The 121,896-nt window shown below is 38.3% G+C and overlaps 1 protein-coding gene across 1 annotated transcript; it reads right to left on the bottom strand.

Moving 5' to 3' along the window:
• Positions 1–273: 273 nt before the first annotated feature.
• On the bottom strand, positions 274–76,274 carry ADGRL4 (adhesion G protein-coupled receptor L4). The gene is made up of 16 exons (XM_067300773.1): positions 76,250–76,274; positions 74,643–74,792; positions 36,122–36,274; positions 29,815–29,970; positions 29,203–29,273; positions 27,308–27,481; positions 27,033–27,216; positions 24,672–24,788; positions 22,710–22,903; positions 21,262–21,432; positions 19,513–19,716; positions 18,023–18,243; positions 17,854–17,920; positions 3,356–3,447; positions 1,602–1,770; positions 274–1,060 (listed from the first exon to the last, which is right to left on the bottom strand). Exons 1-16 carry the CDS (start codon positions 76,272–76,274, stop codon positions 998–1,000), a joined length of 2,211 nt encoding a protein of 736 aa, XP_067156874.1. The 3' UTR covers positions 274–997.
• Positions 76,275–121,896: the final 45,622 nt, after the last annotated feature.

Below are 121,896 nucleotides of genomic sequence, written 5' to 3'. Positions count from 1 at the left end.
TCAAAGATGTTATGAATAGAGAAAACTGCTGTAATTACAATTTTACCTGGAATGGAGGCACATGACCTTGAATTTACATTAGTATTCTTCTACATAGGTCTACTGCTTTGCTTTAATTTGATCCTAAAAGGTCTGGATTCTAAATATCTCTATCAAATGACAAACCTGTGAAAGCATCTCCTTCCCACAGCCTCCAAAATCATAGTGCCAGCTGAGCAGATCTCAGTCTGTTTGGCAATTAAATAAAATAAGAACCAGATCTTTTCCAAAGTATTCACAAAATAATCTTTCACTTACAAAATGGCTGTCCCACCATTCTTGTATCAAACCTGACATCAGTTCGTTAGATCTAAACAGTTCCTTAAAAGTTATAAAAATAAAGAATTGATTAATATACAAATATATATTTCAGAGTGATAAGAGAATAATATTAAACAAATTCCCTTTTTAATCTACTTTAAATTAAAAGAAATGTTTTCAAAAGTCTGGGATGAAGCAGATCTTTATCTATTGACTCTTTAATGGAACCCATTCCCTGCAGATGGCCATATACAACTTAATGTAAGAAGCTCATTACTACAAAAAGACAGTGGGCATGTTTCCACTAGCAAAGCAATTCATAAAATCTGCTGTGCCAGTTGGATTCTCGTATCTCTCTTTCAAGGACTGCAGATATTTCTAATACTAGAAACAAAACCTAAGTCATGAAAAATCTTGTACTCTTTTAGAAATTTACTCCTTTCTCTGGTCTGCATTAGTATTTGTTTTCCAATAATCCAGTTTGTTTTGTATACTGTTTGTATACAGCATAATATAAATGCTCTGCATGAATGCACATGTATGTACAAAACCAGTCAGTTATTCAGTTAAGAGATATGCCTGCTCACTGGGTCATTTCATACTTTCACAATGCCATATTTTTCTGTAATAACCATAACAACATCATGTACATTGCTCCGTTCTTCCACCGAGATGCTCGTACAGGTTTTACTTCCATCTATCTTAAGCAGCCGAAACAGCAAGGAACATTTTTGAACAACCTATAATACTCTTCCTGAATCTGAAATAAAAATATTGAATTCAAACATGAAATAGATTTATTAATAGGTCTATATATATGTTTTAATTCATTTTCTACTGCTCCATCCACTTAATTTTTTAAGGTAGGGATGCTTTTGACTTTAAGACAGGATACTGCAGAGTATATTGTCTCATAAAAGTGTGAATCCTGCTTCTAACTGCAAAGACTGAAATTAAGATTTATTACACCCATTGTGTTATTTCATCAGAATAATGACACCATAATCAGTTTTACAATTTTTTTATTTACTGTTTCATATATTGTTTTTAAAACCTGGAGAAAATATCCGAGACAGTACATATCTGGGCAGAAGTTCTGTCTCTGCTGAAGTCAATTGTAAAATTTCCTCTGTTCCCTCCTCATCCCCCATCAGTGGCACAGGGATTTCTGCACTTGCTTTGATACAACATTTGGGCCATAAGCTTTCTACTTCAGACCCCAGGGCTGGGCACCTGCTTGTGTCATTACATGTGACCATCTGCCTAAATCATTTCCCACAAGGAATGGGACACTTACTTACCTTTCTAGACAACACACAAAGAAATATGAAGATAAACATCCCTTGAAATGCGTTGAAGATTGTAAAAAGGTACGCAGTAACCACTGATCCCTGGACAACATGGAGGACCCCGAAGATCCAGGTAGCCCCAAGAAGGAACAGGAGAGCAAGAGCACCTCGGGCACAGGACCTAGGCAGGAGGGAAACATTGCAAACAACTTGCAGACACACGCTATTTTCTGTCCTTAACTGCTTTGAATGCCGCACTGGCAAGTTTTATCAGCTGCAAAGGCCTGAGACGTGCAAGTGCATGGCCTGTGCTTTAGGGTGTGCTGTAACACTGTGGCACGAGTAAGCTCACATAATCACTGCAGAACAGCACAGGAGTAAAACTGGAGGACCTTAAAACACTGGCTTCTTTAATCTTCAGATATGTTTTCTCTGGTGTACTGCAGCACCATATGATTTGATTTAAATCTACTGTTAGTGTAATTCCCCAAGGAAAAACATATGTCTGTTATGAAGTATTCCCCCCACTTCGCCTCCTCCCCCTTCTCCTCCTCAAAAAATAACCCAGAAAAATGTACAGTATGCTCTTAGGTCAGTACATGTGCATGACATCAAAGGGTTTCCAGGCTGCCTCTCAGGTTCACTGCAGAAGATGGTGCCAACTGTAAAACTAGACTTTGTTTCTTTCATTCGTTCTGTCCCTAAAAAATTATTTTTGTTTTTAGAACACAAATGTGCTCAAATATTTCCTGGGTCAGTGTATTGATGCTTTAAAATTGTATGAACTGATTTGCTATGATTTTTTTCCTAACATGCTGTAGAGCCCTGCTCACAGACTTGAGCAAATTACAGCATGTTGTCTTGGAAATGAAACCACTGATTACTTTCTTATTCATTCTTAGCCCAGTCATTGCAGGACTTCTTTTGAGCAGGAGACATTTTTAGCACTGTTCCTCTGAAAATGAATAATTTTCAACTTCATTAAAACCAGCTCACCATGTGAAGCTACGAAGGGTGAGGAATAAGAGAAAGTAATCAATCAAACAATTGCTAAATCCTAACTATAAATCTAGTGCAATGCATTGAAACTGCAGGAGTGTTCCTAAGCAACACAAACAGTAAGTTGTTTTCAATGTTCCCTGTAGTACACTTCAGCTTTTCCTGCACAAACGGTTTTCAAGGTCCCTATAAATCAGTTTTAAAGAGAGTGAGTTGATGGAAAAATCATAGCAGCATGCAAAGTAAAAATCATGGAGAGACCCCTCCTCCCCACCCAAAAGGCACAGCGGCACAATGTCCTGCTGTAGTCTTTTTATAAATAATGTGAATCACTAAGAACTCACCTTGATTTTGTTATCAGTGTACTACTGTACAGTTTGTTACTTCCCAACAAATATTTTGGTCCCAGTTCAGGCACAAGTTTTGAAACCTGTTTTGGCTTGCATAGAGGCTACAGAAAGTACTTAAGCAGAAAGGAAAATTACTTCTCTAACCTTCCCATCAGTCTTTACCCTCTTGTTGATAAGGGGCCGCTCACTGTCTGCATTCTTTGTACACACTACCCCTCTGCTGCTGCGTAAGGCATTGTTCAGTGGGAATAAAGATTACAAAATCTTGCCCCAAATTAATATAAAGGATGAGATAACAGAAAAATCTTTCTTTTTATACAAATCTTCCAGAAGAAAAAAATATTATTTTTGAATAGTCATCTCTGGCTCTATTTAAACTTATGGAAGAAGAGAATTTGTATTAAATGACAAACTTACCTTATATTTTCATAACAACTAACTTCTGGCTTTAACATTGCAGTGTGTCGAAATACTTTATAAATAATCACTCCAAAAGCCAGCAAATTAACCTGGAGGGAATGAAGAAAGGATATTCTTTTTTAGTTCAGACCAGGGTGCTTTTGAATTTCAATAACTGATACACATTTAAATGGGACAAGTCAGATAAGGTTTCTGTGTATATGAAACCTAGAGAATCCAGTGCCGGGAGGGGAAAAAAAACCCTTTCTGATCCACTTCTATTAAAAAAATATGAGCCCTGTAATAAACATTGATCAAACAGGGCTGTAACTCTACCTTATCTCAACAGTATCACTACCAACAGTCTGCAAATGTTTATTGATTTTATTGGTAAATCTCTTCTATTTTCTGCTGAGATTTTTTCTCCAAGTAGAGAATTTTTAATAAAAGAGAAGAGAAGAGAAAAGAAAAAAGAAGAAGAGAAAGAAGAGAAGAGAAAAGAAAAAAAGGAAAGAAAAGAGCAAAGAAAGGAAAAGAGCAAAGAGCAAAGAAAAGGAGAAAACCAAAAAAGCCCTTCCCCCCTGGATATTCTATTATACTATATCACGTAGATCTTGACAAAATGTATGTCTTCTGTTGCTGAATAACATTAATAACATTGTATGCTCTGATGTCTTTTGGGTGTGAGAACTTTCAAGTGGTACAAAAAACTTTGAGGCTTACACAAAGAAAATTTAAAAAAATAACTTTGGTTGAAAGGATCTTTGCTGGGTATTCTCTCTTACATTTTATGTTTGTTTCATAGGTGAATAATTTAGTTTTTTTTTTTTAAACCTACCTTATAGTGGCACCACTACATTTGAGTTTGAAACAGAAAAATACAACTAAAGGAAGCAGTTTTGCAAATGATGCTTATGTTTCTGAACCTCTGTTTGCTTGGATGGGCTTCACTGATCTTTCATTTAAATTTCTACTGCATTTCTTATACAATAAGGATGGGTTTGCTTTCTGCCTTTAAAAAAATTATTATTTTGGTTTGCAGCATTTAACATCAACATCTATTAAAAATGTTAACAAATGAATTCTAGCTGGATGTCTTCCAGTTCTATTTGTAGATCCTTGGTTGTAATCCCTTACTTGGTTCCTGTGTAGACTGGTAAAATTACTGTCTTCCCCAACTTGTTTCTCGAGAAAGACTGTGGGGTTTTCCTCCCTCCTTCTTTTTCTTAAAAAAAAAAATCCTCCAAAATGAAAACAAAAGCCTGCTACAGAAGTGCAGCATCACTTAAAAAATCACTTTAATTTGTTAGCATTTGTTATGTATGTCCATAGAACATTTCTGTTACATTTGGGGGGGAGTATCTGATATTAAATGCAGGCTCTGCTTTAATTAGCTTCATGCTCATACTTTAATACAGCATAATGTATTTACAATTTGATAAGACAGGAGATAGAGCTGATTAGTAGTTTAGGGAATTAATCCTTCACTGAATACCTTGTACTTGCACTGATCGTGAGAGCTATTCTGAGGCTCCTTATATTTAAAATTGTAATCTATAATACCTCCTAAACCAGCAATTTTTCAAAGTTAATTATAAGTCAGTCAGTGGTTGTAGGTAATTATATGCAGACTTACTTTTTATCTTATATTTGTTGGTGAATAATATATCAAATAACTCAGTGCATACACTGTAATCTGCATAACCCACCTCATGTACTTATTAAAATAATCTGCAAAAGGTAGGGTGAAATGTGATCAAAGTATCATGAGCATGGAGAATACACACAGTTCCTGCTTTAAAAATTGTCAGCAAGATCGCAGCACAAACCCTGTGGGCCACGTTCCCTCTGCCAACCCGTAATAAAATCATTAGTGTCAGCGATCGCCTTCCTCTTGCCCTTAATGGGCTCTGCGTAAAGCTCTGGGGCCAAACCCCATCCGTTACCGCGCGCCTAGGCAATAGCTGCAGAACCGGCAAGGGTTCACTGAGTAAGGATGGGACAGGCCGAAAGGGACCGCCAGCAGCGGGCACATCTGGCCCCTTGGGGTAGAGGTCTCCATTTCGCTCCCTTCCAGTGGGACTTTGTTGCCCAAATAGTATTTACACAGTTATACAGGATAATAGGATTTGGCCCTCTGCATTAAAGTAATACCCATTAACGATGATCTTTTCATTCATCAATTCACTCTAATGGGAATAATCTGTATGTATCGAGGGAACGGGAGAGGTTAACATTGGCTTCTCGGAGTCGGCTGTCAGAACACAATTATTGTACAATATGTCTCAGGTAGCCTCACAGGAGGTAGTGTTACAGGGTAATGAGGGTGAGCTTAACTTCTGAAATACCCAGTCATTTCCAAGATTTATTAAAGTCTTAAGTAGGTTTTTGCCCCATTTTGAAGCACTGCATTAGTAAAATATATCTATAGCAAAGTGCATAGACTGCCTTTACACAATGTTCAATGTCTCAAAACAGCAGCTTTTAGGCAATTTACCATATTTTTTTTCTTTTCAGTCTAAGCTAGAACCCTCTGATTTTGCGTTTTGGAGGACCTCAAATAGGAAACAACAAAATATTTATGACTCTCTTGTGACACTGAAAATCCAGCAAAACTTGAGGGAAAACAATAACATGAACTCATGGGCAAATTCAGGCGACAAAACTAGTTGTTGTTGATAATCTGTGAGGTGTGGTCTGTGGAGAAAGCTGGTAATCTAACAGGTATCCTGGACTTTTAGGACTTTTTTCAGTCCTTTATCCTGGACTGAGTAGGGATGAAGGGGAAATGGCCTTTCACCAATATCAGCAAAGAGCCATACACAGCATTTAAACGGATAGGAGGGGAGGTCAAAGCACTCAAAATGCCTGGCCCCAGATATCACCACTTAAGGCATTTGCATTTGTATCCAAAACTGAGCTTCAAATGAATATATATGGAGGTAGTAGGCTATAGAAAGCATCCAAAATATAGACAGCCACCAGGAATCCTGGATCCCAAATCTTGCAGCTGGAAAATACTGTAGGAGTTTTGGATGAGAGATACCAAAACATCTAAAAAGGGTCCGGCTGCAACCTATAGCCAAATATTGTGTTTTATACTTAGTTTGGTTGTAAACTTTTGTTTTTGTAATTAAAGCACAATCTTAAGATCTTGCTGAATAAACCTTTGATGACATTATAATTAAGCCTGCCTTAAGGTGACAGGCAAGGTGAATGAGAATGAAATGACAAACATAAGGTAAGCTGTCTCCAGAGAGGCAGCAAACTGGAGCAGAGCAACATGTGCAGGCAACTGTGAAACAAAGTTTAGGGCAGACTTTCCACAAGCCTGGAAAGAGCCAGTCTGGGGACTACTGCTGCCACATGCCGGCTTTGGGGAGAAGTTACCTGTATAATGAGCAGAGCCACTCTGCAGCTTGGGGCAAACCCCAAGCAGGAGATGTTGTGGAACAGCCACAGTTTTATCAAGTGAATAATGATGTTACAGCATGACACGGTAAGGTCTTGAGCCTTTGTTTTCAGGGTTATTACATAGCTGAGTAGTTAGAGAAACTGCTGCATGTCCTGAGAGGTGGTTCTCTAGAAGTCTAATAGGCTAAAGGGGAATTGCATTGATTCCAAGCCCAGAACTGAATCCTCCTTTTTTTTTTTTTTAAATAAACAACCCCAAACTGCTACTAGGTAAACAGTAAACTCAGTTTTTTATTATTTCACAAAGGAAACATCTGACTTTCTCATTTCAAGCCAATTCTGTAAGGTGCTGAGCAGCCTCAGCCCCCTTGAGATTTCAGCGGGAGTCAGGTTTCACTCAAAGTGCTCAGGTGCACTACAGGACTAATTTTAATAATTACTCTATTCCTTTCTTTTAAGTGGTTAATCAAAGACAAGGGCTGATATAGGAACAGCCTCCGTTCATAGTATCTTCAGGGAATCATTTCTCCTTAAAGATATTTGTAAAAGTATTTTTAGCTTTCTTAAATTCTAGCAGTGTTTTGGTATATTCATGAGCAAATGATAGGAAAGTAAAAGTATATTTAAGTAAAATAGACATTAAATAAGTGTAATTATTAGGATCCCCTGAAATCAAGATTTTGTAGATTTAGGTAGCTACATTTATGTTTCTATATAAGCCGGAATAACCTCCAGCAAGCCACAAATCCTGATGAGCTAGGTTTTGCTGTACACCCTTGACTGACTTTAAGGGGAAGCTGGTAGATGTCCAGCACACCTCTCTTTGGGAGATCATCTGTATGAAGGACCAGGAGGATTTAGGACACTGGAGTAACTTCTGGTCCCACTAAGCCACTGGCATACTCAGAGTAGCAGTCTCCAGAGATTCAGAGGCAAGAATGGACACTGTCATGGGTTTCACTCTCCAGATTAGCATTTACTAATCATGTATCATGGATGTATGCTGTGGTAAAGGAGGACAGTCAAATTTTCCTGAGATTGTATTTCAGAGATCTCCACGGTACAGTTCCTGTGTTCATGACTGTGGTCTTGGTGGGTAAGACAAAGCAGGCACAGACAAAGCTGCCAGAAAGGTACAAGTCCTAGGATCAGATCTGGCCCACAGCCACTAGTCGGACAGCATTGGTCTGGATAATTTCCTCTTGTCCGTAAGAGAGGGAAAGTGATTGCAAATGCACAGAAATTTCCTGGTGCTTGCCTAATCACCTTGTCAACAGTAAGGAGGTTTTGCCAAAGGAATTAGCATGGACAGCTCTGTTCAATCCAGCAAACATGCATTTTAGGGCAGCATGGGAAAACCTGTGTGTAGTGGTAATGTACCTCTGCCCAGAGCTAGGATGACTAGGATGTAAACCTGGATGCTGAGGCCTTCCTCCCTCTGTCTGGATTCTCCTAGGGCTGCAGAGCAGAGCAACGCTGCCAGTGTGGGTTCCCCTAATGTAGGGAAACTCTCCAGCTACAGGCATGGGTAGAGCAAGGATACTGCTGTTTTGGCTTTTCTACTCCTATCAGTTCTGGGACCACCACAGTAGAATTTCATTCATCCACAGTTTGTAGAAGGAAATAATAGAACTGTATACATATCAATCCATAACAATATTTCCTAGGTCCTTTTTGCTAAGATGAGGATCCAGAAGAGCAGTGAAAAACAGTCTCATCTATTGTCTAAACAAATTATGAACTTCCTTGTTGATCACTAACTGTATTTTGCAAACTAAGTAATAACATAAAAATGAGCACGTAAGTCCTAAAATGCTAAATGTTTCAAGCTGTTGGAGTTCTGCTAATAGCACATTGCTTAGCAACTGCTAAATTTTAAATAGGTCCTTAATTCCACTGTTAAAATGTACGTATTTTACATACTGGTAGAATAACTGAATGTTCTATCCTCAAGTAAATAGAGTGCTTCACACTGCATGAAACATTTTCTGTGTAGGTACAGAATGATAGTTATTTTTAGTTGAGTACTGAATAGTACAAAATACACAAAATTTTATAAAGCATGCAAAATATCTACCTGCAAATAAAAATATTTGCACTCATGTTGAAGAGTTGTAGTTTCTTTCATAATTAATTACAATTAAACGGTAAGATATTGAGTGAAGTGATATACCATCATTTTGCTCCATCAAAGTAGCTGACAGCTGTCAAATTTTGCAACTGAGAAACCTTTCTTTCCTCCCCCTCCCCTTTTTTTTAAGCAAGACACAAGAGCATTTGAATGAACAGAGGGAGATGATCCATTTTTCATGGTCTTAGCTCAGTTAGCACCTGGACGTTTCATAAAATGAAACAGATAAGGACAAAAGGTGCTCAAGAAAATTTTGTCTAGACATTTTTTGTTGAAAAATATCAGTACATCAAAACTGAACGTTCACACATTCACTGTTTTAGCTTATACTTTCATCAGGAAATGCTTCCTGACCAGGACAGCTTTTATGGTTAAAGCCAGAAAGGACACTCACTTCTGAACAGCGAAAATCCCACCAGGATGTTGGAGGCATGGGCACACTTTTCTGTTGTACTTCGTATTCAGGCTATGATATGGCCCTTAGTTTCTGCAGCTCCTGTACCAGCTATTCACTGCTATCTCTCCAGCAGCCCTGCTGGATCTGTTCCATTCTGTATAAATAATTAAATATTCACTGGAGCAGGGAGATCTGGATCTCCCACACCCCCGAGTTTCTCAGGCCAGACTATCTAAACACAATTTCTTTTTTAACTGTGAAGTAATTGTTTAACATGAGACCGAGTTTTTGAGGCTATTTCAAGTACACATGTATTTATAGAATGAAAAAGGAATTGGTAATTTCACGTATAATATTCTTGTGTAAAAGATACACTCTAGGTTTTCAAAAGTTATTAAAACACTTTAAACACGAGCCTTTTAAGGCTCTCTGGTGTTACAAAGAAGAGCTAGTATGAGAAAGCAGCAGCTAATTCTAAAGATTCAGATATACTAGTTCTGATTCAGTCTGAGTACTTTACATTCAAACTTCAAAAATGAAGCCCCCAAATCATTCCCTTTTCCTTTCTTGGTCTCTGTCTCAATAATTGATGAAACCATCTATATGCTGATGTCAGATCTCACAAAAAAGAATGAGAAAATTTCTCCTGCTGCTCTCTTAGGCATATACTTGAATTTTTTACATATATCATATTGAATTTGGCTCTTTCAAAAAATGTCTGAAGTTCAGAGCAGCTGTATCAGTATCAGTCTTTACAATGACCCTCATTATGAGTGTTTGAATTAATGAGCTTGTGATGGTCTGAATTCTGCCACAGAGAGCAATAGCTTTCTGTCTTTCTGTCAGGCTGGCTTATGGCAGGGTAAAGTGACAACATTCAGTGGGTCATCGTTATTTCAGTCAGGGGAGAACAGAGTAAAGCTATTAACAATACAACAGTTTAAGCTTCAAAATGAAAATATATGCCATATTAATTGCATGAAATTGGAAACAAGCTGGCAGTCAACAGTCTGGGTTTGTCTCCTGACTGATTTATCTCATTATCATGTCCGCAGTGAATATACCTTCTCAAATGCTTAGGTATACAACAACAGTCTTATCTAGGAGTGGAAAATGTAACAAAAACATTTAAAAAAACCCTTCAGGCTGTTTCTGGGGAAATATTTTCAATAATACAGGATTAGATTTTTATGATTCTATGATTTTAATAATTTCACTGGTTTAAAAGTGAAAACATAGCTAAATGAGTTTATTTCAGACCCTGTCTCAGGAAATACACATTTTTCACATAGAGTTGTTCTTTATACATGAATACATAAATATTTCAAAGTTGTTCTTTTAAATACCTCAAGCTATAGATTTAGACTCAATTTAATAACTAAGCAGCTTTCTTTATATTTTAGAACATTTATAGGAAGCTATAAATAAATAAACAAATAAATGGGGTTTCTATATTTTTCATCAAAACAAACAGCTTCTCAGTCATTCTGGATTCAATCCTGTTTCTCACTGGATTGCAAAGCTAAACGCAGACTGACCTAAGTATCTTTATTTAACCTCAGTTCTGCAGCCAAGGGCAGGAGGGATGAGGAGGAATGAGGAGAGATGTATCTGATTCTGGCCATAAACTTTAGCCCAACTGGATGCAGTGGTCTGACTTGGGAGGGAGCATCAATAGCTTGACTGAGATGCTGAGATGGTGGGTCTGACAACAGGCTGTATTTGCCAGTTTGGAGGTGTGAATAGATGGCAGAAAGCTGTCCATGCCCTCCACAGGTCACCAAATCTGCAGATAACGTGTCTGAACATTTGGCCCTTTGCTTTTTAGAAGTACGCATGATTCTGCTGTGGATGTGGTCACAAAATCACACAGTGAGGCTTCTGATCATGCTCTGAAGGCTGCAAAAAACTCTTTAAATGACCAAGGGAGATTTCCAAAGAGAATATTCACATACAATCACTACTGCAAATATGAACTTACTTCCCTAAATGCCTTCAAGAGATGAATCAAAGGAGCAGTAGAAGAGTGGAAGAAAATGCATATTTGAGAGAGAAAATACATTCATCACTCATCATCAATGTTAACTGTCTAAAACAAATCTATGGATTTCTTTCAGTGAACAATTTAGAGTAAATGTAAGTGTTTATAGTGACGGTGTTCATAGTAGGCAATATAACAAATCACCAAGAGCATATTAAGCAATAAAAATGAAGAAGATGACTCATTCAGAGAGTTATGGCTTTCCTGAAAAAAGCTGCTGAGGCTGAACACACATGGATCCACTAAAATAGTGGGCACAGTTTATCTCATTAGAAAAGAAGAAGGATGACTGGGACATTGACCTGATCTGAGCTGTGGGACGTCTCAGGAAATCTGCATGGGTGGCTGGCACCTGTGTGTGCTCTTCACCTTCCCTTTAGCAGCCAGTCCGTATTCCCTCACCATCTCTTTCTGCTTGCTTCACCCTTGACGATGGAGGACATTTGACTGTTCAAGTCTAATGTCCTTTCAGTGAATCTGAGGGAACGCTGTCATAGAAGGGCCAAGAAGAACTTTTTACATGCTTTTTCCTGTAATACTACTAGTTAAGCTGATGGTTTTTACCTTTATAAAGAAAATCCCACAAGGATTTTTGGCCTTATGTTGTTCCTATTTGTTCCTATGTAACAACATAGGAGCAGATGATTTCCATTTGGTAGACTAACGGCCTCTTTTTCCAAATATTTCCAGGGACTTTGGAACAGGGGCATTAATGACAGTTTTCAAGAGCAGAGGGAAGGAAGAAAAAATCTTACTTTCACATAAAAGTCCTGGTCTTGCTGAGAAACCGCATCCATTGATATGGCAGTATGGAAACTGGCTTGGAGATTAAAGCTGATTTTGTCCACAAAATGGGGCTAGTACTTTCAGACTCTGTGATTATTTAGCACAGCAGGTACTGCTGGTTGCTGAACAACATTGCAGTTTGAACTAATCTGTTTCAACCAAAGTTGCAGACTCAGTCTTTAACTGTCACTGTGTAATTAATTATTTCCACCTTATCCACAATGGCAAAAACAATGCAATGGAGACACCTTTAACTGAAGTCACAGAGGGGCTGATGAAAAGGGGACTATTATTCTTTCATAAAGAAAAATAAAGCTATTGCTGTCCCTGCAGGAAATTTATTTTGTCTAGAAAGGCAGACTGAGGAACAAGAGTATATGTAAAAAAAGGTTAAACCAGCTTATTTTCTGAAAAATGTATGCTAAACAGTACAGAGTGTACTTTGCACAGCTATCTAAGAAACATAACTAGATATTTACCACAAATAACCTAGAGGGAAAAAAAGAACTCTCCAAAGACTAAATATTAAGTAAAAACTGTGAGATGGTGGTAAAGTTCATTATGACAGAGGCTGGAGGTCAAGGGACTTTTTCAGTAGTACTCCTTAGAAAGCAAGAGCAATGAACATGAACTTCTGTATCAAAGAACAGCAATAATGATGTGAGCAAGCCTTCAGTGTACCTGATTACAGCGGTGTGGTGTGACTGACTTTTGCTTAAACTCTTTGAATATTTACTTTTTTACAAGAAAGATGTTCGGTCTGAATGGCCTAGATTAGAGTATTAAGTACATGAAACTTGTGAGTATATGAGAAAACAGCAGAGTAATGGATTTGCCTGGAAATTTTTCCGCATTGATTGCAGCAGTATTACTAATCCTGAATCAACCTAAATGACAGAACTGAATAAGTATTAGAGCTGTCCAATAAGATCTGATGAATGCGCTATTCCATTAATTTTACCTTTTTTGTTGAATAAATTATTTGACAAATAATGGTAAAATTCATCAAATAAATTATCTGATGAATATATTTTTTAAGTAATCGACTAGCTCTAATGAATATGCAGGCAGTTCCTTAATGAAAGGCATTATTCTACTGTTAGCCTGCTTTCATCACTCATATGTCACTTTTTTTGTATTGTGCAACTGCAATCTGTATATATTCACCCATTCATTTATACATGCGAAGTTCAAAACAGTATGGTTAATCAATCACTGCAATTCTTAGAATATTTTTTGCTTTACAGTTGATTATTCATTACATTCCCATATAGAAATGCTTAACAAAAGGAACCTGGCTTTTCTAAGCACACCTCTCCCAGGAACTATTCTTGGCTTGTATGTTCCAAGTCAAGTTTACAAAAATGCTCTGCAAATTGCAGGTTCCATTTATAAGCCATTTTTGTAGTTGCAAACACTACAATTACCAATTGTTTCAAGAAACTGGAGCCTGAATCCAAGCCAGACTCCTTCAAGGTCCCTGGAAACACATATTAGAGGAGTAAAACAAGGAAGAGCATACAGTAGTAGCAGTCTCCTCACTGTACAGCACTGGGATGTTTGGATAAAAGGCACAGACAGGATTATTTGGATGGTGTGCAATTTTGGAAATGTTTCCGTGTTCCAAAGAGCAAGTCTATATTTTGTTATTACAGAGGTGGTCTCAATAAATGGTACTGGTAGATTTACACTGTTAAGCAACAATTCGTACCTGTTAATGTTGCAATGTGTCACACTTCCAAGGCCTGGTTCCTCACAGAGGGTATACCAATTTCGTCTTGGCAGTGACAGTGGGTAGAATAGTCATGTATCTATCAATACTGTAAAGGTGCAAATCATGTTATTCTGGTCCCTTTGAACTTGCTCCACAAAGCTCAACCAAACAGACTTAATAAGTGAAGGTCCTGGGAGAGAGATGTATTAAAGGATCCTCTATAGCTGCACCTGGAGTAGCAGTGATCCTCCTCTGAATTTTCCTTTCAGTGGCTTGTAGACTTTGGGTAAGTACAGTGTTAATAGTTTTACAGCCAATTGGGCATCTACTATATGTCCTGTAGGTGTCCTCCATAGTAGGTATGAGTGAAGGGACTTATCCTGTGATCACTGAGCTCAAAGGACAAAGTTCCCACTAACTTCAGTAGTGCAGAATGAAGCCCTTACATAGGTCTGTGCCCTCTGCACACAGAGCTGTCTGCCATGCCAGAGGTGTGGGGGCCTGGCAGAAGGCCAGGGCGGTGGAAAGGAGTTGGTGCTTGGCTGACATTACAGGCTCATCAAAACCGCAGCTGCATTACCCTGCGCACAAATGGTTATTTCCATTCTACACACTTGCTATTACAGAGAGATTATTATTGTAAGAGTGTATTACAAAAGAAAAGAAAATGTTCTAGGGATTTTTTTCATTTTCATACCTTTTATCTCTGGAGCTTATATTTGTATTTGCCTCAATCAGGCATGGGTTGTGGTATGTGTGAATGTTTGTCCCTTAAAGCCTGTGCTAAACTCACTTTTCTATTAAAAAGTTTAAATACTTGTTATAAATAATTTCTCCATACTTGTATGCTTTGATCTAATCTACTGCATAGTTTTAGCTAAAATGGTTGTGGTTCTAAAGATTACAAGTATTAGGAGGAGGAAATAAGTTGTGGAAATTATCTTCAGCTTGCAGCTTGCTTTACTAAGGTTTAAAATGCCTTTTCTTTGCTAACACAATCTAAAGAGCTTCTGACCCACTCCTTTTCATGCACAGTCACCAATCTAATAATAATAATTTTTAGATGGGATCAGTAAGGCCACTGCTTTACTCTTAAGAATTCTAATAGAGCCTCAATATTAATAAGCAAACACCTTCAGGAGTAGTGTTACTCCTTAGGCAATCAGAGAACTTAGTTTGTACTCCTGATAAACACTTGAGCTCCTTATGCTTCACTATTATTACAGCAGATTTAAAGCCCAAGGATGTGTTTGAAACAATGTGCCTAGAGGCAGAGAATCCACTGGTACAGAACCTGTTCTGTTCTTAATCATTTACATGTTGTCTCAAAGGCATATTACGATATAATCCAAACCACAAGTCTCCCAGGGCCCCATTCACAGAAACTGAAAGCACCATTTGGGTACATGGGCTTTTGTGCTGACACTGAATTTATTGTTTTTGTGCAAGAATCAGATTTGTGGTGTGCTGCTCTCCAGAGATTTGATATCCAAACTCTCCAGGCTATCTTGGAAAACCTGCAAGCTCAATGCCATTCATACATGAAGCTCAGGATTAAAGGCAAGCTTGAAGCTGCCAGGGTTTGTGGTTTAGTATATGAGGGTTGCAGTGCTTGATTATCTGGTTATCCCAGAACAAAAGTAACATTTCCTTTCCAGAGTGCCTAATTAGGATAATTTTTTGCTTCAGTTAGCTATGTGTAGGATAGGAATGTTGGAAAGAGATAGGTTTCTGTAATTAAAAAGTCTTTCTGATTGGCACTGCTTTGGAAAGAGATTAAACTGTTATATTGCTCATCTAATACACTAAATAGGAAGGCTGGACAGTGGAAATAGAATTAATGACTCCAGCATGCCTTCTTCAGAGCAGACATTTAGCACCAACTTCATCTTCTAAATTCAATACCTATTTTCATGAGGTTTGCCATATTTTCCTTGGAGAATAATCCGGATAGGGTGTGAGCAAATTAACTAGCTCCCTGCATCCTTTGAAAACTTCTCTCTTGCATTTCACGCTTCAATTTGCCATCAGCCCATCAGAACAAACAATTCCGCACTCCCAGAAAATCACACAGCAGCCTAACCAGCTCACTGAAAACGGAGTGCATTTCCTCCTGTGTATAGTACTGCCTGTGTGCATGATTATGAGGAGACAATGATCAATGTCTGAGAATATTCTGAAAATGAATTATCACAAATTACTTTCATAACAAAAGTAAATATAGCAAAACAACTGCAGGGCTATTTCCTGTCCAGCTACATTCACACTGTGCGGCTTCACTTAGGCAAAGGAGCTAGAAAGTAGAAGGAACTGGCTGGCTGTTACTCTTTTCCGTAGGAGGAATTCATTGGTGCACTGGGCCTGTATCAACTTCTATCACCTCCCCTTTTTCTTTTAATTCTAGGAAACTGCCTGCTGCAAGATGTGGAGTGCTCAAAGAGCAGCTGTGGGCCTTAGAGCCTGGCTTGTAGGATGTGCCTCTGAGGCCAACCAAATGTATATCAAAGCCAGTGCAGACCTGCTCTGCTTTTGTACTGTCTGCCTGAGATCCTGCATCAGGCACAACTCAGCTGGACCTGAAGACACAGCTACAGATGCATAAATTGTGGCCATTTTGTATATTTTGATAACAGAGCTTTCCTATACTAACAGTGCAGTGATGCATTTCACCTGAAGGCAGATGAGGTATAGGGAAAACAAAAACCAAAAAAATCCCAACCCTGCAAGTTGCCTTCATGGAAGAAAGAGATAGGGTGCAAAGAGGAAACAGGAAATCTGCAACATAAACCCAAGAAGTCTAAGAATTTTCCAGTAAAGAATGGTCTTTCCCCATTGTTTACTGTCACTGCAGTAGCCTGTCAGCTGAAAAGACCATCTCCTGCTCACCAGGGAGCTGTGGGGGTGACAGCGGCTTGTCTTGCTCAAGGTCAGCTGGGCTGAGGTGGTGAGGCATCATGCTGTGGCGGCACTAGGCAGGCTGCTCCCAGCCTGTCCCCAATGTACAGTAGGAATTTGGGGTAGAACTGGCCCAAAATTATACCTGATACTTTATTCAACTTTGAAATGGCTAATCTGCTCAAATAAAACTGTTTTGTTGTCACCTTGCCTGCATTAGGCACTGCCACTTTTTCCTGTTAGAAATCCTCACATTTATCACCAAATAGCTAAAAAAGCAACAAAGAGTTATAACCGACTTGACCAGAGATGTCATGAGGCCTCACCATTGTACCTTCTTCTCCTCTAAGATCCAGCTATTGCCAGATCACTGTCAACCTAGTCATACACAATAAAGCCCATTACAGTTGGAATGGTTTGTTAAACTTTACAGCACTTAGAAAGGCTCTTGAGGCACCAAAAATGTCTTGATTTAGAAAGGAACATATAATACCTGCCAAATTTGCAGGTTTGAAACCACTTCCAATAAGAATTAAAAAGGCCCTCTTCACAGCTAAAACAGGGCTATCAATACTTGACTTGTCTGCCCATGTGAAATAGAGGGTTCTTTTCTCTGACGTCGCAATTTAGTTTAAAATAGCTTTGATGATGACAGGGTACACACGAATGATAAAACCATAAAGATGACAGTCTAATCTTACAAAGATGACCGATCACTGATAAGAGATTAAGTCACACAACATTTGAAAAACCAGATTATCTGTCTGCTGTGATAGTGCCTGTGTACACCTCCTGCCGAGCCATGCTGAGATGCCAATGACATACGAAGATGCTACTTCTTAAAAACTAAAAATGCTCACAAAATTTCTCAAACTGTGGGGTTAAAAGAAAGCAAGCCAGTAAGAAAAAAGTTCTGATCTGACATAGAGTTTTTTTGTCAAACGTTCATTTTTCAGACTAGTGAAGTATTTAGATGTACAGCATATAAATAATTTAGGGACACTATAAAAGGGTCTAAATTAGCCAATTCTGCCCTGTAATTAGCACTCACAGCTATGCTGGCAATGGGTGGGTGATTATTAAACACCTTTTATTGTTGGTTTTATGTACTACAATAAAAAAGGAAAATTATACTTACAAGAATTATTAGACATGCTGGTCCTATAAAACTCCATATAAAGTTATTCTTTGTGCTGAGCCAACATCTGAAAAGTAAACAGCACAAAATGTCTTGAAATACGCTAGACTGCTGTGACTACTGCATCCTTATATATGCCCCTGATTGGGACACAGAAACAGCAACTTACACTTCCGTAGTGCCGTAATACTTGTATCCTAGCGCGGCAGAGATTCCAACTACCACAGCTGGACTGATGTAGCCAAAGACATAGAAATTCTTGTGTAAAAATCCCTTGTTGTAGATGACTCCCACGACTATAAGGTAGAGGTGAATGCCTTCAATGCACATCCATGCAAAAGCAGCTAGAAGGAAATAATGGAGTAACCCAGCAGTGATTGAGCAGAAGAGCTAGAAAGTCAATCAGAGAAAGCAAGAGTCATAATTCTATTAATATGTCTCTATTAATATTACAGCATATGCACAGCAATCTAGTGATGATAAAGTGGTGGCCCAACAGCCCAGACGTAAGCCTGATTGATTGACAAGAACTTGGCCTATACACATAAGCACCCTTGTTCATTAATGTTTTCTGTAGCAACTGGTAAAATGAACAGACTACCTTCAACTTTTAAAATCGGGACACATGTTGGTGTATGCCTTCCCAGATAAACTGCATAAATAAATTGACAGCGTTGATCCTATAGTTACAGCTGAGTAGTCTATAGGCTTTGCTGACTTAGACAAAGAGTATTTTTATGATTTTCATAAGAAGACAAAATGGCAGAGCAAGCAATCATTTCTAAAAGAACTTTTTTACTACAAAATATCTGCAAAATTATATTCCTCAGTTAATCAATACTGGAGTGCTGTCTCAGGCATTGCAGCTCATAATTTTTCAAGTAATTTAAAATCCTATTCAGCCGTTTATAGTAGCTTTTTGATAATCTATGCATAATTTAATTTCCTAAAACTAATCTGAAACATAATATTAAATATTTCACATTTCTGTATTATGTATAACCACAGAAGGACCAGATTTTTCATAAACATTGATTAATGAAGTTTTCTCACAACAGTTAGAAGTATCAAGAGATTACTTCGATTTAGCCATATTTGGTGAAGTACACAGGAATGTTAACCAGTAGTCTAGGGCAAAATGTGAAGAATGCCATGTTCATCTGAAACTGGAGGTACAATTTAGTTAGGCAGAATGTATCTTGGTGGACTATAATCTTCCTGAGATGCAAGAATCAACAGACCTGCTTGTATAAAAGGGACAGGAAGAGATCAAGACCTTAGATTTAGAACTGAAAGATCTTCCAGCCAACAGTCTAATATCTGATTTTTAAGGAAAACATCCACAGAGCCACCAACATTGCTTTCTGCAGCATGCAAATATGAAAAGTGAAAATGTCAAACACATTGAGACAACTGTCTCAGTTAAAGCGACAAAGCTCAAGTGAAATCAATGGAACAGAGTTAAGAAGATGGTCCCATGTTTTTAAATACGGCAAACTCAGATGACCATTTTATGTTTCCCATTACTAGACTAGGAAGTCAGTGTCACTAGAATATTCATACACTAGGAAATGCTGCAGAGAGATGGAATAGGGTGTCTTACACTGTCTATTTACTTTACAACACAAAATCAAGATGCAACAAGTAAAAATTACTCACCTTATTATTGTTCATATTAATTCCAACCAGAAAAATAAGTTCCGCCAGGAAAAGACTGCAGCAGAGGTTTTTGTGAATTGTCGTTCTAGTGCTTTGAATTTCACTGAAGAACCAGAATGTAAAAATGCACATGGAGAGGCAAATCAACGAAATAATTATTCCTAGCTGAGTGATTCTTGTAAGAATGTTATAATTTGTAACACCCTGGGGGAAAATTATAATATAATATTTAAAAGAATAGCTCTATACCTTCTCAAGAAAGACTTCATTTTATAATACAGTTCTTTTCTTCTTTTGTACAATATATTAATCAAAACTGTTTGTAGAGTTTCAGTGCAAATGTACACTTTGGATAATCTAAAAAGTAATGTTTTTTGTGAGGCAGATATAATTCTAGGGGAAATTAGGAAAGAACTGTATACATTACTGCTCCTGTAGTTTGTGATGTGTTATTTCTTAGCAAAACTTTGTATTAACATTAATATCTCCTAATATGATTTTAAAAATCAGATCATTTTAGTGAATGACAAATGCAGTGGCGGTAGGACATATATTAATCTGACACGAACATTTTCTAATATAAAAGGACATATCACAGCACTGACTTAGATAAGCTAAACTGAATAACCATCTTACCGAATTTGCAACATGATCAAAACAAGACACTGAAATACCAATCCCTTCAAACAAATGCTAGTTCCAGATATGTAACATGAACATTCTCTAAAAAACACAGTCTATTTTTAATGATTAAGTGTACGTATTTTCTGTGTAGGCACACAGCTACATTTGCTACTTGGTATTCTCAAAAAGAATCTCTGAAATACATGATTACACATCAGCATAAAGGCAGGATTCAGCTGACCCTAAAATGTATCTAAGTATTTTTTCTAAATGAAGAACCAGAGATTATCTTGCTCCCCTCCTCCCTTTTTAAAATAACTACATAAATACCACAAAAGTCTTAAATTTGAACCAAAGACTTAGGATGCTATTTAGCAACCGGGAAACAGCCTCTATCAGCATGAAATTCACAGTGTGGGAGAACTGTCTCAATACAGTATATTCATGCTAATATTTGGCTTGCTGTCAATTCTGATACCTTAAATAGCTGCCTCCTGAGGCAGGATCCCAGCTCCTGCAGGTCCCCGCATAGATCCTGGAAATCTATGGGGCCTCTTACTGTAGGAAAGACATAAACTGAGTGGTTACTTTCACGAATCTGTGGTGGTCGTGAGGGTCCATGCTTTACTGGTCATAAACACCATTCTGCTTACTGTTGCTGTATGCTTTTCTGATACTGCTAGTGCAAACTCTCAGGAGAGAATTTAAGGGGATTTTTAGATGCCAAGGTAAGACAAATGGGTGACAAAGTTTTGTGAAAGAGAAATTCTGGGCCATATGGTTGTTGACCACCAATGAATGCCAATTAAATCCCACGGTAGTCTTAAAGTGGAGTTTAAAATTAAAAGCAATGCACCAAAAATAAGCACAACAGACTGTGTATTTGGAACAAGCTCCTTTGCTGCATCACTGCTCTGTAATACTGCAGAAAAGACATAAGGAAATTCAAACACATATGGGAGGAATTTTGTTTGCCCCGTGCACAATAAATTGTGTGTTTGCCGAACAAGAAAAAAAGACACAACCTAAAGGGGGAAAAGTATATCAGTTGCACTGAAATAAAAACACAACCAATGAAGATGGAAGAAATTATTAGGTAAAACACTAAATTAAAATAGCACTTACAACGGAGCCACCTGAGGACATCAAAACAGCAAAATGAGTCAGATGATTGCATTTGCATGAGATGTGAGTGGTGTTGGAATGTGTCAGCTCACAGCCTTCTGTAGCCCAGTTGCCATTCATTGTGTCTGCTGAGTAGTTCCAAAATGCACATTTAATATCTTTATCTGCAGTCTGGAACAGAAACAAGATGTTTTACTGATGGCAAAAGGCAGGATATTTCCCATCTAGAGACCTTTCTTACACTAGCCAGAACAATTCATTAAAAACTGCATGTTTCCATTGGAAGGCTAGGAAACAAAAAGCACATTCTGCAAGGCCTATTCCAAGCAATTAAAACACGGCTCTGGATCAAAAACTTTATGCACACAACTAACATCCAACCGAACATGCAGGCTAATCGGATTACAGAACCCTTTTGGCACGCACAAAAGTTGGAATTTTTTAGCTACTGAAAACATTGTTATATATACCTATGCACCTGCTAAAAATGGACTAAACCTCAAGGTTACAGCCACATTGCCTACCCTGCTCATAGTCCTGTCCAACTGAATGATTCAAAAATTCAGACTTATCCTGTGCATCTTATGAAGTAATCGGGGAGAAAGCCAGGGTCATATCACACCTGGTATATCAGGTGCGATGAGCACAATGAATAAGACCACTAATATTATTTATTACTGACAGGGCTTACAAACATTAGTCAGAGATCAGGTCCCTGCTGTATTAGATGTTGTATAAATATATGCAAATATAGATAAAGGTGATCTCTATCTCCAATATTACAAGATGTGGCAAATTTAAAAGCTGGATAACCAAGGTTAACACATTCCCCAATGTCCCACTGGCCACCTCCTTACGCAGAACCACTTTGTTGATGTTTCAGATCAGGTCTTTGTGCCATGTAACATGATTCTTCACATGCAGGTGAAGCCAGGAAAATCTATTTTGTACACTGGAAGCTAAACTCTCAGTTTTAAAGTAATGTGTACAAATTTCAGAAATAACAAAGTTGTTACACTGTAGGTTCTGCTATTACTTCTTTGCTGCAGATAGTGCATAACTTGAAATGTTTCATCATCCTTTTAGGTATGTAGTTTTAATCATCTGATAAAGTATTTGAAAACCGACCTAAATACAGAAGAGTCAGGATACTGTAATGTTCTCTGATTCAAGTAACATTTTATTCATACAGCAACCCAGTGAAGATGTAATTGTTGCCCTTCCTTTAGTCTAGTAGCACTTTTCAGCAGTATCGTATCTAGTGTATTGCACTTATGGTGCCACATTTGAGATTGTCATTTTTTTCTCTAATTAGATTAAACTCACATCAGCAAACAATAGAATTATGTCTCAACATATCATACACTGCAGGTATGGTTACATCACGTAAAATAATTAGCTACTGTTTTCCTTTTATTTGAAGTTGATAATAAAAAAAAAACCCTTACCTTGGCATACTTTAAGGTAAATGTTATTTTCTCAAGCTCATAGAGCGTAGGTGGATTTGAGCTAATTGCAACAGCTATAACTGATGAGCTTACTGTCTGTCTCTGTTCTGAACTATCTTTCGAGGAGCGGTTTTTAGGCGATGAAAGCAAAGAACCAATATTGCTGTACCGCAGAAAGACAACTGCAACGGTGCCTATCAATCAAACAGACCATGTTTAGTAGTTTGTGGTTTTTTTATAGAAGAACAAAATTGAAGACATTAAGGAAACAATAAACAAAAGACATTGTTACTGCTACTGCATAAAATATGCAAAACAGATGGAATCTTTGTGGAATACTTATAAAAATGTTTTAGAGACAATGAAATATAGCTTTATTTAAAACAATGTAACTGCCATTAGAATTAAAAATGTGTGTTCACACTGGAAATTCTAATTAGATATATGCATACATATTTTTTCTAGAGCAATATATGCTTGCTGCTGTACTGTAGTTGGCTGCACATGTGGTGTCAGGTCTCGTAAACTAAAATGGCTAAGACCTGAGGTAAATACTTGGACTCTCTAAAGTGCATGGCTTGCTTTGAGCTCTATTACACAGGAGCCAGAATGGAATACATGTAGGGAAAGAGAAAGCAAAGGTAGTTTAGGATGTAGTGCTGGTTTGAAAAAATGCAGTGCTTTTTTCCCTGGTAAAGGTTTAAGGTTCATTGATAGGTCATGGGATTAACCACCAATTAGCGGAATGGTTAAGATTAAAAAAAAAATTTTCTATGTTTTCCAAATTAGGTTGGTTAATTCTGGAGCTGTTTTTACACTCAGATTTATTTTTTCAGTGAAGGAGTGATGACAGCTGTAGGCCATTTTGGTAATGCTCTGAGGTCCAAGCCAAGATCTGGGCTCTGTTGTTTTTGGTACTGAAGAACACGTATTCTTGCCTCAATGACCTACTTTCTAAACAGAGAAGATGCACCAATTTTTGGAGGAGCAGTGACACAGAGAGATGTAGGGGCCAGTCCAGAATCACACAGAAGATCTATGGCTGAGAAAAGGATAAAGCTGAGTCTCTTTGGTGTCAGTATCCAGTGTTTAAACTAGATAAAAGTAATTTAGATAAGAGCAGGATGCGTCTCAAAGTTCTCCCTGTATTTTCATCTGGGCACTTCTCATCTCAGAAAACAAGAAATTATACTGGGAAGCAACACATGGTTGTCAGTCTAAGGTGGCTCAGGCCCGTAGGAGGGGATTTCACATTAAAGATACTTGTCCTCTCTCTATCGATATCAGTGTTATCCTGTTGTTTCCTCGTCCCAAAGGGCACTCGGCAGTACATTTCCCCAGAGCTGCAGTGGATGACTGGTCCAACAGACACCTGGTATGACCTAAGACATATTTACTGTTCTGACGTTTTTGGTTTGTAGGAGACGCATATGGTGATGGGAAACAGGGAGCTTATTCTTTATACCTCAGTTCATTCCTGTGGGCCTTGCAGTCAGCCTAGATGATCTATTATATCTGGCTTATCTCTGGATTTTAATGACTTGATGTAATAGTACTACCAGATATATACCTATCAGGAACAGAGTCGATATTTTTTGTGGGACAGTTTAGGTTTGCAGATGTAATCTTTGCTATATTAATGCCTTTATGACATATTGTTCAACACAGATAAAAAAAGGGCTGTGTTCAGGTAAAAATGGGCAAAATCAGAGGCACTGAAACACTGAACCTCTGGTTCACTGCACCACTGGCAATAAGAATAGAAATACTAGTGCTGAGACAATAAAGGGGTAGGTGAAATGGTGATAACGATGCCTTGACTCCTCTGTAGTTAGCAGGACTGCAGCTCTCTCTGACTGCAAACTGCACGTTTTATTTTTCTAGTGGGTACAGATCTAGCACAGGTCTATCCAAGGTGTTTATTAACACTCCCCCCCACACACTCTAATAATTTTTTCTTACCATTAGGATGAGATTCCTCTTTCTTCTTTGGAGAGATCTTTATATAATCTCCTCCTGTGTATATGTGTGGGTGAATGTGTTTCATGTGGTGTGAATCAAAAGCAAAAGTCTTGAGTACTGCAAAAGAAGAAAAATACTGTACAAATCACAGCTCCATTACAATCTAACATAATTTACAGTTGGGTTAATAAATGTGCTATTGGATTGCATAATTACTGTAAATTTTAAGAATATATCATTGTGCCAAATATTTCAAGAAAAATGCTATTAATATAGCATGTTTGCTTAAACCTCTAGATTTTGTTATTTTCATGCATACATTTTGCTCTCATACTTTTTACTCTTTCCATGAAAAATATAGTCTTTTATTTACCTTGCATTAAATTAGGCACTGGAAAGAATAATGTAGGTTACTTTGGGAAGAGCTATTGCTTTATTAAAAATGCATTTCTGAAAGGGACCACAAATCACAATTATAAAAAGCAAAGGATAAAATTCTCTACTGAATAGTAGCATTTGATAAAAGCCAGTTTTTGAAAAGTGTATATTTTATAGTTATCTATCCATGCTACCAAATGCACATTGCACCATGAAATAATGATTTGTATTGTCAAAAAACAAACAAGCAAGCATCACCCCTCAGGACAAAAAATACGTTAGAGGACATTGAGCTCTTTACTTGGTTCATTATAGTGCTGAGTTTCAATCACCCACGATGGGAAAAAAAAAGTCAATCAGGCCTTTTTTTAAAAACAAAACAGCAACAAACAAATCTAAAACTCGACTGATGGAGGAGTATCACTAAGCTAGACCATCTGCATTGCTTATAGCACAGCACACAAAAATAATATGAGCTATTCAATAGACCGGCTGTCAGAAAACGTATGTCAGGCCATAAGAAATAGTTTTGGTAGATGGAGTTTTGAAAAGCTTGTAGTTTGAGAACTTGCACCATAAAAAGCAGTGAGAGAGAGGTAATTCCATAGGTCCTGTGACAAAATAGATGTGTGGGACACATATTTACCTTGTGGAGAGTATTTTCATGCTGAGCAATAATAGCAAAAAAAAAAATAGTGCTTGGGGCCAGTTTGGAAAAGAATTCTTAGATGTTCAAATTTTGCAGCAAAACTCACCCAAAAAGGGTCAACCTTTGAAACAGAAATTCCTTCCCATTCTCATTATTGGATTTCTTTCTTTTTCTTTTTTTAATTTTTTTGAGCCACCCTCCTTCTGACTGGTGTCTCTACTGCCACTGATGGCAGCACTAGACTTCTCTTTCTTCTTCACCTTTAAGGCCTCAGCGCCATGTCCACAACAGTCTATGTCTTCAGAGAAGAACAGGGAAGAAGAGGGGCTTTTTGATGAGCTCCTCCTACCGTTCCGGATCTGCCGGAAGTACTTTGAACTAAAATAAATCCGCTTCTAGAGAATTTCCAACACGGAACAAATCCCTATTTTTCCATCAGTTTTGCTAATTTAATTTCAGAAAGCCAAGGAAAGAACAGATGGCTTGATCTTCCTCAGGACCAAAGGAGGAATCTTTCTCATAAGCTGGTCTTATAAAATGGCAAATTGATAGGAATAGCAGAGCTAGTGAAGGACTGGACTGAATTTAAAATTAGAAATCAGTTCAGGTGGAGTTTGGGTACATTTGGAAGAACAAAAATGAATGAGTGGCGATCGCCAAAGAAATCAGCAAGGCTTTATTAGAGTAGGATTTTCAAAAATGGTTGTTACTAGTCTTACACTGCTCCCACTGAAGGAATGGTAAACCTATTACTGTCATAGGAAAACTGGTAGGAGTTGGTGTGAAGACACCAGTATGCTGGGAGATGGTAGGAAGCAAAATGGTACAGTGGAGATACCCAGTTGTCTTCCCCTGAAACTTCTCTGAACACCAGAAATTTCTCTGAAAATAAGCCCATACCAGATCAGACTCACAAGGTTCAAACTTATTCAGAGTTCATTTACAATACTTTCACTGAACCAAAAAAAGCCAAAAAAGGTTTATAGCGCAAATCCGATTTTCATTCTGTTGCTGTTTTAATGCATATAAGATTCATAGGATATTTTTATGCATATAAGAGGATTCACTATGTCAGTGTGGCTGTAATGAGAGATTGAAAGAGAATCTGAAAGGACAACTTCCCACAGCCTCTCGTTAGTTTTCTCTGGGCTCAAATGTTCAATATTTGACAACTATGATACCTACACTGAAAGTCAGGTGTTAGTTATGAAACATACAAATTATCACCTGTGTGTTTTATATAACACCATTTCTACTCTTTATAATTGTGCTGAAAAACTCTTCAGTGTAATTCACATCTAAAGTATTCCTTAGATTAATTTTCTTTATCTTACCTATGTCACTTGCATTAGCATCTAGCTGTGTTGTCTTTTTGATGTTCTGTGACATGAGAAGCGTTGCTTGTTCTACAGTATGCATCAGTTTAGTCAGACTCGTTCTTTGGTTATCTACAGGAAGAGCTTCCCAGACTGTAATTTTGTCTTTTTGTAAAAGATTGTTCACAGTGTTAACCAAAACCTGTAAATAAAAGAATATTTTTAAGCATTAGAGTCGTACACTATTTGTAGAAGAAGAAAAACCCCACAATTTTAAGGCTTGATCCACTCACATTAATAGTTGTATTACGAAGTGCTTCATTGTCAGGAACTGAGTAATGCATTGTATTCAGTGAAGAATAAGATAATGCTTCTACATATGAAATTACATCTACAGGTAAAAGTGGTCCTAAAGTATTTTTATTAATTTCTTGCAGCATCTCCAAGGGTGTTTTTAAATAACTAATCTGAAAAATACAAGAAATCACAAGTAAAGCCACAAACAATTTCTATAAGTAGAAGAGGAAACCCAATGCAAATGAATGATTTCTGTGAATTAACAATAACATAATACCTTTTGAGATGCTTATGCATAAAAAGAAGCACTGTTTAACTGAACAGGTCTACATGTAAAGTAATGGTGTTACTCAAATAGAAGAGGCATGACTGATAAGACCCTAGCAAACAACTATGGTAAAAAAAAGAAGTCATGTGCTATCATCTACTTTTTTTTTTTTTAACTTCTGCAGCTCAGTTTTATTTATCATAATGCTGTAGTAGGGACTAGTAAATGTTCTGCAACATATTTTGCAAAAATAATTAAATATCAATAATACATCAACTCAATTGACTCTTTTCTGTTAAATTTTAGTTGAAGTGGTGGGAGCAGATGGGCAGTATTTATTTATTTTGTTTGGATTTTTTGGCAAATGCAGCTTATAAAGCATGTAGATTAGTGCAACCCTACTGCGTATTTCACCCTTACTGCTTAAAGTTTAACGAGTAATAGGCCAGAGAAGGTGAGATGCAGATGAAGTGTTCAGCCTAGATTGCAGGTTTCAATGTCATGGCTGAATTAGAAAAGAATTTATACTTCATAATGCTGAAATCTAATGAGATTTTATCCATCCAACTCCCCCGATTTTTTCGGATGTTGATTTGCTAAGATATGTGGTTTCTGCTGCTGAACAGCTATTGTAGCTGTAGCAATCTTTGATTGCATCTGAATAGAACTACAACCCCGGCTAATAAACGGGCTAAAATCTGACACACTATTATTTACATAAAGTTGAGGTATTTTGATTTATTACTTTAATTTAAGTTTAGTTCAACTACATATTAAAAAAAAAAAGATCCTGTTTTGGTATTCACCACATCTTTGGATGCAAACATGGTAAGCAAGTTAAAATAATGCATTATATTGTACCTTAACATAGAAAGCATGTTAATACAATGTATATCTTACGCTGGGTAAACAAAAGCTTTTAAATTAAGATCTTTCTGAATCTGGTAACTTAGGCAAGCTGCTTAATATAAAATGCAAACATATACAATTGGTTTTAATTTATTCATGCTTATGTTTCATTTATCCTTCTAAATTAGACATCACTATAGTTGTGGACTAATGAATAGTGAATTCATTAATTTATTTAATTTGCTTCAGGAAATCTCTGCTTCTGGTGAAAAAGTCTTGAGTCCTGAGTCTTTGGGTCTGTAAGTCTGTGCCACTTTATATACTATGCTTTGAGGAGTAAATATCCTGGCATGCCAGGATACTATTGCTCCACTTTCTATTTTGTCATTTGTTTACATTACTTTTGTAAGCTTTCTGGCTTTCACTCTGAACAAGCAAATAATTGCACATCAGTAAGTGCAGCAATGTATAACTTCAGAAATTACAGAAACAGTTGAGTGATTACCACACTTCTGAATTTTTCATGCATCATGACATACTTTGCTAGAAATACAACACACACATTCCCAGCAAGTTATTACCATGATTTGAACACATAACTGATTTCACATAATTTGGAATTATTAAAAAGACTTTTGTAAACATGCTTAAGTTCAATTGTATGCTTGAAGCATTTGTTAAAAGCTCCTTAAGAACTATTATAATTGAAATAACAGTTTCAAACAGAAACAATTAAAGGATTTGCAAATTAATCTATAAACCAATGCTACTTACTCCAGCTAAAGTTCTATTAATATGTTCAGTTATACAGTCTTTGTATAACTCACACTTGGCCTTTGGATTTTCTGTAGAAATTAAAAACAAAATGATTATTTTAAGTTTAATTCAATATTCAATATATGCTCATTGTAAGAGCTCTTCTTTAAGTAATTCCCCAAACCACCATCATTCTGAATTTATGCACATAAAATGCAGCACTCCAATCTCAAACTTCAACTACAAAGACCTTATCTTGACAGCAGTTACTGTTTGTACAATACTGAAACACCACTGAACTGGACTAGAGTATTTTTATTATGTCTTTGGTGGAGTTTGGCCCCTTTTCTTGGGACTTCTACCAGGGCAGTTAAGAGAAGGTTCGAATTTACAGAGTGGCATACACATCTGAACAGCTAGGAGGAGGTATACATTTTTCAGAATGGATTTCATCACACTGTTTAGCAAAAATACATTTATAAAAGCATTATTCTGAGGAAATGTAGATGTGACTGCCTTGCCTCTTTTCATGTCTTGCTGATTAATCTAACTGAAGATAAAGAGACACTGGTGGGTTTCTCAGAAGATGTAGCTCTATAATAACACATAAACCTTTATAATATCATGTACCTTGGCAGGAAGTGCCATCATTTGGCTTAAACTGCAATTTTCCTGTGGATGGTTGATAACCTTCCTTACAGGCGCAGTTATACCCTCCATCCACATTTTCACATTTTGCATGATCTCCACAGGCAACAGTTCCTTCTTTGCTGCACTCATCTACATCTGCAAATATCGTGAGAAATTGAATTTTTTATTAAGTATTTACAGACTAACACCTTGCTGCTTTGTTGATAATAGCCCTGCACACTGCAAGCAATTTCACAATAAAATTTCTTGGAAGAAAAAAAAGGCAAAAACTAAAAAGACGAACTTAATGGCAAAACATCTGCCAATTATGTTACTTAGGGATTAGCAGGATAAATCATAATTGATAATATTTTTATACCACCACTTTTATTACTATGTAATATTGCATTGTTCATGTTTTAAAAGCATGAGTTGAAATATTAATTCTATCATAACAAAACACTTGGCATGATGAAAATCATCTGAAATCCATTTTCCAGAGATTAGACTAAATAGATTTTCTCAACCTTACTATTCAGTTAGAAAAGAGAAAGAAACTGCAGCCTTTGCTTTTAAGTCACAGATTTAAAAAGATGCTTCAAAAGATCATTCTATCCATCTGGTTAATCTAAGATTTAAGCTCTGTGCCCTTTAAAGTGCTTGGCATGTCTTTTTTTTTTAATCCACAGTTAAATTACATTTGCCTAAAATAGCTTTTGTCCTTCTAAATAATTTTCTGTTAGGTAGATAGGTTCAGTAGCTGGGTGGGGCACACTCTACGAGAAAAAATGATGAATTCCAGTAAAGGAATTCATGAATTGATCAGTTTAGGTGGGTAGGGCACTAACTCCCTGGCTGGAGTGGGGAGCAGTTTGCATAATTTGTTTGGCTGAAGATAGAGATCAAATAACTCAATAGATTTACTGGAGAAAGTAAACTGGGAAAAATACCAAAGAATTCTGAAGAACAGAGTAATGGGCTGTGAAATGCTGTGCTGGAAAGGAGGGAAAAATAGGTGGACAGGTTTGGGATAGGTATATCTAAGGAAAAGAACTGAAGAATGAAGAAATGATATATGAGTAGATTTAAATGAACAGGATGAAGTGGGATGACAATGAATTTGGGAAAGAAACAGGGGCAAAAGCAGGCCTGATGCACTGATTATTGGAGAAGAACAGCGAGCTGGACTGACAGGAGGGCTTTGTGCAGCCAGAAGGGATTTAAGAACAAACAAACAAAAAACAGATATAGGGGGTTGGAAATGCACCTTTAGCATGCAGAATCATTTTTGTACCCTTATTTTGACACAAGATTGTTGGTGGTTTTGGAAATGGGATAAGACAAAAGTGAGCAATAACATATGAGAAATGTGGAAAAGCGTGGAGGTACAGAAATATATACTGCATGTCTGTGGATATATCTTGGGAATATAGAAAGATATCTGAAGGATGCCTGAGGGCCCCTCTGCCTTTTTCACAGAACTTTTTGATAAATTAAGTAGAACATTCTTTATTAATGGCAAGACAGCCTCCTTACATAATCAAATGAATGCTTTCTTTTCCTTTTTTTTTTTTTTTTTTAAATTGGGGCAACAGTAAACTGCATTTGAACTTTTAGTGGAGCACCCAACAACTTCTGCATCCACACCCTTTTTTTTTTGTTCTACACTTCATTCTCCAGGTTCCTTTCTTCTGCTTGCAATGCTAAAGGCCTCTTAGGGGTCAAGGAGATGGGTGAGGTTTCACCCCTATCTTCCACATGCCTCTCTGCCTCACTGAGCAGTGGGTCCAATTTACACCTGAAAAGCTGCATTTTAAATGGGTGGTTCAGAAGCTCCAGTTGAAAAGCAACTCAAGATGTTAGTTTGCTCCCTATTTAATGCCCAGAACAGTAGATGTTCTTCTTTAATGAACTGAGGTTTGCATTATCCATATTTGTACAGTTTCTGTGACCTCAGTAGTCATAGTCATACTATACTTCAAGGAATCTGACAAAAGTGGGAAAAAGAGGGGGGGAAAAAAGGGATATAGTGCTACACGCAGGCTAATTCATAATTAAATGCTGTCATTTAAAGACATAAGGCCAAAGTTCCTACTCTTGGCATTTAAATAACCTCTCACACCAGTAAACTGTAAAGCTCTTTTTGAAACAAGTAGGTGCCTCTCAGTGCCCTGTTGTATGACTCAATGTAACACAGTCAAACCTTGATTGAATTGAAGTGCCAAGGGTGAAAAACATGACAATACCAGTTTGCATAACAAGAACACACATCAGCCTTATGCCAGAGATTTCTTTGGCCTTGTCAGCTACACTGAGAAGGACATATACATCTCAACAAAGTATTCAGTATATAGCATAGTACTAAAACTATGTAAATGACAACAAGCTTTACTAAAACTTACAATGACTTATAAATATATAAATATTTGAATACATTCCAGATCATCATTGCTAAGTATCAAGTTGCCATGTGATTTACTCTTGCAAGTATTTCAAAATTATTATGATAATTTGCTTTTCATGAACCTAGTTTGGTAAATCATTTATTTGTCATTATTGGGCATTCATACAAATTACCCTTCTTTTTTGTAATTATGTCACATATTAAGTGTAAAGGAGATTTTAATGAGAAGTAGGATTATCCAAAACAACAGCAGAAACTCAAGCAGCACGTCACATCTCTGGCAACAGGATGGCTATTTAAAGTCTGATAGAGACACCCTGTTGAGTATATGCAAATAGACTTTCTGCAGTTGAGTTGTCCATATGGAATGAGTCCATATCACGCCTATCTAATTTACTGTTTCCTAGAGAAAAAGTCTCCAGGATGACAAAATTAAAAAACAATATGCCTGATCTTGCAAGGTACTAATCAGCTTCACACCCCTTTTAAATCAATGAGACTTTCAAGGACAGTCAACAATTTGTGGCAGTTACAAGAATGCTCCTTTTAAGTTTCTGCTTTGAAATAATTTGTGCCATAGCTGTAGTTTTTTGTTTCTTTATTTTTTTGCAGTTATTCCTTTTTAAATGAATATGCAATTGTTGGACCACACACGGACAACAGCTTGTCAGTGCTTTCAGCAATCCAATTTGACTGGAACTTTGGGGCTGGTAACTTAAACCATCCTCCTTCATTTATGGTGGGAGCAGGACTGGGCTGCCAAAGCTTGCATGAGCAGTTTTCACAGAGAAGATTCCTGAGCAAAGGTTGAAGGATAGCAGCTTTTTAAACAGAAGAGCATTTGCCATAGCTCTGCCAGAAACCGGCCTCTTAGTAAAACATTCAAAACAAATCCTGGAGTTGGACTTTGAAGCTTTTATAATAGCTCTGATCAGAAAATAATATCACTGACACCACTTAGGCTAGTGTGAAAATAGATTTATAACCTTTTATTTTATTTCTGTGCTTTGTCATTCCTCATTTACTGCAGCGGGCAAGGAAATTCCAATTAATATAGAAGTACTGAGAACAGTTATTATGTTCAGTCTTGCCAATTACTGGATTTTACCTACATCACTTTGATTCTTCATCAGTCAGTCAAGACAGCTTGATATCTACATTATACTGTCTGCTTATTAGTAGCTTGCAAGTGCTTGAAAAGTCCAATTGCAAAGGACTAGATGTTCCCTCCCAGTGTCTCCATACTGTGGAAGGCAGCAGCGTACACAAAGTAGAAATAAAAAAGCCTAAGAATGGCACAGGTAAAAAATCTAGCAGTGTGGCATAATGTTATATCCCACCTGCTACAACACTCTCCCATCACAGAAAAGGATGTGATGGAGAATGGGTGTCTTCCCAGTACTCTCAGAAGAATCTGGGAAAAACCTGAAGACCACTAATAGCTTGTTTCTGGAAAGGGCAGAGTGGCATGGACTTCACTTTCATTTTAGAGATGGCCATTTTCATATTTAACTCTGTTGACTGGGGCAAAAAAAGTAGGTTTGTATTTCACCTTTTTATCTGCAGCAGAACATTCAATAAAATGTGAAGTCTAAGGATAAAACGTGGCTTTTACACAGTAAATAGATTTTAGTATATCACATTCAGAACAGTAGAAAAATGTCATCTTCTTTAGAACTATCATACCTCTGCATTTCTTTTTTTTTCTTCTCCATTTCCTTTCTCTCTCTTTTTGCTCTCTCCTCTTCTACTCTCCCGTTCTACCTCTATCTGCATGTTTCATTACCATCTCTTCCCCAATTCCATCTGATAATATGATGAAATAATGCTGACTCTCAACTCAAGAGTTAACATCTTGGTTGGAGTAAGGGGGAACTGACATTTCCCAGAGCTACTATCTCAAGCTGTTTTGTGATCCAGGGATTTATGACTTATACTCACTTCGTATTTGGAAGATTAATATAACATCCAAAAAGGAGAGAAACACACACATGCATACCCACAGAGTTTGAAATGAACTCACACACACAACGATACACCACACTTGCACCACTTGGAAGTCCACGTAGGTTTGATGGCATTTGTCTATAAACAAATAGGTTGCATAATGGCACTCTCCACATTTCAACCACTGTATTTTTCAGCATTTATTTTATATATATACACTTTATTATGTGTATATATATACACACACAGATATATATATATATATATATCATAAAGAAAACTTAAGACTATGTAGAATTAGGAAAAAAACTGGGACCTATAAACTTGTGTGGGATGGATGCTTGGTAACTCTGTCCTCTGATTTGTACCGGGTACCTTCCACTATGATTATCATGGCAACTTTGATGTTTGCTTCAGCTGTGTATAGCACAACCTGAATATACTACTGCCAGATACCTAGGTACAAGTCATATCATCTACCTGCAGCACCAGATCCACTGAGTACAAAATATTCTATTATTGTTATCTGGCAGATAAAGTGGAAAATTAGTTGTGGATCAAAACGTTGTCTTTAGGACTTACTGCTTGGTAAAGTAATGTTTAATGAGGTTTAATGAGATGAGAACATGTAAACCCATGTTTAATGAGAAGAGGTGCCCACAGGTAATTTTTTATTTCAGTGTGAGTTTTGGAAGCTCTCAGGTCCTCCCATACAGACTGGCAAAAAAAAAAGAGAAGTGATAAACTGACCCCCAGTACAGGATAAAAATGAACGAATCTGTCCAATAGAGGAAAGAGGGAAACATAGGAAATTGGCAAGTTAATGGTAAAAAGCTAAAGTGACTCAAGGAACAGTCAGAGAAATAACTTTGAAGACAAAACTTCTGAAGCTGAGAAAATGTCGTAACTGGTAAAAATCAAAGCTTGGATGAGAACCACGAGAATATTTACAGCTCAGTGTGCTAACAGTCTCAATCCCAGCTAATTTAAGAACGATTCATAGTGGCTGAGTAAAGCAGAGCTCTTTTAGATGGATGTGAGCAATGGGCAAGAAATGTTGATTAGATCACTTTCTGGCTTAATATGCATCCATTCTGCTGATATTAAGAGCAGTAAGAAGAAGAGAGCTTGTCAGCACTCACAAGCTCACAGGAAACATATCTAGAATGAGACACAGTCAGCACAAAGGTATAAAAGGCAATAGATTTATTTCTCATTTTCCCATTCCCTGAGGACTATTGCAACATACAGAGAAAATTACCAAGGGTTTGAGAAAAGAGAAATAGTTACAGTTCTTCCATTCAAAGGAAATCCTAAAGGCTTGCAAAGTTGTTCAGAAATAACATTTTTCCCAAGAACTTTTCCTCCCCTGTAATCTTGAACATGATCCATCCAGCTGCAATGGAAACAGAACCTGACGGATGGCACAGAAGGTAGGATAACTGCTGATCTTGCTCATTGCTTTTGATCTAACTTAGAGAATTACCAAAAATATCCAAGCCAAAGCCCCCAATCAAAAGATATTTGGAGCATAGTAGGTCAAACGTGTGGATTTTGCTGGTCCGGAACCACCTAATGCACTTTGTCATTCCTCTTTGTTTTGAGAATAATTTTGCTCATAGTTCAGGGAAACAGTGGCATAAATGGGTGGATTGAGGGTTACTGTTTTAACTTAACTCTATGTTCATTGTCTAAAATTGTGATGTGGATTAATACTATTGCACGTGGCATGAAGATAGAAGCATTATTAAAATCAATAGCAGCTGCAGTGTTTTGAGTGAGAAATGTAGGCCTGAACTGGAATATTAAATCTGTACCAGTCTGAATTACAGGAATTTCATATCCAGACTCCAAACTTCACAAATCTGAAGGTAGCTTACTAGATTGCTATAAATAACAGAAGCAATAAGAAAAGAATGACAATTTAAAGCTAGCTGGCAGACATTAATAACTTACCCACACAGGAGGTTCCGTCATTAGGTACAAAACTTTGTTGACCATTGCTGGATTTGAAACCAGGCGCACACATGCAGAAATAACTTCCCACAGTGTTTGTGCAATTGGCATTCTCTCCACAAGGTTGAGTAGCATTTTCACATTCATTATCATCTGTCAAGACATAAATTATGGAGAAATATATTTGCATTTGCCAATTGAAGAAAACAATAAAGTAAAAGCTTAATTTAGCCTTGGGTATTTTTATTTCTGTAGGTTTAGAATGCTGAGCTAGCACTTTTAGTATTTGCCTACACAGGTTTCCCATTGACAAGGAAGTAATCAGGTGTTCAGCAGCACTCCTCTGCCCTCATTCTGCATGAGTCAACAAACCAGAAGAAAACTGACGGGATACTGAAATTTATGTCTTAACATGATATTCATTTGGAAGAAGGGATCAAGTCATGTATATGTTTTGTCATGCTTGTATTTGGTAATCTTTTTGGTACCTATGTGGTCTTCACAAATCTACAGATAGAGAATAGCCCCGAGAACACGCCTGGGAATTCAGAATTATAGAAAATAGGGCCCAAAGGGACATCAAAAAGTCACCTATTTCATTTCTCGACACCAAAGCAGGATCAGTATAGCTAAACTGACAGATATTTATCTAGCCTGTTCTTGAGGATCTTCTGTGGTATTTCTAAGCATTCCCAGACAACAAACTGTTAGAAAGTTTGTCCTACTGTCTGACCTGAATCTTCAAATATATTATTGTTTTTCTTACATCCTTTCTTCTTAAGATCTTTGGGATAACTAATGACAACAAACAGATGAGCAAGATTCATGGCTTGATCTTTACCTCTCACAGATTGCTGTGTGAGTCATCAATTTTGTATCTACAAAATTACATGATCTCTTTCACAGGGCTAATCCTATGTCTCCAACGATACAAGAAAGAAGGAGCTATGTATGCAGGTTTTAAGATTACTTCCTCTCTGTAGGGCCTCTGCATCTGCTCTTATTGGGAGAGTGAGGATCCAGGTAGTTTGATCAAAGGTCACATGAAATCATAAACTCATGCATTGTACTGTACAGTCAGTCTATTGCAATGAGTCAATAAAACTGTTTTCTCTCTAGAATATTCCAAGATCCCTGCAGTCTATTAAATAATTATGACCAAACTTGAGAAAAAATTCAAAATCTGCCTTATCCAGAAACTCTACTTATTAGACTGAGAATAGCATTCACAAGACTGATACTTCTGTCTTTCCAGTAGCCCATCTGTTCCCAAAGCACCCCAAAACTCTGAAGTAAGCAAACCAGCTAACAAAACCCTCCCAAACAAGATGACACTCTCTGAGCAGAGGTCTTTATTTTCTTTATTCTGAGAAGGGAAGGGAGTTAAAGGCTTCCTGAAGCTTGCTGGGATTTTATTCTTGTTCTCAAGCAGAAGGTACTCAGGACATGATAAATGACAGGAAAGAATTCTAACAGGGAGAGATATAGCAATTCATTGCAAAAGACAAACGATTAAGAAGCATGACAGGAAGAAGAAATATGATTTCAGAAAAGATGCCCATGGATGAGTTTCAGAAAGGTGCTTCTGCTTCCTGATGGCCAGTGTTCTCATAAGGTGTTTGCAGAGACAGGATATAGATAACTACAGTGTCACGTAAGTTAAGGAAGTGGTAAAAATAAAATACACCAAGAGCTGTAAAGTGTAGCAGGAATATGTTCTGCAGTATAACCTACTCTCGACCCCCCGAATAACTCTGGCACAGTGCATTTTTCAGATTATACCTCTGATGTGATTTTGCATGTTACTCAGTTGACTCAGAGGTGCAAATATCAATTCAGAACTGCAACTTTCCTCAGGGGAATTTGGGTCAACAGTGTCAAATGGATTACACTCATTATAACTAAAATGGAATGTAATTTAATGAGGAATCCCAGTATGAAAGCACTTTGCCAACACATGCCAACAATATTTATTTTACAGCTTTGGTATTCATGAGAAAACAGTGGAGAAGGTGTATGATTTGGATCTTACTTAGAGAATGCCAAGGTAAATCCACATTAGCTTCAGTGAAATCATGGATGGAGGCAGGAGGAAGTGTGGGAGTCCAAGTTGAGAAGCTGAGCCCGGGAAAATGACCATTCCTGTCTGGCAGGTGGCAGTCTAGGAACCAGGCCTCAGAACATTCTGCAGATCCTTGCAGTGAGTTCCACTTGACTGAATGTCATTTTTTGTGTGTTTGCCCGTATTGCAACCCCAATTTGCTCTAGGACCCTGGCATTTCATCAAGAAAGAGAGTGGACTATCCCGTGTTAGCTGCTAAGTAAACTAAGTTAACTTCCCTTTTTGGGAAGGTATTGTAGTTCCTAGAAAACGATATGCATTGACTTTGGAAAGCACATGGGACAGAAGTCATGGAAAATCAGAAATGGAATGACACGGCAGGACTTCATTCAATGTAGGGACAATAACAGCTGAGGAGATAAAAGCTACAGGCTTATGCAAATAGAAAAGCAAAACTCTTGCTTTTGGTTTGTTTTCTAGGAGTTCAAATATAAGTATTGCAGTCCTCAAAACCCAGAACTATTACCATTCTCAGGTGGCCCAAAGAACATTCAGAGGCATTAAAATGACTCATGAGGTGGTCATTAATAAAATCTTTAGTTTTGCCTAATTAACTTTACTGGGTTACTGTTGGTTTTACACATATTTAGGGTGTCTGTAAAGTTTTTAATGGTGACTACATTGTCTTAGAAGGCTTGCCTACTCTGAGAACCATTAGGAAAGTGTTCTGACTCCCTTTCCTCTTCTGGGAGGAAACAAGTCTCTTTTATAGCTAGCTTACAAAACTAGCTTGTTTTCAATCACCTGGCCTGACGGGATAAATCAGCAAGGAATTTTAGGTTGCATGCACCAGACACACTTCAGGGACTTCTCTTACTTATTTTTGTTCAAATGTAGCTTACACATAACAAGTAATAGAATATTTGCTTAGTCCGTTCCACCAAGCAGTGACTTGAGGTCTTTTGTAAGTTGTTTTTTAAACCTAAATAGTATAGCTGGAAGTACTGGGATAGAGACAAGAATAGCAATTATGCGTGTGCACCAGATAAAACACAGGGATGAAGCTGCATATGGTAAAAGTTAAGCACATGCTTAACTGCTTCAGTGGCTTGAAACCAAAGAATTGGGCAGGATTAGCGTTTTTAACGGAGAAACGTGATGGTTCATTCTGCAGTGTTCTCATTAATAACTACGGATCACTGTTTATTGTCATGTTAAGGGCTTTTCCTCTATTTCATAGTTAATATGTTTATAGTACATCAGCAACAATTAGGCATGGTGCTAGAAGCAGAAGATATGTTCAAACTGTCCCATTTAGAATATCTAGACAAATGCAATAAAGAAAGTAGCCCTTTTTAAATTAAGAAATATGGAAATACGTAAGTAAGTGAAAATTGTATCACATTCAGAAATGGCAGAAATTGTATCCCATTTCACAAAACTGATAATATGGTGCTTAAAACAACAGAAAATTAAATCCAGCATATCTTTACTATGGTATATGATTCCCAGAAAAAAACTGTACTTGCAAGGATGCATGGTATAATAATTTGAAAAACCTCCAGAACATTTAAAAATAAAAATAGTAACTTACATAGCAAACACAAGAATGGATATTTTAAAGAGTTAAATTCATAAAGAACTTTCATTTCACTGTTCCCATGGTTTAATATAATACTGAGAAGACCATGCTGGGGTATAGCTTACTGGATCACAGGCCCAGGGTGATGCTCACGATGGAAAACTACCAGGTTAGTGAGAAAGGCAAGTAAGGAACAAGTTTTCAAGAAAACAAGAAGTTCTATATACACTTTGACTAGATATGCTTAAATAATCTGCCTGGCTTCACTTGTAAAAATATTTTACAAGGTCAACAATGATGACAAAAATATCTTTAAGTTCTTTATATAGTCACCACATTGAACTGCTGTGTGAAGAAAAAAATCCAATGTGAAGCCCAGGGGTTTAAAGATATTTTCCAACTTCTTACATAATTTATAATATTATTGGATCTGTGTTTTAAGGGGAGTCAGGAAAAAAAAAGCAGGATTTAAAGATAGGAAATTTTGTATCAAATGTTTTCCACAGATACAGAGAGGATACTTGAAATGACAGCAAGCGTATAATCCACCTGCTTTGTTGCTACCCAATATAATTATGGTACGTGCATTCACTGCTGGCAGAGATACCCGCTGAACACTGCAGGCAGTACTTCAGGAATGCACACTCCTTTAAAGACTTTTTTCCTTTTTCAGTTACTGATGAAAATTTCAGAGACTTTTAGAAACAAGATTGGCCAAATGGCAAGGTTAATTATTATGCCTAAATGGTAATGCTGCATTCACATCTATTTCATATACATCTGCTGAATAGCTGATCTGTCTTAAAAACTCTCTCTTTTTTTAAAATGGCAATTCAGCCATTATATCTGGTTTGCCCTCAAAATCTTATCATTAAAAATCACAATGGGAGGAAACTTATGAATAATGTCATAGGAAATCTGTGTTAAACAGCCTGAAGAAAGGTGGATATAGGGATATGTATGCAGGCACATGTGAATATGGTTAATATGTTTACTTGATGCAGGTATAAATTAAAACTGATTCTCCATCCTCACCTTGAAAATGCAACTACTATTTATTTTGCTATGCATAAATGCATTTACGGTTAGATAAACTCAGTTATTAGCTGCATGTAACCATTTCGCTGGTAGTTTCGAGAAAATGTATAAGGACATTCTAAAATCAAAACATCTGAAGGGCTGATGCACTGCTTTCCAGACTGCTTTTCAAATTGTCAGGATGGTATTCCTCTGCTAAAACTGCATGCGTTCATTAATGTGGAAACTGAATTTTGATTTAGAATTGAGCAACCTGACTCAGAAGTTCAAACATTAATGTAGTCTTCCCCAGCCACAGAGGACCTTGAATTGGGTCCAGTGTTTGTATAAACACTCTTCCACATTGGATAACATTCTTCACTGTTAAATAAAATCTGCATCAATTTTGTTTTGCATTGATATAAAACATTTTTCTATAAATAACATTCTTTTTTAAAGAAATTTTAAATCATATATGAAATGCAAGATGTAGCTCAAAAGAATAATTTGTGGATTTTAGGACTATGATGCTATTGGAAAATAAAGGAATCTGGTAAGATGTTAGAGGAAAAAAAAGTATAGACCAAGTTTCTTCCACCATATTCCATAGGCTTTCCAAAATGCAACTTTTACCTTGTCATTTACCCTGTTATACTATTAGGTGGATATTAAGTTATGTTCTCTGATAGGAAAACTCTGTGATACCTACAGTTACAAGAAAACATCATTCATTATTATGACAGAAGCATGACAGAGCTCTTTGAATTATCAATTTGAGATGTAGGATTTATTTTGCAATACTGTTTTCATGTTTTACATGAAAAAAAATGCCATGAGGGAAACTTTTTATGGCAATGGATTTAGCAAAACAACTGCCTTGAAGGATTTCCATTGCACTGAGTACATCACTACGATAGACTCTGCCATGATATGGTGACATGCAATACGAAGAGTTAGTTTGGGGGTGAAACCTGTCATATTAATTCTCAGTCACACAGAAGTGCTATTTTTTTTCTTTTTATAAATTCTGAAGTAAACAATTTCTCCCTTCACCTCAAATAACAAACAAATAAGATAGGTTGCAATCACCTAAATTAAACAGAGTAATTTATATTATATAAAAATAATTATATTTTTACAATATAATTTTCAGTCCTCATTGAATAAGATTTTTGTAGAAGTGAAATCTCATATTATAGAATATTGTTGTGGGCTCTCTGGCATGCATTGAATTAAATTGATAGCAAAGGTCATCAGCCTGACTGCTAAGTGGAAAGGTGACCCGAGGGAAAAACTAGCAATGCTGGACCTGGAGTTTGGTCATTGGAGATAGCCAGCTGGAGGCAACTCACATGGCGGGATGACCTGCAGCTGCAGTACCTGGCCACTCAGGAGCATGCCACCTGCAAAGCCTGCCCTGGAGCCACACAGCCTGGAGGCCCAGTGTGGGACATCCAGGCTCCTGGCTGCTCTGCAGAGGAGCTGGAATTCTCCAAAATCTTAGATCAAGATCTTCCAGCTAGGCCTATATCTCCCAAGGCTTTCAACTAGGGCCTTGGCTGCAGATAGAGCACTCAGGACTTTCATCCTCCTGCCTCTCTGGCAGAGACCATAGTCCTGGTTCCCAACATAAAATGATCTATAGATGCTTTGTGGACAGGCTCTGACCTGGATACCCAGGCTAGGCTGGCCAGAAAGGCAGCAGGTTTCCCAGGGCAGCAGAAACCTGCCTGTTCCAGGTGAACTCTTGTGACACCATGACATTTTGGAGAAACATTTTAATGAACTAAGGACCCCTGACCAGAGCTTGAGTTTGACAGCCTGAGTTTTCCCAAAGCCACACATGAACAAGCATAGCAGTGATTTTTAGAAGTTTAATGCATGCTTGATGTTATTAAGGACCATAAACAACTCATACAGAGGTCATTACTGTATATTAGAATACATTTGCAACTTGTTCTGTTCAGTGTATTCCCCGGATGACATAAAAGGCAGTAATTACAACAGCAACAATTAATTTTGCCCTAATCTGGGCCTTTTGAAACCAAGGTTGGAGGCCTCTGGGGCACACCTGTCCATCAAGCATGGCAGTGGCAGCACAGGGCTGGGGACCTGTATCGGACTCAGTAGTCTGAAAAGTGGACAGCACTGGGTAGGAAGGAAACGTAGCCAGAGTGGCTGGGGAATACACTGATTCATTGCATCCGGCTGTTCTCTTTCGACAGCAGCCTCTACTGCCAAAGCTGCTATGGAGCCCCCGGGGGAAACTAAAACTACCCTTCCCTAGTGTAACCCCCACGGGAGAACCGTGCTTGAAGTGCCTCACTTAACCCCTCAAAAGCAAGGAAATGAAAGGCTTCCTGTAAAACAAATTCCAGTGCTGCTCACCCTGCTGTGCTTAGCTTGTCTGGAGGTCTCAGAACAGTGGGCGATCTCACATACATTACTTTTGTGCTGCAGGACTGTGGCTCTACAGCCATAACAGCCTGAGTTAAGAACAGCGATACCATTAACAACTTCGCCTTTCCTTCCTTGCGATCTGTTTCCATTAATGGTAATTTAATACAATTTGTTTATGATTCTCCAAAGATTCAGCATTCAAGTTTGGTCTAAATCAGCATGAAAGAGCAGATGCTTAGACGAACCACTTGAGACTGCAGAATTGGGCTGAAAATCTCATTTAAATATGAATTGCTTTCATAATGGGCCCTATTCGTCTTTGTCCTACGCCAGGGCAGGGGATCATGCAGTTGCTGCACAGGAAATCTTGCCACTGAAGGCTCTGTCTTGCTAGATTCTCATAACTCTCTACCTCCTTGTAAGAGCCCTTTCCAACACCTTCTCTGGATATTTTTATGGCTTGCCAGGAGCTTTTAACTGGTTTGAACTTGAGGGCTCTGCAGCCTAGCTGGACTCCTAAAAGTCCTTGGATCAGCAAAAAAATATTTTCTTTCACATTCTTCATAGGCTATGTGTATATGTAGAGATGATTTGAGATCAGCAGTTCTTGTGTGTCTGGTTGAGCTAAAGGGTCTCACAAAAAAAATTCCAGTAGTCCCATTTTGAGGAAGAGAGCATAAAAGAGTCCATAAAAGAAGGAGAAGGAAAGGCATGTTCCTATATATTCAAACACATAGGCTAGGTTTGTTTAGTGACTGAACAAGTTTTGGAGAGGTTGATATATTATCCAAACTGCTTCCCTCATCTCTTCCTAGAATTTTCAGACATTACAAATTAAACATGACAAACATTTATTACTGGGTAAGCACCAGTGATCAGATTGTCATTTGTTTAGCCACACAGAACAAGCTGCCTTTTCAATGCTTGTGTAGTATCAGAAAAATAAAATCTATAATTTGTGACCAGCCATACGTGAGGAATAGAATAAGAATGAAAGAATCTTTAAAAATGCTAGTCCTGGCCCAGAAACAAAGCACTTACCCAGCCTAGCAACTGCAGGAACTTGAGAACAAAAAGGAACAGGGTGCTCAAATTAGGGAAAACAGAGGGAAAGGGGAATAGCTGCTGAGAGGCCCTGTCCTACCTTTTCCCCAGCACTGACTCCCATCTTTTTGCAGTGGCCAGGAGACTATGTGCAATGTGAGGATGGCGGCAACACACTCCCACCCTCCTCCTGATAGGAGGTCTCAGCAGAGCGGTGCACTGGGGGGAACATCCCTACTGAAGCTGTCTTGCGGCAATTTTGTGGGGAGCTTCAAGCTGGGTGTGCAAACCCAAAATTAATTATTTGTTGTCTGGGTGATACCCCTTCCCTGACTGGAACACGAGGGGAAATGCTGTAAGCAAGATGCCATGAAGATTTACTTCTCCAACAGGGGAAAAGTCAGAGCTGATCAGACATCCCCTGCTGACCTGGTAAAGCTGGGTCTCAGGACACCTGTCAAGTGGTGGGTGAAGAGCACAAGCCAGAACGTCAGAGCTGGGCATGAGGGACCTGGAGCTGCCACTCACTCTTAGGGGAAGCAGACCGTGACCTCCTTGCACCTGGAGCACTCCAGGCTTCCCTTCCTGACTTCCCCCCAGGAATCTGACATTAATTCACACCAGCTGAGCACCTGGCTTGATGAGCTGTTAGAACGCAATGCTAAAGAAGAGGGACTGTAATAGTCAGAGATAGTGAGGAGTCACAAGTAAAATGGAAAAATCCAGGTTAGGGGTGAACTGTTTGAGTGCTCAGCTTGACTTTGGATACAAGGAATAATGACCAGGTAAATTCTCTGAAAAACAGGACTACCAACACTGAATAGGAGGGGATAAAACAATAATCCCATTTACAGTTCAAGTCACGTGCAGCTTCCGGTTAGCCATACAATGAACTCAAACAACCCAAGGTTCACATCTGACAGGATGTGAACAAGTGAGACGTCACCACTGAGATCTAAACATTTTGGTCTCAAACAAGAGATAACAGTGAGGGAAAACAGCTTAGCAAACAGTTTGATTAAGGGGGGAAAAAAAAAAGAAATCCAGGCAACACTCTCCCAGATTTCAAAACAAAAGAGAAAGATATTTATTCAGACTCTGAACAACACAGTCAGGAAATGCATCATCACATTATGGCTTATATATGCAAACTGTTGTGGTGCCATTATGGTACCGGTAAGCAAGATGTGAAAAAGGGGGTGAGAGACAACCCAGCTTGAATCAGGCAGAGGAATGTTAAGCATTATCTAATGAGCTTTATCTAACACACTGCAAACATGCAGCAAAGACTTTGATCAGGAATAGCTATTCTGTGTTGGGATATGGACTTATCTTTTATTCATACAGGACTAAATCCTGGAAAGCTTCTGAGATCTTCTTAAATGCCACATGGCAATGGAAACACCGTGTTTCGGCTGCACCAGGGGAGCCGGGATTGGAAGCACTAAGGTGCCTGTGGAGGATTTTCACTGATCTGCTACAGGAGCTCTCCACTAGAGCACAAAAGACAGTTTCAAATAGTTAATGCCAGTGATACTGGGAGGCATGAGAGTTCACTGCGCAGACTTTGTGCAGTGACAAGCATGAACGAGAATGTACATGGAGCTCTGTAAACATTTATAAAGGAACTGTTCAGATACATAAAGCAAGGTGTATACTTAGATGTGCTTTTAACTGGAGTTGGCTAGAGGCACTGACTGTCATTTTGTTTGGGGTGGTTCATATTATAGAGTTGGGAGCCAGAAACTGAGATCCAAATGCTGAATTCTTCCCTAGAGTAGGGAGACAGGTCTGTTTGCACTAGAGGGCAAGTGCAAGTTCATCTCTACCTACTTTTGAAGAAAGAGCTTTTCCTCAGCTGACCTGCTCTGTGACTCCTTCTTGTGGCAGGCTCTGAAATAGCAGGATTGCTTCTGCATTGACTTCTGAGACAGCAGAGCAACAACATACTCATATTTTGCTTACGTGTGTGAAAAGTCTGTTTCTTTAATGGGGCCTGACCTCAAACTCACTCATGTCAAAGAGTGGCTCCCATGAACTTTTGCTTTTACAGACAGACTCATGGAGAGAAACCTTGCAAAGAACACAAGGAAAGAATGAAAAACACATTGTTCCTCCTTTTCTCATCCCAAATGGATTTAGTTTCCAAGACCCAACCTCAACATCCTTGCAGGCACCCTGTGTCAAACTTACTACTCAAGGATTAGACAGAATGCAACTGAGATGCACCAGTTTCTTCGTTTGCTTCCACTGAAAACACTGAATTAAGGTGAAGTGCAGCTGAATTGGACTATGCTGGATTTTAAATGCCAACAGTGTACAGGTATCAATGTTTTCCTCAGTGCTACCAGCAGAAGGGTTTTAGGAACTTCCTGTTACTAAATATGTTATTCTCAATTCAGTTTTCATTTTTGTTGCCAGCTCACTTGCTTTCACTAAAACTCATCTTTTAACTGAAAAGTAAAACAGCATATGCACAACCAGAGAATACTTTTGCTTAAAGGAAAGCGAGCAGCGCAGCGGTGCCCTGCTGAGAAGGATTCACTGGTGGATAACAATGCCCCCTGCCGAACTGAACATGCAGTCCAAATAAAAGTACCACTTCAACACTGGAACTAGAACAGTATTTTTTCTTTTTTTAAACTATAACCAGACAACATCTTGGTTGTAATTTCTCACAGACTTCCCGTTGCATTTTCTGTTTACTATAGTGCTGATTCTATGCCAGCATTATGAAAGAAGATGTACCAGAAGGTCTGAGAATGAAGTCCTAGTTGTATTATTTAACCCTTCCTTCAATTTACATAGATGCCATGGTTTCTGCTGTATATGCATATCCTCATCTATATTCCCATACACCAGTAGCCAGTCTTTAATAGTATTCAGGAAAGTCAGACTCAGAATTGGTGTTCAGCTCCTAACACACCCAGTTCTTGTTATTTCCAACACTCATTTCTGAAAATTTCATATGCAGAACTTTGTGAACTGAAATACATAAGGTCAGAGGGCATATTCTGATATTAGTCTAAATCCAGACTTTCTTTTGCATATTTCAGCAGAAACTTTAAGCTGGTCCCATTAGAGGAAACAGTTCACCACTAGCTGCAAAGAGCTTATACACTGTCATACACCAAATCTTGGGATCCATCTGAACCGCATCCAACACAAGTTAAATGCATCTAAAAAAGCATTATAAACATATCAGGATCACTCTTTCCATGCCTAATGCCCAACGACTCCTTGATGGATGTCCCCTACAGCCAGTTACACAGGGGCCATCACTCAGAGGTCTTTATTGCTCTCTGGCTTCTTAAACAATGCCACATCCAACAACAGGTGAAATGTAAGGCTGGAAGTCTGAAGGAACATGAGTTCCTACCTCTCATGTGACAAGACTACCTTCCTGGCCTTGAGAAGATGAAAAACTCTGTCAGTTTACATTTACCACTTTAGTTGTGTTTTTGGAAAGGAAAAGAAAAACTGAACTCCACTAAAAATATTTTGCCAAATCGTTATATAAACTGATTTAAGAGCTTTAGTAGGAAGCCTCTATTTGGGCAAGAAGGACAAATCCGTATATAGTAAGGACAACTGCTCTCAGTGTTTAACTAAAACTCCCTATACATGTTTTTGCATTTGCTGCTTAAAAATAGATGGTACATTAAGAAGTAGAGGTGTCATTGTACGTTATCTTCAATAAATTTTGTCTTTTCAAAAATAATTTGCTGTAACATATCTGAAGCAGTGTTAAAAACATTTCTTATTTTTAACTTTGAGATCTGTATTATATTCCATTTTGGATTAAAAAAGAATACAATAAAAGACGCAGTAAAATTGCTTTGAAAGAAGTAATAGCTCAAATAATATGGAAGGCCATAAAACAGTGACTACCAGAGAAGCTATTTTTTTTCCATTGTGGAGCAGTATTCATTGATTTCTGAAACCACAGACTAATAATGCTCTGAGTGGAGAAAGTACTTGAAGGAGTCTACTCTGTGCATCAGAGACATTGAGTTCATGATGTACTTTTGTAAAATCCAAGTTACAGTGCTAAGGACAAGAGCAGCTTGATGAAATTTGATTGCCAGTACTACTCAGGAGGTTAGATGAGGTGACCCGATACTTGTCTATGAGATGCATGGACCTATATTGCTCTGTCTAGGTTAATATCAAGGTTAGCTCATTAAAAGAAAATAACTCCAATAGAGAATGGACACCCATATTTTAAATTTTCAATACCTGTTTCATTCGCCTTGTCAAATTACTTGTGATAAAATTACATGTGAACTATGCATCTTCTACAGTGACTCACATAGCTTTTACATGACCTGGTGACAAACTGTGTTTTTTATATTATCTCTGTTTGTAAGTTATCCCATTTAAATGCTCTGGAATTCAATAGCTTCACTACTGGATAATAGACTAATTCACAAAAGGAAATCATTTCAATCTATAACTGAGAAAAGCCATTAATTACTGGAAAGTGTCCAGTGTCCAAACCTGAAGATATTAAATACGGTCTGGCAAGGAAGAGACAATTAGACTGAGGAATTCTACCCAAAGGGAAAACATGCCAGCGTTACTTCAGCTAGACTAATGACTTCTACAACTATAACCACTCTAAGTATTTCCAGCTACTGTCAATGCTGCAAGTATTTAACTACATGATGAAATTATCTTAACCGTTGCTGACAGTCATATTCTTAGAGACTGACCCCAGCAGTACATTTCTGATAACAAAAGTCACTATGAAAATACATAACTTTTGTTTCTCATCTTCTGATGTGAATTACAGCTAAATATAGTGATGCGAGTAGAATTATGGGTTATAAAAGTCAGGAGAGCCAAGTCTACAGTACTGCTCAGGTCCTGTTAAAGGGCTACAGATTTGGGGCTACTTGCAGTCATTTTTCCTGTGTAATAGCCAAATATTATCTTAGTGGAATTTGTTTATTTGAAAATTATACAGCATTCCTCCTTTCTGGCACAACCTCTTCCAAAACCAGACTGCTGTAAAAAACAAATTTCCTCTTTCATCCTTCTCTCCTGAGTCTTACAGCTTTGAAGTAATAAGCCTGCAGTCTCCTCATACCAATGGCCTTGTTAGCTCTTTTTGGACCTTTCTTCTTAATGCATACAATCCAGAAAGCTTTAGTCCCAAGTGGTTGGTAGAATGAGTGAACTCACTCAGGTCCTTAGCGAATTCTGAATGTGAGGGTGACTCACTTCATGCTAAAGTGATGCTACCTTGGTGCCTACACCAATGGCTCTGTTTTTTAATAGTTATTGCATACTAGTTTCAAATATTCTGTTCATGATCAATGTTTTCTGCATAAGCTTGTCATTTTTTTTTACTGAGGATGTTTACTCTGAGATACAGGGACTAAGGACTTTCTTAGCCCAAAGATGTGAAACACTCTGCTTTTATAGTCAGCAAAAAATATGAAGTTGCTTCCATTTTGAAAGAGTCTACTGGTTGGACAGATGTAATACTTATAATAGGGAATATTGCTGAAACCTGGCACAAGTCAGAACTGAAAACACTTAAGTTTACCTGTAATACAGCCTGACATATAAAGTGTTATTACACGCATTTTATGGCTTGGACTGTTGACAGGTGGGAGGGTGTAGCTAAACTATATAAAAGCTGTGTATCCTTTGGCAACTGGAGATAGTTCTGTACACCACATTGAAGGGCTGTATGGAGCTCAAAGGCAGGTTGTATGGGAAGCAGTAACACTCCCTTAGTCCTCTTCGCTAGCCAGGCTAATTAGCCATTTAAGCACAGCGGCGATTAGCCTGGTCGTAGCACTGAGCTACCTAGCCACACAGCTTTCTGCTGCTCATCTAGCATTGCGCCGGGTCATCTCGGCAGACACTAAGAAACAGAGTCCTAGTTATGAAATGTAGAGAAAAACCTGCTGCCCCTGGTTAAAGCGAGGGGTGTAACTCACATGCAAAGAAGACAGAAGCCACAGAAAAGGAGGACTGCCACGAAGTACTGCATAAAGCAGCGTAAAGCATAGCAGATTGCTGCAGACTGATACACTTGGGATCTGTCAGGAAGCAAGGTGGCACAGAAAGCCTCTCTATGGTTATTCCAAGTCATAGTTCAGGTTCACACTCAACTGCGAAAGTTCTCCTTTGGCAATGCTAGACCTTCCCCCATCCACCCCCCTCCATCACCCTCAAAAATATAGCTTCATTTTAGCTATTAAAATAAATGATCTCAAAGTAAGTGCCTACATCTAAATTCAAGCACTTTGAGATGTGTCTTGATTATCAAATTGACTGAAATTCCAGAAGCGCTGGATAGATTTCAACAGGATGTTCAGTACCCCTGAAAATTGGGTTGTTTATTGGATATGTGGAAAAGTACTGCAAACTTCTATTTTGAAACAAGCTTCTATTTGGACAAGAAATTGGGTTAACAAAAGCAATAGTAAAGACTGTTCTCTTATTTTTAATCGAGGAAAGTTATTGCATCATGTATCAAATGTTTTGTTCATTAAAAAAAAGTCATTGCCTTTTGTTCTCCTCTCCTGTTTCTAGATGTACCAGCACAGGCAGTTCTGTAGGATATCCTTAGTTTTGCTCTGAAAGTCCCAGATCAGTCTGTAGATCCCATAATAATTTGTTAGGAAAGATTTTCTTTGCTCAGATTTGTTGTGATCTTCATATTATAATTAGCATTACTGAAAACACAAGACAATTTTTTAAAGTGGGGTAGGTTTATATTCCAAATGTAAATAAATATTATGCACAGAGAAAAGTAGCCTTCAAAGGACATTCATTTTCAAATGGTCAAGCTGTAACATATCAAAACACTGGATTAGAACTTAAATTCTTACTCCAGCTGCCTTGCCTCCAAATCAAGCACTGTAAAGTCAACCACCAGGATCTCCTCCAAAGACCTACTGAAGGATGGTCCCATCAGGGATGGGACAGCAGCACACGGCATCATGAAAAGGGTAAACTCATGCTTTCAAAAGGTTGATATATCTTACAGGGGCTGACTGTTGTTCAGAGGAGGGCTTTCCCAGTCCTCAAATCCATCCAGGAATCTGAATAAACTGTCTTAGCACCCCTTTCCTCTTGACTGATGACATTTACATTACATCTGCTAGAGGCAAGTGAGAGAGGCGCCCTGTAAGTCCCAGAAAAGAAAAATGAAAAATTGTTCAAAGCAAGTCCTCTTTTAGGCCATCAAACAGCAAGATAACGATGGCTTTCTTATGGAGCAATGAGTTTCTCCAGAAATTCATTTGGTGCCTGTTTTAACCAAAGGCTGCAGTGTTGTGTTATTTTGTGTTTAAACATACCCTACTCTAACAAGCCACTGAAGTATTGATAATCTTATTTTTACTTCAGACACTACTTTGATCTAGATGCCAGAAGAGGTCAATACAAGAACTTCAGAGTTAGAGTTGTTTACATCTAACAGACAATGCAAATAAGTGAATGTGTCAAGGACATCCTAGGCAGATTAAATGAGGTCATGTTTTCGTAGCTCTACTTAAAATGTTTTTACCAACCACTGTGTGAGCAACATCCATGAAATACAATGAAATTCCCTTATTTAAGTGCTTTTTTTTCCTCCAAAAAAATGTTTCATCAATCACAACCCAGAAGGGCTCTGTCGTAGGATAATTGTGACTTGGCGTGCCAACAAAGGGCATCTAGATGTCCTCAGCTTCCTTATCTATACAACGGGCAGTGATGACAGCCATTTTATTAGCTGAGATATTGTTACCCTCATCAGATAAAATAGTGTGTTTTGTTGCTTTGATGTTTTCTGTCATCATAGTGGAGCTGTCTGTTTCAACTGCATATTTAAAGAATGGCTGCAGTGGCAGCTTATGTTCCTTAACAATAACACTGTCTAGAAACATCTCACAACAAGAAGCAAGCAGTTACTAATTGTACTTTATCAGAAGATGGGAAAAATAAACAGAGTTTCTACTGCAGTTATTTCTAGTCAAGACATAATTGCAGAGTCATCTTTCTTTTCTACATTTGTTTCCCTGAGGAAAAAGATCACCAGGAAAGTGAGTTCCCTCTGAATGGAAAGCAAATTGAGAAGCCACCTAAAAGTGATTTCAACCATCCCTGTTCTCCTGCCTCCACATACAGTATTATTAAGCCACGAAATATTTAGTAGATTAAAATAACATTTTGGGGAAACTGCTTATATTTAAGGCTTCTCCACAATAACTACAACTATTACAGCACTCAGAAATATGTATCTTACTTCCACATGCTTCGTTTGATCATGCAGACCTTGAAGGCTAACAAAAATCTGTCATGCAGAGCAATATGCAAACCAATTTAATTTTCTATTTAAATCCTTCCTGACAGAGTGGACTTTTCTTGAATTCCAAAACAGCAAGCCTGTTAACCAAACCCCAAAGGTGGATAAGTTTGCTTGTCGACACTGGGCTTATCTGACCATACTATCACTTGGGCAATAATTACATGAAGTGCTGTAGACACAATTTAATAATCCAACATTTGCCCACTGCTACTGAACTCTTCCCATCTATACTAAGCATGCGGAAGGGCTATGGACCCTCCAATGGACTGCACGACAAATATGCCCACACTTTTTATCTCAGCAGCACTCTATTACACTGATTTCTGATGACAGACAATGTTGGCATGATAATAGGAACAGCACAATTAGAGATCGTTAGCCCAAGCAGGAAATCTCTGCCTTGGTGGCTACTGCCAAGAGGTTGCCCCTGATGACAAGAGGTAAAATAGGCAAGTATAAACTTCAGTATAGGCTTCTGATTGTTGACCCCTGTAATGCTACACACATGACATACCTCTGGAAAGCCAGCAGGCAGTTAGATTGATACTGAATCCAATGCTTCTGCCACGATGAACCCCCTCCACTGCTCATTCCCCCACACAAGAAGTGGCCAGTGCCCCCTTTTTCCAGCTCCGTACTGCTCTTCTCCAGGCAGATCCTGCTCCTTCCTTCACAAAGGAGTCTCCACTCCTGGTTTTCTGCCTCCATCTGCTCTCCACCACAACCGGTGGAGCACAGCACCTCCCCAGCTGGCAGCCAGGCAGCACCCTTGCCGAGGCACTGTTGTGAGAGCCACAAGCCTTATGTTCACTTACTGATTTTGCTGCAGACTGTCAAGGGAGTTCTAGGGAATTGTTTAACCTACCTTTGTTTCAGTTCCCATCTGTAAAATCCTTCCTTCTGCCTTGTCTATTTTGATTTAAACAAACCCTAACTCCTAAGGTCACATGTGCTTATATAGCAGTTTGACACATTGATCTTATTTGGGTCTTCTAAGTGTCACTGTAAACCAAACAGTGAATCCTAAGAAACGGAACGATCTGAAACCTCCTTTTAAGGACAGCTCTCCAAAATGTTTTTCTGTTGAGAGAAGGATGGCGCAAGGATAAGTTGTGAACTTTAGAAAGCTACCTTGGGTCCTGATAAGAGACAGAGCTAAAAGGGAACCCGGGCACAGATTCAGGAGACTGAATATTGAACATCCTTTTGAGACTCAGGAGAAGTTACACATATTCTGCTCACTTGTTTCTAAGGCCTGAGCTGCTGTTCCCGTTGCCTGGCCCTGGAGATGGTCTGGAAGACAAGAGGGGAGGTAGCCTAGCCCAGTCAGCAGATGCCCACCCTGCAGTAACCCAGTGAGGAATCACCTCTCTGCAAAGCAGACCAAACCCTTCACTAGAACATTTCCCAAAAGGTGTGTGTGGGGGGGGGAAAGAGGGCAAGACTCTCTAGCATGGAATTTAAGATAAAAATTGTGTGGGGGGAGGTGGTTTGCTAGTCTACCCAATTTTGAATGGAATTATCATTATTAATATTATTTTTAACCATCAATGGGCACCTCAAGGCTACATGGCTCAGTGCTTTAGAAATGCCTTCAGTATGTGAAATAGTTTTGCAATATTTGATTTTTTTTCTTAAAGCTTTAACTCCTGAAATCACATGACTGCACCAACACTCAAAACTTGCATAATTAAAAAAAAAAAAGAAAGGTTAGCAGCAGAGAAAGTCTATTCCTTTTCACTAAGAGAAAGTGACAGGTGTGTGTATGTGCATGTGTGTGTGCATGCATGTGTAAGATCTTATTCAGAGATGTACAGGACCTGACAACAGAGCTTCTGCAAATCCAGAGGTACTACGCTACTTCTGACATAAAATTCCTTGGCCTTCTCATTTGCTTATGCACCCTGGATATAACACAGACCTCCTGAAAGTTAATAGAAGAAAAGAATTATATAATTGTGCCACCTCATTTTGTTAATGCATTTTTTTAAATTCTCTTCACAAGACTTTGACACACTATAAACTAGCAAGAAAGAGACTGGCAAATAGTAACTAGAAGGTCAAGGGCAGAGAATTACTCATTTCATTATCTATATGTGTTCCTTCAAACAACAGCTGTTGCAACACTTCTAACTCGCAGTTCTGACTAACACCTATTGACAGACTTAGCTCATGTCTGCTTACTTGTTTCACAAAGAAAGTAACTATGTAAGGTTCCCACCTTGATGGCTTTGTTTAAAAACATGGAAGTGCTTATCCTTGCCTGTGTTTTTTTTTTTTTTTTTTTCCTCCTCTCCTTCTGCTGCTCATTGCCATGATGTCTGCCTGTCCTGACTGCCTGATGTCCTAAAGCAGGCTGTCAGCAGAAACCTTAGCCCTCTTCCCCCTCCCTTCCCTTTTAATAGCTGGTTCAAGAAAGAGGTAGCAAATTGGCATATGGAGTACTGGGGCCCAGGAAACTATTCAACTGCAATTGAAATCTGGTGTGTGTCAGGTGTGAAGAGTTCTGGGAAAAATCAGAAACTTTCACAAATGAACTGCAATTGCCAGAATCACAGCACAGTGATGAAAGGTGCTCTTCAATGAACAGAATGCTCCTTGGTCATTTATAAGGGATTATTCAATTATCTAATAATTAAACCTTTAGGTAATGAAATATGTTTTAAAAGGAGGAGGGGATAAACCAGCAACAAGGACTTTGCTTCAGCAGATGTAAAACTGACACATCTGCCTCCCTCGATACTAGCAAATTGGCTCTTTCAATATGTTTCATTTGTTCTCCTGCCAATTGCTGATCTCTTGTCAATTTACTCTCAAACTTGGAAGAAAATTAAATGGTTTGATGACATATTGGTTTCTGTATTTTATCTTTGAAATACAAAATATATATTTCAATGATCTTAGAAATGTTCTGCATCTTTGAAATCTTTGCAATTGTAAGATGTTGGGCTTGATCCCCATCTGGAATATAAGGACATAACTACATCTAATTAAATTAAGCTTTAGCAGTTTATCACAGCTGGTGATCTTGTCCATAGATTTTCCACAGATTAATATGGAACATGTTCTATATTTATTTAGAAATATGCACTGTAAAAGGGGGTGCCTCCCTACACACTTTAGGCCTCTCTGAAAATACCTGTACTAGATGATTGCCTAAAACTGTTTCCTAATGGCCTTAAATACTCAAAATGAAACAACACAACTGTCATCACACCCAATCACATAAGGAAAGAAAAATGATAGCAGCATTAACTGCAACAACCACTTACTCTACAGATGTTATTAAAGTGATGGAAACAGTATGTTGGCTATTCCATAATATCCAGGTTAAAACCCCAGGCAGGCCCAATATTCCAGGTTACAGGTTGTAATTTATATACCTATAATTTATACTATACTATAATTTATACAACATTTATCGAAATGTAGGCTAGAAAGGACTGGCTAGTGACTGGGGTACTCATTTAATTCCTTGCTCTGTGGCCACTTCCTTAGTCCCAACTCCAAAAAAGGATTTTGGCACCAAAAGTGGGACTCTGACAAATGCCTGTGCTTCGCTCCTTGATATGCTCGGGAAAGCCTCAGTCCTGCCAGTGATAAGCAGCTCAGTCCATATTTCTTAGTGATGCCTAAATTTGCCTGGGAGCTATCTCCCAAAGGGACAGGATGCTCTAAACGTAACATGCCTAACACACACCTGTGGGAACCTGCTAGGCACTTAATGCAGCCACAGACACTGTTATTCAAACACAGAAAGAAGAAAAGGAGGAAGAGAAGGAGGTAGTGGCCATGTCCTCTTCACAAGCAGTGTTTTAGCATGAGAGAGTTTCAAGGCAGTTAGAAATGAACCTGCTCTCCCTGCGTCCTGTGAAGCATCCGCTTGCCCAACGACAGGCAGTCCGAGAGCAGAAACGCACCCCATCCCTCCTCCGCTTGGAAAAAGCAATTCAATTGCCCTGAGCCCATAAGCACATCTCTCTAGCCAGGCAGGTCGCATCTTCATGTGGGAGTCTTGATTTCAGGTTCCTGCCCTAGGGATGGCTAACATATTTTATCCAAGAATTGTTTAAAATAAAATCATTTGTCACAGAAATGAATGGAAAAAGACTCATTTTCAGAGCCACTGCTGCTACGGATGGCCAATATAGATGAAAGTGCTTACATTTAGGCATTCTTGACTAAAAACAATGGCTTCCCTCTCTTTATGCTAAGTTTCCCCATCTGTAAAGCAGACACATTACAGTTTACCTAACTCAGAGAAATGAGATAATAGAGCTTTGGCAAAAGAAAGGCTCCATCACATTGCTTTACTAGGCATAAAAAGGTGATATGAATATATGATTTTAAATCAATATTAAGGTAGTGTAGACTCTGGGACATTTCTGATATTGCTTTGGCTGGATAATGTAATTTATTTTCCAACGGGTCTCTTGCAGTGCTTGATATTCCACAGAGCCAACTTGTGTTACAAGATGTACATAGCTAATCTGCTGAGAAAAGGAATCATAAACAAGACTTTATCCTGCATTATTTTATTCATGAGAACATTATTCCAATCTGTGAAATCTTGAAGTATGGGCTGGATCCTGGGATTATATAGTCATGCTGATATTTCCTAAGTTGGTCGGCTTTAAACATTCTTTAATTCCAGAGGAGGAAGGTGGTGCACAATCTTTAAGGCTGTCATATCTGGTTTAAAACTTGCTGTCATGAGGGTTTTTTGTTTGTTTTTTGAGCTTTTTTTTTTTTTGAAAAATAGCACAAGGAAAAACCTCAATGTTACATTATTACCTACAGTTTCCTACATGACTAGTCTGAGCAGGACACTAATTGCACTGGTAGCCAGATTCCAGGGTGGAAGTGACAGCGTCTGCCTCTCGGCCTGTCTTCAGCACAGGAAGCACGCTGTGTGCCGTATGCTGTGAGCGCTGCAAGGAACAGGAATCTCCCCAGTCCATTTATGTTGTTTTCTTCCAGGAGCTGGACTGAGGTTTTTGTAATATGTAAAAAGTGTCCACACGTTCCTTACAAGTCTGCCATCACATATTTTCAATAGCATTGTTTTCACAAGGAAATCCTTCGGGATATACAAAAATGAAACTTACTATCTCTTTGATGAATGTATTTTGAAGACCAAGAAGAAGCGTGGGTGGAGATACAAAGAAGACAGTGAAGATTTGGAGAGCAGTGAGAAGACCTGGCAGAAAGCAAAACTAGTTTCTTCAAAAGTGGCTGCTGAGGTGTCATCTCCCAGTGTAATTTAATACTACTAATCCACACCATGGCAGTATATATAAATTTGTATTAAAGCTTCATTAGACACCATCCCTACAAATTATTTTATGGGGTTGGATCCATAAGGCCCATGCAGACTCTGACCGGAAGACCTTGCTAGATCAGATGCTGAGAGCTGTCTCCCATGACAGTCCTGGATACTAAGCCACTGTTAACATCTGTCTTGTCACAAATTTGTTCTGTATGTACTTGAAACTGAACCATGTCACATATTTGGCAGGAAATGTAATCCCTCCACAAAGAGGATTTGATCCTCGGTGTGATCCTGTGGTTCTCAGGCAAGAACAGCTCCCAGTAAAGCCAGTGCAAGTTCAGTTTTCAGTAGGGGACAGGCCCCAAACGTGGGACCGCGAGAGCAAAAACTCCTTTTCCCAGTGTTCCACAGGGCCCAGATGGCATAAGACAAGGTGAATTGCAGATACAAAATACAAAGTGCACAAAAAGAGAAAAAAAGCCTACATCTGAATCCATAAGGAGAAACTGGATTTTTTTAAATTGTTTTCCAAAGCCCCAAGTGACATGCCCTCAAGCAAGCAGTAGCACAAGAATTATGAGGAAAAAGACAACACATGGCTCTTGTTGTGAAGAGCAACTGACAAAGAAATCACTGAGTGCATGACAAATTATGGATCCTCCTCTATAGCTGACAGCTCCAGGATTCTCCCCGTCATCTGAACTCCCGATTTTGAGGCTATCTTTTACTTCCACTGTTCCTGTCTTCTCATGTTCAGCATCTTAGATCATCATAACAATCCTCCTCCTCCTCCTACTAATAGTCATGCCTTTCTGTCCCTCCCCGCTGACTTTGTTGCCTAGACTGTTGGTACCATCTCTCCTCACATGTTCTCTTAATACTCTCCATGTGTTACTCCCCCTTGCTGAAGAGTACGTAATTGGGATATATTGTCCCTCTTGCCTTAAAATCCCAGGAGTGAATCTCAGCAATTGCTGGAAGTCTTCAAAAAAAAAGGGAAAGAGAGGGAGAGTGAACCTGCAGTTATCTCCTGGTATGACTGTTATCAATCTTCTCTAAAATAATGGAATAAATATTATGAGCGTAAAAATCATCTGGAAAAACAGGGGAACCATGACCAATAAATAGTTTGTATTTTCAAAGAACAGATCATGCCAGACAAATGTAATTGCTTCTTCAATAGTTTCTGGGTTAGTGGATGGAAGGAGCAGAGTGGCTGCAATATAGCTGAGCTTTAGTATAGCATTTGATACAGCGGGCTCACAAAATCTTATTAGAAAAATAATTTATAATGTCTTGGATAAGAGTGCTGTCATGTGGATTGAAAACTGGCTGAAGGAATGTAAACAAAGGATAATGAGTCATGACAAACAGCCCTGCGCTGAGCTGTGAAGAGGTATCCAGTTGGGTTACCACAGGAATTGGTGTTAAGCCCAGTTTTATTTTACATATTTATTAATGCTCTGGAAAAAGAGATGAACAGCCTGTGAATTAAATTCATAGATGATACTAAATTACTAGCTGTTGTTAACACCATTCAGGACAGAGATATTATATAGAAGAAAAGCAGAGAGGATGGGAATGGGAAGAGTCGGTGACCACATTTACCTATATGAACATGTGAGGGAGGGTTTTATGTCCCAGCTGATAAAAAGGGGAGCCCACTGGCAGACCAACCAAAAGCACTTTTCATTTTGTCTATTAAAAACTGGGGTAGTGAAGTAACAACAAAAGCAGCTAGGACGTATTTAATTATAACACCCTCCAAACAAGATCCCAGAAAGGGCTTCAGTTTCATTTTCTATTCTCAATAAGTTTTAATGTTTGGAATTTTCTAAGATTTTGTCTGGTCACATGCTATAGAGCAGAACATTGCAATGTAATAGAAAGTCATCTGTCTTCACATCACTATATTACGTTGCTTTGCTGAGGAGAAATCAGTGGTAAGAATCTTGCCATTTTCTTTGTATACCTTGTTTTACGTACAGTATTAACATGAAGACAACACAAGTAGTAAAAACAGACACACAGGTAATAAGCTCTTTCAAGAATTTGAGTGTCTACAAGTAACTCAACCCCAGGAATTGAATCTGCTTAGAATTGTTAAAACAAAAATAAATTCCCCAGTTATTTGCAGCAGCTCCCTAAATAGACCCCATGTTACAAAATCAAAAAAGAAGAAATTTTCAAGCACTATGCTCTGTGAGCTATGGAAAAAAATGGTGAAAGTATTTCATTGTCCTAATCTATTTTAGCGAGGCTTTGTGCTGGATGCTTAACTGCAGCAAAATTTTATTTCTTTATTATCCATTTATGAAACACATTCGTATGATGAATTGGATATCGATCTTAATTTTATGAATTTTTTGGATCTGCGATATAAATGTAAGAAATGTTGATAGTTTCAATTTCTTTTACAGGTAGAGAATACGGTCTATATATTTGTATATATTTATCAAGAGGAAATATAGGAGTCTCTCTCTACTACTTTATAGTCAGAGAGTAAGAAAATCTAAATAGACTGTAGATCTACCCAGACTCTTCAGTGAAAATATAATTCTACCATGCTCACCATATCACCCAAAATGAAGCCAAGTGAAACAGTTAGGAACATCTCTCATAAAAAATGCTTCTCAATAATTGCAGCCTGAGCAAAGAATTCCACAAGACCCGAAACTATTGAGATTTGACTTCCTACACTTTTACATCTTGAGTTTGCTTGACTTTGGTGACCCTGGAAATGCAAGCTCAAGGTCACATTTTCTCATTGCTGGAGCCACTGGAAATTGCCCTTCCATGTGGACTCTTCGGTATATGTGAGTTTACAATGTAATTTTTTTAATCAGGTTATTTACAACAAAATTTTAACTTTGAAAACTTGCTTAATTTTTTTTCAAGTACAGTGGAGCACCACTGAGTTCCAAAGGTACCGAGGAGGAACACACTTCAGCATCACACCCACAGACACCCTTATCACATCAGCTAAAATAAAGCCACCCATTACAGACTTCATTATTCTCTACTTTCCTTTCTGGCTGGTAACGACTGATATGGAAAACCAGAGAAACAGCAACCTGAGAGTGTGTAAGTAATTCACGTGGAGGTGCCTTTAGGTTGCTCCAAGTTATGACACAGGACAACTTTGGCAAGAGAGTGAAAAACCAAGTCCAGCTCCAAGTACAACTCTTGAATGCTTGAGGATTTGACTTCAGGCACTTAAGAAGGTACAGGGCACAGTCCATCAATGCCTGTTATAAGATCCAGTCTTTTGAAATATCCATCACTGCCAGTGGCCATTATTGTTTCATACAAATATTTCCTCAGAGACTACTAAAGGAGCAAAGTTAAAAATTTCCAGGAGATGTTTAGTGGTATCAGTATCCAAGTAAATATAAATTTTGATTTTATACAAAGTTACCATTTGCATGAGATAAAACACTACTGCTTGGATGTGTTATTTTGCAAGAGAGTATTACATCTCATCAATTTTTTAAGGCTGGTGAGAGTAAAATCCCTGGGCCTGATTTGCATTTGGTGAGAACTGGTATAGCTCATTTGACTTTAGAAAAAGCCTATCAGTGATGAAAAAAAGTTATTCAATGAGTTCAACTGAATTATATTTTTGCTTTTGATTCAAGAATTCAACATCTCTTTTCTGTGGAATATTTGCAGAAACTTTTCCTTCCACCAATTTTTTGTTCAGAAGTTAAAGCCATCTTTGCCAGGAAAAGTTGTGTTGGGCTGGTTTCGGGCAGCAGGCTGGCAGCATCTTTAAATCTGCACAGAACTGTGATTATCTGACAGATTCACAATACTTTAATTCTGTACTATACTATTTTCCATAGAAGTAATATCCTCAGTGCTAGTTTGAATGCGTAGGATGTTAAGTGTCTGGCTCTGGCTAGATTCTCTACATTTTCAGTCCATGAACACGTAGCACATGGCCCTTGATTACTACTTTTAAATTGATCTGTGTCTGCTATGAAAATATATTGCTTCATAAAAGTCTTTCGGAGTATCAGCTTCCAAATTAATGATTTTTCTCTCAAGCTCTGACTTTGAGAGCTTACAGTACAGAATCGTGCAGTCCAACTACTTGAATCAAATTGAAATCCAAACACCATCCATCTGCAATTCAGATCCAAATTCTTTCAGTGTGGTTGGCTCATCCCTAGGTAAAGAGCAGCTGTTGTCCTGTTAAAGTGACTGTAAATAATTCTAACTTAATGCTCAGAGAGTGAAATTCACCCTGCCGCACTGGGGACCACTTAATCCCCAGGATGTTTCTGGGCTCAGCCTTCAGCCAGGGGGAACTGCCCAGCTCTGCAGCGATCTACGGAGCCGGGCTACTTTACGCCAGCCGAGGGTCAGGCCCTGGGGGAATGGCAGCGCAGAGGGGCCTGCGGGGCGCCCTGGGGCTGTATGCTCCCCCCGTGATGGACACGGTTGGGAGGCACTTGCTAGTTACAGAGGGACGTGGAGTCACCACACTGAGCCAGAAACTCTGCCTCGCCACGCTAACTGCCCAGGGCATTTGCACCCCTCTGGTCCAGCTCACAGCCAGGAGAGAAGAATGGTGAGTGCTGCCTCCTTGTGCTGTGACCATCTCTCTTTTTTACCCCCAAGGAGCCAGTTACCATGCTTTTTTTGTTTTACATGAGTTCTGTAACAAAAGCAGCGCAGCATGGAGAAAGATGTGTTTACAGCAGAGATTCAATAAAGTGTCTAAAGGAGGAATGAAAGGGGATGGGCCCTAATCAAGAAGGAAGGTACTTCTTGCTAAAGCTGCTATATCAGAATAGCAAATGAATCATGATATGATAGCACTATTTGAAAGGGTGTTTTGAATGGAGCTGTCAGCAAGTATTTTAATAGCAAGTCTTTGGTTTCTGCTTTATGGGTTTTTTAACCACCAAAAAGAAAACATAAGTAACAAGGAGGGATTTAGGAATTGTTTAGTGTTTGGCTGTTCAAAGGAAAAAAAAGATCCCTCCACATGCATTGCAGATAATGAAAATTGCCATTATGTTTTTTTCCTTTTTTCATTTGCCAATGTTAAAAACTGTAATAATGCAAAATCCTTATGATTTTCTAAATCTCCTCAATAAGGAGGATATTATCTACTTATTTAATTACTGAATTTCCAACGGCAAGGAGCTGTTACCACCAGCAGCTCAAACTCATTCACTCAGTTCCCCTCCCTGATTAAAGGGTCTTTGCAGTATAAAGAAATAAATCAATCAAAAGCCAAAACTGCCAACAGATGACAGAACAAATAAAAAGGCACTTCAGGGACAGATTTTCAATGGCTCAGCACCCACAACTGGGATTATTCTTTTGAAACAACTCAACCCTCCTTTAGGCACTTAGGATAGAGCCAGATAGTTCAAAATGCTCCACCAACACTTCTTTGGAAAATCCACCCCTAACTGCAGCTACGTGTCCTACAGCTGTTGTGGCTTGCAAAAGTCAACTGCAAGTCATCTCCCTGGGAGAGGAAAGTCATCAGTATCACCCCTTCTGCAGGAAACTTGGCAGTAATATACTGTCACGCTCATCAGTACTCTTACCATTGTTTACTACAAGGAAAAGAGAGGCAGCCAGGTATATCAAAAGAGACTATTTTTACCACATTGCCAGTGAAAGAAGCAGTAGCCCTGAACTTTGATTTCGCTTGCAGCACTCAAAACCAGATGTCCATGTTGCAGCACAGAGCTGTTACTAGTTTGGATATCAAGCTTAAAATTGAATGCTATGGTCTGTATGGCATTCCTTGAGGGTAAGGAGCCATTGTCAGCTTACAATTTTCCAAACATTGATCAGCATTGATCCAAATCTTGAGTAATAATTCTAGAGCACTTTACAGCTTATAAAAGCTGCAATAATGTTCTCTGAGAAAAGTGAACACAGCCCAGAGGCTTTTTAGCACGTCCCTCCCCTCCACAAGAAGCATTTGGTGGTGTTAGCATACTACCTATTTATTCAAGAGGATATACAAAAAGTTCAGTTAACAATTCTTTTCTTTGCAGCCCACAGCTGTGTAAATATTATCTCAGACTCTCCTTTGACATCCAACTAAGCCTCAGACCTCATGTGCAAATTGATACAGACTGAACTCAGCATTTCTCTAGACTGCTGTTGTATCCTGACACACCTAGGCCTGAATATCTAGCTTTTAATGACAGAGCAATGATACTGTGTGACACATGCTTAAAAAGAGACAGTGACTTCATTTTCTCGAGGCAGCTTTACTAAGAAGTTCCTAGATTTTAATCATGGAGCTGCGTATGATGAAAGTTTTGTGGAATCACTGTACCACAATTTGCATGACAGCCCCTAAAAAAGCAACCAAATCACAGCTCTACATCATTTACAACTGCTACTCAGTGTCATTTCTATTTTGATTAGCCCAGATGAAAAGCTGTGTTAAGTTTTAAAGACTTCTCCCCAACTCCACTTTCAAGTTGATATACATTTGAAGGCTATCTGCCTGTCCTATTTTCTCCGTGGTTGTTAAGGAGATGAAATTCTTTCTGTATGCACCAGGTATCCCTTACACAATGGGACAGAAAAATTGACATTTTTATATTGCACAGTGGGTCATATTTATGAACTGCATGCTCCATCAGAGATCTAAATAATGTTATGTTTTGGATAGGTGCAAAGGGCCTGAATAGCTCCAGCTTCCATTGATCTCCCTTCTAAACTTCTTATGGGCTGATTTGAAAAGGTGGAGCTTCCTCCAGATCAATGCAACCCAGCAAAATGATTTATTCAAAACAAAAAGTACGGAAAAGCCTTCACTGTAATCTGACTTTCCATCTACTCCCTTCCCCCTAGCACAGAAAACTAATGCAAGGTTTGAGATGCTGAAAATAGATACCGTGAGTAGCTATTTAGGCCCACGGAGCTTAGCTGAGTTTCTCTTTTTGTTCACGCCAAAGTACATGATAGCTGAATTGTTTTGAAGATTTTCTCTGGTGTTTGTTTAGTGTCTTCCATTTTAAAGAGATCTGTGATGATGATTTTTATGTGATGCACAGATTGCTGTGGCACTCATTCCCAGCCTCACTGACACGCCAACTGCAAGCTGCAACCCAGGGCTGCACTGCCCAGGACCCCGGGAAGCGTTTGAGCTTGGAGGATGCCCAGGAATCATTATTATGTTAGGAGGGCTATGAGGATCACAGCACAAAAACCTTCCGAGCACATGGCTGGACCTTCACCTGACCTGGAATCAAAGAAGAGGAGATAGGGCAAGGGCAGTGGGAAGTGACCTGCAGTTCCTCTGTGTAGATGGGGCAGGAGTGAACCTGTGGTTTTCAGCTGTTCTTTGGCCTCCTGGTGTGTGATGAAATCACCTTTTCTCTTGGTCTTCCTTTGGCGACTTTCTGGGAATGAAGACTGCAATACCTCAGCCTAATTTCACATTCTTTAAAATTGAGATCCACACACTTTGCAACAAATAAATATTAAATACATAAACATGCAAGTCACTGCCTATGCTTATGTTCTCCCTCAATGTAACTTATGTAGATTGCCGCCTATATGTACAGCTTTCATTACAAATAAAACATAAAAGCCAATGCATATCCTGAAGAGCTATTTTTCTTTATTGCAACAGCATTACATGAAGCCTACTAACATAAACAAAGATTGGACTTGGCTGTTTTTGAACAAATAACCATTTATTGTCAAGGCTTTTCAGAAGCTTTCATTTTCCTTTTTGAAAAACATGATCCTGTGCCAACCTAACAAATGTGTAACATTAAGCAATAAGCAAAATAATGGGACTCCCTGCCACATTGGTTTATAGACAACTTTAGACTGTCACAGTTGTACAAATCTAGACTAAGACAGAAACTCAGTTAAGTAATATAGACATATTAAATCAAAAACCCACCAGAGGAATCCTTGGGGGCATAGCTGCCATCTTTAAGTGCTACAACTGGCCTTTAAAGTGGGATGGTGCCCAGCAATAACAGTCTGAGGACAGAGGAGTCCATGTGCTGCTTTCTCCTGCCGGCTGCTGCTACAGCATGACTGGAGGCACCTTGCCCCGTGCCATCCTCGGGCAGGCTAGCAGAGGGCACAGGACAGGGCCGTCTCAGCCTGGACGTGCGGTCATGCACCCAGGGCTGTCACATCGGAGGAGATGCCCCACGTCTGCCCTGTGCAGAGCTTCCCGCTCGCTCTGCGCTCTGCCCTGCTGCACGCGAGGGTCTGGCCCTCAGTGGTCACTGAATGCTGGTTCTACCAGATGCTTCCATTCTGAAGTTATCATGAATCTCTTAAACTTAGCCCTAAGTAATCACACAACAACCTACTGTTAGACAATGAGCAGAGATTATTCAGCTTCCTTGTACCACAGCTAAACAGCAGCTTCCTTCCTGCCAGTGATTATGGTTGTGATTAACTGCACGGTTCAAGGTGAAAGAATAATACGGTTCCAGGCGTATATGGCTTCCTTTAACCTCAGCAAAACACGGTGCCAGATATTTCAATTAGTGTGTACCAAGGTCACAAAATCAATTTCTTATCAGCCAAAAACACACATACTGTAAATTTCGTTTTCCAACCATAATCTCTAAATTAAATCTGTGTACCTAAAAAACATACAGTGCAAAATTGCAGTCCTTCAGCCCCCTCCTCTGCAGCCCAACAGCATTTTCACAAACATCACCTGGCTTTGTGCTCTATATTTAGAGCACAATGTTTGGTTAGATTCTAATCTTCTTGGAGAATGTCATTATCTCTTTCTTTGGCAAACAGAGGCCCAAAGTGTCAATTACCTTCTTAAACTCTTTTATACATACAGGTTGAGCAGGGTTTGATATTCTGTCTGCCAACAGCTCAGTCGGCAATTTTTCACAGTCATACACAGAAAAATTGTGCACCAGCGTATCATCCTAGATAAATTACATATTTCAAATGAGGTTACAGACAACTTCACCACTCCTGGACAGTTTATGCTGGAGGAGAAAAAAAAATCCTAAAGAAAACACTTTTCTACTATTAAACTCTATGAGTTATTGAACAGAGACAAAAGTAAAATGAGTAATGCAGACTGGTATGATACTATATGGAAATCAACGTAGCTGCACAGAAATGACATCATCCTCTGTTATACATATAATTCTTTATGGTACTTTCTTTGTTCTGAGGGTAACACTAGCTTCATAGCCCCAAAGGCAGCTGCAGAATCTGATAGCTATAGGTGCTCTATCTAGATACAGAAGATGTCTCTAGAAAGTGGAATTTATGCAAGCTATTTCTTTCTATAAACACCCAGTCTTTCCTGAACTAAAGCAAATTTCTTCAATTATACAACCACAGAGTGAGTAAAACAATGACAATTTTGAGATTGCTTTACAATTTTTCATGGAAAAGGTTGCTTTTTATTCACATACCTACATATACATAGAACCTTGTGTATACATTTGCACACATTTAATATTTGTGTATGAATATACACATGTTCTGGAGATATCTTCCATCCCTTTATTTCAGACCAGCAAATGAGAAGAATGTATTGTTACTGTTGGACCTTTTGGGACCACATTAGAAGCTAGAGATACAGGAGGTGAGTCATCTCTCTGGTAGACACAAAGCAAGCAGACTCTGAGGTAATTAGTTTAAAGCTTCTTAAATGATTTTTCCCATTTTCCTCTAAACATGCAATGCATTGATTGATTTTTAGGGCTGTAAAGCAGGATGAAAAGGGTATTTTCTCAAGAAAGGAAGTTAGCATTATTTGGCAAGGGTTAAAACACATTTTGAATTAAAGAAATAAGAAACTGTCCATGTGCAGATGATCAGCTTGAAAGTTTGGGTACATTTTAGAGAAAGACAACTAACTCTTTTCTACCACATCATCTACACATATTTTTAAAACTCTTCTTAGATGCAAACAGGACTAATTCAAAAGAGAAACTGGATATGATTAAAGATGTAACAAAAGGAAGTTGCGTTTCTTCCTGGCTTGTTCAAAAAATCCATTACGGTATTTTAGTCATGCTCAAAGTACTGTTTCAAGAAAATGTAAACAAAAACCATGAAAAAAAAAAAGATAGAGTTTTTTTTGCCTCAAATCTGTGAATGTTATGAGTCTATCATGGGCTTGGTCCAAGGCTCATTAAAGTCAGGGTCAATCTTAACAAATGACTGTAGTGGGCTCAATCTCTGGCCCAGGTAAACTTTGTTTTCTGCCAGTAGAAGGAGAGCTAGCGCTCTGAAGATTTTTCTCTCTCCCATTGAAGCGAGAAACTGGGAGGGATTTTTTTCGTGTGAGTGAGCAAACAGGGTAAGACAATTGGAGTAAGACAGCCTCCTCTGTGTCTTATTTAGCATGATCATTTTATTACTTCAAGCATTCTCTGCTGCTTTCCATCTGACTAATGTTCTTATGTGTAACTTGGCACTGTTGCAAGGGACTCTCCCCTTTCAAACTCCTGGTCGACTCTTAAAAGCTTCAGCCAGAATATACTTGCAATAATAGCTAGTTACAATAAGCAATCCCAGTCAATTATAAAAAGTAAAGTCAACTGTACAAATTCTGTTTTGACTAACACTGTTACCAAAGGGTATAAAAATTTTCAGGAACATAAACACAGCTCAGTAGTTTGCAACTGGAAGGCAACCATGCAGCAGCTGGATAGTACACAACAGTCTACATACTCCACAGCCATCAAACCCTTCCCAAGATCAGGGAGAAGCGTAACATCTTGCATGGAAAAGGCAAAAGCCACACACACAAAAAAAGGTTCCACATGAAGAGAAGTGGCCACCAAAGCTTTAGCTCCCCAAATGGCCAGGAACCTCCTACATTAGCAGGTATATTAACACTCACATGTCCCCTGGGGAAGTGGACACACATCCATGCTGTAGAAAATGTCAAATCCTCCAGGCCAATTTGTCTAGGCCTTTCAATTCAATAATTTGCCTGCAGCCTTAATCCTGAATGTGTGATCAAGATACCTCAACCAGGCAAGATACCCTCAACTGGGTAGCAAGGTTTTTTTTCAGTATCACCAGGAGCACCATCATACAGTTAGTTAGCAATCAATCTCTGCACTTCAGGAAAAGGTACATTATGACCAACAAAGAGGTTACAGGGGAGAAAGCTTTCTGTATGCTGAAGAGGAACCCTGAAGGCATGGACTTAATTAAATATAACACACACTCATGCACCAAACAGGATGGTGCCGCATTACACTTCTTCTCAGGAGTACCAAAAAGTCAGACACCTAAATCTAAAGTTGTAATTCTGAATTCAAAGATTATATCTGCTCCTTCACACTGCCTGCACTTTGGTTTTACCATGCTCCAGCTGAAAACCATGTGAAAAATATCACAGAATTTGGAGGTAAAAGAGCAGAGATTGCGAGACCCTTGGTGGAGGAGGAAGAGGAGAAGGGGCAAGGAAGAGTGAGAGAAGAGCGCAGAGGCTACGAGGAGTGTGTCAAAAGGGCTGGGAAGCAGGATCTGCTCTGACCTGCATAGCATATCCCAAGGTTTCCATTCAGTCACCCACTGTGTTGATCCCAGTTATTTGTGTTTTGCTAAGGCATATCTTCCTCCTGCTGTGTTATGCTAGTGCAGCTGCAATTTGCCTTTTTATAGCCTGTGGTAACTGATATCAGTGAAATGAATTTAGGAAGCGTGTGGGTTGGATCTTCCGTATCAGTGATTTCAGACTATTTGGTAAACACAGAAGTGACATCCAGTGATGTATGCCTTCTGGTAACAAAAAAAAATTCTCTTCTGGTGAACCAGCATTTACATTAGATTATTTGCTGTTGAAGGACACTTGATAGAATGAAATGATTATACACAGTGGTTTTATAGGGTCATGCTAATTTGAAAGGTAAAATCTCCCTCAAAACTATACACCTATTGGGGACTATAGAATGGCAATGAGGGCACAAGTGAATGAGAACAAATTCAGTGACTGCAGTAAATGTTGATGGTGGGACACAGTGACATCACCTTTGAGCAAAAAGCTGGTGTCTCACAGGAAAGCTCCTTTTCAGAGATGGCAAAAGCCAGAGCGTTGGTACTGGGACCCCCACTAAAACACAAAAATGTTTGTGTTCAGATTCCAGTAGGCTTTCAATTTGATTCATCTGGGTTTACATAAATTACCTTGCTATCTAACAGGGATTCTATATTTTGATATAAAACATCGCTTTGCACTGATGTATTCTTTGCTTCTGGAAAAGAATAAATATTACTGCATTGCACTTTAGAAAGAGAGTCAGCGCCCTGCTTCAGGGAAAAGTCGCCCTGATTGCTTAAGTCCCTGCTCACTATTTCTGGAAGAGCTGTGACTATTTTACAAGTAAGACTGATTAATTTTGGAAGTATAATTTGCAAGTAACATTGACAGGGGAATATTGTGAGGGGATACGTGGGCGGGGATATTGTGTTCAGACTTTTCCTGCTTGCCTGTCTGCCCTCATGGAACAAACAGCACTGCTTCATTTTCCTGCTGTATTTTACAAAGTTAAAGTAAACACTGTGATCACACTGTTTACTTTAATTTCCTGCAGTGTGCCAGCAAAGCAGCAAATTGGCAGTCAGCAATCAAGAAGCAGCCAGTATTGAAATAGCAGAGCTGCTTGGGAAAGCATCAGTGATGCCAGCCCATTTTTCTCTGTTTTAAAAATAAAATATTGGCTTCCATGAAGTTTTATTTCCACCCCAATCTTCTCTAAAGGATCGGAAATTTTGTTTGTTTCCTTTTTTTCTTTTTTGGTAGAAAGCTGAGAATACAAGCAACACCTAATTTATATGGCTGACTGTTCTTTTTAGTTTGCAAACCAATTTGGTATATTGAAGCAAAAGGTCACCGTTTTTATATAAAGAAATGGATTTACAAAAGTGGAAAATATATGCTATTTATCTGTACAAAATCCATGATATGCTTGCATAAGAGGAAGTTTACTTGTCCATAAATCAGTCTTATCTGGTTATATTTTTATCTTCATGCCAAGAACTTTAGCTGTGCAATTTCAATTAGGAGTATAATAATGCAAAGCTAAAGCCTCATGCATTACATTCAGAATATGCATCTGCCCCAAAATGGGGTCCTAAAAGGAAAACAGTTATAGTTTCAGAGGCCAGTCTCACTCGTCTTATAGTACATAAAACAAGAAATATAAATACAAAACAAGAAGTAAGAAGAATGTGATAGTATTTTGTACCTCTGAGGTGTAAAGCTTGAAAAGGTGACTCATTTATGACTTTCTGGAGGATATTATACAGAAGGAATTTATTACTATGTAAGTTATAATTCCAATATATAGAAGAGGCCAGATCCTGCAGTCAGTTATTCTCCTGACCATATGCATTCCTGCACATATTCTTACTGAAGACAATGAGATTATGAAGAGGATTAGCTTTTTGTTAGACTGGCCAAAGTATGCCTTTGGAAAGTCCAAAACATGACCTAATTTAAAGTGGTTGAAATCTTGTGGGAAAGACTGTAAGTGGATAATTATTTTAAAAGCCATGACTTTGACACCAGGAAATTAAATTCATATCTATATGTCTTTATCTATACACAGCAAATCCAATAATCTTGAGCTCTCTGCAGTCACTTAGCCAGCTGGCAAAGGGAGCAAAGTAAAAACTAACAAACCCCATTCCTAAGGTATGCTGACATCAGTGATTCATGATTCATCAATAACGGTGCTAGGAAATAAATGTAACAGGACATTATTGCCTTTTGCAGCACAATAAACTCAAGGGAAAATGTCTAAGTGTATCACATTGAAAAGACAGAGCTAGCAGAGAAATAACTTTTACAAGTATTTAAGAGGTGTTACAAGTAAGTGAAAGTACAGACACAAATGTAAACCTTTTAAATAAATTGAGAATGTCCCTTTAAATAAAAATGGACCATTTCCCACCTATCTAAGCTTAACAGAACTAGACTGAAAACTAACATTTTTTGATGTTCAGTGTTTTTACATGGAGAAAATCATGCTGGCAAAAAAGAACTTGAGCTGCTTGTTCTAGAAAAAAACCCTCAAAATAACCATAACTGTGGTTTAATTGGATATCAGGATAAGCACAATGAAGAATAAGACACTATGAAAAATTATTAATGTCAGTGACAGTAATTATGACTCTTACAACCTATCTAAATAACAAAAAGGGCAAACACGTACACATAATGTACCATTTAGAAAATGCCTGTATTAGCACATAATTGACGATCTCCTTTGAAGGTGACTGGACTATCATTGTAAAAGCCTAAGATTATTAACTGAAGAAAAATGGGTAGCTATCTCCAGAATAGTAGATATACCTGCTGCATTCCCCATACAGAACATCAAGATCATACATCATTAAGCAACTGAAGCTTTGCTTTACATTTTTTAGCTTTAAACTACTTATGACAGGGTTTAGACTATATTTCTAAACCTTTTTAGAGTCTACCTGATTAAAATTCAGGTAACTTGTTTATGCTATTAGAGGACTACTGCACGATATTAATAATGCACTGTCTAACATGCTGCCCTAGAGAAATGTAGGCTCTCTTTCAGGGACAACAGCCACATAGTTGTAACACAAGCTTCGCTACTTAGCTGGAGGGTAAATGACTTTGGTGGTTGTTGAGGTACTTCACCAGAAAAAATGCTGGTGTCCTGACCTAAGGCTTGCTTCAAATCATTGCTGCTTAAGTGCAAAGCATTGCAAATAGAGCTAGAAGCTGCTTTGCCTGAACTGACATTGGAAATCCTCTCTTAAAGATTCAGTTTCCAAACACTTAGCATAATTCTTAATAATCAATTAATTGATTCTCAAGCTTTGTGAATGATTGACATGTCTATTCCACTGCACTGAATTTTCTTTAAATAACCAATAAATGTCTTTATGATTTTGAAAGTAGAATTCCCTAAGAAAATATGGAAGACAAAAAAGTAAAAAAAAAAAAAAAAAGAATACGGAGGGCAAGATAAATCCGTCCTCATGGAATAAGGTCAGTGAAAGACAGCACAGTTATCTTCACTGTAAATTTATTTGATGATTCATAACCACAACTTTCTAGAAAAGTACTGATAAAGAATATGCAGTGGATTCATGATTATGGGAGATAACTAAATGTTGGTTTGACTTGTTGCAGGTAGTGCTGAAAATTGACCTGGTTTTCCTCTTTGCATTATTCACAAGTGCAGGGACTTGATTCTTCAAACATCCACTTACTTTGAAATCAGCCAGCTTACTCATGGTATAAAATTGAATTAGTGCAAATATTAGTGTAGTGAAGGCCATTTCTTCTTCTTCTCATTTGACAAGTTCAATAGACAAATAATGACTGACCTATATTTATGGCAACATTACCATTATATTCAAAAAAGAGTGACTATATGACACATATGATGTACAAGAAGAAGCTGAGAGAACTGGATTTGTTCAGGCTTAAGAAGAGAAAGCAAAGGGGAGATCTTATTGCTGCCTACAGCTACCTAATGGGGGGTTATAGGGAGGATGAAGCCAGACTATCCTTGGAAATGCACAGTGGAAAGTGCAAATGAGAGGCACAAGTTGCAAGTTGCAACAACAGAAACTCCAACTAGATATTAGAAAAAAGTTTTCAAAATGAGGGTAGTCAAACACTGGAATGAGGGCCCAGAGAGGTGTGTAATCTCCATCCTTGGAGACAGTCAAAACTCAGGTGGATAAGGACCTGAACAACCTTATCTAAGTTGGACCTGCTTTGGGTGGGGGGCTGGACCAGATGACCTCCAGAGGTCACTTCCAAACTAAATTAATTCTATGATTTTGTGATTACATATTGCTTATTATTTGGGCCAGCTGTATTTCTCTCTAAACATTCCCAGCTCATAAAAAGGGAAGGCAGCTTTCCTAAGAAAAGGTCTTTGTATTCTAAATTTTCCCCAAACAAGCACACTTCTAACTATACCATGACAAATAAACTATGAAAACCCAAACTAAAGGTGGACAGCTTAACTGAGCTCATATCAAATTGAAGTGCCTGTTATTGCTTAATTTCCGAAGAAGCATGAGACACAAACCCTGACCAAATGGCTGGTTTATATTCATAACTACTACTCAGGACACTGAAAACTGACAAGATTCATATAAATTTCAGTCTGCCTGCAGCCGGACATAGCTACGTCTAACAGCAGAGATAAGTATTAGCACTATTCATAGGGGAGGATGACTCAAAAATGAAGGCAGGGAAAATATCCTTTTCTTTGGATGGAAGGTAACAGTATCCAGGGCCAGACCCCTCCACAGGATTTCTAGCATATTTCTCTTGCAAGTAGCTGTAGTGAAAAAATGAACATTGGCTTCACATGCTGGCATTTCCCCATGGAGTACAGACCTCCTCCACCTTCTAAAGCAGCCTGGGAGCTGTACTTTTTGGTCACAGTTAGCTGTTGGGAAAAGTTGCCTAGTGCTACATGCATGTGGATGAGAGGTGTGAGGGTTGTTAAGTGGTAGTTGTGCCAACCCAAAGCTTCAAAAGTCCTGAGTCACAAGGGAAATTGCTGAAGCTAAATCTGAGAAGATATACCAGCATCTCCCATGGAAAAGGAAAGCAGCAAAACGGAAGCTGGAAAACAGGTCCAACACAAATGAGATTTGGTGCATGGTACGCTATATTAAAATTCTAGGTTGAGACTGAGATGTAGAATTGCTCAAAAGTTGGTAAGACCTTAGTTTTTGGCTTTAAGAGCATGTTAATGTAAGGTGTTATTATGACAGAAAGTTTAATTCTTGCGCCAATGGGTTCTTGAGTAAGTTTTTCAAGCAAGTACATAGCAGAAATGCAGATAGGTAAAATCTGTTTACCGTAACAGAATGATATGCCATTTCCTGTATATCCTTGGGTGCAATAGCAGCCTTGTGTTCCGCCCTGGACTTCACACCGGGCGTCTTTATGGCATGTCATGTTGCAGCTTGCAGAAGTGTAGCCATGGTTCAGCAGACTGGACATAAGAACTGAAACAAAGGAAAATCATGCTTGTTTGTTCATTTAAAAACTTCATACCAGATTCTAAAATCAGATCTGTGCAAAAGGTATCCCAGAAATCAGGTCAGAAATCAGGTAAACTTAACATCATCACAGTGCCTGCTGTATTACACAATGGGTCAAGGGCCACCAACTACAAGGACTTACTGGTTTAGACTACTCAGGGGCTAGAAACAGAAGGCATCAGAGATGAAGAACTTGTGTCTATGTTCAAGAAATATAAGATTGGTGAACAATGTAGAAGTTACTCAGTGGTCTGGGGAAATCATTTTAAAGGCTTTCAAAGCTCTCTAGTACTTTCCAGTGAATAAAGCAGAGACATTTATTTGCAGTCTGAATTATGTATGGAGTGTAATCCAAACGGCCCTACACATATCAAGTGTACACATATCAAATAAGGGTACACATATCAAGTGTACATATTTCGAATACCAAAGAGGGTTCCCCAGATCAGATTTTTTATTTTTTATAACCCTTTCCATACATATGTCACTAACACATATTCATGGTCTGAGAAGATTAGATTGACATAGCACAACATTTACAGCATTAGAATGTAAAAACTTCTCCAAATTATTTAAAGGTAATCTCTTAAAATACCATTTCCATGTTATGGAAGTACTGCCTTCTTTTTCCATCCACTGAATGATTCCCAAATGATATAAGTGCTAGTTGTATAAATGCACATAGTTTTCAGTACAAAGAAGAAAGAAGTAATCTCTCCCTTTGAGAAAAATACAAGCTCTCTGAATAATTATACACACCCTGTAGTATATTAGAAATGAGGCAGCTATTTCAGAAGGGAAAGTAAGTTTCTGACTTTGTACTTTTAAACTGATTGCAAGACATAATGAAAATTATAGAACACAAAGCTTCTTTTGCATGTTGTCTTCCCCTGCAGTTCTGCTGCTCCCTACCCAAATATTATTTTGGATATTTGCTAGCCTAGTATTACAATTACAGGTTTCATTGCTTCAGGATATCTCACCGAGGCGTTGTTTTCTCGGACAAATAAAAATTTCATGAAAAATTCAAAAGAGTAAAAATTACACACAATTTTTAACAATTATATACAATCCAAATCAATTCAGGTCTCACCAAGTTTCATCTTCTCCCTCTGTTTTTGAGAGTGGAGACCATCTTTCAGAGATTAAAACAGAAACCTTTGGGATTCTAACTCCACTTTAGTGTTCATAACAAATCAAATTGAAAAATCTCCTAAGCAGAGAGAGAGAAAAAACCCACAATAGTTCTGGTTTTACAGAACAGAACTCACAATGAGATAAAGATTGGTGTTTGTGGGATTTGGCTTTGGGACGATCCTAATGGTGGGATTTCCAAATCCAGGAGCAGCACCGATCACATCTCTGGGAAGCTTTCAATCCCTTGTACCTAGCAGTTTTCCACCCGTCTCCAACGTGCTCACTTCTCTCCAGCCCCTGCACCGTCATCCCCATAGGTCATCTTGCCAGACCCCTCTCCCTTTCCACTTGCCACTTGCTCCCTGGGGAAGGAGATTTCACCTACCTAGGAATGGAAGCAGTTTCATTGGTGATGCTGTTGCTGTGTGGTGCCTGGTGCAGAGCCCCTGTGTCACAGGAAAAAACTCCCTGCCTTAAAACGTATGAGCATGTGCAAAATATGTGCACATGCCTATGAGGAAAGCGAAGTCTGGTGTAGCCGCTGCCCTTACACAGCCCCTTGTCCTGAGCTTCACATTTCCAAAAGCTCCTAAGAGGCTCACAAGCAGGACAGGGAGGGTCAAGAGGGGGCTGAGGACCTGCTCTTGTGGCGAGTAGGAAATAAATGAGAAAGGAATAAATGAGAAAGTAAAAGGGAGGCAACAGCCTGGGTCTTGTAAAGGCTTGTAAAGTCAGAGCCTGGGTCCTGTAAAATCAGAGAAGATTCAAGGGTGAGGGGGTTAGAGAAACATGGGCTAAAGAAGCTGTTTGAGAGGGTGCCCGGGTTGGGGGGAAGATGAAGACTGCAGATGAAGGAGCACCGTGGCGTGGCCGGGGCACCCAGCAGACCAGGGAGCGCTCACTGGGGAGGGAGGGAAAGGTGGGACTGGGAAGGCGTGAGCCACAGGAGGAACAAAGGAGCAGGCTGGAGCGAAGGGATGGTGGAGCAAATCCAGGAGGATGAGGAAGAGGTGAAAGAGATTGGTAATCAGCTCAGGATTTATGAGCTTAGAGGTAACAGGCTACATGCTTCCTTCCACCTTTTCCTGGTGAGCTCAGTATACTTGAGCCCCAAGACTCATTTTTTTAGAGACAATCCTGGCTGACTGCAATTGTTCTTCCTACCGCCTTTCTTCGTTTTTGAGAGAGATCCGTATTGCAGCCAAGCTATATTGCTTTAAGGGTAACAGCCTGTGAGGAGGTACAGGAAATCCACTGAACTCTGCTTTGTGAGGAAAACAAAGACATATAGATAGGGCAGAAAGAGGCAGGAAGGCAATTGTATGGCTGGGAATCTCAGGAGCAGAAAGAGCCTGAGTTTCTGTGAATTCATGTGACTGAAACAGGGTGTTATGTAATAAGACATATTCAATACAGCCAATTTGGCAAAGCGTTTGGCATGCCCTTTGTGTTAAATGGGAGAGCAGTTGTATCCTTATTAAAGCATCCCAATCAATGGGACTTCAGCATGCACTTATACTACCTATGGACATGGCAATAATTTTCTGATCTTGTTATGAGTGATATGCATGCCATCATTTCCCAGCGTCCTGGGGATGACAATTCACATACTGAAGCGTTATAAGACTGTAGTATTGAAGTGTGCCTGTTTTTATAGACAGAAGCAGAGGGACATGCACAAACATGCATATTCCTGGAAGACTGGAGAATATCTCTAAACTAAATGAAACAGATATGAGGATATGGAATGTCACTGTGATTAAAATATCATATGTCTGACTGGAAAGTTCTCAAGTTGGGTTTTTGCTAGTGAACTGATGGGAACGCATCAGCCTGCTCTTAGAAATTATCAGTGGATGTGGGTATGGCAATATTTTTTCTTACGTTGTTATGAACAATGTGTATACCATGATTTTCCAGCTTTCTGGTGGTGGCTACTGGCTGGAGCTGAATGTGTTAACCCCTACTCAGACTGGGGAGAAGTGAGGCATGTAGAAACAGCACGTAGGTGTCTGGCTGGCACAAAGTACTTATCTAGCACCTTGGCAAAGAGAGAGGAAGCTCCAGTAACCGGATGTTAATTTTAGATGAACCACAGAATAATGAACAAAGAGTCCAGGTGTAAGAAAACTGTTTTTCCCTTGTTTGAGTTTGCGAAGGGGGGAGGGCTTAAAGGAGAAGAGAGGAAGAAGTTAGGAGTTCGTTTGTTTTGTTAAGTTTTCCTGTAATCTAACACACAGAGGCACAGAGGAACAGAAAGTCAGACGAACTGCGAGGAGCTTTGATCTGCATGTCCTGTCCTTCATGCTGACATGCACTGTATCATCGTGTGTCTATGCTAACTTAGAGATCCTGCCGCTGAATTTCAGCTGACTAATAAGGGCTTTGTTTGGAAAGCCTATAATGCTGAAATTATATCTCATTACCTTATTTCTTCTTACTCCCCAAAATCAAGCAGAGAGGTTCAATACTAAGAAAGTGGAGACAGGAAGAAGTTACAACCTAAATTTCTGGTCTTAGAGTTGAAGGCATGTGTTTGAAAAGTCTGCAGTGCAGACTGCAGTTTCACCTAGACATCAACTTTCTTCAAGGGGTGTTCAGAGAGGCTGGCTGGAGAACAGTTTCTTGAATTGTAGTGTTGGTAAATTTATAGTAAAAACTTTAATTCCTTTTCTGACTCAAGGCACACAGAAGAAATTGTGGATGATTCAGACTGAAACAAAATCTCTCTAAGAAGGCAAATGCCTTCTTTCCTTTTTGCTGGAATATCACATGATAACTTGTTTTTAGCAGTCAAAGATACAAACCTACCAAGGGGACTATGCCAGACAGGCCAGGATACTCTCCATCTGGGATGGTACTGCTGAACTACTCTACTCACAGGCATAGTGGACAACATGAAAGAAGGAGCATAGGTCTAATTGGTAAATGATTTAACTTATGAATGGCAATGGGTGAACAGGGAGCACATAAAGAAGAAAGACAAGGAAGAAAGGAGCAAGAAAGACAGAACAAGGAAGGTTAGGTCAAGAAGGAACTCTGGGTGATAAAAGAAGCTTAGATCAGATTTAGAAGGCAATAGGGAAACAGTGAAGAAGGGGGATTTAGGAATATCTTAATGAGATCTCAATACCAGAAGCAGTGGATTACTTTTGCATTAGAGTACTTTAAAAACTGGCTAATGGGAGTGTCAGTTAGAGGCTGAAGACAGCAAGGTTGCAGTAGTCATGGATGTGGAGAAGTATGGACTTGACAAAGATTATATGGGGAGAATGAAGAGGAAAAGGAAGATTTCTAAGACGTTTTGGAGATTAGACCAGGCGGATTTACTGATAATATCTATTGGCCTATAGGGATAAGGAGTTACACAAGAAGAAATGATCAGGTGAACACATGAGAGTGCAGACACTTTCAAATTTGCACTGTCAAAATTTTCAAAATATGCTGAGAAAAAAATATCGAGGTGTCATAAAAGTATAGCATTGATAAGTGCCTGTCTTTATAGACTGAGGGGAGGGACATGCACAAACATGCATATTTCTGGAAGACTGGAGAATAAACTAAATAAAATGGGTATGAGGATATGGAATGTCAGGACTGCAGAATCAATCTATCCCTGTTTGCCTTGCAATAAAGAAGCATTAAAAATAAATGGTTTGTGCAAACACTCCAAAAGATGGCCTTCCGTTATTACACATGGGAAGCAGAGCCCAAATCCTACACTTAAAAGTGTTGTTCATTTTATGAATGGACCTATTTGTCTTTGCAAGACTGAAGGTAGGAGGGCTTGAGTAAATGAATATGCACAGGTTAACATACTTGTCTTCAAACCACACTTTTTTATCACTGATCACTGTGATTACAGTATCTTATGTCTGACTATAGAATTCTCAAATTGGGTTTTTGCTGATGAACTGATAGGAAGATATCAGACTGCTCTTAGAAATTACTGGATATTTTCCAAGCCTTGCATCATGAAGAAATGTATTTATTCACAAAGGTTTTAAAGGTAACTGGGATGCTGATTGTGCAGACAATGCTACGAAGCTAACAGCCACAACTGATGAGGGAGGGAAGTTAACACTTCCTAGAGCTCAATCTTAGGTGGCTTTCAAAAGACAAATATAGAGCAACTGTTTTCATTTCAGAAACAGCCTACAATACCAAAAAAAAGAGCAAAAACTGAACAAAGCTAATACTAGGTGCATTATTTTCTTCAAATGAACATAAGCACCATCTACTGTAATAAAGACAGATTTATTCCTTTGATGTGATCACAATTGGGCTGCTAGCTGGATATCTACCAAAGAGTCTCACCACATTTATAGCTATATATTACAGTAGGGATAAACAAGGGTAGTATATCAGGATATGTATTTCTCAAATTAAAAGTTAAATATGCCAGTAGACACTTTGCAAGAGCCAAAAGGTGTCGTCTGATGGGCATCTTGCAAATCTACCTGCTAAAGGTTGCTGAGCCTTCTTTTAGACCACTATGAATCGTTCGGGGAGCGGGTGCTGGGAGTGTGTATCAGACTGAGAGATCCCAAAAACTCCAGGTAAGGTTCTCCAGCCTCCTTGCTGTTCAGCTCCACATATATTCAGCATCATCAGGCTCCTGTATCTCAGCCATAAACAGTATGCTCCAATATAATCCACTCGCATATATCAAACCAGCCAATGCACATGCATGCACACACTCAAACATTTATGTATATCGCATAAGCACCCATATGTATCTATTACTGAACTGGGCTGATGAATATTTAGTGTCAATAATAAAAAGATGATCCTGATCATCTCTCCTTTCAGGCTTTGTTTTTCTTGAAAAATGACTGTTCACCTGAATCACCAAGTTTTCTGCCAAAAAGAAAATGGGATGTAAAACAGACTGAGGATGAACAAATGTCTTGGATAAAGATTTTTCTCTGATGCTTTTTATTTTTAAATATCAAATTAATTTGTCAGTTCCAAACAAAATCCTCTCATTTCAAGAATTTAGATGGTCTTTATGCTACTTCAGAAATGTTTCATTTGTCCTAGTCACTAGCGCAATTATGTTTTTTTTCCTAGTCAATAAAATCTGGATACAATTGAAAATGCAGTTAATGTCAGATCAAAATAATGTATTTCCACGGTTAGTTAAAATTATTTTCAAGTAAAAAATGCAGGGAAAACATTTTTAGAACACAGCCTGGTCTATCATAGAGCAGCCTACCTCAGAGGACTCTACCACAAAACTAGTGTTAGCATCTGTTTTATAACTGCCTCACCTCACCTTCCTGTCTGAGTGCCTCATGAATCCTTATCATTTTATGTGCAAACATCATATTCCATCTGAGCATACAGGGCTGAATATACCTCTTGGGATGATGTAACTCTAGGCAATTCTGAAGCAATAAACACACAAACACACATAAACATATGCATGCACACATCCTACTAAATCCGTGTAGCTATGTCCATCTGAAGGAGATTGCACATCTCAGTTTAGGGAGTCAGTATCTTTCTGCTCTTTGCTTTACCTTGGGTGAAGTCATGAAATGAGGGAATTTAAAGAGAATGTAATGTTTGTGAAAGCCAGATTAACAGCCCTGAGACTGGGCTGTGCTTCCGCATCTGTTCAAATATGGAAGAGAGGTACACACCGGGTATAAAGATCCTCACAGCTGAATGTCATCAGGGATAAAGTAATTGGTTTCCACATCTATTTATGATCTCCTGGGACTGGTCATACTGGAATAGTTCTAATGATATTCACATGTCTTCAGAAGGAATAGCGTGAATCCCATGAATAATTACAGCAATGAACTGTGAGATTACCAGTTGCTATTAATCCATAGTCATTCTAAACCACAGTGTTAGAAGTTAGGGGCTCTTACAGTGAGGTGCTAATATGTTAATGACCAGATACCCAAACTCAGGTATCAAAGATAGATCCAGGAAGGCCACAATTACCTTTTCTTTGTTATACTTACATGGAGAAGAGTTCTGACACTTCTTGTTATTCTAACATAAAGTTCTAGACATGATGTAGTGACAATCATTGTTTTAACCTGTCCAGGTCTTTACCCTCACAACACCCCAGTCCAATATTCCACACAGGTCAGTATTCCACAAAGCCACCCTGGCTTTTTCCTCTTCAGATAACAGGCTGCAAAAAAGAGTTAAACTACAATATAGATTTCACTGTTTACTGAATTAACTTCCATGCCTCTCAAGGAATGAAAAGATTCTAAGCAAGGAGCTCAGGATTTGGTCCTACGCTTCCTAGAAATCTCAAACTGTGAAGAGTTGTACTGTGACCAGGTTGATGTGGGTGGGACAGGAGTTGAGAAGACTCTGGTCAGATGATGTCTGCACAATACTGGGATAGAAGATGCTGTTTTTCAGCATCTGAGCCTCTCACAGTTACAAATGTCTCAGTTAACAGCTCCGGGTAGCCACGGGCTTGCTGCTGCTTTTGTGCTCTGTCCCCCTTCTCACAGTCCCACCATGACCAGAGCCCTCTTCCTGCCTTTCTTCCCCTTGCCCCCATTCCTGCCTCAGCCAGCTCCTCCCAGCTGCATCTCTTCCTCTTTCCTCCTAGTGACTCCTCAGGAATTTGTGCACTTCCTAAACTGAGAACTCTTGCAAAAGGAAAAATGCCTGAGGACTATGGCCGGGGAACAAAATAATACTCAGAAGAGGAAAATATTGGATGATCATTTAGGACTAAGAGTGCAAAGTTCATCCTATGAGCTGCCAACAGTGCTACAAGTCAAAACAAAACACCTTCACTAAAAACAATGACTGCATCATCATTGACTTTTTACATTACCCCTTCCTCTGCAGAAGGTTGTCTGGGATGTATGAGTCAAGAAACCACTTAATCTGCAATGTTTGTTCTCTGTGATATCATCCCCTTCACTCCAGGTTTTAGGAGCATGATGGTTCACAGGGAAGCTGTAAAGTTTAGAGAAAAGTTGTCTCTAGCCCGCAGAGCACAAATGAAGTCACTCCACTCAATGACAGCAATGACAAATAGAGAGAAAAGCAGAAGGAACTGGAGGGACAGATCCTCAGGCTTCCCAGCTGTTATTGGTCTGATTGCTCTTCTAGCATCCCATCCAGTTGTAAAGCCATGTCCCTTGTGTGGATTGACTCCAGAAACCACTACCCCAGAAGAGAGTTTGTAGGAGCTGCAGAGAAGTTCAGTCTTTGTTCCTGCCTGGAACATGATTTAGAGCCATATTCTACCACGCTTCTTCAGGCTAAGGACTCATCTTTCCATAGCGATAAGGCACTGACTGAGCTGAGCTCTGTCAAATCCTGCTGAAGCAGTTTAAAGTTACAGCCTGAAGTATGCTGGCTCGACCCTCTGCTAGAGACCACCACTACAATAATTTGTCTCAGTTGCTTTTGTGAAAAGCCTACCATCTTAGCTTAAACTTGGTTATTCTTTGCTAAATCTTTTTGTTTATTCTCTAATCCTAACTGCTGGATTGTGGCATGTCTTGAAGAAACTCAGAGCATGCTCATCACCAAGTTGCCTATTATCTTGCATGCCACTGCTGCTCTTTTGACTCTGAAAGTAAACAGTGTTTAACCTACGTCCTTGAGGCCACTTATCACACTTATCACATATGTCTGCCCTTTTCTCTGGGCTTTTTCTATTTTGACTGTGTCCTTTCAGAGTTGCCTTTTAGCTTGATTGGATTCAATTCAGTCCTCAAGACAAGAAAGTAATTATGTTGGTCAAATCTAGTGATTTCCCGCCCCCCCCCCCCCCGTTTACACCTTTGCATAGAGGTCTAGAAGTCACATTTCTTACTTTAGGCCTACTTAATGCTAGGACTGAAGTAATCCTTCTAATTTGGACTCAGCCTTATGCAGGAGTAAATTGCATCCTTCTTTCCTTCCTCACTTCTGCTGGATAGTAGTACATCCATGCTAACAGCAGGATCTCTCCCAGAGAGATACAGCTAATTTACACCCTGTCAATATGTACAAGTAGTTCAAATGATTTCTTCCAATGTTCATTTTCTTGTACTTGTCTGCACTGAACTTCATCTGGTATCTTGTTATTCAGTCACACAGGTTTTATTAGCTCCTCCTGAAATTTCTTACTTTGCTGCTTGGTTTATATTAACTTAAGTAATTGTGTATTGTCAGCAAATTTCAGCACCTTGTTATTCATCCCATTTCCTGTATCATTAAATATGAGTGGTGAGCAAATAGCGGAGGAAATTATTCATGAATATTCATTTGAAGTTAAAAGCAAATTCCATTTTGACAGCAGTCATGACTATTTCTTGTTCACTTTCTGCAAACAGTTGAGAACTAAAGATTTACTGTGCAAATGCATGCATGAAATTCACATTTTACTCCATATACAAATAGTATACAAATATTCCCAAACAAAATTCAACTTGTGTGTTTACATGCCAGTCTCCCATTTCAGAGATAGGGGGATATCTCTATATGGGGGATAGAGTCTCAGAAACTAAGAGTATGTTTTGGAAGACCTCTCCCTTTGTCATGCATAGAGAATCCAACACAAGCTGGGTAAGGAGACAACTGCATTTCTGACCCGTCATATTCACCATCTGTATCAGCTTCCACCCAATGCCAAGCAAAGACTTGTAGTCCTGGCCAGTCCTTGGTGCCTGTACTGGCTCCTGAGCAATCCTATATTTCCAGCTATACTGGATTATAAATTGGCTCTATTCCATCTATACTGTCACTCTGTTCAGTCCCATCCAATACGGGATTACGGACTCTTAGTATGTTTGGCTGTACGGATGCTACCTGGTATCAGTTAATTGACCCATTCACAGCTCCTCTTAATAAGGTGACCAACTACTTAGTCTCTGTTCTCTCCTGGCAACTGTACGGTCACATGAAGCCTTGTGTAGGCAACTAGACTTTAAGGGGCCCTGACAATCTCACACATTTCAAGTAGTAAAAAGTCTCCCTCACTCATATAGCAGAGGTTATACTGCTTACATTCGGCAGAGCTTCTGTTTAAATGTGACCCTGTGTATTATAAAACAAAGTCATGAGATATGTCATAAATCAAGGTCAGAAAAGATTATAATAACAATTAAGAACTGGTCCAGTCTGCTACCACTTATGTTATGCATCACACAGTGGCCATAACCTAGATCAAGGTTATCTTCGAAATCCAGATAAATGCAAAAAAGGGAAAACAGAGAAGCAAAGCCTGTGAATAAGGAAGAGAATTGGAAAACTGTGACAAAATACATGGGAAACATTGCTACAGCAGAGAGATTAAATAGATTTGATTTTTGTACACCTAAAGAAGTTGAATAGAGGTACCTGGTGAGCAGTTTGATATGATTCCCCTATCCTTTATTCCTTAATATTTTTAAGGAAGTAAAAAACACTTTTAAGTGTTAAGTACATATATAAGGACAAGAAGCGTCTTCAATTCCTTCAGTAAGTTCGAATCTAGGCTCCATATAAAGCTCTGCCTGAACACGGTGTCAAAGTTCACACACACACACACACACACACACGCACACACACACACGCACACACACACGCGTGCACACACACACACACACACACACACTCTGGCCTTATGGGTGATTAGCCTACATTGTTTTCAGTTCTGTTCTACACGTTAGGATAATGACCAAAACAGAATGGAAAATAGTCTGTAATGCTCAAAAAGCAATAAAAAATATGTATTTGCCAGTTTATGTGAGCACTCAGGCAGGCCACAGCAGTTGCTGAACAAATTCCCTGCCTGCAACTCTCAAGTTAAAGTTAGCGAGAGTTGTGCTTATGCATGGCTATGGACTTGTTTTTTAAATATAATGAATCTATTCACATACAGATTGAACTGGCTCCATTGAAGACTTCACTTAATAATTCAGATGTTTTCAGATGAACTATTTTAAATACTTCCAAAAAATAGTGTTGATATTTGTATGGGACATAATCAGTTCTGATTATACCATATGACACAGCTTTCTTCATAAGGTTGCAAGAAAGGAGACGTGCAGATATTCATATGCAACTTCCTTTATAGAAATGACTGTATTTAAAGTGAAAGGAAATTAAAATGGGATTCCATTGTTTAGATGAGAAAGTGCAAAAGTTCATGCCTAAATTAATGTAATTCTGATTTTGACCTTTAGACAAAGCACTTAAGAGCTTTTCAGTAATGATATCATATTTACTTGGTGCTTATGACTAGTTTGCATTTTTAATTACTTAGTGAATAAAACAATTACTGTTTTATTGTTTTATAAGTATATGCTTTATATACTATATATGTTATAACCTTTAACCTCAGCACAGTCGCTTTAAATCAAGTGATGATATGACATGCTGGATTTCAGATTACAAACAGCTTGCCCACAGCATTATGACCCTGATTTGGGCACACGAATGGATGTGTGTGAGAAGCTCCTTTGTGTTTCAGGGAACTACAGGGATGTGTAAAATGCACATGTAAATTTGCTCTTCTATATTTCATATTGTTTGCCAATCTCCATTCTTTAAAATTCTCCCTTAGGTATCTCAAATTATCTTTTATTTCAGTATTTTCAAAGCCTCCCTGTCAAGAAGAGGGTTTCCTTGGAGATTTTGAGACGATTTTGAGCTCACTGAAGTCAAGGCAACTATGCTGCTTTATGCAAGTTGAGGATCTAGTTTGATAGTCTCATCTTTGTGAATACAGAGTAGAATGAATTTATTCAAACTTATGAAAACCACATGAATAACTTTGAACAATTCTGTTGTATCCCCTCTGCGTTTGCAAGAGTGTAATTCAGCAGACTGAAATTAATTTTTCTTCCCTGATTATGTTTTCAACAGACACTGGAAAGGTTGATGAGTACAATATAGTTTTAAATGATGTGCTTGTTTATGCTTTTTTCTTTATGATCCATTACTATAGGATTTGAGTGGAACCATATGATTATAGTCTTAGGTTGTCATGCAAATGGACTCATTTTGTTCCATTTCCCATTCCCCTTACTGTCCTTGTCAACGCGATGGATAAATCTTGTTCTGTGTTCTGTTCCTCATAGACTTGTAAGGCTGTCATCAGAGTGGATTAATCTTCTGCCTGTGTTATCACAAAATTCTCTGTCCTAACAATGACTTATCACTGAATTTAAAGCCTGATATACTTTATACTAAATCTGTAGCCTTAGTCCTGCAACAAAAATTGTAATGAGAGCTAAAACTGGTACAAAACTAATCCATTCTTATCACAGTATTTGAATTGTAATTTCATGGCTTTCCTTGGATACAGCATTTTACTGAACAATACCAAGAGCGAATATGGTAGGAAAACGTACTTGAAATTTCAATTTTAAATGTCACCTTAAGTAAACTTCCAAATAGTTTAATTAAGTGACCATTACTATAGTACAGATTATTGCCAGCACAAATGCTGTACAAGCAGTTCCTTCAATAAAAGCTGGGATGTGGACAAACTATTACTTGACAGGATATAAAAACAACATTAAAAATAATGATAATGGTGGGACTTAGATCTAGAATAATACAAATTTTAGAGTTACAGCTTCCACATCTAATCCCTTAACTCTCCCCTTCACGCTTCGCTGTTGCATGTTTTTTAACCTGATCTGTGATTGTTATGCATGCTTGCAATTTATTCTTTTCTCAGGGTTCTCAGATTGGTCTACATTAAGGGAAAAAGGTGTTTTAAGCATTTCATTAAAACACGTTTTTATGTGTTTACTCAAGATGCTAGATGAAATGAAATATTTAGTATTTCTTACTCTCCAATGTAATGTATAAAAGACCAGAAGAAACTGATTTAAGCTACGTGGAATTAAATAAAGTCTTCTAAACTTTAAGCTATCTCGATATTTTGTTATCATATTAGGCTTGTCTACATGGTGGTTTTAGAAGGAGCAAAAGAAGCCAGTGCACTGACTAGACTACGTTAAACTGAAGTAAGTGCTTCCACACTACTTCCTTATGCTGATTTACAGAAATTCCCTTGTTAACCATTTCATTTACAGATTCTGTTTGCTTGGCTTAACAGTTGGCAATTTTGCCTAGGAACCCGGCGCAAACTTTTGCATGTCAGCCCTGTGAAATTTCTCACAGTGCTTTATGGGATGCCTCCTAGAACTGGCAGGAGGCCTGAGACTTGTGGTATTAAACTGCTGTGATTCTTCTCCCATTACTCATCTGTGTTTTGCCAGCTCCATTTCTAAACTGCCATGAGAGCAGCCTGGAAGACACACTGCTCACTTACAGCAGTCTTTAATATAAACAGGATAATGTCTTGTATTGGCACTCATACAGTCAGATGGATTTGGCTTTGTAGCTTTGGAGGAGCAGCATTATGGCTTCACGAGAAGGAAATCTGGACGATGAAGTAAAAAGCAGGTTTTTTCCCTTGGAGGGATTTCTCTGCAAATGCTTTCACAAAGTGCAACATTGCTTCTTTACTTGGCGAGCTACGAGTGCCTGGTAGGATACATTCTGGGGAAGAAAGGCAGTATTGAAGAATTTTAGGCTGCATAAGGTATTGATCCTGCTAAGCTGTTTGGCACTCATTTGAAGTGACAGAACACCATGTGAAAGACCTCTTCATCCCCCAAAAGTAAAGGGGTGGGATAGAATCTTTGTTGGCTACAACGCTGAAGAAGAAAAACTCGAAAGGCAGCAGCAACAAGCAGGGAGTATCCCAAGTAGGTCAAATGTTCCCTACAGACATTAGGCAAATTCAGCTAGGACTAGACGACACAGCGCTGCCAGTGAAGGATAGATGAGCACCTCAGAAATGGAAGGAACACCTGGTTATAGTGACAATGCTAAGGATGAAACCTGTCTTAAAATGAGCATACTAGAACAAACCGTTTGCTTTGCCATAAGTTCTCCTTTATGACATCCACACTCACAGACTCCACTTTGCAGCCACAGTGCAAAGTACATTTTAAAAATTAATAAAATTTGTCAAGAATTGTTCCTCATCCAAGCATTAGCCCATTATTACCCACATCTGTACCTTTTGGTTTGTCTTTTCATATCTGAGATTAAAAAGATTATGTTTAAATCAAGACAGAGCTCTTGGGGGCAGGCTGCCCTGTAGAACAGGATATTGCAGGGAAATCCAACAGTCTAACTTTAAGCTTGTGATGTTGCCACTATTTCATACTAGACATACTGGAAAGAACAGGAGATACCTGCTGAGCAATGAGAGGAATGCGCCTAATGCCCCTCCAACAAGCTGGCAGTTGATGGCAGGCAGCGTTTTAGTCCCCAGTGCTCCCCCCATGCTAATGTATTGAAATATAGCTCAATAGAGGGACACAGCATCCATTCCTGGCTTTTACAACCTCCACAGCACAGTTTCAAGAATGACTGTGCATGAAGAGTTCCTGCTTGTTCGCTACGTCATATAATTTATGATCACTGTTCAAAATCTCATCCTGGTTAGACCTTAATGTATATGCAGAAAGGATGGTTTGTTTTTTTCTCCCCTCTGTGGTACCTTGAGAGCCCGTTAGCTTTTCTGGGTGCTCGTTGGATCAGTTAGAGCAATTTTTGTGAGAAATTTTCCACCACACCATATACATGTGTTGGTAGACCTGCTTGCCAGCGTACTCTCCATTTCCCATGAAGACGGGCAAGCATTGGGAGCAAAGACAGAGGCTTGTTTGTGACCTGTGTTCAATCACTATCACTGAGCATTTTTCCTTTGACTTGGCACTGGGAGTAGGAGCAGGAATTACCATCTAATTTTTGTTTACTCCAATAGCATCTTGTAGACATTTGCATTTGTGACACTCCTCCAGATGGGACTGAGCATGCAGCTCTGAGTCCCAGAGCTCTACAGATGTCCAGATGGAAGACTAGGGAGAGCAGCAATCAGTGTGTAATTGGGTAAGTGACAGACCTGCTGCAAAACAGCATTACCTCAGTCTTAAGGAGGATTAATTACAAAAGACCTAAAATGCCAATTAATTCACTTCAAAAAGTTATGTGTGGATTCAAGGCACTTTAAGTCAAAGATGCTAGAGTTAATTCAACATAATGTGCCTACATAAATAAACAAATGTTGCAAAATATTAGGCACTTTATATATCACACAAATGGAAATGTCTGAGTTATTTTTTATAAATGGGTATTTTAAAGGAAGAAACTGATTTCCCTCCCCCTCTGCCATCAGAGAGAGCGTTCCTAAAGCAGACTGTAACCTCTAGTTTTGGCTCACATACAGCACCCATTGCTGAATACTGCATGTGAATTTTGATCCCAAAGTGCTGATAAAATACAGCTGATTTCTCAGCTTAGGCTGACAAGATTTGTTCATGCTTAAAAAAAATAACATCTCAAGTGACAAGCTCTCAAGATTTCAAAGGAAGCCTAAGAGAGTTGTGTTCAATCAGAAGGTAACAGAGATGCTCTTACTGACACGTCGTTGTAGTCTCAATGGAGCAAGAGAGAAACTGAGGAGGGGGGAAGTACTACTGATCAGGTGAACATGAATACCTTCTTTGCGAGTGCTAATTGGAATGCAAATCTTTGTATCAAAAAACCTTAACTATGAATAGAGCACTGGGGTTCAATTGATTGAATCTGTCACTTTCTAAAAAAGCAGGAGATACATGCTCTGATATGCTTGACTCTCAAACAGTTTTATTAATAGGTATATGGTGCTTCAGATTGCCTTAGAGATGAAGGTATAATACACTGTATATTTTTACGCTTAAATGGATTTCCTATGAAAGGCACACAAGAAGGTTACTGATTCAGAAGGTGAGCCAGTATGTGCACTGGCATTGTAGTCATCAGCTGAACTGTAGAGGCAGCAAAGGTATACAACAACATGACGGGACTAGCAACATCTGAATATCCTTGTAGTATAGAGGTCTGACATTATTCCATGAAAAAAATTATAATAAAAATTATATAATTAAACCATAAGCTTATGAAATAGGAGAAAAATCAAAGAGAATGAAAAAATTGTTACCTTAGGCTATATGTCATTTTAACATCATTGCCAAATAAGTTTTAGTGCTAATATAATGATATTTTTCCAAATTTTCTGCTGTAGGAAGCTAACAAGTTTGTGAATCATGCTCTAACTTACGTACTCACCTTTGGATGTGTATGGTAGAGTGTATGGGTGTATGTGCGTAGAGAGAACACTGGCCCATCTGTACAATACTTATCAGTATGCAACATGACAGCTTCCCCCACAGCTGTTTTCTCATTATAACCCAATTGGGTTATTTTCAAAAATCATATCCAGTAAGTCACTCTACAGATGTTCACCTTCACCCTATGAATCCTCTTCCTTACTCCCTCAGAGTAAATATCTTTTTCTCAAATCCAGGACCAACATATTTATTAGAACATGAACTGGAACTTATCAAAATTATGGTAATTAATGGAAAAGCCAGTAAAATCCTTACTACCCAAAGCCAAGTGTAAAATCTGGGAATGAAGTGTCATTACAAAATTATGGCATAAATTAAAGCTGAACTAGGATGTATTTGCTAATCTTCCCCCAACTCGCAGCTAAAAAAGAAGAGACTTCATGATCCTGTAATCCAAAATAACAAAACCCAGGTATATAATGCAATACATGGTATCATGTAGCTTCATTAATATGGCTGCCATATGACTTGCGTTTTATTACTGGAATAATATTTAATAGATTATGCTTGCATGTTGTATTGCATACCTGGTCTCACATTATAGCTCAGAGATTTATTCTTTAAAGAAAAGATTATGAAAAGAGGAAATAAAAAAGGTAAATCAATAGGCTTATGTTTGTACTCTGTGTATAACCACATGAAGCTTTTCTGATTTTCCAGCAATTCCAAGAAGCTTGAAGCAGTTCCAAAAACTTGGGTCAAAATGAGAAATCATAAACTGCTTGAAAACAGAATGTATCATTTTAAAAATTAAAATAGTAAAAGAAAAAAGATCTTCATGTAGAAAAGCCCTTTCATTTTCAGATACTGAAATATCAAGATATTGCATCAGAGCAAAACATTTGACTTCTGTTTCAGTTTTTCTTTTCTTTTCTATCCATCTCTCCTTGACACAAACAATTCAATGAAATTGAAACAGAACCAAGGAAAAATTCATTGACACCAAATCACTGTTTTCCAACAAAATTTGACCTACCTCTAGCTTTCTTCTGATACTTGGAGAGGAGATGAGGTCTATTCATGAGTTTTTCAAGTTTATTTTTCAGGTTTTTCAAGAAAGAATGGTTAAGATGGAAGTGCCAGCATCAATTTATTTGATAGCCCATGTAGAGATAACTCGCTGCCATTAAAGCTGTTTGCTAATAACAGCATAAATTTACCTTGCATAGAGTCCTCCTCCTAAGAGTAAGAAACTGTTATGTTTTGAGAGACAAAGTAAAAGGTAAGCCACTCATTAGGATACTCATTCCTCAGGGCTGCGTGGGGGCCGGGAAGGTCCCGTGGTCTCGGTGCACCTGAGCCCTGAACCCTCCACGGGGCACGTGGGGACAAGGCGACAAGGGGCTGCTTCTAGCCAGGTTTCATGGACAAAGCCACCAAACCCAGCACTTCTCACCTTGCTTAACGGAGCCCTTTGCAGCAATTAGAGCGGACCTGCATTTGGGGGAATCCTGAGAGAAGGCGGCTGGCGGCAAACCTCCTTGCCCACCCCTCTTCTTAAGGTGACTTGCTTTTGGCAGTGGATAGACAAAGTGGAAATGTGAAATATAAATTGCACCTCTCTGTTTAGGTGAATCTGCGCCTGAAACTTGTATAGTGTGAGTTTGTTCAAAAAGTCATAACAGCCAACTTCAGGGCTCAAAACATTCCAATAGCGGAGCAGAGAGTATAAATATTGCTATTTAATTAACATTATACAATATGTTTCCTATACAAGCTGACATAACTGTCTATATTTCAAGTGATAGGTTTATATAGTGACGGTTGGAAACCAGCAGATTTACTGCAAATAATACCATAAACAAACTTTCCCAAACCAACAAAGGTAACACAAACAAATGATTATGTCTGTTGTCTGAAATGAAGCAAAAAGCAAAGTTGTGGCAGGTGAGACACCTGATAGCTAAATTGAAATTTATAGAATGCATATGGCAGAATTTCATTTTTCTTTTTCATTCAGTGATCAAAAACTAGATGACAGACAGTGTAAAATGAAAACAGATGAAATGAATTTCCACATGGGTCCTGCCAAGTTTCATTTTCTCCACAAGTTCTTGGAAAGCCCAGAATCTATTCCCACGTGCATGGCTAGAATTTGCAGATTCTGCGATTTACCTCTTCATTCTGCCATCTGACAGTTTGCCAAGTCTTGTGTGTTACAGAGCGATTGCAAAGACAAGTCTGTTTATTATGGTACCAAGATCTTTCTGTCGGGCTTGATAACCTAATTTTTATATATATATATGATAAATAAAATATTATATATATTTTTATATATATATTTACACTTACATATTAGTTATAAAACTCTTCAAAGTCACAGTCATTATAATGCTTTTTCTGATGAAAGCAGAAAGACTGGATAATAAATGAAGTGTAATGGAAATTTGATATGAGTTTTTAAATGTGTGCTGAGGTAAAAGGTGAATCTAGTTAACTAAGCAACAGATCCTTTTACTCGTCCGATATGAAACAGGATTCTCTGTGGAATAAGTTTCAGACAGGCATGGAGAATTTATTTTTAATCAGCTTTAAAATACAGTCTATAATAAGCATGCCCTTAGGCAGTTATTCTGTGCATGCCATCATAAAAAGAAAAAGAAAAAAAAGCAGCTTACAACGGGGCTTAAGAAAAATGGTCAACTGAACGCCAGTATTTTTCAATCTGTACTTGTCTTTGCCCCCACTGAGGATTTCTACATCATCTTTTCATCAGGAGGGTCTGGCAAAGCCACTCAGTGGGTACCACATGTTGGGATCCACAAAAGTTAATATAGGGTATATGAAGGCAATTTTTAAAGGCTAACGTGTGAAACGTTAAAAATCCGTGCTGTATTTACTATGTATAATCTGACCAACTCCACAGTTCAAAAGTATCAAACAGCAGGTATTATGGTATATTTCACAAAAAGGTAAAAGAACCTTTAAGACTGAAGATGGATTCTTTCAGGAAGTTTTTTTTACAATATAGTTTATTAAGCACATCAAAGAAAAATAACATGTCTTCTCATAACAGGGAAATACACTTACGAAAGAAAACAACAGGGTAGTGATATTATGAGCTAAGTGAAGGGAATTAAGCTTGCAGGGGGAAAAATTCAAATTTTATGCCTTTGGTACAAAGTACAGGAAAATTATCAGATTGTTTCATTTTCAGAGCATCATGTAATTTAATTCCAGTTTTGTAATTATGACATACCAGTTCCAAAAGTATTAAATGTCTTGTTGCAGACAACATAATTCACCTAGCAGTAAAATTATTTTGGTTAAAGCTTTGTATACCCCTCTTGGACAGTTAATAGGCCCTAGTGCTAGAAAAAATTGCCTTTGATAGAGTTCTTATGCACTGAAGTTATCCCACTGAAGTCAAGGCGACCACTGTGGGAAAAAATCAAGTGAAAAACAGTGACACACGTGACAACCTAACCAGAAAAGATGAAAGACAAGAAGTATTTGTGTTCGGGCTGGGGAGCTGGGAACCTGAAGAACAGAGAGATTCAGGGACATGCCAAGGTTATGCAGGAAGTCTTTAGCAAGGCAGGATCCAACCGCACATCTTGGGAGTCCTAGAGGGCACAATATCCTCTCATTTTGAAGCTGAGAACTCTGTCTAATTCAGTGCAATCTTCCAAAACAATTATAGCCTACAGCATACACACAGTATCCTTGAAAACAATTAGCATGTAGTTTGTATACAATTCTTAGCACAATTATCCTCTCTGTACACTAGCATGAAATCAATAATAAATAAATAGTTAGGTAAGAGGAATCAACAATGGCAGGAAACACTAAAACTGGAAAATCTTCACCAACAACTCCATCAGAGAATGAAAGCAGCCATTCCTACCATCGTCCTTACCTACTTCTCATGGATTAATGAGGCAAAAGAATCAAAACATAAGCCTACTCAGAAATGATCTCAGTTCCTTATAAATACATACAAAATGCCTCAAATTAGATATACTTTATAAGTTTGCCATAGGAATAATATATTTCACAGTTTCTTTCTTAATTACTTTGAGACCTCTGAAAGCTGCTGTTAAAACTTTTGCTCTGATATAAAGTCACAAACACTTTTCATTATTTAGCATTTTAGTGTTGTGGATTTTGTATCTAAAGAATTTCAACTAAAACATTAAAACCCTTCTCCTTCAAAACAGAAGTGTATTAAGTACAGAAAAGATTTGCATAAAGCATCTAAAGACAGAGACACAGACTATAAAAACCTCTAATACACCTGAAATACATGCTAGGAGTCAAGAACGGAGGGAAGAAAATGAGATGCTTAAAAATATAATGAACTATGTGTGCTGTAGTAGTAAAGAAAATTAAGAAGAGAATTTTCAAAAATGTCTGGGGAAAAGAAAAACAAAAGATGAAGTAAGATCTCTGAATAATAGAGAAGAGAAACAATCACCAAGGACTTGCACATGGCAAAATTCCTATATAAACACTTTTCTTCAGCCTTTCAACAGGAAAGAGTCGGGAACAGAGATGTACTGGGAGCAACAATGAAAAATGTAAAACTAATCTACAGTAAAGAGAGTGTAAACATATACTTAAGAAAAGTTAGCAAAAGAAGACTGCAGGATCTGAAGGGCTGTGTCCTTGGGGCCTGAGGAATTGGCCAAGGAACTAGCAGATATGTCAGCAGAAATAGCTGAGATTTTGCAGCCCGGGCTCTGGTACCCAAATGTTGAACAAAATGTAGAGCTCCCGTTTAAATGGAGAGGGAAGGATGAGTGACCTGGACACTTAAACTTTTAACCTGGCTTTTGTTCCAGGTGAAGAACTTGAAAGGATCACAGAGGAATTAATTTATGAGAACTGATGGAGCGGAAAGCATCTCACCAGAGTTGGTCTGGGTTTGCTGAGCTCAGGCTACCATTACTGATCGGCTTTTTCCACATATTAAATTGGGCAAAAAAAGGATGAGGCAAAATTAATCTGGACTTCAGCAAGATGTTTTGATCTAGCTGCAATCAGAAGAGTCACTGAGATAATGGAGATGAATTGCTGGCTCAAGATGATGATATGGTGGATGGTGATTAGTTTTCAGATAGAGCATTATCAGGCTGAGTCATGGTTCAGCTCAGCCAACATTGTACAACATGATCTCTAATGATTTTAAGGCAGTGATTAATTTGGTCTTGATCAAATCTGCTGTTGGAACTGGAAGCGGCAATAAATATTATTTCTTAAGAGTTGATGTTATATATACTAAATGATTCTGAGGAGGACTCTGGGTCTTGACTGGGCAGCAGTTATATGAGCTCTTATGTCAAGAAATGGAAAGGGTGGTGAGTCACAATTTATAAATCAAATTTTTAAGTATTATTTAGAAAATGATTATAAAGATAGTGATGGAGCAAAAGCAGTGGATAAAGTACAGGAAGAATACACATAATAAGGCCATTGAAAACACAGTTTTGTCCTGGATTAAATATATAGGGACATTTATTTCCTGTCTGTGCCTATTGTATAGTAATCTCTACCTATGCAAGCTGAGTATAAAATGCTACCAAACACGAGTGATTGCAGTTTCTCACCACTTCCAGAAGTGTGACAGACTGCTTGAAAAACAGGGTGGGAGCATCAGATCAATCACATTCCTGACCAAGAGAAAAGCTTCAAAGCAATTCTAAATTGCCTCAGTTATATTTAGAATAACATGAACTATGCATTTTATGTGCAAGGGGAATTTTTTGTAAATGACAAAGAAAGAAGTGCCTCATGAAATGAAATTTCAACATGAAGTGCAGATTTCCCTAATCTAGGTGAAATTTAGCCTTCCTTCTCTACACCAAACTCTCCAACAACTCTGCTCTTCCTTCAAGTAACACCTTTTCTCACAGCCCATTCTTTATCCTTCATTACATTGCCCAAGTTGGGATTTTGAGAAGACCAAAGTGTATAACCACTTGGGGAGTCAAAAAATTTAATTTGTGCTTGTGTAGAGGAAAAGTTCAACATTTCCTCTTGCCATACCCTGATGTTGTCACTGCTGCTGTGGTTTCCAGGTGCTTCTCCCCAGGTGGGGAATGGCCTTCTGGCCTGCTGGTCTCACATCTTCATCGGCCACTGTCTTGGTGTGCTTTTTGGTGGCATCAACCTGGAGCAGTAGATAATGGCTCACAGGGGTCACTGATACTGCATCAATGCTCTGAACCTGCCTTACAATCTTAGAAGTCAATCGGTTTGACAGGGGGTACAACCCTTCCAAACCACAAATACTGGCAGTAGCAAAATTATGCTGATTAGACTCAACATGCACATACAGAAATCAGTTGTTCTGGTTCCAATCCAGATCTGCTGAAACCGGAATACTAATTTTTGTTGTTGTTTTATGTTGCCTTGATTTTTCCTTTGAATATACAGAATTTTATATTCTCATCCCTCTAACAGGGTGTGTTTTTACTTTTTCCTGTCTCCTCTGCCTGGCAGGAAACCACACCATCCTCTCTGTATTTAGTGTAAAAAGAGATTAAAGGGTAAACACTACAGCTTTGGCTAATCTTTTGCCATGACTTATGTTCTCAGAGGTTGCTACTCAACAGTAGGTACCATTTCTAGAGTATTTCTCCCTGCTTTTTTAGTGTCTTTTCTCCAGGAAAATGAAGAACAACAACATTTGCTTTTGGAGTATCTGCCATCCTGACAACAGAAGAGAAAGAAACCAAGCTGGCTTTATTTTAGCAAATTAGCCATATGCCTGACATCAGTGGGAGATGCGCCCTGTTGAGAGAAAAGAATAGCCCCTCATTTTATATAGATCTTTGCCAGGTTACTGGCTTGGCTTCCGCTTTGCACACAGAACTTTTATAGACTCTTACAGGTTTGTCTGAACTTTTTGTATGCTTACTCTGATAAATACCAGGGCAGCTGAGAAAAAGAAGAAACATTAGCTTAGCCCTATCTAAATAGAAGGGAACTATAATATAATAATATATTATAATATAATGTTAGAAAATGTAATAACATAATATAAACATAATATCACAACAGAGTATTTTATAGTACAGTTGATAAGCTCCAAAACAGGGTGATGTTCCACATCTCTCAACACAGTTTAAAGACAGGAACACCTCCTTCTCCTACCTTTTAAAATCAAGAGTCCAAAGATTCTGATCCCAGAAGCACTCGTGCACATGTTTAACTTCTCTGACTAATAGTAATCACTCATTTCCACTGGCCTTGTTGCCTACTTAAAGCCGAGTATAAGTCCAAAGAATTCACAAGGCCAGAAATATGAGTCAAGGTTTACACAGAGAGAACTGAGGTCCAGAGGGACTAAGTGAGTTTCCAGGAAGTGACTATATATCAGAAGTAAAATTGAATTCAGACCTCTGAGACCCAGCCATCCAACTAAATCACAAGTGTACATTTCCTCTATTTAAGCATCAGATAAAAAGTGAGATTGAAGAAAAATTTAATTGCAATTTGTTTTGAAACATTTTTCCTCTATTTTGGGCCGGATTATGCCAGATTTTAAAAGTAATGTATTTTCCTATATACAGGCCTATCGGATTCAGAAGGGTAAATGCCCATGTAAAGTGCCAGTGGCCGACTGATTTTCTGTTTGTTTTTTTTCCCCAAAAAAATATTTCCTAAAATAATCTAAAATTTTTGTTGTTTATATCTCAGCTAGACAATGTTTGAAACACTCACACCTGTTTCTATCTAGTTGGTATCACAACGTAACTATGACTTTATTACCATATCTTTTGTTGTCTGGGTTTTTGATTTCAAGGGGCTGATCAAAATTAATGTGGTCTCCCTACCCAATGGCATTTATTTTGGTTATAAGATTAGAAATGTAAATTTGCAATAAAAGAAGAAAATAGGAAGCTGTTTTTAATGAATATTTTACACATGACTAATTAACAGAATCCCCTACAGGAATTCGGAAGTAATAAGGAATTGACTGAAAATAAATTAAAAATTAATAAAGGGGTCTCCAAACAACTTTGTTTATGAGCATTACCAGTTGCATTCTTAGTTATGAATATTTCAAGCTGCTTTGCTATTCAGGATGCTTTATTCTTGGAGTGTTCATAATTTTAGAGGTGATTAGACAAAAAAAGAACAACACAAAACAAAATGTCTTGAAATGATAAAACCTACCTGGGGAAAACTTGCTAATGTACAAATAATGGCTTAATATCCATTGTTTTTGTCTAATAATACCTGAAGTAGGATGTTCCTCTTAATCTTCAGCCTCTAAATGGAGTGAAGAGAAATGCTCACTACTTTAATTCATTGAGAAAAATGAAAAACTTTTGCAAGATACTGTCTTGAGAAAGAAAAACGGCAGACACTCAGCTGAGCATAACCATTAATAATTGTTAGCTGAACCCAGAAAGAGGCTTTGGGCCATGCATGGACGGGTGGGTGCAATGGCAGAGCCGGGGTGCCAGGCAGCCACCTACAAAACCTGCGCAAACATACGGTGCTGATGGCAGAAAGTGTGCCTACTACCTGCTTAGCTATTCTTTTCCTATTTTCTCTGGTAAGTCCATACCTCAAAGTGCATTGAAAAATAACGTGACAATTGCTTTTCTTCTGCCTTGTTCAAACCTTATCTTCATTTATATCAGTCTGGCACAACTGTTGCTGAGGAAATAAGCCCATGTGAATTCCAGATGTTTCCATATGCCTGTGAAATATTTTTGCTTGAAAGATTGTTAGCAAAGCGAAGTGATGAGAATTCAGTGGTATTGCCTCAGCTGATGGAAAAACTTCTTCAGAGAACTTAGGCTAAACCAGCCAGCAACTTTAGCTGCGATAGATCAGAACCATAAGCCTGAAGAATAGGAAAGAAAAGGAAATAAATTGTCTGCTGTTGTTATTTATTATCAGTCCACTTCATTGTTAGATGGTCTGAGTGCAGAGGATCATCTAGGTATCTTAATGCCCAAGACAGATTACAGCAAAAATGAAGTAAAATAATTAGGATGAAGTCAGTTCTTAAAAAAAAAAAAAAAAAAAAAAAAAAAAAAAAGTCAAAAACCAAAACCAAATCATGGCGGACTTTGAAAAGCTGGTCAGTTCTTTCTCTCTGAATTTTAAGGATTGAAATCTTTTCTCTGGTCGTATGCTACCACTGGGAGCTGAGCTCCAAGAAAACAACACAGAAGACTTCCCCCTGCCCCCCTCCCCCCCCCAACTAATGGTGCTTCCTGAAGTTACCAAATATTTATAGAAAAAATACTTGGGGACATATCTTAAGAAGTAAAGAACCAATACATTTTAGTGTATTCCATGAAGACCACATGAATTAAATTCCCTTAATGGGAACTTGAAGCTCACTGCCTAGAATATAATGACTGCCATAGTATTTGTCTGAATTTATCATCCCCTAGAGTTAGTGGTAGTAAAAACAAAACAAACAAAGACTCATATATTAAAAAAAACCCCCAAACTCCACACCTCTTAATGTAGGAAATTATAACTCTTCACATCAGTGCCACTGTTTCTCTGTAAAACAGAGCTAAAACATCTTACCCAGCTAAATCCCAACAAGATGTTTGTGTATAGATTGGTCTCATTTCTCCTTAGCAATCCAAACAGTCGCGTCTCTCTGTGGTTGCACAGCACTAATGTTTGATGGCTCTCTTCAAAGGATGTATTTGAGAAGAGGTATATGTCATTTCAGCTCCCCCTGCCAAGGTGTATAGATTAATAGCAAGAGAAGATGCTGCTACTTCCCATGAGAAAATTACCCTGATAGAAAACAAGATTAAAAAAATATATATGAAAAAGCAATTCCACCTTCTTTCAATTCACTAATTGCTTTTACACTTTTGCTGCCACCTCAGAAGTTTAAGGTAGCTTAAATCATGAATTAGCATATAGGGTGTTAGTTCTTTCCTGAGAAAAAAATCTGTAGATCTCTTAAGAATAAAGAAAACTTTGACTCTGTCATGGTCAAGAGCAAAACTTCCATTAAAGTCAGTAAGACCCCATTACATTTCAGGCACTGCAGTGCTCAGCACATTTCAAGTTTCTGCCCACCTGGAACTTCTTCATGACATGGATGAAGACAATATATTTCCCTGATCAACAGCATAGACTGATCAGTTTTGTTTAAGCTTTCTAAAATAAAACAAGAACTTTCCTGTGTCTCTCAGGATGAGGCATACAGTCATCATAGCCATTTTGCAATAAAAGTTTGGCCTTAGGAATGTTCAGATGAAATCTGGGAAGCCCCAAAGCCTCTGAATTCCTATCTGAGCATCACAGACTTCAGATATCACCTGTTTGTAGTTTAAAATAACACTAGGCACACTTGAAAATCCAAGGAATTCATTCCAAGTCTGAAGACAGCAACTAGTCTCTAATCTCTTTTTCCACTGCCCTCATCTAACAAAGAACCAACTAAAGGCTCAAATAATTTTCACCAGTCTATAAATGTGATGTGTTTCTTAAAAAAAATGTAACCGATTACAATGATTTAACTATCACTAAAAGTTTTTAATTAAAACCTAAAATATATCCTGATTATAAAAAGAAATTACAATTTCTGAGGTTTTATTGATAAGGCTACTTATTAAGGACTTCTGAGCTGATTTGCGGTTTTGAAGATAAGCTCCAGAACAACATTTGTTGGGTATTCATTATAATTCTCCGCAGCCTCTAAATCATTTTTTTCCTTCCTAATGGAAATATGGATTTTTTTTTATTTTTTATTTTTTAAGTACGAAATCGCCTTGGGTGTTTCTGACTGGTTCACAAAGGCAGAAACAAAAAATGGTTGAAATTTAAACACGGATAGCTGCCAGTGAAACATTGGGAGGAACTCCAACTATTGGCAAGAACTTTTTATTGAAAGAAATAACACTCATCTTCTTGTTGGGAATTAACGCCTGTAGCTGCAGTAGGAAAGGAGTGGTGTGGCAAGAGCTCACCAGGAGTGCAGTGTAACCATCAGTATTAATAGGGCCGCTATGCTAGAAGGATCTGCAGGTAGTGAATGAACAGCTGGGGAACAGTTTGATTCACAGATGCTTCAATATTGCTCACAAGGCCTGTGGTGAAGTTCATGGATGTTTTACAAATAACAAATCCATAGCTATTCCAGCTGTGTATAGTCAAGTTGCAAATAATAGTTTGAGGGTCTATGCCAATTTTCCCCAGAGCTACGACATGTTGGACTGGATCGCTAGACAGCTCTACAACACATTTTCCTTGACAGGAGTGGTAGAAGGGAGGGAGGACAGGAGGACGGGTGGTCAGTGGTGCAGCCTCTCCTTTCCTCCCTTGTAGCATCCCAGACCATATGCGGTTCACGTTGCATGGCAGGGAAGCGCTGAATTTAGCTATGGCTTTACACAGTTAAGAGTCAGATTATAAAAATGCCTAACATCAAACATTTCAAACCATCATATCAAAGAAGCAAACTTTTCCTTTAGTTAAAGGAAAGGCCAAATAAAAGATCAAATACAGTTTCTGATTTACACTTTGAGAGAGTCCTTCTTTAAAAACAAAAGAGCAATTTGTATATACTTTCTAAGGTTTTGATGTATAAACTCCTGAGAAAACTTGGCAAAACTTTCTCACAAGAAACAGAGCAGTGAGCAAAAAACAGACTGGCCAGGTTGTATTGTTTAGTCCAAGAAAACTGAGAACAAACAGGGAAAAGTAAATGAAATTTTTGAAGTCTCTCAGGTGTAACTTCCTGAGGTTCACATCTTGCAATAAGTCTGCATGGCAGACATTACAGGGTCAGCCTCTGTACTTTTCATTATAAAGCAGGAACAAGTAGGTTATCAATACAAGTAGGGCTCTCCAACTTTGATACAACTAACTTACTTTCTGTTCACAAACACCTAACTATTGAAATATACAGAGTTTCACACAACTTTTAAAGTAAGGAAGAGTTTAGAATCGCATTACAGAAATAATTTGCACTAGCCATTGCAGAAATGTTTACAAAGCTATAATTGCAATGTTCTCTTGAAGAGCTTATTAAATGCTACAAAATGGCATGCAGAACTGGCTTACGAGAACATATTAACCATACATACACCAAGCCATATACCATGGTAGCAACATAATTCTTTACTTTAAAAAAAATAAAAATAAGGAATAGTAGTGATTTGAAAAGCAGAAGTCTGCCCATGTATAAAGAGCTAGAGATTATCAAAAACAGATTGAAAAATGTGTTTAATTGACATTTCTAGCATCTGTTTTATTTTCATCTTCAATTAGGAGCCAAATGCAAGGAAAAGAAATGTTTTGGCTCTGGGCCAGGTTAATTTTTTTTGGCTTTAGTTCATTTTTATCAAGCGCAACTTTACTCATTTCTATTTATTTATTTATTTTTGTAGCACAGTGTTTTTGTAGCATATTTTTGTCTTGCATATGTGGTTGAATTTTATATAAGTATTATGAATTAGTATTTCTATTAAAAGCTATAGAAATGGCATGAAACTCTGGCATACCTTCCCCTTTTCCCTTGCTCCCCCAGAACAAGGGTAATTTGTGGCAATTATTTGGACCCATTGTCTGTCCAAAGCATAGAGAGTCTCGAGTCCTAGCCCAAGCAACAATCAGAAATAATTAAGCAGTCTTTTGTTTCTCTCCACCAGCAGAACTCTGTCTACAACAAAACATACCAAATTTCTAACCCTTAACAGGTTTATCTCTCTGCAGACACTGTCTACCCTGACTTGCCCTTCCCCAGACTTTCTCCTCCCACGCTGTTACAATCAACAGCTCAGGTTATTTAGACATGGGAAGTACTTTATCTTACTCTGTCTGGTTTTATAAAGCCTGGTCTACTTACAGACATTTCTCTTTAAACTTCTGGAGATGCAGGCTGCGTACCACCACTGAACACAGCTATGGCCATACAGGAAGGTGGATGCCGAAAGGCTCTCATTAGAAATGCTACCAACTGTTTGGGGCTTTGCAGATCAAAATTCACTCCTTAAACCCATTTAGGAACCAATAAGCAACCAGTGCATATTATCTAATTACCACTGGGAAGCCTTACTAAACAGGCAGCCTGCTGTATACAACAGCTTAAATAGAGCCATATCTTAGCTGGATCATATGTAGGGTTTGTTTTAGAAGCTGAGGTTGGGATCACAGAAGCAGGATCACTGTTTGAAAAGAAAAGGTTGTAAGCTGTGAGCAGGTGCCAACCCATTTTTGTCTTTAATGAAGGTACTGTGACAAGGATAGAGCTCTAGAATAAAACCAACCATTCACTGTAGCAGTGAGTTCAAATAAGCTGTATTTTATTGCTCATTTTCCTTGTTGCATTACCTGGGGACTGTAATGTAATTTGCTAGTGCCACCTGCCCTATCCAAATACATTAAAATAAGGATTCTTTGCTGTTTTGCAAAGAACATAGCCACTTTGTCCTTTGATCTCAAACTTATATTAAAAATCATGTTTGGATGTTTGATTTGTTTTTACAATAAGTAGGCAGACTGTTTTGCAGTGGTTTTCCATAATCAGATATTCACTTCTATCATTTGCTTTTAAATAAAGTATAAAGTGTTGACATGGAGGGAAAGTACAAAGCTATTTTAAAAGGAAGCACACTGATTAAAAATGAATAAATATGTTCAAATAATGAATCTGACTATAAAAGAAGCTAATATGTACATTCCAATGCAGGCAATGTCTGAGGAACATAAATGTTTACCTTAAGTTTCTATTTAACTCTTCTGACAGGTATTCTCAAAAGAAGAAAAATAGAAATAATAATACACCTTTTTCATTCTCCTTTTCTGTTTTTTATATATATGTATATATTTTATATCAAAGATATATACTACTGCTGGTGTTCTTTCTAAAAGCTTAACTCTGATTCAAACCTGCACCCAGGGGCCTGGGAAACTGAATTAGCTCATCTCGGTATTTTCAACGAACAGTATTTCTGAATTCACAAGAGCCGAATGCCAGGCATTAAACTGAGATTTCTTTACTAGGGAGGAATGTGGGATGCAGAACAACTTGGGAAATCAATTAAGCAAGCGGCAACATTCATTAGGTGAAACCTCCCACTCTGCACTCCGGCAGCTGGCCCAGCCTTCGCCTCCCCATGCGCTTCTGTGGCTTTGGACACGTCTGGCTCCCTGACCCTCCAGCCCCCACGCACACCCTGTTGTCCCGGGCTGGCAGGATTCAAAATTTGGGTAGGTCCACCCCACTGCACATAACTGGAACAGACATAAGATTTCATCAATTCTTTGTCTCTTGCTTTCCGCAGAAATACCAGCAGACACCTCCTTCCCTGGGCCTGCTTCTCTCTTTGCTCATCAAGTGGCACCAGAGTTTGAGGTAAAGGGCTTACCCCTGTCCTCCCTGAGATCATCTCAGCTTTGGTGTCATATTTGTTAGCTCCCTGTGAGAGAAAATTAAGCCCCAAAGTTGCTTTCATGAAAGACCTTCAGGCATTCACGTACATCAGATCTGGGCTAGAGTAGGTAGCTTGCTGATCAAGTCCCTTCCTTTCTTCCACAACTTTAAAGAATTTCTTCTTTATTTTCTGTATGAGCAGGCCTTGAAACTACTTCTCTATCCCCTAAAAACTATATCAGGAATCCATTAGAATGTCATGTGAAATTAATTGGGCATCAAACTGAAAATGCTACTTTTAAAGTCTTACTTTCTTGCAAAATGGCTTTACACTTAGATTGACCTATAGCAATAGTGAAGACCCTGAGAAACTGTGCTATGAACCATCTTATAAATGGAAACTTGCAATCAGGAAAGTTTGTACTTCATTGACCAGCTGAGATGAGAAAAAAGATCTGTAAGCGTAATTCTGAAAGCCAAATGAATTATTATATATCTTGTTTACCTGAAGCAGAATCTAAAGCATCTGCATTTCTCAACACTATGAAGCTGAATAGAAATATTCAGCAAACCATTGAAATACTGCCCCAAAAATCTGTAGCAAAAGCCTCAGACGCAAGAAAGACCTAAGCATTTGACTGTTACAAGAATTGCTGAACTGATACATGTTGTAGCAAAACCAACTTGCATTTCACAAAAAAGGGTGAATTTCTTTTTGCATAAATGTTGCCAATTCTACAGTTATAGGGTACACATAAATGCTATATACTTGCCAACATGAATTATGATATTGGACATATACAGCAGTCAAGTAGAAAACTACCAGAAGAAACAAAAGCATTGCATGTAAAACCTGTATAAATGATAAGATGGATTTTCTTGGGAAGTAGTATCCTGTATACAGCACCTTATCAAGTAGAAATCTCTCCTGACTGGTGAATGGTACATTCAGGGAGGAAGGATGGCAGTAAAATTGAGCACTGTAAATACACTGAATGGATTCATTTATAATGGTGTGCTGCTAATGACTCCCAAGTTAAGGTTGGGTTGAGATTTGCATTTAAATCAAGGATGAAATCCCCTTGTTTCACGGTTTAATGGTTGAGTTGTCTCTAAATTTGGCACAGTAAATTTCAGAGGACAATTTTCCTTGCTATTTTCTTTAGTAAATATTTACCACACCATTATTAGATATTTGCAAAGGAAAGATGCAAAGGAAACAGCTTTTCTTTTGCATCCCACTTTCTTGTGTTTTACAGTCCTCAAGCCCAACAAACTTTACAAATATATAAGTGCATATACATGTATGTACATACCTTACCTCCCTTCATTTATTGTTTACTTGGTAACTTACTGTCAACATAGAGCATTTTGGAAATCCTGAATTAAGTACAAACAACTATTTTCCTGAGCCAGGCAACCTACTGGAGCTGTACTTACAGGAGGGTCTTCATCCAGGCTCTTGTTCTGATGAATACAATTCCTTTGTTCCCCAGGCTCACCAGTCCTTTATTTTTGTGTGGAACTGAGCAACCCACCACATACATAATATTATTATTTTTGTATTAAAGCTTGCTGTTACAATCATGCATTTTTATGATTGCCTACTTTGATCCATAAAAATGGAGCAATCACAACAGTTATAGAGAACTAACACTGTTTTGTTATAGAAGATGCATAGCAAGGTGACAGAATGACCCACAGCTAATCATAAGGACTAGAAAATTGTATGGTAAAATTGGATAAAATCCGAGTCAATTACGCAGTCCATTCATTCCTCCTCTGAAGCTTTTCCTTGCAGACCTGTGACTAGTCTCAGAACTCCTTCACTTACATCCCTTTTTTATTCTAATGGTCAAACTCCCAGCTGCGGGATAGTCCCTAACCAATGAGCTTCGTCACTTTGATACGAGTTGAGTTTCCTTTGTACTAAACCAGAAGAGATTCACCATGATCAAGTCAGGTAAGAGGTGAGAAGTTGAGTTCAGAATTAGGCTAAATTAAGAGATCTAAGGTTTATGGTGGGGAGGTTTAAGGATGAGGCCAGAGAGGGAAATAAGTCAAATGCCAGCAGAATATTGTGTAACTTCACAGCTTATTTACTTGCCCTTCACAGCTTGCATTAGTCTGATGTACAGTCTAATAAACCCATGCATGAAATAAATATTTTCTGTATGGACTTCATACAGTATAGCAGATATTTGGTTTAATGTATAATATTACAATTGGATTATGAATTAAGTGTGGAGTTTCCCTTTGATTAAGCAGAGCTGGATCAACAAAGGAACAAACTTGGGTCAGAGAGCTTGTGGAAAGACATAATGCAGCTCTTGAGATGTGTAGCAACCAGCAAAAATGAAAGTAACATTTAAAGAGGGCAATAAAAAGTTCATGCCATCATAGGGAGAGGGAGAAAGGCAGCCTCCAAAGAGCAGCGAAACCAGGGTGCGAGAAAGGGTTGCCACATCCTGACCACTGAAAAGCCGTACGCTGGAGGGGTATTCCTGTGTGTCCATCATCTTTTCTCCAGTTCATCCACTGTTCTTCTGTGTGAAAGACCCATTTTTTTCAATTACATAAAAGGACATGGAGAGATAAAAGCTAGGTTCAGGAAGTTATGCTGCCCAGATAATGACCCTTTCTTTGTCAAAATTCCTAAATGTGAAATCCCAAAGAGAACAAATTCAGTCTCTCATCTTCTATTTCCCTTCCTCCTTTTGTTCATGTTGCTGTCAGTCTCTTTGACACATTCTCCTTCAAACACTCCCCATCAACTCTAATACTTCCCAAGAAGGAGACTCTTTTATGTTCTTCATCATCGTGGAGACACCATACATTTCCTCAGGTCAATGAACAACTTTCTCTCTGACCGTTCAACCTGACAAATAAATTACACTCAGACTTCAGAAGAAAAGAATACATCTATGACCAAGATCAAACAAAAAACCCCATACTAACAGTGTATGATTCACCATGGGCCCTTTACTTGTTTCAGTGTTACTGGGAATATAGATTATCAGTGTTAACTAACCTAAATATTTTTGTGCTTTTAAAATCAAATAGAACTTTTAAGATATCTATTATCTCTAACCTACAAAGCCTTTGATTTTGCATCATAGTTTCCACTGTTAAAACAGGACATAAAGAAAAGCTGCTAAGCCAAGCATAGAGCAAAATGAGTAACAGGTGTAAATAATCCATCTGGGAGCCCTAACTGGCTGCATAAGAGTCAACTCTGGTGCACGTGAGCCCAAACAATGAGGAAGTGCTGCAGGTCAAGGGAAGGCAATGCAAGGGAAGGCAATGCAAGGCAAGGGACTCTTGCAGAAGAGACAGCTGATACAGTCTAGACAGCATCATAGACAACTGAAGTTGTCAGTGCTTGACCCAGGACCATAAATAAATATTTCCATGAGAACTTTACTTAAAATTTTCAATGGAAATATTTGAAAATGTTGCAATGATTATTGCACTATAGGTCTACCTTGAATCCTTTATTTAGGTAAGGGCTTATGCTTTCATTTCAATCCTGCATCAAATACCAAAGGGACAGCTAAAATGAATAAATGTTGCACATTTGTCTTAATACTTGAAGGATTATAGGGCCATAAAGGGCATGGAAGACATAAGTAGGAAAATAATAATATGAACTTAAAAGACCAGGGTGATTTATATGTGGTACTTTTGCAACCTGATAAACGTTTCACTGAGGTGTGTACAGTTTACCCAACTATTGCATACTATGTATAGGTGAAGAAATAGCAGTTAGGAGGAGGCAGGGAATTCTCTATGAAATAAAGGCAGTCAGTGTCTCTTCCAAAGTAGAGAGAAATTAAAAAAAAAAAAAGCAGATGTCATCTTTCATAATCTCATACAATATTACTTATTGATGAACATTTTGCTTGCTTTCCGACAAACCCTGTTAACCTGTTACCTGAAAAAGTTTCTATTAAATAATCAGTATAATACAATTCCTGTGGTGAACCAGAAAAACTGTCAGTTAAATACAGGCCCTTGCATACAGCTAAAAACAGATAAGCGGAACTCCTAAAATACTAGTAGGGACTAACATTAACTATTGCATCTTTCTTCAGTAAGAGCAGCAATAACAAGGTAGTACCAGCGGTTTACAGATTCATTCATCTTTTCCTGGGGCATTCTTCAGTTGCTGAAACCTGTTTTACTGCTATTCTTTGCCCCATGAAGCTTTTTTGAAGATGTGAATGTTCATGGAACATTTTCACTGACAGGAATTTTCCAGCTATTTGTATTAACGGAGTGTTTTTTTTTTTTTTTTAAATCCCAAATGCTCTCCAAATTCTGGAACTTTGGTTTTGCTTTTGTGCACAAAAGTATTAACATTGTATGGAATCTGTGGGGTAGAAATGGTGCACGGAATAAGCGTACATTTTGTGGGCAAGTTCTGAACTAGGGAGATATGGAAATTCAAACTGATCAAAGAGTAAGTTGTCTGGCAGTAAATGTAAGATGGTCTCTTCTCATATTTTGATAATCAAATCACTTGGTTAGCTCACCTTACCTTTTTCAGATCAAACTTTCTATCTTTTAATAATTTATTTTGCCACATTAAGTAAAATAATATTTTCCACACCAGAAATCATACACATGGAATCAAATCTGGAGTTGAAGAAGTTTTGAATAATAAATTTGTTAAAAAAAAAAAATCTACTTTCTGTGTGGGAGGAGAGAACCTATTAGCAAATTCAGGCTGACTTACGCAAATACTTTCAGCCAAATAATGATACATTTTGTTTTGACATATTTTGAAAATGAAATGTTCCATTTTGGAAATGCCAAAAGCTTTCACTTTGACATATTCTAAAAGCACCTTTCTGAATTTTTATTTTGAGATTATTTTTTCATTTAAAACTGATTCAAATGAAAGTGGATTAAACAACATAGAAAGAGAGCAAAACATTTTGCTTGGGGTTAGAGATAAGCAATTTTTTGCTTACCTCAAAGAAAACAAAAAAAGGGGAATATTTTTCAGATTTCAGTCTTCCTGAACCCATACTTTTTCCTACAATTTTTGGTTCAGCCAAGCTGTTAAATCTACATCACACTCAGTTATAGTGAGAACCACGGTCCAGCCCATTCACTTGCACTGGGCTCTGTCAGTTTACTTTAGCTGAATCCTTGGACCACTCTGTTTATCAAATGAGCAAAAATTAGGTTCTTCTACACTCTCAGTTTAAAAAGCAGAAGACTCTGGGGAATGGAAGGGAATGCTGTCATCAACACTGCACATGTGGGGCTGTCTGTCCATCCCTCCCTTGTAGCTGATTCCCCATCTTCCATCTGTTTAATTTGCTTAAGCAGTTAATTAATTTATAGCCAACTTCTGTCAATATATATAGCTAGCAAATAGCTGTCACAGGAGTATCCCGGCTTACTAAAGAAGCCAAGCCAGCTGATTTTTGGTCGTCCTAAACTATCAGATGAGAATTTAGCATCGCAAATGTTGGTATTTTGTCAGAAATCCTCCTTCCCACCATAGGAAGAGGCATATGCAATTGTATCCATCTTTTTCTTGTAGTAAAAGGATGGATGACTATAGCCCTATGGGGTATGGAGGAGAAGGGAAGGAACATTTTCTGCAGTATTTGCAAGGCCTCCTCAAAGAAGACTAACCTGGGTGTTTTCTTCTGTAAAGAAAATTTTAGAAAATGTCAATAAACCTAATGTACCTACAAACTGTGGGTTGTTTTCTTTATGTTCTTATAGCTAAACAGAAATTCCCTCACTGAGTCTCAAGATTTCTTCTCCTACTGAACTCTGGTACCATTTGATATTCCATAGTTTCCTATTTCATAGATATTTTTGGTTCTCTCACCAGAGTGGGCCACTCATGCATGGAGACATTTATTGCCAAATCAGGCTTGAAATGCCACTGCACTTTTGCTTTTATTAGCTGCCTTTACATGATCATCATCATCTTGCTCACTGTGACTCAGCACCGAGCATTAGAGATCTATCTGCAGTAGATCACTGCAGTTGGTGAAGGATTTGGGCTTTTTCCTCTCCTCCCTGATAATTGAGGCTTCACTGAGATGGAGAGAGAGAAATATTAACACCTGGAACCAAGTAAAAAAACAAACAGCATTTTTGAGCTTCATTATAACTAAGAGCTTTAGTAAAGGGAACATCAGTGCAATTAGGGTGTAATCCAAAGCCCATTAAAGTCATTGGGAATCATTCCATTGACTTAAATCGGCTTTGGATTGGGCCCACAATACTCTATTACATATCAGAAGGCAGTGCTATCTGAGGGAGATTGCATTTCAAAGTGTGAATAACACTGCTGCACACAGCTTTACTGTTAGAAGTTCCAGCTCTGTCACATTTTGTTTTGCTGGCATCCTCCTTTTATCAACATTTGTCTTGCAGCAGATTGTGGTTATTATTCTAAATCCAAAATGCTTTTTGAACAAACATCGTCATCATCAACGCAGATCTGTTGAACAGTTATATAACACAGTGGGCATGGCCATGGTTGACATAGCATAGTAATAAAAAGGCACCCTGGAAACATGTTATTTTAATGTCGTATCAATATTTTATAGACTTTTTAAATGTTTTCTAGTTCTGACCAAAATAGGCCACATATACCCATATTAAAAAAAAAAAAGGAAAAAAAAGAAAAAAAAGAAAAAAAAAAGAAAAAAGATTACAGTCAGTTTTTCAGAATGCCTGAAGGTTTTGTAGAAGCACAATGTCAAACGGCCTCTAAAATAACCACACATTTCTCCCCATGATACTGCCAAGAAAGGGAAGGTGGCAGAAAGTATTCTAATCAATAGTAAGAACTTTGTTCCTAAAATCATTATTTGTATTGATTGTTGGCTCAGTTAATTATGGTGTATGAGGGTAGAACAGAACATTACATTTGCCGAATTTAGGAGACAGGCAAAGAGAGTGTGCTAAGGGAGCTGCTAAACATACAGCCTCTTCACTGACTTCTAGCACGCACCAGGAAGATGGCTTTCCTCTCTGTTTCTAGGTGTCTGAAATTTCTTACAGAATTATCCCATCTATCCGCTAGCTACACTAATCCCCTATAGGGGTAGAGGACATGTGCAGGATCATCATGCTCCAGAAGGAGCTCAAGGCTCCCCTGTCCCATTGAGCTAGGGAACTTTGCTTTCAGCTACATAATTTTATGGCTAACCCTACTTTGAACATGTGAGTCATTGTGGGGAAGAAGATACCAGTCTAGATGGACCAGGTAACCTCAGAAGAAGGGGAATTTCTGAGTTCTTGCACCCTTTGGGACAACTGCTGTGTTCCCACTCTGCTGCTACAAGGAGTCAGAGGACAGTTGTCTCCTGGGTTCCCCCTCATGAGGCACATTTCCAGGACAACATGGTACCCTCTGCCCGTGTACAGGTCACAGCCATGAAGTTGTGTCTGGAGGAGAGGTACCATAAACGTAAGAGTCGTGCCAGACAGTGACTGGGGCTTGAAAGCATGAAAGAACATCTATAAAAGAGAAGCAAATAATGTAGCTAGTTAGCTTGAAATAGGAGGGTGAAAATATATACTTTGCTCTATATTTCTATCTAACATCTAAGCTAAGGTAATGGCGCTCTAAGATTGAAGAAGGCAATGAGTGGAAGGAGTCCATTGGGCTGAGCTGAAGGAAACTGATGCAGTTTACAATAAGAAAGAGTTCTCCAGTGGGGGGAGGTACAAAGCTTTGAACAAATTAACCTTGATATTTCAAGCCAAATGAGGCGATATTAATATTGCCACCAAATTTTCATTGTTGTCATTTTTCATTAGTAGCTCTCAAAGAGATTTACAAAGGAGATCAGTATCAATATCTGATGCATACACAAAGAAACAGAACAAGAACTACACTTGAAAAGCCTGGACTCTTTTTGAACAAGCTAGGAGGAAGAGACAGAAATAATACAAAATAGAATGTGCACTTCTATTTCACCCATTTGTGACATGATTCAAAAAATGATTAAATTCAATTTAAAAAACAGGCAAATATTTCTTTATAAAACCCTATGACTGCAGTATTAACTCTGGGATATCATGGTTAAAAAAACTCTAGAAATGCTGTTGCTGAGAGGATGAAGTTTTGCTACTGGTAGCAAGTAATAATATATGGGAAGCCAGGGTGTAGAGTTTGCTATTCATGTTATAAATATGCATCCTCTTTCACCCGACAGAGAAGATAAATTTAAATTCTCAGTTCTTCAATCTAGCTGTATCATTTGGAATTAATTTCCCCAAAGAAAAAGCAAGGGATCAAACAAGGTTGATCTCTGTTACAGTCACTGAATAAAATTGAACTTGATGCCAAATATTAATAATCTTTGGGCATAACCAGTGGTAGCAACAGTAAATTTCTGACTCAAGGCAAAATTTATTAGCTCTTATGAAAAGGCTGGGATTAAGTCTATGATCTGATTTGAAGATGAAGCATCTAACACAATTATATTATGATGAACTCACATGTCAGGCAATCTTTTCAGTTACCAGAGTGTTTTGTCATGACACCCCATGTCCTTTTTGGACGAAGATAAATAAGAGTTTGCACTTGTGCTGCTTTCTTCTGAGGACACTAGAATGACTTACAAACCTTACCTCATTTATTCAAACAGATGAAGAATGGATAATTACAAACTGAAATAAAACTGTCCCTGGTTCCCTCAGAAACAGCCCACTCTTAACAGGTAGGAAGATTATTCTCCACTGGATACAGCAATGGCAGTTAGGGGATTTAGTCTGGACATACTTACTTTTATGCAAAGTGGTCAAGACCTCAATTTCACATTTTACATTAAGATTCACATTCAATAGCATATTACCCTGAATACTTTCCTGTATCTTTAATTTAATGAAAACCAAATATGAAAATGATGCTCATTGAGTAACCAGTACCACTTCCTGCAGCAAATTTCTATGTCCCTTTAAAAGGTCTGATAGGATTACACTAGAAAGTGGCATTACAAAGTGTTATCATATTGTGAAGTGAAGGAAATCAAATCAAATTAATGCCAATTTAATTTTGAATACAAGTATCCACAATAGGTTTTTAATGTGATTTAGCTCCACTATTTTAATGACTAATTCAGATTAATTTTCTGGTAATCACGTAGATAAGCTCTTATCCATTAGTGGTTGATTGATAGTCATCTCACTTCTAGGCAAAGGTTTCAATGACAATTTAGAAACAGGGAAAGGTGTTCATTATATATGTGACATAAAGAAAGTATTGTTCTGTTTATGGTAAAGCTTTGGAAAGAACTGATTTTTGTTATCAGCAGCTAAAAAAAAAAATCAGATATATCAGATATATTTTTATGTTAAGAAAATGAAATAAATTGTTACAAGGTAAACAAAGCATTTTGTTTCTATTGAAATGGCATTTCTTATTTCATTTTGAAAATTTGTTTAAAGGAAGAATTTTTTTTCCTCCAAAACCCTGATATTTTATTTTTAAAGTCAGAGTGAAAGCTTTCTTAGAATTCTCCTTTTCTCTCAACACACAAAATGAGTTTGCCAAACATTTGGGCTGAATATGCAGTTTTGGATTAAAACAGTTTAAGCCAAAAACAAAAGTGTGTAGCTCCAGGTTGTGCAAGAAGTGCCCATATACATGAGCAAGCCTTGCACCAGTTACCTGCTTTATCTATTAACTGAACAATTTAACAGAAATAGGAAGCACCAATACGAGGATTACATTCAGATTACTTTAAATTAATACTGAGCTCCGCAATCATCTGTGATATGGAACGAAGTGGGTGAATTATCACAAGGTTCTTGAACTTTGAATAAAAATAAAGGCAGGAACTTTACGTGTCAACATGCGCAGTTTTGAAGTATGGTCAAGTCAGAGAGCAATCATTTTACAATTTTAAACAATTCTGATTTCCATTAAAGGAAACTTTCATCTTCTGTTTTACCCATTTTGAAATGAGCTGTTTGTATCACTATGTCACGCATTGCCCTTTTAGACATGAACTTTTATCTGTCAGATATTAGCAGCGTATTAGTACGTACCCACATTCTCACATCACATACATCCTGGCCTTCTCTAAATGCTTTTGTGAATAAGATAATTTAAGTCATGTTTAACAGGAACAAAATAAAACAGTCTCGTAGCTATTCTGTGTATAACAGAAGCAACTCATTCTAGTGTTACTTTGAAACACATACATCAATCCACCGCTTCCCTATAGTGCTTCCTTTGGACTTCCTGCAAACCCCATCTCCCCTCTAGCAAAACCAACAAGTACAGAGTATTGCTACCCAAAAGACCATGGGTAGTAAAATGTCACGACTGATGCACTTAGGTTTCATGTGCTGAATGGCTGAATTGTCATACTCCTAAACTAGTTTTGGTGAATCTTTTTATTCCTTGTGCTATGCTATTAACATACTTCAGTTTTCTGTCCTCCTAGCATTTTTTTTATAATATTAACAGACCTGAAATAAATTACCTACACTTACCCCCATAAAAACATAGTAAGGGGATTAAGATGGAGGTGGAGAAAAAACAAACCAGGCACCTTCAATTTGCTATTCATCAGCATTTTTATTTAAGGGGCTTCTACTGTATTTCAAAAAGGCAGTACTCTTGCAAGAGTGTTTAAAAAGACAACTTCACCTTCCTTCTTCCTTAAAATGTTTTCCCAAGGCAGCTAAAGGAAACCAGTAAAGATAGAAATATAATTGTTTTGATTTCAATAAAAGGAACCAATTTCACCTCTCAGGTCAGGTGTTATGATGTGATAATGCCATTTAGACGCACAGTCATTTGTAAAGCAACAAGCATTTTATAGCCTAAGGAACAGTGGTCCAGCTCTTTAGCTGGCATAAATCAGCACAGTTTCACTGAAGCAAATGGAGCAACTCTGATTTACATAAGCTGAAGACATGGTCCTTTATTTCTTAGAACCACATTTCATAATATCCTGAGGATACAAGCTGAAATAAATAAATAATTCAGTGCTGTGTTATTCACCTAGCAAACTAAGCTTTCTTTGTTGAGCTAACACTTGAACACAGCAGTTAAACTAGACAGGCATGCTCAACTCACAATTTCACAGCAATAATGAGTCTTCAGTTTGACTCAAGAATATTATGGAAGCCATTTCCCCACCCCAGAACTCTCTCATGGAAGAAAATCAAATGAATACTTACACGAGGGTTTCTTCTGAAGAAGGCATAGGACTGCACAATGCCTCATGTTATAAAGCACAGGAGAGTCAAAATCCGAGGGTAATTAGGGTTTGGTGAAGACAGTACACCCAAAGCAGGGCAAAACCAAAGAAAAATATAGAACAGCAATGTTATGAATAAAATAAGCAGGAAGTTTTTGCTGGTTATCATGTGCTATATTTTAACAATATGAGAATTTTTTATACAGAACACCAAGAAGTATACAGGAGCCCTTAGTAATTCCCCTCAGGCCCACCTGTATCCCCTACTTTAAATTAAAGAGAGAGAAAAATACATTGGTTTAAATTTTACAACAATTTTGGCCTGAAGCAAGCCACACATTTCCCCAACACAAATCAGCTGCATTTAATTCCCCAGACAGCTGGCATGAACACAGCCTCTCCACAGGACACCTGAATTACAAAATTAGCACATTCAGAACTCTAAATCACATTCCATTACATTAAGCCCTAAGGTCCAACATTAAGGAGAATGAGAATAAATTGCAGAACTTCTCCTGAATTAACCCTCTTAGTGCACTCTCAAAGTTAAATTGCCCTTTCCTCCCCTTTAAAGAGACATGGAAACTTAAACATTCCCTCCTGCCCTTTCTAATTTGTTTCTCTTCTTGCCAAGTGGCACAGTTGATGGGACATAAATTGAAAGTCTTTTCAGAAACTCACACTTGTAAATTAGCCCATCGCAAGCTGTTTCGACTCACTTTGAAAATTTGCAGGTTAGTGTTTATGTCTGGTCCTGCAAACAACACTGACCCATCTACTTCTCTCTAGCAGCAGACATTATTGCAGTGTGATGGCAAGCATGTACTGATCTGATTTTGTTGTGTGTAAGCTGCTGCCAACAAAGTTGTAATTCTTGGGAGAAGTGATGTGAGTTTAACAGACAGTTTTGCTTACAGTTATATAGCAGTGACCTGATCTGATTAACACAAATTTGCTGATTCTTGCTGTATTATGATTACTGTTATTGTTCTGTTGCAATTATTATGAATTTTGATGTTAGATATTGTACAATTAAAGACCAGTGTTTTACAAACTCAGCTTTAAGCCATTAGATACAGATGATGAAAAAGACAATGAAACATTAACAACAGGTCTTCAAGGAGAAAGGATAGGATCAGAAAAAATGACAATCTAACACTTTTGAACAAGCACAGTATTACATTCAGAGAGATTCTCCCTAACATTAACTACAGAATATCAATACAATGCTAAGACATCTCAGACTGGTTTAAAATTATGTATGTTTATTCTGTACATGCATTAAGAAAATAAAGATGCTTATGCATGGATTTCAGTGCTTTTGCTTGCATACCTCAAAATAATTAACAGGTGGTCACAACAGTCACAATTCTGCATGTATCAGGAGCGGCCAAGCTGTCTTCAAGGACTCAGTGATCAGCACATTCACAAATCTGAATGTGCCTTGAGCCGAAAGTATAATCAAGATTACTGGTATATGCAGGGAGGTTTTGTAATTCATCTGTTCCCTGCTTTCAATGACCTAATTTTGCAGCGTGATAGGAAAACGACTGAGCTGAATCATTAGTGGCCCACCTAGCACTTGTTATTTGAAATTACCCCACATCAAAAATATTAGCAATATCTGCATGAAAATGCCATTCTGCTCTTGAATCTGCTCTCTTCCATTTTTATTACACTAGATTTCCATCCATACTTCGTTGACTGTCACACAAAAGATAATGTTTTAATGGTGACATTCATTATTTATTTACCTGGGATGACTTGTGCTATGCTAATGCCAGCCAGTCAAAGCTTTCTCTGTTCTGAAGCAAAATAAAGCTATGCATTGCTATTACAATCTTTTGACTTCTTTAATCACTTTAATCAATTATTTCTGAAGACTTTTTGACTAAATGCACATACAATGTCTCTTTGCCTCTTATTCCTTGTTGCAGATATTAAATTATGTTAAAATTCATAACAGCTATGGCAATGGGCACTGTACCTCTCAGGAAGTTTTAGTGGTTGGGAAACGAGAATGAGTAGTGACCCAGTACTTATCACCAGAGCCCTTCTGGATTCATCTGTGCAGAGCACATTTTAGAAGCAAATAGCCTGTGTATTTTAAATTCTGTTTTAAATAGTAGATGTAAAGCTTATGATAGACAGACTGAAACAGATCAGTAATGCTGAGAAAAACCCTGGCAGCTAAGCTGCGAATTTGGATCTTTTATAAGACTGGCAGGGGAAATGCAATAGTTAGTGGAGTAATTTGTTTATAAATATCTGATTTCAAGGACCAACTCTCATGTGAACGCAGCCTGACCAAGAGAGACTCTTGCTTAGCTCTGGCTACATTTTACAATGTAGGTGGACTGCCTGGGCTCTAGTCTTACACTAGTTCAAGAAGGGTGGACATCAAGCCCTGGAAATCAACTTTTAATTGAGACAGAGATGTTTGCGGGTACATACCAGGTGCGTAAAGGCCCGTAAAGTTCAAAAGCAGATGAAGGAGGCTGTATAGACATTGCTGTTTAGTTACCAGCACTTAGGAAACAATTACCAAAATTGAGATGATAGACCATAGATGGCCACAAGGGTTTATATATTTCACATGCCTAGGGAAAAGTGGAAGAACTATGGCTATTTCAACACTGTTTGCTGGGCATGCCATGTGGTGGGCTCATAGGTGATATTATTCTGTTTGAGGGTCTTCTATTGCCTTTTGGAGCAGGGTTTATGTCTGAGCCCTATGTCTGCATTTTGCTGCTAAGGGAATCAGAAGAACTGTTTCGGACTCAAGCCACACTGTAAGCAACAGACAGGTAATGCATACTTAAACTTTGCATGAGGAAGTTAATAAAGAAGGTATCATCTCCAATATTAGGATGTCAGTCTGTAGCAGAGGAGAAGGAAAAAATGATGGTCGACCAGTTGCCTGAGGAAGTGGACAACTGCCTTCCAGTCCCAGAGTGATGTTTAAGGAAAATAGTTACTGGGTATTAGTCTATAAAATAGAGGAATTAAACCATGTTGTCATTTAGATTGTATTTTTTGTAGTGAAAACTAAAGACACAGAATAACTGGTCAAAACACACTAAGTTTAAATATGTGCATTGCTGAGTATTTCAAGAAAGGATTCATAGAATTCAAAGAGCTTAATGGAAAATAATAACAACCAAAGAGAACAATTTGCAATAAGTGGAACAAATAGAAAATAATGAAAGCAAACTGGATTCAATCTAATCTACTGAAACTAAACTCTTAGCTGAGTACATGATAATGGAAATAATTAAAATTACTGATTGTATGGATGGTAAGAAAATAGCAATGAAGAATACTGAGCCGAAGGATGGGAGAAACAGATGTTTTTGCAAATATTGTGTGTATTAGCCTTATTGAGAGTACAAAAGTGACAGCATATTTGAATATAAATAAAATATCTATTGTAAGCAGTGTTTCCATTTTTGTCCATGGCTTTTGCTGTCCTGTTAGTCAATTTAGTGAGAAATTATCCTTGGGCATACTTTTTGCCTTCTCTGTCACAGTGCATCAATTATACTTCACACTGTACAGTGACACTGGCTTGTGACATTGTTTTATGCACCAATCTGCTATCATTTATAAACAAAATCCTGTAAAACACATTTTAGAGTAATAATGTTAACACATTTAACCATGAGTTCTTACTCGTGGTGAATTTTAATGTTCTATATTAGTCACTGCTAAAGATAATGTTAGATTATAGAATTCCAACATTTTTTCCCTCCACTCTGTACAGATTCAATCATTGTATCTTCAAAGTCCGTGGTGTGTGTCAGCTCATGCTCAAGAAGCCAGCAGTGACAGAGAATTGAGATGCACTGCCTTTTTGCATTCTTCATCAGCTTTGCCTGGGAGAAAGAATATTCTTTACTGCAGTCCAGTAGCTGTGAAAACACAACTGAGTATTCAGTAGGCATCTAGCTAACATTATTTATGGAAAAAAATAATTCAAGGAATGCCTTCAAGAGGACAGTGTTCAGCAGGAAAACTGAGGGTCAGAAAGCTTGGGTTGTACAAGTGATTCTGCCATCTACTGTTCTGCTCATACCTTCTCTTTCTGTATTAGGTTCCTGACATCTGGATGAGTATAGGGGGAAATTACTCTGAAGATATGTGTTGTGACAGATCATTATTGCCATCAGTACATGACTTGGATAGGAGCATTGCAAACAAACTTTCATCAGCTAAAGCGTATTTTACCCCTGCCTGCTGACTTAGTGATCTGGCTCTTCATTCTTTTACTGTTTGGAGGGAAAAGTACTTTCTTACATCCAAAATAATAATCAAATAAGGTATTGGTAAAAATATTACCCAATCTGTGTGTCCTTACTCTGGGGAAAGCATGGGTGAATTCACTTAACAGAGTATAGATCACAGTTTTCTCAGAACAGCGCTTACATGGAAATTGTTAGGGGGAAGGGCTTCCCCATTCCAGTGTAAAAATTCTGTCCTCTGCAAACTAAAAAGCTCCAGGGGTGTCCCTTTCTCTTGAGGGAAACAAAAATAAACTTGTTGTCTGGGACATGGTCTTACCTGGCCTCTAATTTGGTAACACAGAAAACTTTAACATTTCTAAATATCAGCAAAAGGCCAGGAAGATGTTTAAGGGACTGGACTATCTGTCATACAAGGAGAGAAAGCTGAGATTGTTTATTCTAGAGAAAAGAGGGTTTAGGGGGATCTTACTGATGTGCATAAATACCTGATGGGAGGGAGTAAAGAAGACAGAGCCAGACTCTTCTCAGTGGTGTCCAGTGGAAGGGCAAGAGGCAATGGGCACAAACTGAAACACAGGAGAATTCTGTTTAAACATAAGAAAAAAACCCTTTTAAGGTAAGGGCAACTGAACACTGGAACAGACTGCCCAGCGAGGTTGTGGCATCTCCATCCTGAGAGATATTCAAAAGAGGACCTTGTCCGGTCAGGGGCAACCTGTTCTAGTTGACCCTGCTTCGAGGTGAGGATTGGACTAGATGATCTCCAGAGGTCCCTTCCAACCTCAATGACTGTGTGACTCTATGACCAGGAGCCTGAAGTCTACTGTGCATTTTTGAAAACTTCACAGAAGTCTACTAGATGGAAAAAAGATTTGTTGCAGCTGCAAAATTTGCTGCTACTTGATGATCTTCACCCTCAAGTTGTAGGTCCTCAGATGCATGAGAGATGAAGAAAACATATTAACATTTTTTTAAGAGATAATAGCACGTCCTAAGAGAACAAATAAT

Source organism: Apteryx mantelli, chromosome 8 (assembly GCF_036417845.1).
Source record: "Apteryx mantelli isolate bAptMan1 chromosome 8, bAptMan1.hap1, whole genome shotgun sequence".
Lineage (NCBI taxonomy): Eukaryota > Metazoa > Chordata > Aves > Apterygiformes > Apterygidae > Apteryx > Apteryx mantelli.
Note: the sequence above shows the minus strand (reverse complement) of the source record. Positions and strands in the feature narration are given on the sequence as shown.

Excerpts from the sequence above, each read along its gene's own strand:
- ADGRL4 (XM_067300773.1), bottom strand. The coding sequence starts at position 76,274 with ATGACGGTGCAGGGGCTGGAGAGAA. Across the intron at positions 36,275-74,642 it reads TGGCATATCATTCTGTTACG|ATGATAATGAATGTGAAAAT; the intron begins GTAAACAGATTT and ends ATGTCTTGACAG. Across the intron at positions 29,274-29,814 it reads TGATGGCACTTCCTGCCAAG|AAAATCCAAAGGCCAAGTGT; the intron begins GTACATGATATT and ends TAATTTCTACAG.